This window comes from Ovis canadensis, chromosome 8 (assembly GCF_042477335.2).
Source record: "Ovis canadensis isolate MfBH-ARS-UI-01 breed Bighorn chromosome 8, ARS-UI_OviCan_v2, whole genome shotgun sequence".
Taxonomy (NCBI): Eukaryota; Metazoa; Chordata; class Mammalia; order Artiodactyla; family Bovidae; genus Ovis; species Ovis canadensis.
This window is the reverse complement of record NC_091252.1, coordinates 101,283,273-101,401,362: the sequence shown is the minus strand read 5'-3', so window position 1 is coordinate 101,401,362 and position 118,090 is coordinate 101,283,273. Positions and strand designations below refer to the sequence as shown.

Here is a 118,090-nt window from a genome sequence, read left to right as displayed (position 1 = left end):
GCTGCAGTCCATGGGGTCACAAAGAGTCGGACATGACTGATCAACTGCACTGAGCTGAACTGTGCTTGGCTTGGCTCTTGTGTTCCTGCTGTTGCCTGTGAAAAGCATGCTAGTATTGGGAGGATGAGATACTTGGACTAACTCAAACCCAACCTGTGGTCTGTCCCTAAGACCAGACAGGGCCTCCCAGCCAAGCCAGCTGGACCAGATGAGCCCCAGGCCCCCAGCGCTGCTGGAGCAGGAGCAGGACCCTATGCTGTGGGCCCCTCAGCTTTGGGGTCACCGTCACACAGCAGGAGGCAGCCAGGGTTGATAACGTGTTGGCCAACAGAGATGCCCACAGCCTGGGCAGAGCTGGGAGCGCTTCCCACGGCGAGGACCGGCTGAGTGTCCGTGTCGTCTCTTCATCGGTGTCTGCATCTTACAGCCATTTTTGCTGCCCTTACGACTTTACAGCTGTGGGCGCTGGGTTTTGCAGGGCCTTGTGGAAATGGATCTCTGGCGATCTATCTCACTGAGGGCAATGGTTTACCTCTCAGGTGGCGTGGAGTCAGTGTGAACTGGGCTTGTTACCAGGCACCTCTGTCTGGCGTGTCTTCCGCAAGTCGCCTCTCCCAGCCAGGGGAGAGGAGACCAGGCACTCCTGTTCCTGATGAAGTGAGGCTTCTCCGGGTCCTGAAGAGGCCCCCCACCCAGGCGGTGTCCCCAGGGCTGGGATGCACCACAGCTTTGAACTCTCAGCGTTTATGACCGCAAGGGAAGGAGTGCAGACTCCTAGTCCCTATATGTTATTCAGACTTGCCAAAATTTCTCCAAAGCAGCTGGGTTCCTGCGATCTACCCCTCCTCCCTTCACCCATTCCCCAAGGAAAGCCAAGCTCTGCCGTGGCTGGGAGAGATGGAGCTGGGAAGGGAAGGGGGCTGGGTTCAGATGGAAAACAGCTCAGAGGGCTGGGCTCCCAGGGGAGGCTGACCCACCGCCCCGGGCAGGGAGAGGAGCGCAGAGGCATGCTGTCCTGTCCCAGAAAGACAAGTGACCTTCATGGAGGCCGGCACAGGCCGCTGCTGGTGGCGTTTCTCTTGCACACAGTCAGCTGCAAAATGAAAAATAAGGAAAATGAAAAACTCTCCATGACGCCAATAAGGCAGTGACCCTGAAACCAGTCATGCGCGCAAATTGACTGGGGTGATGTAATCCGGGTCAGGCGATTCAGCATTAACCGCCAGACCTGGGTCTATTTAGGTCCAAATAAAAGAGAGATCAATGATTAATCAGCTTTATTCAATCTAGGCAAAACCACATTCTCTGTTCCGTACATACTGGCCCTGGGGGTCCCTTTCCTACACCCCCTCTCCTAGGAGGAAGCCACTGGCTTCACTTTTGGGATAAGCTCTTTAATATTTCTGTTTATGCATTTGCCGCGTGCCCCCAGTGGATGCTGCCCCAAGTCTCTGAAAGAGACCCACTGTGTGTGTTTTGGTGACTCTCTTTGTGCTTCTTTGATTCGATTCTATGCTTCTGAGTCGTTGAACTGCTAGGGGGTGTGAATGCCTCATTTTCCTTGATACGTGCACGTATGCATTTTTTTCCCACTGAGTGTGTGTCCTTATAGTTCTCTTGGTTAAAGTTTAGAACTCCCTCTTATTTCTAGTCACCTGAAAGTGATACCAATTTTGGGGGGTTGTATGAACTTATTCGCTTTGGAACCAACCCCAGGCCATTTGAGTTGAAGGAGGAAATAGTGAGGAAAGAAAGCACGCAGATTTCAACCACATTTGGAGACGGTGCTGTAGTTTGAAAATATTATTAATGGGATAATAGGGAAAGTGACACTTCAAAGCAAGTGAAAAAATTGAAAATAATGAGCTCTCTCTATTGAGCATTTTGTGGTGACCTATACAGGCGGGGAATCTGGAGAGCAATATGTGTATATATGCGCCGCTTTGCTACGTAACTGAGGCTGACACAGCACTGTAAATCAAGCATACTTCAATTTAAACACAAAAATTAAATGAAAAATAAAATAAATAAAATAAAATAAAAATAAATTAAAAAAAAAATTAACTGAGGAAAAACCCTCCCAGGAAGCCACTAGGGAGTTGAGGTCTTTTGAGCATTAACAACCTGCTCTCCTTCTTTGACGCCTTGGAATAAATGCTGTGCTTTCCTTCAACATAAGAAAGCAGTAGGTAAACGGACTTCCCGGCAATCCAGCTGTTAGGAGTCCACGCTCCCAAGGCAGGTGGCACAGGTTTGCCCCTGGTGAGGGCTGCACCCCACACGCCGCACGGCACAGCCCCCAGAAGGAGACAAAAAGCAAGATAATAGGTGAAAGTTAATGAGCTCTCCTCTTCGAGTAAAGTCAACAGAAAGGCAGAAAAATTGAGCTGGATCTACTCAGGACAGATCTGCTCCCTAGTGACTTGATGTGGAATTTCAGAGTCTTTGATGGAAAAGCAGAGAAACCTTAGATCAGGGCTGTGTGCATGTGGTCAGGTGCTGTTAACAGCCAGGACCCCTCCCTGCCCGGAGCGACACCTCCACCCGCTTTCAAAGGCCTCCAGGCCGAGCTGTGAATCAAGCACTGCTGAGCGCGGCTTCAGAGAGCTGTGCCGTGCGATGGTTTCCTCTGCAATTTAAGGCTGTGATTAAAGCCTATGAATAGCCTGAAGTGTGAAGCTGAAGCAGACCAGACTTGGAGCCCAATCGCAGCCTGCTGCTGAAGCGGGAGACACGTTTCTGGGTCTGAGTGAGCAGCAGAGGGGAGGCAGCAGGCAGAGGGTGGGCGCAGTGCCGGCCGGACCCCTCTGGGTGGAGGCCCGGGCCCTGCAGGTGCGACTCTGCTCATCGGACAGTGGGGCCAGCAGAGCCGCTTCACCTGCTCGGCCGCCTCCGCTCTCTTCCAACCGAGGCCGGGGCCTCTTCACTGCTCACCTACAACTCAGGGGAGCAGAGGACAGGCCCCGTGTCCCAGTCCCTGCCTGCTGTCCACAACTGGGGTCTCAGCTACAGCAGAGAAGTCCCCTTTGTTACAGGGACGACCCCACCCCACAGTTTCTGGGAGGTGCTTTGCCTTCTGGAGCAGAAATCTAGAGCAGTAATGAGATTCTCCTGAACCGACCTGGCCAGCCAGCCCGAGAGGGGTCCACAGCCACGGTCTCCTGGCCCCGGAGGTGCAGACAGCAGATAGCTCCAAGGCCTTCAGCATTCCCAAGAGGATTTTGGGATGTGTTTATTATGTATGTATAACATGAATGTTTATGTATAGAGAATAAATTATATAGTCATTATATATTTAAAATAATACATACAAGTGATATTTTAATATAAACATATACATTTGACCCGTGAACAGCACAGGTTGGAGCTTCAAAGGTCCACTCAGATGCAAGTTTTTTCCAGTAAGTACTACAGTACAGAACCTCAGATATGAGAGTTGATTATAAAGTTGTACTCAAATTTTCAACTTATCATCCTGAGTTGTTCAAGGGTCGGCACTCTCATGGGGTTCCCTAGTGAATCAGCGGTAAAGAACCCGCCTGCAAAGCAGGTGCCACAGGAGAGGCGGTTAGAACCCTGGGTTGGAAAGATCCCCTGGAGGAAGGCCTGGCAACCCGCTCCAGTGTTCTTGCTGGAGGATCGCATGGACAGAGGAGCCTGGCAGGCTACAGTCCATGGGATCACAGAGAGTTGGACACGACTGAGTGGCTAACACTTACACTTACTTATTTAAATGGTCTCTAGGGTTCGGATTCATGGGGTCGCAAAGAGTCGGACACGACTGAGCGACTGAACTGAACCGAGGGTTTAATAAGCACTCTGTCAATGTTAGGACCAGAAGTCTTTCTCTGTTCTTAAACAGATATATGCATGTATCCACAGAAAGCTTTTATTGATAAAAAAATCAATGTTATTTGAGGCTGGGGTCCTTCTCCTTCTCTCTTAAAGGGCAATGTGACCCAATGCAGCATTTCTGACTGTAGATCAAAGCAGAAAGCCAGGGTTCCAGAGCTGCCCATGTATCCTTCTATTAAAAATAGTGATCAAGAGAAAGGGTAAAATAAATCATCAGAGCAACCTGAGTGAATACCATTTTTCCAAAGCATGCATTTTGAGGGCAGCGCACCCCCCGGCGACCCTCCCTGTCATCCTTTTTCTGGCAGACATCCCCGCTCGGGTGTGCCCACATGCTCAGATAGGGGCCAGAGGGGACGCATGTGCCCTCCAGCCCTTGGCGGGCGCCATCGGGCAGCTGGTGCAGCATGGTCTTCAGCTGCACGCGGCATGCCTGCCCCACGCAGGAAGGGCTTCTGGTGTTGGACTCTCAGGCTCTTTCTTATTCAGCTTGGACGTAGATAAAAAGCAGATGAAGTCTTAAATCTGCAGATAACCTCTAAAACTTATTTCATTTACTAAAAACTAGCCTTGAAATTTTCATACTCTAAGCATACACACTTTAGTTAACAAAATATTACGGGAGTTTTTTCTAAAAAAGTTCATTTCTACAGCGTGAGAATTCCTGAAGAGTGAAGCCTGTTTCTCAGGGCGCATCCAGATGCCCACCAGCAGGTGGGCAGGGCCCTTACTCGCCTTAGGAGGGACATCCTGTGTCATCCGCTCTGGGCCTGTAACGACCTCCCCTCTGCCTCCTCGTCTGTGTGTCCCGTCAATGTCCAGTCTTCTGGGTGGTGTCCAAGCACACGCCCCATCAGTAGAAGCCTTTGAGCAGGCCACTCCCAATTTATCTGTGAATGATGGAGCAAGGTTGTTGTATTAACAGATACCCCCAGAGAGAAACCATAAACAAGCATGGTTGGGAATGTAACTGCCTTCTTTTCATTGCCTGGAGGGTCTTCTTGCCCACCTTCAGAGTGGACACAGCTGAGCCGGACGTCCGCAGAGACAGAGCGGCAGGGAGGGCCGTGTGGGTGTGTGCGTGCGGCCTTCCGAGCATGTCCACTTTGGAAAAAACGGGCATTTACTCAGCTTTCTCTGTTGGTTTAGCTTTCTCTTGGTCACTGTTGTGAATAGAAGAGTATATTCCGCAGTTCCTTTGGGACATCTTTTTGTAATTCTTCCATGAGTTTACTTAATTTTCCTCTAATTTCCACCCTGACTGCTGCATGCTGTTGCTCCAGAAAAGGAATGAGCGATGCAAAGTGCATCCAGTCCACGGACGCTCCTCGCTTGTCTGAACAGGAACCTGGGAAGATGTGTCTTTAATTCTCTACTCTTTTCATCGACAGCTGGTATCATTACTGTTATCGGCTTTCAGCGTCTTTGAATCTCAATGTTTCAAGCTCGCTGAGTTGCTGTCTCCTGTGTCTCTTGCTTTAAAGAAGAAAACGCCATTTGACAGTGACTGCATCTGAGAGGGTGGGCAACGCGCCCAGTGTGGCATCCAGCAGGCCAAGACCCAGCACACACCCGGGAAAATCCTCAAAATTGCGCGACTGTTTCATCTCCCACCAAGAGCCAGACCCCTTTATTGTCAACCAAAGCAAGCTTTTATTTTTTCTCCATTGTGAGCATTTTTGCTAGCACATCTAAAGAGTCACATGCAGATGAAAACCGCCAATAATGGAAAGCATGAATATTTATTGATGTCTCATTACACGCCTGGCATCGGAGCCGAGCATCTAACAGGCTTCATCTGTCCCATTAATCCTGAGGCTGTTGGGGGCGGGCGGCCCCGGGGTGGGTGCGCCGTGGGGAGGGTCTCCCTAGCGCGCAGCGGGGACGTGGGCTCGTCACTTCCTGCTTCTGCAGGTCGCAGCCCGAACCGCTGCGGTCTGTCTGCACCCAGCCCCGCCGGGCCCCTGCCCTCCCTCCCCGTACCCGTCCCTCTTCCTGCCCACCATCCTCTGGGGCCCGGAGCCTCCCGCCGATGGCGCTGAGAGCTTCAGACTCTGTCCTTCAGCAAAGAAGCGGGAGAAAGGCCCCGAGCTGGGGCCTCAGGGCAGTGGGACGGCCCATCTGGCAGGCGGCAAAGTGACAAGCTGACGGTCACAGCAGAGGGTCGTGAGCTCTCTGGACACAGGCCCGGGGGCTGGAGGGCCGTGGCAGCATCTGGGAGCACTTTCCTGGGGGGCACGGACACGGTCTACACCGTCAGGGGACTCGGGTTCGGCGAGTGTGAGATATACACAGATCCCGTGACCCTGAGTTCAAGTAGGCACAGGAGCAAAGGACAGAGACCATGCCCCCAGGGTCCCAGGCCTGTTTGTTCTTAGAGACACCGCGGACGTGAAGCCTAGAACTGCCGGGGGTTGAACTGTGTCCTCCACGCCCCCCTCCCCAAAGCCAGACCTGAGTTCTAAGCCTGTGCCTGTGAAGTGACCTCATGTGGAAATAAGGTCAGATTGAGGCAGATGTGATCAAATTACATTGAGGTCATTAGGGTGGGTTTGATCCGCTAGGGTGGGTGTTCTTACAAGGAGGGGCGATGTCATGTGGGGACTCGTCCCAGGAAAATGCCTGGGGGTGCAGCAGAGGCGTGAGGTGGCCGCTTGAGGGCAATGCCAAGGCTGCCCCCTGCAACACCGGGAGGGGACAGAGAGGCTGGGGACAGACCCTCCCAGAGAGCACAGCCCTGCCGACAGTTGACCTCAGACGTCTGGCCACCGGGCTGTGAGAGAATTGACTGGTGCTGCTTTCAGCTTCCCAGCACAACGATCCCATGAACCGCCCTCCTGGAGAGCCTGCAGAGACGGGCCTAGAGTGGCGGGCGTCTGCGCTCCACGGTGTCCACCGTCAACCAAGACAGCAATTACAGGGACAAGGAGAGTCCAGCCTGGCCCCACGTGTGCCCTCCATGTCCCCTCCACGTCCCCACCGTCCTGTCGGTGGAGGGATCACCGCATTTGGCCAGTCCTGCGTGTGTGATCACAAGGGTGAGCACGCTTGTTCTCAACAGAGTCCTCTTGACACCCTGGCCACGTGGGCACTGGGCCACTCCCCAGGGAATGTTCCAAGAAGCTGAGCTCCCCACACCTTACCGGAAGGCTGCCCCGAGGTCCCCACGCCTTCCTGGAAGGCGCCCGGAGCTCCCCTGGGCCGAGGGAAGCCCGAGGACTCGGGGGCTGACTCTCCACCCTGTGAGTTTTCAGCAGAGCCATGCAGGGTGGTCTCACTCCTTCCTGCTGGCGCAGGCCGCCTCCGCCGTGATGCAAACTTGGCCCCTCTAGTGGTCCCCCCGCCAGCTTCCTTCAAGCCTGGTGCCTCTTCAGGGAGAGGCAGGGGTCTCTGCGCTCAGCACCCCAGCCCTGAGCTCCAGAGTCACAGCTCTGAGAGCATGGCACCCCCGCCCCCTCCACCCGCCGTCAACGCCAACCTGCAGGTTCCAATGCCAGCCATCAGTTCTGATTCTAGCTGTCCTGTCCCCACCTGCAGGGCGGGGCCTGGAGACCAGGTCTGCCACACGCCACCCCCAGGCAGGCGTGCCCGCTGAGGGTCCAGGCCGACGCCGGTGTCAGCTGCACCGCGCTGGGGGCCAGGCCGTCTGGGGTCAACGTGGGCTACAGGCCCCCCACGCTGGGCACCGCAGGTGGGAATCTGATCCCTTTGCTCCGTCAGGGGTGTCAGCCGCTGACGGCCGGTGCAGAATGGTCCCTCTTCTGAGACTGGGTTTCTCTTGGCCTTTACCCACCCTGTTCTGTAACCAAACACCAAAGCAGAGAAGGTCAGCCTTTCTGCTTATTTTTCACCTAAAACGTACTGGGAGCCACTCTCGAAGCTGGAACTTGAAAAGAAGAAAATTATTTGATTGTAAGCAGCACTCCCACCCTGGGAAACTCTTCCCGATCTGACCACGTTAGTTTCGACTCTTCTAAAACAGGAGACATTTTTCTGAGCTTACCACCGGCTGCCCTGGACGGAGCATTTATCTTGCATTTTCTGATTTACTTTCATAGAGGTTCCATCGGGTTTTCTCTCCTGTCGTTTATCGGGTGGAAGGACAGATTCCGAAAGGTGCAGGTCATCGCAGGGCTGGGGGCTGACGGGGAGGGGGGAGGGCTGCAGGGAGGGGACTGTGAGCTCCGCGGGCCGTGGCACGGGGCTGCGGGACAGCGTGGTCTCCCCACGTCTCGAGTCCCGTCCGTACCCCGCCGTCCTGTCCGTGGAGGGGTTTCTCCCTCCCGGGCAGGGTTTTCGTGGTGGGGGGTGGCTAGGCCCCAGGGCCTCTGCGGGAGCTTTGCTGATGGCCTGTCCTGTCTGTGGGCCCGGCCGGGGGGCCTCCCCGATCCCTGCCTGGGGGGTGAGACCTGCTCTGCCTGCTCCCTCTAGAGAGCTCTCAGCCCCCAGGGATGCGGGAGCCCACACCTGTGGGCACGTGCTGCCCCACCGCTGGTGCCAGGTCCCAGCCTCCACAGGCCTGCTGGGTGGGGCCGGATGCCAGCCTGTGACTCGGGGACTCGGGGGAGGCAGTGGGCGGGTGATGCTGAGGGTGGGAGGAAACTCCCTGATGATCCCCGGACACCTCCCCAGGCAGTGACTTGCTCTCTCCACCCACTGGCCCATGTTTCTGGGGGTCCCGAGCCATCCCTACACACTGGGCACAGCACAGCCTGGCAGGCCCCCTCACCTCCACACTCTGCTCCTGGGATCCGGGGAGCCCCGGGCACTCACAGCCTGGCCAGCCCCCTCACTCCACTCTCTGCTCCTGGGATCTGGGCGCCCCGGGTGCGAGTTCTTTGGGCACCTCCCCCATCCAGGGCCCCCTGGACCATCTTCTCCCCTGGACCATCTTCTCCCCTGGGACCCACAGTCCTGCTGATGTGGCTCCTTGTCAGGCCTCAGGAGAAAGCAGCCCTTCTGAGCTCCTGTGAAGGTCCCAGCGTGACTGCCCTGCTCACATGCAGACGGGACACTCCAGGCCCAAGCTGAGGACCCTGCCCCAAGTTCGTGGGAAAACTTTTGCAAGGACCGCTCAGACTTGAGCCTGCGGAGCTAGGTGACATCCCCTCACCCAGCACAGGCGAGCGGTCCTGGCTGCGGTCCGTCTCTCTCACTGGCTGGGGGCCTGGCTGGTGGGCGGAGTGGGGGGTGCTTCCTCCCCCAGCTCATGGACCCCCCCAGCCAGGATCTGGGGTCTGTCAAGGACCAAGGCCGTGACTCTACTTCCAGTGTTGGACAGAAACTGTGCCTTTGGCGTGGCCCTGGGGTTTTGTTTGGCCCAAAGTGGGAGCTCAGATGCCCAGGGAGCTACCTGCCCCAAGGGGGGAGCTCAGGCCCCATCGCTGGCAGGTCCCGAGCTGCCTGTCTCCATTCAGCCCCTGGTTCCGTCCCCAGGAAAGGCTGCCCCATCCTGCCCGCTGTCCTCAGGCTCGATAAGTCCCCGGTGTCCTGCCCTCCTTCCTGCCCTCCATGGAGGTGTGGTGGGGTGTATGCATGTGTCTGACTTGAGTTTTCAACACGAGAGGAAATAAGCAGGCCCCGTCTTCTCCCCGTTTCTCTGGGATGCCTACGGAGGGCCCAGCGTGCATCCCGGCCGACTCCTCGGGCTTAGCCTCCAGACACGGGAGCTCACGTCTCTGTTGCCTGAAGCCCCGGCCCTTGGGAATTTGTTACAACCGCCCCGGGGAACGAAGACACTAGGTAAAGGGGAAGAAAAGTGTATTTAGAGGTATCACTCAGGTTATGGCGTCAGCTTATGGCCTGTTTCAGATAAAGAGCACCTGCTGCCCAAACTCGTTTTTAGGATTGTCCCTCAGCCTCTGAGCTGGTCAGAGGGCCTTCGACCCTCCCAGGTCCCCGAGGAAACTATTAGGCATCTAAGGAAGGTGTAACAGGGAGCATAAAGAAGGCTGAGAGCCAAAGAACTGCTGCTTTTGAACTGTGGTGTTGGAGAAGACTCTTGAGAGTCCCTTGGACTGCAAGGAGATCTAACCCATCAATCCTAAAGGAAATCAACCCTGGATATTCATTGGAAGGACTGATGCTGAAACTGAAGCTCCAATACTTTGACTGATGCGAAGAACTGACTCATTGGGAAAGACTCTGATGCTGGGAAAGATTGGGGGCAGGAGGAGAAGGGGACGACAGAGGATGAAATGGCTGGATGGCATCACTGACTTGATGGGCATGAGTCTGAGCAAGCTCCGGGAGTTGGTGATGGACAGGGAGGCCTGGCGTGCTTCTGTCCACGGGGTTGCCAAGAGTCGGACAGACTTAGCAACTAAACAACAGCGATGGAGGGGGCACGGCCAGCCCCCAGCCCTGGCGACTGTGAAGGGTGGCAGCGGCTGTCTCCCGAGTTCACACTCGACCCTGGGGGACACCTCCTCGGCACCGCGGGTCCTCTGCCCTGATTGGTGGTCGCAGTTGTGGCTGAGAGTCCTAGAGATCCCACGTCTCCAGGTGGAGACAGGGCTTGGCAGTCTCACGAGGAAAAGCTGCACAGGCCTCTCTCACTCCCCGAGGCCAGGGCACACTGAGGGTCTCAGGCCCCGCTGAGGGGAGGGCCTCGCAGTGCCAGCTCACCTGGGCCAGACTTGCAGAAGGGGAGCCCACCCACCTCCAGCCACAGCCTGGATTTTCAGGCCCTCAGGCAGTGAAGAACAGGACACAGAAGAAAAGCTCTGACCCCCTCCTCGCTTTCTCTGCAGGAATCATTTCAAAACGCTGGGCGCCATCACTGACTAAATGAGCGAAACAGTTGCTTTTTCTCTTCTTTGTTATGCTTCTGCCAGCTTTTGAATAATTAAAATCTGTTGCGATTCATTTTCTATTTTCTTCCAAATAGCTCTTCTCTTCTACACTTCATTCAGCACCCATATTCTGCTTTTTTTTTAAAGAAGAGCCCCTCACTTGTGTCAGGTCCAGGCCCTGCAATCCTGCCCCCCTCCACGTGGAAACCACCGGACCAGGCGGGCCCAGGGCTGCAGGGGGCCTGGGGGAAGCAGAGTGGGCGCCCTAAACCCTAAGAATCCCGAGAGCAGAAAGGAAAGGTTTTTAGGAGCTGCCCTGAGTCTGGAATTTTGGGGAGTGGCAGAGATGTCAAAGAAGAATTGTGAGGAATGCTGCTGGGAGGTTTGCTTATACTTCTGCCTGGGTGTGTGTGTTTTGGTGGGAGGAGGAGGCTGGTGGGAGGCAGAGAAAGAAACACAAAATTTAAGTTTTTCTAAAAAATGTTTTTTGAATTTCTTTCTGGCTGTGCTGGGTCTTTGCTGCTGTGTGGGCTCTCCTCTGGTTGTGGTGAGTGGAGGGTGTGTGCGGCGGCTTCTCTTGCTGTGGAGCACAGGCTCTCGGGTCTCGGGCTTCAGGAGTGGCCCCCCGGCTCAGCAGTTGTGGCTCCGGGCTCTGGAGCCCTGGTTCAGCAGTCATGGTGCTTGGGCTTGCTCGCTCTGCGCCATGTGGGCTCTTCCCTGCCCAGGGGCTGAACCCGTGATTCCTGCATTGGCAGGAGGATTCTTTACTCCCGAGCTGCCAGCGAAGCCCAGAACTTAAGCGTTTTTAAAGCTTTCATTTTTCTGACAGCCGAGCTGTGTTCCTTGGGTGTTCAGTTCAGTTCAGTTCAGTTCAGTCGCTCAGTTGTGTCCGACTCTTTGCAACCTCACGGACTGCAGCACACCAGGCCTCCCTGTCCATCACCAACTCCCAGAGTTTACTCAAACTCATGTCCATCGAGTCAGTGATGCCATCCAACTATCTCATCCTTTGTCATCCCCTTCTCTTGCCCTCAATCTTTCCCAGAATCAGAGTCTTTTCCAGTGAGTTGGCTCTTTGCATCAGGTGGCCAAAGTATTGGAGTTTCAGCTTCAACATCAACCATTCAACCTTGGATGTTGCTTTCAGTCAAAATTGGGCCCCGTGGAACCTGGGTGTCTCGGTCTGGATGGACACTCAGGACTGCCCCCGTCTGTGGACGCCCTGGTGCCCGGCTGGCTGACCCGCCGTGGGCTCCTCTTCCCTGCCCCGCTCCCTCCTCCACCCCAGCGGTCCCCAGGCTTCTCCCCCAGCCTCGCTCTGGGAGCCCCCTCCCTCCAGCTGGCCTGGCTGCTGGTCCTGGAGGGAGTCCAGGCTGCCCTCATCCGTCCTGCCCCCTCGTCCCCTGGACCCCGCTGCCCTTCTGCTCACCTTGCGCGGCCCCCGCCTCTGCTCGAGAGGCTCGAGCTCCTGGCGGCCACGGTCGAACGTGGTCTGACCACCCCTCCCCGCCCCCGGAGAGGACAAGCCTCGATGTGCTGCGGCCCTTCACCTGAGCCCGTGTGGGCTGAACGTCCTGGACCACAGCACCGTGCCCTGCGGGCAGGGGACCCGCTCGCTGGGGGCACGACCGTGTCACAGGGCCGGCGGCAGCGCTTGGTCAGTGTGAGGAGGCTCAAGGAGACCCCTCCCCACGGATGGGCCGGGTCGAGGGGCCCTCACCCCCCGATGCTTCCTTCCTTCTCCCCAGACGCTGCCCTTCTGTAAACACCCCTCCACCGACTCTCCCGTGCGGTCTGTTTTCCCCGTTGGGTTATTAGCTGGTGGTTTTCTGGGCTGAAGCGCATTTCTGCTGCAGCTGGATCATGTTTTCAACCTGTCTGGAGCCTTAATTCATAATTCATGCTGTGTATGGATGAAGCTAAAATTAAACGAACCAGTTCCAACTTTCTGCCTCAGTCGGAGGCTTCACTTCTGTGACGAGCAGAAGTGACCAGTCGGGGTCAGTCTGGCATGAGGCGCGAGCATGGCCCGCCCGCCGGCCACGCTGACCTCTGCTCAGCCTGCCTCAGGCCGTCCCGCCTCTGGGGAAACGGCAGGATGACCCTGTCTGCTCCCCCCAACAGTGGTTTTGGTCATCGCAGTAAATTCCTTGATCTGACTCTTATATCAATACTTGGGCCCAGTAAATGTAAGGCCAGTAGACCCAGTAAACTGCAAACAGATGGTAAGAATCAGAGCTGACACCCCGGACGCTAACCCTGGGCTCTACCAAACATGTATCTCCCTGGGTAACCCTTCAGCAGGCTGAGGGAGGTGTTGTGAGCCCATTGGGAGGATGGGAAGACTGAGGCACAGGAGGACAGAAGAGCTTGCCACCGCCGGCACAGCCATCCTGGCGTCAGCACCTCGACTCTTCCAAGATCCCGATCTCGCTGCTAGGAATCACACCTCTGTGCTGGATCAGTGTGAAGTGGGGCCAGAAACTGCTGCAATTTAACAGCAGCCACAACAAAAACAGCCCAGTTAAAAACGGGCCATTGGAATAGACATTTTTCCGAAGGAGATGTATGCAGTAAACACATGAAAAGATGCTCAAAATCACTAATCATCAGTAAATGCAAATCAAAACCACAGTGAGACACTTTCTCACACCCATAAGGATAGAAAGTGAAAGTGGAGTCGCCCAGTCGTGTCCGACCTTTTGTGACCCCATGGACTGTAGAGGCTCCTCTGTCCGTGAGATTTTCCAGGCAATACTACTGGAGTGGATTGCCATTTCCTTCTCCAGGGGATCTTCCCAATCCAGGGATTGAACCCGGGTCTCCCGCATTGTAGACAGACGCTTTACCGTCTGAGCCACCAGGGAAGCGACCACCCATAAGGATGGGCACTGTCAGAAAAAAATAAGAAACAAACAGAAAATGATCACTATTGTCAAAGATGTGGAAAAGCTGGAACCTTCGTATACTGTGGATGAAAACGTAAAATGGTACAGGCACTAGGGAGACAGCATGGAGATGCCTCAAAAAGGCACCAACAGTACGGCCATCGGCCCAGTACTCTCACTGCTGGGTATACACCCCAATTCAAAGCAGGGTCTCAAAGACGTCTTTGCGCACCGTGTCTCTCCCAGCGGTACTCACAACAGGCGGAAGCAACCCGTGTGTGCTCTTCACTGGGACACGGATGAGGAAGACGCGTCAGGTGCGATGTGTATGGAGTGGAATACCGCCCAGCCACGGACATAAGGAGATTGTGTCACATGATATAGCTCGGAAGGACCTTGAGGGTATTACACTATGTGAGATAAGCCAGTTACAAACAGACAAATACTGGACAGTTCCATCCATGGGAAATGTGTGAAATACTCAAAACCAGAGAAAGAGAAGGAAGAAAGATGGAGTAGAGGACTGAGGGGAGGGGGGAGAGGAGTTAGTGTCTAACTGATGCAGAGGACGACCCGGGCGGCTCAGATGGTGAAGAACCCGCCCGCAGTGCGGGAGACCCAGGTTTGATCTCCGGGTCGGGAAGATCCCCTGGAGAAGGAAATCTCCAGGACTCTCGCCTGGAGAACCCCATGCACAGAGGAGTCGGTGAACTACGGTCCGTGGGGTCGCAGAGTTGGACACGACCGAGTGACTAACACTGAAGCTGAGTTTCAGTGTTACCAGACCAAGAAGTTGTAGAGAGCCTTTAAACGCTGGTGAACTCTTCACTTAAAAGGGTTAAGATGATGTATTTAATGTTATGTATTTTTACCGTAATAATAAAAAAAATAAATGGATGAATTCTTTGAAAGATGTAGCTTTCCAAAGCTGACTCAAGAAAAGACAAAACACCTAAATAGCCCAATGTCTACTAAACTAGACTCCGCAATGCTAAGCCGCCTCGCAGCGAGCACTCCAGACTCAGGCGCCTTCTCTGCATTCTATTTATTCCTCCTGTTTCCAGTTCCTATAAAATAAGACCGATTTCACAGTCACTTTAAGAAAGCTCAGGAGGAGGGACATTTTCTAATTTGATTCATAAGGTCAACATAACACTGATACCCAGACTAGAAAACAACAAGAAGAGTATCCTTCATGGACATATTTTTGAAAAATGTGTACAAGTTGTTAGAAAATAAAATTTAGCAGCATATAAAAAGAGTAATATTACCATACAGAGACACTCATAAATGAATGGAGGATAATATGTTTTTCAGAAGCACACCCACATGTGAATGGTTAAGCTGGTTTCCATAAGTTACTCTAATGGGGATAAAATGGTCTCTTTTCAACAGTTCTTACTGGAACAAACCAGTCTCCAGACGATTCCCAGCTCCTTACATCACACCACACACACAAAATTAACTAGAAATGAATCACAGACCTAAATAGAAAAGCTAGAATTGTGCAATGTCTAAAAATCTTTGCAGCATTCGAGAAAGACACCAAACTCTCTAAACCTAAAAGAAAAGACCTGGTAAATTTGATTTCATCCAAATTCCAAACTTACTCTTCAAAGACACGGTTAAGATGAAAAGGCAAGTCGCAGATTGGGAGGGAAATTTGGCAATCCTTTTATCTGACCAAGGACAATATATAATCTAATCCAACAATCCAAAATGTTAAGATGGGTCACCCTGTAATAAATGGACTAACAATTTGAACAGAAACTGCACAGAAGAAGGTTTATGAATAATCCCAAAGCACATGAAATGATAGCTGCCAGCACGGGTTATCAGGGACCCACACTGGAATGCTACCTCATGCCCTCTAGAATGATCAAGACGTTGGCAAAGAAGTCAAATAATCATAGCTCACACCCTGTTACTGAGGATGTAAAATGGCAAGTGTTTGGTGAAGAGTTTGGCAGTTTCTTATAAAGTTAAATACACAGTGATTCTGTTCCTTGCTGCTTCCTCAAGAGATATGAAAACACAGGTCCTTACAAAATTCATACACAAATATTAATGGCAACTTTATTTATAATAGTTCCAAACTAGAAACAACCCAAATGTGAAAAAGCAGAATATATAACGTATCAATGTATATTCACACAGAAAACAGTTATTGCACAGTAGAAAGAAGTGCACCCTCTGACACGTACAAGATGAGCTGATCTCAGAAACAAAGGGTCAGATGAGAAAGGGCATTTACTGGGTGAGTCCAGTGACAGGATGATATGGTTCTAGAGCAGGTGGAACTGACTGATGGTGACGGGAGTCAGCCCAGCGTCTGCCTGGGGCCAGGGAGGTCTGGGACGAGGATCAGACTCCAAAGAACAGAGGAACACTTTTGGGGTGATCTTGGAGGTTGTGGAGGTCACAAATGGAGGTAATATTGCCAAAATCTGTCAAATTCGACACTTAAAATGGGTGTCTTTTATTGCATGGAATGACACCAGGCCCCTCTGTCTGTGGGATTCTCTAGGCAAGAGTACTGCAGTGGGTTGCCATTTCCTCCTCCAGGGAATCTTCCCGACCCAGGGATCAAAGCTGCATCTTCCACGTCTCTTGCAGATGAGTTCGCTACCCCTAGGGCACCTGGGAAGCCCTAAGAAAGTTAAGCCCCTGCCCCCGCAAAGAAATGTCCAACAGGGACTTTGTCCTGCTGTGAGAACCGCTGGGGAAACAACAGGACCTACTCTTGGCTTCTTTTTGTCGATTGTACAAACGTGCTCTTTCATACAGATGCCTGAGGTCAATTTAAAAACAGTAGCTGTGCTTTTCTGAATTTTCAAAGTTATTAAATGAGATGAAACACAGAGGTCTTTGGAGAGAAAGAGCCCTGGCATTTCAGGTGGGGCTCTGGGGAGTCACCTACACTCGACGCCCGTGAGAGCAGAGGAGAGACGGTTCGGCCTTCACCCCTCACTCCTGGCGTCCACGCGGCGCAGAGGGAGACACAGGTCAGATCTGATGGGCTGCTCCCCGACAACGAGGCCGCTGGCAAGTGGGACAGGAAATAAAATGAGCCGTGACGTGTTCGTCTATCAGCTGGGGAAGGTAAGCTCCCAGACCCCCAGTGTCGGGGGCAGGTGGATTCCCCAGGAGACCCGAGCACGTGTTATAAAGTTACATCGGTGAACAGTGCGCCGTGTTCGGCACTTGGACAGCATAGAGCTACCGTTCTCTTTATTTGTGGAACTTACTGCTTACTGCTTTTCATGTCTCAGGATTTACCTACATTTCAAAGGGAGGGAAAGGCCAGCTAAAAAACCCCTCCTCACTCACTGTTGTTCCCGGCTGGCTCGTGACCTTGGGAGGTCTCCCGCCACCTGCACTTGGCAAGGGATTCGGAACAAAGTGGTGAAGAAGCTGTGATTGGCTTGCGGTGGGAAGATCTTGCCGTGAACCGGTGACCGGACTTCCCCAGAGGCGGTGTTTCCTGACGTCCCAGGCTAGGAAAGGGTGGGAGGCGACGGCCCCCTGCCCTACACCCCCCGCCCCGAGCGGAGGGCACCGCAGGCCTGGCACTCGGGATAGAGGGAGGCCGGTCTGCAGATATTCACAGGTCCTTGTTCACAACTCCCTGGCTTCACAGGAAACCTGACCCTGGGGGCCGGGTCAAGCCCGTCTACCATGAAATACAACGTTTTCCTTAATTCTCTTCCACCCGCTCCCATGGCCGAGGATGGCTCCCACCTGCCTGCTTCCCGCTAATCATCCTCTGTGCTAGGCTTCTGTTCAGCATCCAGGATACCGCACCGGAAAGAAGCTGAGGGTTGCCCGCCACGCCCACAGCCCTCTGAGCTGCAGGTCTGGACCCTTGGGGCTCTGCCGCCCTGCCCACAGAGGATGGGGAGAGTGGCTGTCCACCAGAGGCCCAGGCGCAGGGACTCCAGGCCCTTCTGTCCCCCTAGGGAATCTGACCGAACACACGTGTGCAGACATGCATGCGGAAGCGTGCGCGCACGCTCACACGCGTGGGCACCCAAGGGCACACCTGTCCGTGCAAGGCGCACATGCATGCACATACGTGTGCAGACAAGTCATGCACACAGACGCACACGCGTGAGCACACACACTCTGCTGTGAAGGACTGGGGGATGGGCAGTCCTGGAAGCTGCCGCTGCGCCGCCTCTTCCGATTCCTGGAAGCTGGCACAGGAGAGAACATCACACTGCCTGAGAAGAGGGAGCTGAGTGGCTGTCCAGGCTGGCTGGGGCATGAGTGGGTGAAGTCAGCCCCCTCCTGGCCTGTCAGCACCCCTCCTGGCCTACTAGCCCCCCTCCTGGCCTGTCAACCCCCCTCCTGGCCTGCTGGCCCCCCTCCTGGCCTGTTGACCCCCATCCTGGCCTGCTGGCCCCCCTCCTGGCCTGTCTGCCAAGCCAAGCGCTCAGGGTGCAGACTCCGGGGTTGATGGGCCTCTTGGAGAGCAAGGCTCATTGGAGGGTTCGAGCCTGCTTCTCTGGACGAGGCCTCTGGGGCTTCAGGGGCCCCTAGTGTGGGCCTGAGTCAGTGCTGCCTCCACCCCCCGGGGTGGGGGGAACCGGGGCCCACCTGCCCGAGGGACGTTTGAAGCAGGAGACGTGCTGTGGGTGTGAGCTGCTCCTTAGCGTGAGCTCAGCTCAGCTCAGCTCAGCTCAGCTCAGTCCAGTCGCTCAGTCGTGTCCGACTCTGTGCGACCCCATGAACTGCAACATGCCAGGCCTCCCTGTCCATCACCAACTCCCACCCAAACCCGTGTTCATCGATTCGGTGATGCCATCCAGCCATCTCATCCTCTGTGGTCCCCTTCTCCTCCTGCTCCCAATCCCTCCCAGCATCAGGGTCTTTTCCAATGATTCAACTCTTCGCTTGAGGTGGCCAAAGTACTGGAGTTTCAGCTTCAGCATCAGTCCTTCCAATGAACACCCAGGACTGGTCTCCTTTAAGATGGACTGGTTGGATCTCCTTGCAGTCCAAGGGACTCTCAAGAGTCTTCTCCAACACCACAGTTCAAAAGCATCAATTCTTCGGCACTCAGCTTTCTTCACAGTCCAACTCTCACATCCATACATGACCACAGGAAAAACCATAGCCTTGACTAGATGGACCTTTGTTGGCAAAGTAATGTCTCTGCTTTTTAGTATGCTGTATAGGTTGGTCATAACTTTTCTTCCAAGGAGTAAGCGTCTTTTAATTTCATGGCTGCAGTCACCATCTGCAGTGATTTTGGAGCCCAGAAGAATAAAGTCAGCCACTGTGTCCACTGTTCCCCGTCTGTTTGCCATGAAGTGACGTACAACATGAAGTCCTGACGCTTTAGCGATGGCCCCTCGGTAGACACGCCCTGAGTGCACACTGTCACACAGTCAGAGGCTTAGAGTCTGCTGTAGGAAGCACTTCTGTGGTCCTTGAGTAGAGGGGCAAGGAACCCTCCCAAGGTCAGGGGTGGGGCAGGAGCCTAGCCGGTGGGGGCCCAGCTGGTGGGAGGACACAGGGCTTGGAGCCTGAGTTCGTCTGGGGAGCTCCGGGTGGCGGGGGTGCAGCAGGGGGTGGCGAGGGAGAAGGGGCTGGAGCAGGGCTGGCAGCGGGTGCGGGGCTGGAACAGAGCAAGGCGCAGGAGAGCGGACGAGCTCTGGTCACGCCCCGTCCCGATCTCCTCCCCGAGAGCTGCAGGGACTGCCTGCCACCCTGGTCTGCTGTTCAAAGAAAACGAGGTCACATAAGGTTTCTGTAGCTTCCCCCCCTTTTTTTTTAACAGAAAAAAAACACACACACACACACAATGACTATTATTCTGACCCCACCCAGGAATGTGAGGCCAGGCTAGTTAAACATTAGAAGTTGATTTGAGCAGAGCAAGCCGTTAAAATGGAGAATTACCTTTTTTTTTTTTTTTAAAGAGTTGCTGTGTTTTAGAAGCAATACATGTGCTTTTTCTACATCCGATAGAATCGATGATGGTCTGTTGAGGGCCAAGTCCAGGGCATCGGCAGGAGTCTGCCAGCTGCCGGCAGTGGCGGGGAAGAGGGGGTTCAGAGCCTTGGGGCAGGGGCCCGGGGCGGCCCAGCAGCAGGCCCGTCTGCGCTCTGTCCTCTCTCGCCAGCCCCGTCGGGTGCAGCTGCGCACGTCCACTCACCGCCCTCTCAGCCCCAACGAGGCCCCCGCGGCAGGGACAGACCGGCCCGCCTCGGGTCTGTCCTCCCAAGGAGACCTGCCTCCCGAGGCCCCAAAAGCCAGACTGCTCTCCTCGGGGGATTAAGCCTCAAAATGTGAACCTGTATTTAAAACAAAAAGAGAGGGAGAGAGGCATTTTTTGAGAGAATTTAAAAAAAAAACAGAAAAGTACTCAGGCCACACAGAGGAGACTGTCCATTACCCTTTGTCCTCCCCGGCCATCACCACGTCCTCACCAGCCGTCTCCGGTGTCCTCACCAGCCAGTGTGACCATGTTTGGTCACAATAAACTGTGTGTTCAGCTGAGACACACCCGACTCTCTGACCCACCCATCCCTCTAGGAATCTATCCCATGGAATAAAATCACTGATCGAGACGCACCAGAGCACAAGAGCGTGTCCCCAGAACTCCATATCCTGTGAAAAAAGGTAGATGCCCTGCTCCCTCTGATGGGGCGGAGCTGAATAAACGATTCCAAGCCTACCCTGGAGCTTTATGCATTTGTTAAGGATACTGGGTCAGTGGCGTCTGAGTGGATCTGGAGGAATATCCGGTGTTCAGGGAAACAGAGCAAGTCAGAGAGGCGCGTGTGCGCAGCCACATGTCCTGAGAAGCGGAAACAATGAGGCTCTGTGTCTGAGCAGAGAAGCAAAGGCACGCGGACACGCGGGCGGTGACCAGCGCAGAGCAGCGGGGCGGGGGCCCCCAGGAGGGGCTGTTGGGAGCTGCTTCCAACATGCACAGCTCCTTTTCTTCAGTCTGTTATAACAAATGTGTATTGCTCTTAATATGACTAAGGGAAAACAAGTCAAACAATTTAGCAAAAGTCAGCAACAGTGACAAGTCAGGAAAACACTCCAGACACACCTGGTAGGGAATTTCCGTCTACAGAGGAGTCCCTGTGTGTCCCAGGCCAGGGTTCAGCAGATTTGCTCTGAAATGAGCTGGAGGACAAATATTTTCAGTGACAAGGGCCACAGGCCCCTTGCACCATCTGTCCAGCCCTGCTGTTTATAGCTCAAAAACACCCATATGTCACTGCGGCCATTCTCCAATAAAGCTTTATTTCTGGACACTGAAATCTGAATTTTGTATAATTGGTTTGTGTCATGAAATATTCTTCTTCTTTTGATTTTCTTTTTCAAACTTTCAAAAGTGTAAAAAGACTCCAGGCCACTCACAGAAGCAAATCAAATGGAATCAGCATATCTGGTGTTAGAGAGACCCTGCCCTTTTGGACACGGGATCCCCAAGGCCAGGTTTCAAGAAGAGCAAGCGCTGAGCCGGGTGGAGAAAGGCAGGGTGGGGAGAGACGTGGGTCCTGGCACCAGGGCCCCTGTGCCTCCCTCCGTCCCTCCCTGTTGTGCAGAAATGGAAGCTTAAGAGGCATCGTGTATGCTGGCCCTAACCGTGCCCCTGGGTGAAGAGCCTTGGACCACATCGGGCCTGCGGCTGCGGGGGCTGACCGGGGCCCCTGGCCCAACTCTGAGTTCCAGGAAACAGGTGCGAGCGTGGCCGGGCTTATCCCCAAGACCCCAGAGGACAGGCTGTGGTCCTGGAGGAGCAGGCCAGGTGCTCTGGCTGCAGTGTGCCAGCGGTTCAGGCCCACGGCTTCCCTCTCCCCTCCGGTTGCCACCCCCCTGCCCCTGCCCACAGCCCTGAATTTCCTTCCAAATCAGCTAGGAGCAGGCTGTGCTCAGCCCAGGTCAGTTTTCCGGAGTGAATGACACTGTTTTCCTACAGGCTTTCACGGTTTCTGAATAATAGTCACCCTACTTACACCCACTGAGATGGTGATGTGCTTTCAAAGTCGGGCATTGGGTGGGAACCGAGAGGAGGGTCCTTGCCACATCTGCATGTGTGGGCAGAGGGCAGACATCGGGTCGGGTGAGGGAGCCCCAAGCTGCTGCATGGACCAGGCACCCAGAACACACGGGGGCTGGGACCCTGCCTGCCTGTCGCGTCATCCAGAAACCCAGCAACTGGAGACACAGTGAAGCCAACTCTTATCTCTAAATGGACCCTGACCTGACTTCATTCAGATTCGATTCTATTTCAGCAAGGAGAGGCAAAAAGTCTGTTCTTTTGTGTTCAGACCACGTGTTTTGCACAAGTGTCAATATGATGCAATTTTCTGTAGCCATTGGTAGGCCTCTATTAAACCTATTAAAATTAAAACATCATTAAATGTGAGAAGAGCATTGGGTGTTCATACCACCACGCCATCAGGTCCTTGTAAGGAAGGAACCGTCCTCTGAAGCAGCTGCTTAGCTCAGAGGCGGTCTGTGTCATCCCCATTCTGGGTGCAGCAGTGATGCTGGCATCGCCATGGCGACCTGCTTTCTCAGGATGCCGGCCACATCCTAAAGGAAAAACTATGACCATTGGCTCCAAGATGTAAAGTCGCCTGCAGCCTTGAAGAATTTCTGCGTTGATTCGCATTTTCTCTCTGCTGGGAATCAATTTTTGATGAAATCTGTTAAGAAGATAACTGTCTCTATCTTGAAAAATAGAACAAAACCTGCAAATCCGAAAGAAAACAGCAGTGCGCTGCGAGGCAGGAGCGGGTGGGGCTGGAGGGGCTGGAGGCAGGGCTCCCCAGGAACCAGGGAGGAGCTGGCCGGGGGCGGGGAGCTGGGTGGACCGGCCCCGGGGAAGGGAGCTGGGTGGTGTGGCATGGGGTGGGGAGAGGGGGCAGCTGGGTAGACTGGCCCTGGAGAGGTGGGGGCGGGGAGCTGGGTGGGCTAGCCCTGGGGAAGGAAGCTGGGTGGTGTGGCATGCAGCAGGGAGGGGGAAGCAGCTGGGTGGACTGGCCCCGGGCCGCCCAGCCCCACTGCCCCGTGGCTACCCTCTGTCCTAACTCAGGACTCAACCAGGAAACCGGGGCTGTTTCCTGCCCAGTAGCCAACGCAGAACTCGGGGCACAGAGGTCAGAGTCCCACAGTCGGGCTCCAGTTCTGCCTCTGCCGCTCCGGGCCAGTCTGCCCGCCCGGCGTGAGGCTGGTAGTGCAGGGTAGGAAGCCCTTATCTGGGGCCCGGCTGGCAATAAAACCGTGATGCCTGGCAGTTGTTATTTTCATTTGATTTCATGTGAGGGCAGCTGAACATTAACTCGGCTGAGAACGGAGTGGCGTGTTTCCTTCTAAAGGGCCGTCTCTTCTTCCTCGGTGGTCCACAGGGCCCTCCCAGGCCTGGACGCTGGAGGACAGCGCAGTCACACGGTGACTCAGGGTGCAGGGGAGGGTGAGTGGGGGGCTCAAGGAGGAGGTGGGCAGGCCCAGAGAGCTCGCCACCAAATCACCACCTGCCCCGGCCCCAAAGCAGTGCTGACTTGGCACGGCAGAGCGGGGAGCACCACGTGGGCTGCTGCTGCCTCTAGGTTGGCCAAGGCGTTTTTCTCTTTCTTGACCTGCTGAGCAAAAGCAGAAACTGGGGAGAGTTGTTGCCGGCGGCCTCGGCTCCCCTCCTGATGGCGAGGTGGCTTGCTCCCTGCTGTTCGGTGCTGGGCGCTCCTGTCCCTCCATCAGGGCAGGGGCCGGTCACCAAAGGCCCCAGAGACCATGGACACCCAGTCCTTTCTCTCAGCTCAGTTGGTTGAAGCTGGCTGTGTGTCCAACCTGACGGGTGTTCCCCTGCAAAACCCACCACCAGCTCTGCACTCTCCCATTCTAAGACTGAATTCGAAGCCTTAACCTTAAACCTGGGCCTACACCTGACCGAGGATGAGACAGTTGGAAGGCATCACTGATCCAATGAACATGACTTTGAGCAAATGCCAGAAGATGGGGAAGGACAGGGAAGACTGGGGTGCTGCAGTCCACAGGGTCGCAAGAGTCAGACACGAACGAGCTACTGGAACAACACGAGGCAACTGGATGATCAAAGGGAGGGTCTCCGCTCCTGGTTGTGGACGGTTCTCGGAGGCCCCCTCCCTGGCGTCAGCCCTGGGGTGTGGACGCTTCCCCCGAAGAGCGTGCAGGCAGGTGGCAGGGAAATTGCTCACGCTTTCCTGGGCGGTGTGTCCCAGCACAGCAGCTCTGACTTCCTCCCGCTCCGATGACTCGTGGGCGGGGGTTCCCACTCGGATGGAGGAGGCAGACCTCCGCTGGGCCTGACAGCAGTGGGCTGGGCTTCTTTGGCCGTCGGCGGATCTCAGGGGGGACGCCCAGTCTCGATTTCCACCCCTAGACCCAGCTTTCGTTTGGCCTCCGCCTGGCTCCCGGCCCGGCCGCCACGAGAAGGGGAGCAGCAGATCAGGAGGACCACGGGCAGCAGCAGTGGGGATGACGGAGGGGTGGGCGGGCGTAAAGGAACGGTCAGGAGGGGTGCCGCTGCTCACAGAGGAAGCAGCTCACGGGCGCTGCTCCTGAGTCCCTGCTGGAGAACGGAGGGGAAAGGGCAATGGTTTTACCATTCTCCACTCGAGTAGAAAGTGTATTTTTCAAAAGTATACTTGAGTACCCAGAAAATGAAGATGTTATTTACTGAGTTGTGTCTGACTCTTTGTGGCCCCATGGACTGCAGCCCACCAGGCCCCTCTGTCGTGGGATTCTCCAGGCACGAGCACCGGAGGGAGCTGCCATTCCCTCCTCCAGGGTATCTTCCCAACCCAGGGATCAGACCCACATCTCTTGCATTACAGGCGGGTCCTTTACCACCGAGCCAGCAGGGAAGCCTGCTAACCTAGAGTTCAGTTCAGTTCAGTCACTCAATCATGTCTGATTCTGTGCACGCCAGGCCTCCCTGTCCATCGCCAACTCCTGGAGTCGCCCAAACCCATGTCCATTGAGTTGGTGATGCCATCCAGCCATCTCATCCTCTGTCGTCCCCTTCTCCCTCTGCCCCCAATCCCTCCCAGCATCAGGATCTTTTCCAGTGACTCAGCTCTTCACATCAGGTGGCCAAAGTATTGGAGTTTCAGCTTCAGCATCAGTCCTTCCAATGAACACCCAGGACTGATCTCCTTTAGGATGGACTGGTTGGATCTCCTGGCAATCCAAAGGACTCTCAAGAGTCTTCTCCAACACCACAGTTTAAGGAATCAATTCTTCAGCGCTCAGCTTTCTTTATGGTCCAACTCTCACATCCATACATGACTACTGGAAAAACCATAGCTTTAACTATACAGACCTTTGTAGGCAAAGTAATATCTCTGCTTTTCAATATGCTATCTAGGTTGGTCATAACTTTTCTTCCAAGGAGTAAGCGTCTTTTAATTTCATGGCTGCAATCACCATCTGCAGTGATCTTGGAGCCCCCCAAAATAAAGTCTGACACTGTTTCCACTGTTTCCCCATCTATTTCCCATGAAGTGATGGGACCAGATGCCATGATCTTTGGTTTCTGAATGTTGAGCTTTAAGCCAACTTTTTCACTCTCCACTTTCACTTTCATCAAGAGGTTTTTAGTTCTTCACTTTCTGCCATAAGGGTGGTGTCATCTACATATCTGAGGTTATTGATATTTCTCCTGGCAATCTTGATTCCAGCTTGTGCTTCTTCCAGCCCAACGTTTCTCATGATATACTCTGCATATAAGTTAAATAAGCAGGGTGACAATATACAGCCTTGACGTACTCCTTTGCCTATTTGGAACCAGTCTGTTGTTCCGTGTCCAGTTCTAACTGTTGCTTCCTGACCTGCATATAGGTTTCTCAAGAGGCAGGTCAGGTGGTCTGGTATTCCCATCTCTCTCAGAATTTTCCAGTTTATTGTGATCCACACAGTCAAAGGCTTTGGCATAGTCAATAAAGCAGAAGTAGATGTTTTTCTGGAACTCTGTTGCTTTTTCGATGATCCAGCAGATGTTGGCAATTTGATCTCTGGTTCCTCTGCCTATTCTAAAACCAGCTTGAACATCTGGAAGTTCATGGTTCATGTATTGCTGAAACCTGGCTTGGAGAATTTTGAGCATTACTTTACTAGCGTGTGAGATGAGTGCAACTGTGCTGACTTAGAAACAGGATGTATTTCCAGTCGTTTCAGTCAGGCCAGGGTAGACTACCCTGCAGTAACGAGCACCCCCCCATGTCCTAGTCGACGGCACCAGGAACACTCTGTGGCCCTGTTCTGTGTCCAGTGAGGTCAGAAGGGCCCATGGAGGCTCCGTCTCCACCTCTTGCTCAGGGAAGCAAACTCCACCAAGTCCCGCTGGAGTTTAGGGTGAGCTTGGGACTGAGGTAATAATCTTTCTCCTGCCTCCACCCACCCCCCCCCACCCCCCGCAGCTTTAAACAGCAAGCGTCTGGTCCGGCACAGTCAGCGCTGCAGAAGGAAGGCATTCAGCGAGCTGCCCCGGGGCTGCTACGGTTTCATCTGGAGATGCCGCTGTCACTTTCGCTCACCTTCACGGACCAGAGCAGAGACTCGTCCAGACCCACCAAGGGCAGGGACTGCCCCTCATGCGACTGGAAGGGTGAGAAACCATGTGGGCAGAGAGCCCCGGAGGATGCCCCCCAAACCTGCCCAGAGACAAGCACGCTGGGAGCGGTTTGGAGAGCAAAACTGAGTATATCTTTGGTGACAATCTCATGTTATTGCAAGTGATTTCCGTAATCGTCTACGTTATCCGCAAGTAACATATTTTTTAAATGAACATTATTTTATAAATTATATCGTTTTTTCAGAAGAACCCCGACGCGTTCTAGACAGGAAATCTGAGCAGTTGTCAGAAGGGTTTATGAGAAGTCATATCTGGTATCTGTGGTTATTACAAACAACTTCTGGGTGAGCCTACCCCTCAGAAAACCGCGTTCCTGGGGCAGCCAGGTGCTGGCGTGACTCAGAGGGCGGGCCTCTCCTCCCAGGACAGCCCAGAGCCTGCGACTCGCCTCCAGTCACTCCGCTTAATAAATAACAAGGCAGTGAGGAAGAGAGCATCTGAAAGTCATTCATTTTAAACCCTGGCTGTAGGGAGCAACGGCTGAAGCAGTTTGACGTGGGTGTAAAGACTCGAGCGTTTGAAACTAGGCCGGCTTGGAGTCCGCACTTTCTGCTGGGCAAATGAGGGGAAGGTGTGGTTTTTGTTTGTTATTTTTTATCTTATCAGGAGCAGAGGAAATCATTTCATCATCTTTTTTATTTTCTGGGAGATTTATCCGAGTCCCTCTCACTCCCCCTGAGGGGGAGGTAATTCATACACACTGATGGAGCGGACAGTGAGATTTATTATCAAAGGCTTCTGCTTGTGTTTCAGCGTGGTTTCGCCAGAAGTGCTGACAGAAAAGCAGGCAGCCTCCAAATTAAGGAGGGAGAGTGTTAAGATGATGAGCAAGGGCTGCAGATACGGAGCTTGGTCTTCCCCCAGAAACATCAGACGTGCATCTCTCTCCCCAGACCCTCCCCCGCACCCCCACCCCTCGCCTACCTCTCACAAAGGCAGACTTTCTTTCTGAAACCGTTTAAGGGTCCGCTTTGGTGAATCTAAACTTGTCTATTTTTCCAGTAGAAATCCTCGAGCATCAGATGAGCTTGGTTTTGTGGCTCTGAGTCTTTTTCCCTCAGGAGGGTCACAGCTGAAGTTGCAATCTGAGAAGTGCTCGGAAGGCCCGAAAGTGAGCGTTGCTCAGTCATGTCCAGCTGTTTGCGACCCCATGGACGAATTGTCCATGGAATTCTCCAGGCCAGGATAGTGGAGTGGGTAGGCTTTCCCTCCTCCAGCGGATCTTCCCAACCCAGGGATTCTTTCCCAGCTGAGCCCCCAGGGAAGCCCAAGAATACTGGAGTGGGTAACTTATCCTCCTCCAGGGGACCTTCCCGACCCAGGAATCGAACCAAGGCCTCCTGCATTGCAGGCGGATTATTTACCAGCTGAGCCCCCAGGGAAGCCAGGGCGGCGAAGGGAGGGTGTTTAACAGCAGATGCTCATTAGGGAGTCACAGTCAACCTGCGTGGGAGCGTCTCGGTGGACAGACCCCTGATGGTGTAAGAGAATCCTCGCCCAGCGTCCGCGGCCACAGACAGGGGCTTCCCAGGGAGGCGGCGGCCTCTCGGGCTCCCCCTGAGCACCCAGGAGCGGGTCTGCAGAACACAGACGCTCACCGGCTTCCCCAACCACGATGCTTTATCACGAGGTGTTTATTTCCCCGGTCGCTCAGCGGTAAAGAATTCACCTGCCAAGCAGGAGAAACAGGTTCGATTCCTGGGTTGGGAGGGTCCCCTGGAGAAGGAAATGGCAACCCACTCTAGTGTATTTGCCTGGGAAATCCCATGGACAGAGGAGCCCGGTCCATGGGGTCGCAAAGAGTCGAACATGACTGAGAAAGCACAGGTACTGTCATTTATCCCAAGCCTGAGAGAAACGTGCCAGGAAACAATATAAAGAACAACTATGCATGCAGCAGTCCGATCAGCTAAATTTACCAGTTTTTCATCACTTAGCCATATTTGCTTCACATAGTTTAAAAATTAAATAAGACATCGCATATTTAGTCCAAGCATGCCGTGTGCGAGTCCCCCGAGACCGTTCCTCTTTCTGCTTCCCTAAGGGCAATTTGGTGTTTGCCGTGCACGAGTATGTTTGACGCTTTTCTTACAGGTGTACGTCTGCATACGCCATCTGCCATTATATTGCGTGCTTTTAAAACGACATAAATGACGTCATATGTATATGTGCTTTTTTTTACAAATTCCGGTTTTATAGAAAGTTGCTTTTTTTAACTCAGTATTATTTAACTCAGTTTTTTTTAAGCTTCACACCATTTGGCTTCATGGTGACACCTGGGCTTCCCAGGTGGCGCCAGTGGTAAAAGCCTCGCCTGCCAGTGCAGGAGGTGTAAGAGATGCAGGTTCAATCCCAAGGTCAGGAAGACCCCATGGAGGAGGGAACGGCAACCCACTCCAGCCTTCTTGCCTGGAGAAGTCCATGGACAGAGGAGCCTGGCGGGCTACAGTCCAGAGGATAGCTAGGAGTCAGACACGCATTGTAATACTACACGTCAGCAGTGTCCATCTGCAGAATATACCACCATGTAGTCATTCATTTTTCCCTCCTGAAGAGACTTAAGTGTTTCCAGTCTCCCGCTCACAAAGAGGGGCTAAAGGTTTGTCATGCCTTGTCGAGTTTCTGTTTGGTTTTGCTATCAAGGTAATGATGGCCTCACAGAAAGTACTGGCGAGAGTTCCTTCTTCTTCAACATTATTGACGAGCTTGTGTGTGACCGGTGTCATTCCTTCTTAAATTTTGGTGCGCACTTGCTCAATCGCTCAGTTCAGTTCAGTCGCTCAGTCGTGTCCGACTCTTTGTGGCCCCATGAACCGCAGCACGTCAGGCCTCCCTGTCCATCGCCAACTCCCAGAGTCTACGCAAACTCATGTCCATTGAGTCGGTGATGCCATCCAGCCATCTCATCCTCTGTCGTCCCCTTCTCCTCCTGCCGTCAATCTTTCCCAGAATCAGGGTCTTTTCCAATGAGTCAGCTCTTCGCATCAGGTGGCCAAAGTACTGGAGTTTCAGCTTCAGCATCAGTCCTTCCAAAGAACACCCAGGACTGATCTCCTTCAGAATGGACTGGTTGGATCTCCTTGCAGTTCAAGGGGCCCTCAAGAGTCTTCTCCAACACCACAGTTCAAAAGCATCTATTCTCCAGCGCTCAGCTTTTATAGTCCAACTCTCACATCCATACATGACCACAGGAAAAACCATAGCCTTAACTAGATGGACCTTTGTTGGCAAAGTAATGTCTCTGCTTTTGAATATGCTATCTAGGTTGGTGATAACTTTCCTTCCAAGGAGTAAGCATCGTTTAATTTCAAGGCTGCAATCACCATCTGCAGTGATCTTGGAGCCCCCAAAATAAAGTCAGCCACTGTTTCCACTGTTTCCCCATCTATTTGCCATGAAGTGATGGGACTGGATGCCATGATCTTAGTTTTCTGAATGTTGAGTTTTAAGCCAACGTTTTCACTCCCCTCTTTCACTTTCATCAAAAGGCTCTTTATTTCTTCTTCACTTTCTGCCATAAGGATGGTGTCATCTGCATATCTGAGGTTATTGATATTTCTCAGTCGTGTCCAACTCATGGACTGTAGCCCAACAGGTTCCTCTGTCCACAGGATTTTCCAGGCAAGAATACTGGAGTGGGTTACCATTTCCTTCTCCAGGGGATCTTCCCAACCCAGGAATTGAACCAGGGTCTCCCGCATTGCACACAGATTCTTTACTGTCTGAACCACAAGGGAAGCCCCTCAGTATTGGTAGAACTGACCAATGAGGACACTGTAATGTCCTTTGTGGGAAGATCTTCAACTACAGGTTGACTTCTCTTTCTTTGACCTTCTTGGTTCCTGTTGGAGCACAGTTGATTACCAGCGTTGCGTTCCCCTCAGGTGCGCAGCTGTGATTCCGTTGCACATAACACACGTATCTACTCTTTTTCAAGCTCTTCTCCCATTTAGGTTTTTACGTCATATTGAGCAGAATTCACTGTGCCGCACTATAAATATTGGGAAAGAGAGAGGCACTTAAGATGCTCACATTTCTTGAATGAGGTTTGGTAGTTTGTGTCTTTCAAGGAATTTGTTGCCCGTTCGTCTTCATTCCAGCGTTTATTGCTGCACCTTGTTGATACATTGTTGTTACATTTTGGGGGGAGGTGTTGAAATGTTCCCATATCCTTGCAATACCTGTGGCCTGTGTAGGGACGTCAGAGCTCAACTGCGATATTGCTATGTTCTCTCTTCTCTCCTTTTCCCTCTCCTCAATCTGCTTAAAAGTTTATCAGCTTTATTGATCACCTCAAAGACCCAGCTTTTACTTTCAGTGATTACCGTGTTTTTGTTTTCTATTTCATTGAGTTCTGCCCTGAAGGGGTCTAGGACACGCCACCCAGATAAGGCACCCGGACACTGAGTATCTTAAATGGAAGAGTTTGGGGAAAGGGCAGAAGCAGAAACCTTCTGCCCTCCAAACCCTTCTTCCCTGAAAGCAGGGGACCTGTGAGAGGCACCTCCCTGCTCCAGGAGGGCGGGGACCTTGTGAAAATCACCCTGGCTTCCGGTCACTTCTTCACCGGTTGCTGCTCCAAGTCCCAACCCCCCCCCCCGTCGTGTGGATTCTTCACAAGTGGGCTGTTGCTTTGGCAAGAAGGTGGAAAGCTCCCTGCTGCAGTCATGCCTTAGGGTCTTCACGCTCCTGTGAAAGGTACTGTACACATGTAGACACTCAGTTATATGCTCTCGCTTTCCTCCTGTTAACCTATATCTTTGTCAGCTCAGTTTTAGACTGTTGGTCTTTCCTTGATGTGGGTAGGAAGTTAGTTAGAATCAGGGATAAGCACTTGGCTCCAGTATTGGGCTGGCTTTGGAACCATGGATTTTTTAGTGCAGGTAAAGTAAAGATTGAACCTGGTTCTTCTCTGGTCTGTGTGCTGCTGCTAAGTCGCTTCAGTCGTGTCCGACTCTGTGCGATCCCATAGATGGCAGCCCACCAGGCTTCTCCGTCCCTGGGATTCTCCAAGCAAGAATACTGGAGTGGGTCTGTCTAGAGACTTCTTTTTCATCCTAGAAAAAAACATTGGCGAATGAGGTCAACCAGATGCAGTTGACAGACACTCCACGAAGAGAATTATTACTGCTCTGGTCAGGAGGAATTAATTATGCAAAAACATGTCGGTTCGAAAAAGGAATACTCTGTGCTCTTGAAAGTCCTCCTTACCTCAGCAATTTTCTTTCCAAACCACACAGAGTGTTCTGACAGGGCCCTCCTTTTATCTGGAAGTGGCAGGCCTGACCTTTCTTCAGGGAATTCATGAGACGTCTACTTGTCCATGAGACCGGAAACTCTGCTGACATTTAAAAATTGTCTCTCTCTCCTGGAGCCTGACCGTGAGGTTTGATTTTAGACTAGCTGGTGTGTATAAACCAGATGCTTCTTCTTGATTCCTGAAATGTCCTTCTATTTGCTTATCTCTCTGAATCAGTGGGGTTTTTCTGTAGGCAAGGCATTTGCAGGAAGGATGGCAGGAGGCATAAGGACGGACCCCAGGTGAAAGTCAAGGTGCCTGGCACGCTATCTGGGGTCAGCTGAGATGACTGACTGTCTCTGCAGGACCAGGTACCAGGTACGAGTCTCCTCCAGCATCCATTCTTCCAGATGGCACAGCAGGAAAAAAAGGACTTTCATCTTGAAAACTCAAGATGCCGCTTGACTTCACACTGATGCCAATGGCAAGTGAATGTATTCAGCAGTAACATTTCTAGAAACCCAGTCCAAGTGGTTAAAGACTGCTCTTGTTCCCAGCTTCCATCCTAAGTGGAGTCGACCTCACAGAACGAGGGCCGTTTCCCTATTGATGGACCAGAGGAGTCATGGGCCAAAGTTCAGGAGCTAGCTCTGCAGAGAAATTATTTTACACCAGAAGTTAAAGTAAGCAGCACCACAGTGCACCCAGCTGAGAGATCCAATGACCGTCACAGAGTTAGTCAATACGAAATGTTTGCTGAACATCAACAAGGTGGTAAAAGATAGATGGTTCAAAAAAAAGAAAAAAATGTGATCCTTTTAGAGCATTTTAGGCTCAGAGCAAAATTGAGAGGACATTGCAGTGCGTTCCCATTTTCTCCTGCCTCCACACAGGCACGGCTTCCCCCATCAACATCCCCAACGGAAGGCACGTTCACTACATTCAGTGAGCCTGCATTGACCGGCGTAAACAGCCAGCACCCGCAGCTTACATCAGGACCCACCCTTGATGCTGTCCATTCTGTGTTTGGACAAGTACACAGTGATATTTATCCATCCTTATATTATCACGCAGAGTATTTTCACAGCCCTAAAAATCCTCTCTGCTATACTCACTCCTCCCACCTAACCCCTGGCAAACAATGATCTCCCCAGGTTTGCCTTTCCCAGAACGCCAGAGAGTTGGAAGCGTGCAGTACGCAGCCTTTCCAGACTGGCTTCTTTCCCTTGGTAATATGTATTTAAGGTTCCTCTATGTCTTTTCAAAGCTTGATAGCTTGTTTCTTATTAGTGCTGAATAACATTCTGTTTTCTGGATGTTTCAGTTTATTTATCCATTCACCTACTAAAGGGTGTTTTGATACTGTCTGAGTTTTGGCAAAGACGTATAAAGCTACTACAAACATCCACGTGCGAGTGTTTGTGTAGACCTGAGTCTGAAAATCTTTTGGGTACGTACCAGGAAGTATGGTTGCTGGGTCACATGATAAGAGTATGCTTAGTTTCATAAGAAACAACCAAACTGTCTCCCAAACTGGCTGCACCATTCTGCACCCTCACCAGAGTGAGTGAGATTTCCGACTGTTCCACAGCGTCCCCAGAATCTGATGCTGTCCTTGTTCCATATTTTGGCCATCCTGCCAGGGCGTGGAGCGACCCCTCACTGTTGCTTTAATCTGCGTTTCTCTGATGACGTGTGAGGGAGAGCATCTCTTTGTTTGCCTGCTTGTCATCTGTGTATCTTCTTTGGCAAGGTGTATGGTAAGATATCGGCCCGTTTTCGAGCCCAGCTGTCTCCTCCTTCTGAGTTTTAAGAGCTCTTTGCAGACCCGTCAGTGCTTCATCAAATGCGTCCGCAGCATTTCCCCCCCAGTCTGTGGCTTGTCTTTTCACTCTCTTGTCACTATCTTTCGCAGAGCAAAAGTTTTAAATATTTTTTTTAAGGAAGGGGATACTAATGTAAACGATATTGCCTTCTAAATTTCAAAGTCCGCTCACTCTTTGCTGGTGTGTAGGGAAGTGGCTGACTTTTTAAGCTTATTTCCTATACTCTTGCCATAATCGCTCATGAATTCCAAGAGGGTTTTCTGCTTTGGTTTTGTTGTTCGTTTGTTTTGCTTTGTTTTGTCTTTTGACTGGGCTACAGCCTGTGGGATGATCTTAGTACCCTGAGCAGGTATCAAACTCAGGCTCTTGGCAGTGAACGTTCTGAGTCCAAACCACTGAACTGCCAGGGCAATTCTCAATCCCAAGAGGTGTTTTTGTTTTTGTTTTTTTCTGCATACAGGTCTATCCCATCTGCAAATATTTCTTCCTTTCCAATCTACATACCTTTTATATAATTTCTTATCTAACTGCACTAGCAAAGTCTTTCAGTGCAGTGTTGAAAAGGACACTACAGTTTGTTTTTCCACTTAGCAGCTGATGGGCACTTCAGCCGTTTCCAGGTTTTGCTGCTGTGAGCAGAGTGCCTTACTCAGAACACACGGCTCGTGCGGGGACACACGCTCTCCCTTCCTGCGGGCAGGAGCCCTGCTCGGCAGGACTGGGCGTCTGGTGGTGTGAGACCTGCCAGGCTGCCCTCCAGGCTGGGCTTCTGATGAGCAGCGTGCTGGTGGCTTTGCACTTCTGAGTCTCGTCTGATAGTCTCTGCTATTTAACCAAAAATTTGAGACCGTTTAGACCATGGAATTAAAAGACGCTTACTCCTTGGAAGAAAAGCTATGACCAACCTAGATAGCATATTCAAAAGCAGAGACATTACTTTGCCGACTAAGGTCTGTCTAGTCAAGGCTATGGTTTTTCCTGTGGTCATGTATGGATGTGAGAGTTGGACTGTGAAGAAGGCTGAGCGCCAAAGAATTGATGCTTTTGAACTGTGGTGTTGGAGAAGACTCTTGAGAGTCCCTTGGACTGCAAGGAGATCCAACCAGTCCATTCTGAAAGAGATCAACCCTGGGATTTCTTTGGAAGGAATGATGCTAAAGCTGAAACCCCAGTACTTTGGCCACCTCATGTGAAGAGATGACTCATTGGAAAAGACTCTGATGCTGGAAGGATTAGGGGTCAGGAGGAGAAGGGGATGACAGAGGATAAGACGGCTGGATGGCATCACGGACTCGATGGATGTGAGTCTGAGTGAACTCCGGGAGCTGGTGATGGACAGGGAGGCCTGGCGTGCTGTGATTCATGGGGTCACAAAGAGTCGGACACGACTGAGCGACTGAACTGACTGAACTGAACTGAAACTTACCTTCTTCTTGAGGCTTTTTATTTGCCCTGTTTGTCCTTTGTTTCTTTTTCCTCTTTTTTTTCTTTTTATTGGAATATTTTTTCATAATTTTGTCTTATTTCACCCATCAGTTGACCAGCTACCCTTTCGGGGAGGTTTCAGTGGTTGTGCAGTGCAGAGGCTCTCACTTCCGCCCCTCACTCAGATGTGATAAAGCTTTCCTGAGACCTGGGACCCCGCAGAGCTTTCTGCAGCCTCCGCTCCGTGTGGGAGAGAGGAAGGGCTGGCTGGGTTTCTGCCATTGAGGGCATCCCGTCCTGTCTGTGAGCGCCTGGTGGCTGGCACAGGCCTGGGGAGAGCACAGAGAAAGTGCTCCCTGCCCACGCCCGGTGCCCAGTACACTGCCCTTCTGGAGTCCACACAACCCCTGGCCACGCTGCTTTCACCTGAGGTCTGGGCCGCTGCGCCTTCGTCCAGAACCTCCTGAAGCAGGGTTTGCTTCATTTCATTTAGTGCAAAAAGCAAGGAGCAGCTGGCCCCGTGTTAACATACGGAAAAGCAGCCAGAATGACTTAGGCTATTCCTCGCTTCCTTTATAGAAAAACGGTGTCCACACAGAAAGGACACCGCAGACCTGCGGGGAGTGAGACCCCAAATAGTCAGAAAGATTGCAGCGCCTGCTCCCCAAAAGAGAGCATAAGCTGTCTCACTCAGATGAGCGAGCAGATCTTGGAAATGAGACTGTGAAGTTCTTGGAGGGAATCTTTGTGGAACCTTGAAGAACAAGAGAGAGACGCCAGGAGAAAAAGATGGACCGATGTCCTGGCTCTCAGGGCCGAGATGAGGGTCATCTTGGAGACTAGATGAGGGAGCTCACCCCTGTTGGTGGAGAGTTTTAGTCTAGATGTAAAAAGGTGTTCAGAGACTGCCTGGGAAAGGAAGGAGCAGGGCTTCCCTGTGGCTCGGTATTAAAGAAGCCGCCTGCCAACGCAGGAGACCTGGGTTCCATCCATGATGCGGGAAGACCCCATGTGCCTTGGAGCCACTGAGCCCGTGAGCTACAGCTACCAAGCCTGCGCTCTAGCCCCCAGGGACCATACTCCTGAGGCCCGCGTGTACCAGAGCCTGAGCTTCGCAACAGGAGAAACACCGTGATGACAGGCCCATGCCCCCAACTGGAGAGCAGCCCCTCCCTGCTCTCCGCCACTCGAGAACAGCCTGAGCAGCACCAAGGGCCCAGCACAGCCTAAGTAAATAAAGAAAGAAGAAGAGAGGCAGGGACAAGCTGCAAAGAAAAGGCTTCATCCTGAGTGTGTCTTACCAGGTGGGGAAGCCGTCTGTGCCAACTTGAGTCAGGCATTGATCTCCGCTAAGGACCAGGGGAGAGAAAAAGGGTCAGAAATGCCCCCTGGGTGAATTCGCAGCTGGCCTGAGGGAGTTCCAATGCCAGCTGAGAAGAACTGTGCTCTGCCCTGGGGCTCCACCCCTGTATCTGTTCTGCTCAGAACGGCCGATCATCTGAGTAACGCCGCCCTGACCACTATGCATGCTAAGAGCCCTGTGCCTAGAATAACAATCACGAGGCTAAACATCTACACAGATAAGTGAGGACAGCAGGGTGGGGTGTTGAACAGTTTTTCTTTTCCACAAGTTCCGGCTGGGGCTGGTGAGGAAAGCCTTCTCAGGGGGGTCTGCCCAACGCTGTTGGCAGTCGGACCCTCGCTTTCCCCCAAGCCCCATGGGGCCTGGGGAAGTGCAATGGGGTGAGGGTGGTGTCAGAGCAGAGAAAAATGGAAAATTCAACTATGACATAAAATCTGGACTTGATGAAATACAGAAGCTTCCCACGTGTGAAACCGAGATGAGAGAAAATGTCCTGAGTCGAACCTCCGTGCTAGCATGAGCGGAGAGCTGCAGAGGCCTCCTCAGGGCGTCCCGTGCTCCTCCCGGGGTGGGGGGCGGTCACAGGGGTCCCTCGAGCCCGTCTGCGAGCGCCTGCAACACGAGGCCGATGTCTCCTTCTCCCCCGGCTCCTTCTGACTCATGGTCAAGTGCTTCAGGTGAGCGCATGCACCAGGAGACTGGCTGTTCGAAGTGTCGCAGCTCCACCAAGCCACTGACCTCTATGTTCAGCCGACATTTTAATTCTTCAGTTTCCTTAAATGTTTTCTTAAATGCTCTTGCTGGTGTTCAGTCGCCAAGTCGTGACCAACTCTTTTCAACACCATAGACCGCAGCGTGCCAGGCTTCCCTGTCCCTCATCATCTCCTCGAGTTTGCTCAAACTCCTGCCCATTGAGTCGCTGATGCCATCCAACCATCTCATCCTCTGTCGTCCCCTTCTCCTCCTGCCTTCGATCTTTCCCAGCATCAGGGTCTTTTCCAATGAGTCAGTTCTTCTCATCAGGTGGCCAAAGGATTGGAGCTTCAGCTTCAGCATCAGTCTTTCCAATGAGCATTCAGAACAGATTTCCTTTAGGATTGACAGTCCCTTGCAGTCCAAGGGACTCGAGAGTCTTCTCCAGCACCACAATTTGAAGGCATCAGTTCTTCAGCACTCAGCCTTCTTCATCGTCCAAATTTCACATCCGTACTTGACCACTGGAAAAATCACAGCTTTGACTAAATGGACCTTTGTTGGCAAAGTGATGTCTCTGCTTTTTAATTTGCTGTCTGGTCGTGCCATAGCTTTGCTTCCAAGGAACGAGTATCTGCTAATTTCAAGGCTTCAGTCACCATCTGCAGTGATTTTGGAGTCCAAGGCAAGAAAATCTGCCACTGTTTCCCCATCTATTTGCCATGAAATGACAGGACTGGATAACATGATCTTAGTTTTTTTGAATGCTAAGTTGTAAGCCAGCCTTTTTGTTGAAAATACTCATGCTAGTTTACTAAGCTTTTATTGACACAGATACAGTTGAACAGAAGCCTCACTTTACATCTCAAACAAAACGTTTGCGCGAGTAGAACCTGGGACCTGTCTAACCAGTCTGTAGGTCAACAGGTAAACATCAGTCAAGAGAAGCCACCATGGGTTTCCAAGCCAGCGTGGGCCTAAACAGACGGCAGACTTCGCGTTGCTATGCCTCTCACTCTGAGAGCCAGGCAGGAGGGGGCCCTGCTCTCAGGAAGACGAGGGATCAAATCCATCACACAGTCTAAAGCACGTGCTAACACATGTTTCAGTACAACAGAGAGCGCGATGAAGGCGCTTGGAGGCAGAGGGTGGCCAGTTCTGCCCACAGACCGGCTGTCGAGCCCTGCCTCTTCGGCCCCAGGACAGGTGGCTGGAGTCCACTCTGCGCTCCCGCTCCTTCTCGTCAACACTTCTCACCAACTCCTCCTCCCAGCCGCGGGGGAGTTTGGTATCAAGTACCTGATGGGTTAGCTCTGCCGGGACTCACTCACTGTTGGCACGCCAGGAAGGAAGCGCATTTTCCTTGTGTCTTCCAGAATACCTGCTCTCTTTGTAATGTCTCCGCCTTAACCCCAAGGCCCCAGTGATCTCAGCAGATGAACAAGTCGCCCGATCTCCTCCTGACGCACATCAAGGGGGCCTCTGCTGCCTCCTGGGCAGATTCACTTTTCACAGAATTATTCTGACAACCTCGCTTGCTGACCTCAAGAAACTCAGCAAATGCGTCGACTTGCCTCAGGGATGCAGGATGGGCAACGTCCGTCTCCAGATCGGAATGCTTTCTTTTTATAGCATGCTAACAGCTCTTCCCAGAAAACACCAGCACCACACCATGCCACGCTGTATTTAATTACAGCGTGTCAACCTCCCTTAGAGGAATGTTGGGAAGATTATACTTTAAAATAATAAGCGTGGGAAAACGACAGATTTGGGATGTTTAACACTTACAAATATTCCTGCAACATAAGTCAATAAATATCTGTGCGGGCCTGTGATACATCTTGTGGTTGTAACCTTGGAAAAATTCTAATTTGCAGGCTCCCTGTCTCCCACGAGGCACCTAACAGAGCTTGGTATTTAAAACCTACCCTTCCAGGGAGGAGGCGCATTCCCACACCAGATGTTCATGGCGTCACATGAGGACCCCAGGCTCCGATGCTGTGTGCATGCAGCGCTCTGCACGGCCACGCTCCCCGGAGCTCACGCCCTGAGAGCGAGTCTCTGCAGACGTCCGAGTCCACACGGAACAGCACCGTGGTTTGTGTGTTTAGTGATGGTCTGAGAACCCAGGGTGGGAGGTCTCACAAGGCAAGCTCTGGGCCCTGCTGACGCGGGCTGGAATCCTGTGATCTGGAAGGAACCCGTGCCTTGCCACGGTGTGGTTTAAGGAGAGAGCTCCTGAGAGGCGTGCGGGGAGGAGGAGGCGTGTGGCGTGTTCCCCCGGGTGCGTACCTTCCCCTTCTTCCATCTGAAAAGTGTCTGTGGAGCCTCTATGACCTGCTGGACGAGGCTGGAAGGGGGTGTCCAGGGAAACGAGACCCTGCTCATCTCAGGAGCTCCTCATCTGCTTGGGAAGGTGAGGAGTAACCGAGGACCAGTTACGAGACCTTGGGACGGTCCACGTGGAACGCTACAGGCCAGGCCTTTATGATGAGGTGGAGAACTGTACTTATTAGACATTAGCTCAGTTGGTAAAGAATCCGCCTGCAAAGCATGGGACCCCAGTTCCATTCCTGGGTTGAGAAGGTCCCCTGGAGAAGGGATAGGCTACCCACTCCAGTATTCTTGGGCTTCCCTTGAGGCTCAGCTAGTAAAGAATCCACCTGCAATGCAGGAGACCTGGGTTCGATCCCTGGGTGGGAAGATCCCCTGGAGAAGGGAACGGCTACCCACTCCAGTGTTCTGGCCTGGAGAATCCCATGGACTGCGTAGTGCATGGGCTCACGAAAAGTCAGACACGACTGAGCGACTTTCACTTTCTCTTTCATCCAGCCCGTGAGGATTTCTCTCTTGGTGATACGCATGTAGAGAGCTCCCTGCTCCCCGAGGAGGCAGGAGACCACCGGGGGACAGTGCAGGTCCTCTCGGGGGTCTGGGGAAGGCGTGCGCAGTCTCTCCAGGCTGGGAAGTCTCGGGGCGGGGGCGAGGGTGAAGAAAGCGGTGCCTGCCTGGGCGGTACGTGGGGCCTCAGGGAGGACGGAGAGCGAATCCAGGGAGCAGGAGATCGGAGGCTTCGCTCAGGACAAGAGGGGACCAGCCAGGGCGGCAGAGGGGCCTTCTCAGGAGGGCCGGCCGTGAGCCGGGATTCCTGTCACGTTCTCTGGGAGCTGCTGATAACGGCAAGAACCCTGTCTCAGTTAGGATGGGGGGCCTTTGGGGGCGATGCCTTGCGGACCTGGAATAAGCCTGGGAGGCAGTGAGGACAGAGTCGGCAGAGTCAGAAGAGGGGGCGTCGCTGGAGGAGGGGTGGGCGCAGAGGCTTGGCGGTGGACAGGAAGCTCCGAGGGAGCTGGGGGTGGGGGCGCGGCTCGCCCGGCTGGGGCAGAGCTGAGTGGGGGACAGGGCAGTCAGCTTGCTCTACAAGGTCAAGTCAGACTCTAGGGATGCTTGCACACTGGCAGGTGCTGAGGAGCCAGCTGGAAGGGTGGCATGGTGCGGGGAGCTGGTGGGAGTGAGGGGCCTGGGGTCAAGGCCACGGTTACAGAGCCATAGCCTCGGCCCAGGAGGGGTGGCAGGAACCTTCGTGGATGAGGCAGCTGGTAGAGCAGACCAGGCAGTGAGCAGAGAACGGGGGGAGGATTGGGAAACCCAGGGGCCGTGTGGAAGGGCCAGAGAGACAACAGGAAGGAAGCCAAGCGCTGAGCTCCTACGAGGCACGTTCGGCACGGTCAGGAGTGCGCTGAGGACTTGGTCATCCCCACGGTCACGCTATGGATGCGGAAGCACGCATGCCACGTGGCTGAGGGAGCCTGAAGACCCGACGAGCTGGGAAGCTGCCGGCCACCGGGGGCTGGGCGTGCGCAGATCTGGGCTCTTCACTTCTCCCCGCGCATCCCCCGGGCCTAATCCGTGGACCGGTCTCCAAGGTGGTGGAGCAGACACCAAGAGAGTGAAGGAAACCTTGACTATGTTCTGATCGCAATGGCTTTAAAGTGCAGGCGAAAGTCCTCCGGGCATTGGCGTGGGCTGAGCAGCATCTCAGAAGTGGAGGTGGAGTGGGTGTCATGCTTGGGGTGAGGGGGGCTGGTCTCTGGGGGGACGCTGGGGGCAGGCCTGTTTTCTGCATCTGACGTTTGCTCCCAAGCTGGGGCCAGGCCCTTGGTCCCCTAACCAGGGCGGGGTGACCTCATGCCGGCCCCAGGGCTGCAGACTCCTCCTCCTCCTGGTCCCCCGATGTGCTCCTCAAAGCCGGCTCCCTGGAACCCTCGGGGTTGCCGTGGGAATGGGGAGGGCCAGCTTCCTGCTCTCCTTCTCCCCTGCTTCAACCCACCCTTCCAACCACCACTTGCAAAGCCCTTTTGTGAGTTTTATTGCTATATCTGGGGAAAGGTTGCGTTTGAACACAGGACTCTGCGAGCATCTCTCTCTAAATCTCAGGTGAACTTTTCAGATGTTTCTGGGGACACCTGCCGGTGTGACATTCGGTGATTCTGGCACTGCGGCCCCTGAGGGCTGGTGGAAGGCGAGGCCCAGAGACATACGTGCTGTGCTGTGTGTGTCCCTCTCCCCGGACTCAGGGAGCCCGCGCCTGGGCACACGGGAGCCCAGCTGCGAAGCAGGATCCCACACGCCTGCGGAAGCTTTCCTGTCGCTTCGGCCCAGTGGTGGCGGCGTCTGCTGCCCCCAGACAGGACCAGGTGCAGGAGCACAGCAGGCTGAGTCGCCCCCGCCGCAGCCCCGCTGCGGCCCTGGCCACACGGGGCGGGCAGCACTCACCTGCAGCCTGTGCGCCCGGGCAGAGGGGCGGGGCACACAGCTCAGTCTCTGCTCATCCCCAGCACCTGGCCCGCGGGCGTCCGGCAGCCCTGGGGGTGCCGCCCGACTGGGCACCGTCTTGCAGGCTGGTAGCAGCAGCTTGAGAAACATTCTTTCTGATGTTCAAGTTACAGGCGCGCGCTTGAATAGGCCACGACCACTGCTGATCCTCCCCCCAGGCCAGCACATCCCGATTCACTGAGTCGCGTGCTGGGAACTTGTGGTGGGGGATTAGAGAGTGTCAGGCCTGGGGAGGCAGGGGGCCGTTGCAGGCCAGTGCTGGACGGTCAGAGACTCCAGAGGCCCCAGGGGTGGGGGGCAGGGGGGCGGAGAGCCCTGCTGGGGAGGAAGGCGGCACAGCACAGCCTTTCATGTGTTCTGGGAGGTTGAGAGTTGGAAATGTAACTTTGTATTTTCACACCTTCTGTCTCATCTAACCTGCGATGTAGATATTATCATTCCCGTTTTCTAGATGAGCAAATCGAGAATCAGAGTAAGTGGCCTTACCCTTACCCCAAATCCTGCAGTGGAGCCCGTGCTCCAGGGAGACTAGCACTGGGAGACGGCCTGAGTTAGGGGTCCCCAGGGAAAGAGAGCCAGTGGGCTGTGTGTGTGTGTGTGTGTGTGTGTGTGTGTGCACACGAAGGGGCGGGAGCTGTGGGACTGGCGGGCTGAAATGTGTGGAGCGGGCTGCTGGGCTGCAGGCCCAGGAAGAGCAGGCATCCTGGGTCCAGTCTGAAGGCGTCTGGAGGGGAAGCCCACCTTTTCCCGGGATTCCAGTCTTTTCCTCTTGAGCTCTGCGACTGTTTGGGCGAGGCCCTCCGTGACTGGACGATCTGTAGCTCTCCTCTGCAGGTTGGACCGTTAGTCACACTTTGCAGATACGCTCACAGATGTGCTGACTGCTGGCCAGACTCTGGCACACAGTCTACCCGAGTGGATACATAACCTTAACCATTCAAGGGTCTCCAAGGAGGTGAGAGCAGGCCGGGGAGACACGTGTGCAGAAGGCTCCAAGCCGCCCCTCTGCGGGAAGCCCTTCTGAGCACGGGCTTGAGCCGAGGACATCAGGGCCGTCTGCTCACAGCAGTGTTGCGGGGCCCGTCCTTCCGGAAGAGCAGTGAGAGGGTGAAGCTGTCAAGGGGCACACCGCCTCTGGACACCCAGTCCCGGCCCCCATCTCCCCTCATTTGACGGCCTTGCTCGGCCTCCTCCTGGAGCTCCGGCCTCCGGCTGGCCTGGGCCCGTCACTGTGCAGAGCGCAGGATGGGCAGGGGAAGGGGACACGGCCGGGGGAGGCTGTCCTGACGACACGAGGTGGAAGTCCGTCGTTTCCAAGGAAGAAGGATGACCTTTGATTTACTCGGGGGCTTGTCTGTTCGTTCATTCATTTTTCCAACAAATATGACGTCTGCCACCACCCAGGCACCAGGACCCAAATATTAGCAGGAAGTGAGGGCTCCTGAAAGGATATTTTAAAAATCAACTAAAGGCTAATTGGCCAGGCGTTCCCGGGTGGGGACAGGAAGTCTGAAGGTTACTGGGCGGGTACAGCAACAGACTCTTCCTGAAGAGCAGAAGGGGTCAGGAAGGAGCCGCAGAGTCGTGGAGCAGGGAGACGCCGTGTGACTCAGTCCGGGTCTGCAGCACACCTCCTTGCTGAGCAAGGAGCCGCTCTGAGCGCAATGGCCCAGAAGGGCCCCCGAGTCCAGCCTGGTGGCTCAAGTGGGTAGGACTGGGTCTCACCGGTTACACGGGGGTCGACTCCTGTGGGAGCTTCAGGTGACTCAAAGATCACCAGTGCTAAAGGATCTGCCTGCAATGCAGGAGGTGCGGGTTTGAACCCTGGGTCAGGAAGATCTCCTGGAGAAGGAAATGACAACCCACTCCAGTGTTCTTGCCTGGGAAATACCACGGACAGAGGAGCCTGGTGGGCTGCAGTCCATGGGGTCCCAAGGGCTGGACACGACTGAGCGATTAAACAACGATGATGACAGCTCCTGTGGGGTGAGCTCTGAAACTGCTGCCAGGGGTCGTGGTGGACCCCCAGGACAGCCACTGCCGAGTGCTATTCACTGGGCAGCTTCAAACAGCAGACGTGGATTCGTCCCCGGTTTCAGAGGCCAGACGTCCCGTGTCAAGGTGTGGGCAGGCTGAGCCCCCTCTGCTCTGCCTCCTGCCCCTGGCGGGGTGTCCTTCGTCCCTCCTCGGTGCTCCCCGCCTGTAGACACGCTGCTCCTGTCTCTGCCCCGTTTCATGGGGCTCCTCCCTACCTGTGTGTCTCCTCTTCTTTGGAGAACACCAGTCACACAGGCGAGGGGCCCCTCTTAGGGGGTTCAGCTCACTGTGACCTAACCAGTGACAGCTGGAATAACCCTAGTTCCAAGTGAGTCTGCAGCTGAGGTCCCGGGCGGGAGCTGGGTTCTGGGGACACTTTGGCTGGCACCTGTGTCAGCAGCTCCACTGAGGCTTATGGAGATGCCAGGAGATTCGTTTCTGCTCCTTGTGCTAAAAATGACTACGTGGGGGAGGGGCGGAAACTCAGGGACTTGGTCCCAGAGCAGGAAGCCCCCCACCCCACCCCGCCCTGCTGCCTGCTGGGCTGAGAGCCTGGGGGAGACACAGGCTGCCGTCCACTCAGCGACCCACAGGGACTCACCTCCAGGAGCAAGCAGGGGCTGTGGTTTCATTAAAAACACCTGGAGATGGAAGCTTTTTGAGTCTAAGTTTTCCAACCCACCCAGAAGCTTGACTACAATTTTTGCTTTTTTAAAAACAATCTTTTTTTTTTATGTCATTGTTCAGTCGCTCAGTTGGGTCCAACCCTTTGCAACCGCACGGACTGCAGCCCGCCGCGCTTCCCTCTCTGATTTTAACGTCTTTGTTGAATTTGTTGTAATATCGCTTCTGTTTTGTTTTGGATTTTTGGCCACAAGGCACGTGGGATCTTCGCCCCCGACCGTGGATTCAACCCACTCCCCCTGCACCAGAAGGCAAGGTCTTCACCACGGGACAACCAGGGAAGCCCCCTATAATTTCTACATTTTACCCAGAAGATTGGCACGGATGGGGGGAGAGGGGAGGCGTGGTGAGAAGGAGGCAGCCCCGGGCCGTTGTGGGTGGTGGAGATGGGGTGTCAAGAGCCCCGAGGACCAGAGCGTGGGGTGGGGTGGGTGGTCCTCCTGCGATCTCAGGGCCCAGGGCAGACAGCCTGAGGCTGGTCCAGCACCCGCTCTCCCTCCTGGCTCCCCCGCGTCGTCCCGGCACTGCTCTTCTGAGGCCAGGCGGTGCTCCTGGAAGCTGGTCTGAATGCGGACAGCCCCGGGAGCGTCCAGGCTGGGGATGCCCGCTCAGCTCCCTCACCCCCTTGCTCCCTCCTGGCCACCAGCAGGGATTTCTTGGAGACTGGAGATTGCTTTGCAGCTGGCCAGAGGGCTGTCTCTGACCCCGCCCCAGGCTTAGCCTCTGGGTTAGTGGGGGACACAGGTTTCTTCAGGAACAAACCTCCCCACCTCGGCTTTTCCTGTCCCAGTAATTAATCACTGTGCCCTGAACTCCGTCACCAGCTGGACGGGTCTGTAGGAAATGGCATTGCCTTCTCCTTGTAACTGGGAGCCCCCTCCTTCTGACCTACAGGTTAGAAGGTTAATTGAGATTTCTGCGTTTACATTCTAATCTCCATGTATAAGGCGTGATAAATCTTTATCACTCTCAGCCAGGCGGTGCTTCATGACTTTTCCAAAGGTAAAGCCTGGTGTGTTCAGGACGAATTACAGGGCAAGAATGTCTCTGATAAACCCACGATGGCGGAAAACAAGGATGATTTGTATGGGGTGGAATTACAGAGACAACCCAGGCAAGTGCGCCTTGAATTCCAGCCTTGTCAGAACGGATTGCTTTTGTCTTTCTAAAGCGTTCAATGAGGCATTTCACAAGGAGTTTAGCTTCATTTTTGTGCGTGCCGCTTAAGAAATCAGAAGGATTTTTAAAAGTAAACTGCTTAGATGCAAATGGAGTTTTTCCAAAAATTAAATAACTGGAAGGGGATAGAAAGCACTGCCGACATACACTGTTAATGTATTTGGAGATGTTCTTTCTACCATTACTTTCTTTGTGCTGACCGGAACAGTGGGCTCTGCTGGGTGGACCGGGGTTCAGGGAAGCAGAATGGTTAGGGATACAGTCTTTGAAATCAGTCCAGCCCTGGCTCAAGGCCTGGAACTAACATTGACCAAATGATGACTGTGGTCCAGTCATGAATTTCCTAAGCCTTTATTACCTTACTTTTAAAAGGCCAGGTCAACATAGGGGGTCTTTGTGGAAAACAGGTAACACGGTGCATGTAGAGCACAGAGCATCAATCCTGGCAACAGGGGGAGCCCAGGCCATAGCAGGGCCTGGTGAGGGCGATGGTGGTGGTGGTGATGGTGGTGGTGGTGATGGTGGTGGTGATGGTGGTGATCTTGGTAATGTTGGTGGGGTGATGATTTTGACAGATTTAGTATCTATACAAGGCCTTGAATTAAGCCCTCTGCTGCCATTTTGTTTCTGTGTTCTCAGTATAAAGAGTTTCTTCCCGCCCAGCATCTTAAGGACAGTCGCCTTTGCGGCCCTTTTACTCTTCGCACCACGGACGGCACCCACGCTGCCTGGCCTCTGTCATTTGTTGAAGACTGCAGCACTCACGCTGCTGTCCTATTTCACTAGGCCCCTTGATTTTCCTCATTTTCCCGAATCCTACCATGCCAGAGTCTCTAAAGATAGCTCCAAGCATGGGCCCTTTGCGGGCATTTAATACATATTGAGGGACCCCCAGTAGGAGGTGGAAGAGGAGGGTTCCTTTCGAGGAGTCTGCTTGGCCGGTGTTTGACCCACCGTTTTCTGAAGTTGACCTCTCTTGTCTAATGGTGAAAGAGCTTTGACCCCTTCGGTGTCTGTGACGCCCCATCTGAGTGGGTTCTTCTCATGGCTGGCGGGTTGATGGAGACCCTCTGAAGTCAGCTGCATCACTGCAGTGAGGTTTGAACTGTCCACAGTGGAGGTCACTTTGGTTTTGCACTGTGTTGGGGCCAAGCGCACCTTGAGCCCACAGAGCAGCCGGGGCCCCGGCGGCGGGGGCCCCTCCTCGATCTCTCCGTGTCCTTGCCGCAGCCCCCCCAACCCAACCCCTGCTGTCTGCTCACCACGTCCTGTCCTTTGCCAGAAGCCTGAGCCGCCGCTGTTCACAGGCTGCTGGGATCACGGTGCTTGATTGACTGAAACCTGGGGAAAAACACGTTCTTTTTCCTTTTTAAAGAAAATGATTTACCAATAATATTAAAGGGAACATGAAGAGGAGACAGTCGCTGTTAAACAGCCTGTTTCCACTCTCAGCCTACACCCCGTCTCCCATGATAGAGAAGACTGACCGTAGCACCCAGCTGTCCCCCACCCACGGGTCTCTCTGCAACCGCACTGGGAAGAAGCCTGGGTGGGGAGGAGCAGCCTTCTCAGCCCTGCAGACCCCGCCCCAGCCTGAACTAGGGGCAGGAGAGCCGCTGAGAGGAGCGGAGGGACCCCCCCACCCACGGCTTGGGCGGCACCACGGACGTCGGGACGCTTCCTTCCTGCCGTTTCTCTGCTCCGCTGCCGCCATGCTTTCCCCCCGCTTTGCCACCATCTCCAGGTAGATGTGCTGGGGGTACAGGAAGACTGCGTCTAGCCTCGGGGAGAGTGCATCGTGGCGCATGCCATTTTGTTTTGTTTAGGCATTATTCCTGCTCATGGTCCCAGGGAAGAGTTAAAGAGGCTTAGACTGTGTGTGTGGGCCTAGCCGCTTCAGTCGTGTCTGACTCTTGGAACCTGTGGACCGTAGCCCACCAGGCTCCTCTGTCCATGGGACTCTCCAGGCAAGAACACTGGAGGGGCTGCCGTACCCTCCTCCAGGGGGTCGTCCTGACCCAGGGACCGAACCCACACCTCCTGTGTCTCCCGTACCGCAGGCAGACTCTTAACTGCTGAGCCACTGGGAAAGCTGCATACCAGCAGGTCACCATGGGCAAAGGTGAGCGATCGAGGGGAAAGCGTGCACGAGAGCAGAGAGACAAGCCAAGGCCGGAGGCTGTTTCCATCGCGGCAAACCCGCCTCCTCTGCGGGTTCTGTGGGAGTTCCCGCTGCCCATGGAATCGCTCTGACACGCCGACCTGCGGTGAGTGTGGGTCTCCTGGTCTCGGTGGGTGGGTGAGTCATCGCCCATCGTCTCTTTGCTGGAGAGGAGGTTCCTTGAGGGCAGAAGTCATGCCTCACTGTCACCCAGAGAGCCTGACGTGTAGGCCCTCATCAGCAGTGTCTACCGGAGCAGACGGAATAAAACTGCCCTCCAGCGCCTGAGAGCAGCTCTGCTCCTGCTCTCCTCACTGGGCTCCCCACACGGGGTGAACAGGTGTGACGACACGAAGGCGGGCGTGAGTCAGACCCAGGCTCCGTTTCCCAGGCTTCACCCCGCCATCCCACGTCCAGGTCCCCTTCCCCTTGTGCTCGGAGGTGTGTGCCCCGGAATGCCTCGTTCTTGCTCTGCCACCACGGACGTGGGCCACAGCCCACTGCTCCCGTCCTCCTGGCAGATGGCTGGGCACAGTGGTAACACCACGTCTCACGCATTGAAGACTTACATCTCCCCTGACTCTACTGTCTCCAGAATCGGATGTGTCTCATAGTCGATGCAGAGGCTTTATTTAACTGCCCCTTATTATCTCCTTTCTTAGCAGTGCCCCAAATAACGGTGAGTCACGGAGCTGACAGCTGCCCAAGATCCGGAAACACTGTTACTCACGCTTGCTGAGTGTCTATCACGCATCGGCCATGGGTCTGCGTGTTCTAACCGCTGCACTCCTCCCGGCAAGCCTGCATCCCACATGCGGTTACTGTGCCAGCCCTGTAGACAGTCCCAGGCAGGGAGGGGAGAAGGAACTTCCTGTCTTCACAGGGCCCCAAGCTGGGACATGTCAGGGCTGAGATTTGAACCTAAGCCATCAGGTGCCAGACCATAAGCAGTGGTTTTAATCAAAGCCACTTCACCAGGGTTTTCCCCGGACCTTGCTGCACCCATGGCCTCACCCATCACGTTGCAATGTTGCCCAGGCTCGATAGCGCAGTGAGGAAAATGCAGGGGCGACTCGGATGCAGCGAGATATTCCACAAGCGTGTAGCTGGCTTGTGTGCTTGTGCTCAGAAAACTTTGTGAGATCCAAGTCAGATGTTGAGATGGTGCGGCGTGCCTTGGGCCCAGGCTCGATAGCGCAGTGAGGAAAATGCAGGGGCGACTCGGATGCAGCGAGATATTCCACAAGCTTGTAGCTGGCTTGTGTGCTTGTGCTCAGAAAACTTTGTGAGATCCAAGTCAGATGTTGAGATGGTACGGCGTGCCTTGGGTTCTTCCTAAGGTGAGACAGAAGCCCCGTGGAGCTGGCAGGGAGCTGCCCTGGAAGCCGGGCTTGTCCAACTTGCAGGAGGAAGGTTCAGGGTCCTGCGTGTAGGAAGTGTGAGGTCTCGGGGGCCTCGGGGGCCTCGGGGAGCCTCACCCCATGTAATGTAGCTGCCGAGGATGTCACGGTGCCCTTGGTGACCGTGTTTGCAGGCTCCAGGGGGATCAGCTGGGAGACCCAGGGCCTCCTGGTGGCTGCCTGGACTCAGGGAGCCCAGATCCACACCCCAAATCTGCCGTCTGTTCCCACACGCTTCTGAGGGGATGTTGGGCCTCTCTCTCTGTGCCTGGGTCTCTGGGCCTGTATAGTGGGAGTGACCGTGATGTCTTCCTCAATGTCGTGGTGAGAATTCAGTGGTAAATACACCCACTGTCCTTGGCTGGTCCCGGTCCAACAACGTCTTCATGGCCACGATCGTCACCACCCAGCCTGAACTGTGGTTCGTGCTGCCTCTCAAACCGGGACCAACACTGTGCCGAGCCCGTCCCTGAAATCCTCAAATTCCTCGCTGGTTATTGGGTCATCTCTGTCTCCCCCTTGACCTCCTCCCCCACCCCTACAACCATCCATGGCTGCCGGGGGTGGGGGTGGGCATTTTCCTGATCGCAGTGGACTCTGTGGGTTACGATAAATCCATGACACGGTGCGGTTTGGTGTTAATTTCAGGTCCAGGTCCCATTCTGAGAGCTTCAACTCCCAGATGAAGGTTTAGTTTAACTGGGAAGAGAAGCTGCGTTTTGTTCTTACCCTCTGTAGGTGGGACAGCAAAAAGCAAGGTCCGACTGTGCGTGTGGACAGCAGGCAGCGATGGCTGTTTACAGACCGTCTTTTGTCCACGAGTTACATCTGCAGGCAACAAGTCCGTGTGGAAGGCAGCCCCAAGGGGGGCCCAAGGGCTCTGCTTTCTGGAAATCCAAGCCCTCCTGCCACTGTATCGGGGCTGTTCTGCGTGGTTAAGGGCAGCAGGGGGACAGGCGTGCCTGAACACGGAGGAGCCCCCACCTTCGCCTCCTGGATCACGTGTCCAGGGAAAGCAGATGCCATGCACAGGCAGACAGTACTGAGAACAGCACCCAGAGAGCTGCTGAAGCGGACAAACAGCCCCACTTGCCGGCAGTGAGAGGAGAGGAAACATGTGCCAGGCTCCCTCCCCGACCCCAACACAAGGCTCCGGAAACTCTCCGGACTTCCCGAGTGATAAGAACAGAGGGGACCTCTTCTGTTCTCATACTTGATCTTTGACTCCAGCCCCTATACAGACCTTCTAAGCCTCTTGGAATTTCCTGGGCGACGGTCGTGTCCTCTGGTCTAGGGAGGTGGCTCCAGGTGGGCATGTGGGTGGGAGCTGGTCACCAGGAAGACCCAGCCTGGACGAGAAGCTGGGAATTTTCAGCTCCCCTAACTCCTTCCCTAGAGAAGGGCTGAAAACAGAGCTCATGATCCATCATGCCTGGATGATGAAGCCTCCCCAAATCCCAGAAGCAGAGGGGTCAGAGAGCCCCCAGGCGGGTGAGCACACGGAGATGTGGGGAGCAGCCCCCAGGGACGGTGTGGGGCTCCGGGCCCTCCCACACCTGCCCTACACACATTTCTCTGCGTCCTTATCACGTCTTTCTATAATAAACTAGGAGAGTAAGCAAATCTTTCTGGGTTCTGTGAGCTGCTTTAGAAATCAATCAGACCCAAGGCGGGGGGCATTGGACCCTCCTGTCTAGAGCAGGGGAGTCAGAGTCGCAGGCAACTGGCATCTGAAGGGGGGATGGGGCGTGTGGCAGGGGGCCAGTCTGCAGGACGAGGACCCTCCCTTCGGGGTCTGCTGCGCTCCGGGCGGTGTCAGAATCGAGTTGGACCTGGGACACCCAGGTGGTGCTGGAGACTGGCTCCTTGTTGTCATGGGGGGAAAACCCTGCATATGCACGAACACACACACACACATACACGCACATGCACACGCACACACATGTACATGCGTGCGTACACACATGCACAAACATGCATGTGCACACACGCACGCACACGCATACACATGCATGCGCACGCACACACACGCACACGCACGCACACGCATACACGCACATGCACGTGCACACGCACGCGCGCACACACACACGCACACACACACGCGTGCGCGCACACACACGAGAACCGGTCACAGAACCCAACCTGGGAGAGGGGCTCCCAGCCCCGGATAACCCGGCAGATGACTATGGCTTCACGAGCCTGAGATGAGAGCCCCCAGAACAGGGCCAAGCTGCTGCTGCTGGACTTCTGACTCACAGAAACTAGAGATGGTGTTCGCTTCAGTTCAGTTCAGTCTCTCAGTTCTATCCGACTCTTTGCGGTCCCGTGGACTGCAGCACGCCAGGCCTCCCTGTCCATGACCAACTCCCAGAGTTTGCTCAAACTCATGTCCATCGAGTCGGTGATGCCATCCAACCACCTCATCCTCTGTCGTCCCCTTCTCCTCCCACCTTCAATCTTTCCCAGCATCAGGGTCTTTTCAAATGAGTCAGTTCATTGCATCAGGTGGCCAAAGTATTGGAGGTTCAGCTTCAACATCAGTCCTTCCAATGAATATTCAGGACCAATCTCCTTTAGGATGGACTGGATGGATCTCCTTGCTGTCCAGGGGACTCTCAAGAGTCTTCTCATTTGTCCCTAGAGAAATGCAAATCAAAACTTTAGTGAGATGGTCTTTCACGAACCACCAGAATGGCTTAAAAAAGCAAAAACAAAACCAAATGTGGCTGAAGATGTGGAGAAACAGGGAGCCTCCCTCCCTGGAGGCAGGAGTGTGAATGATGCGGCCACTCGGGAAAACGGTTTGGCAGCTTAACAGGTGAACGCGGATGTAAACAGGTGAACGCGGATGTAAGCAGGTGAACGCGGATGTAAACAGGTGAACGCGGATATAAACAGGTGAACGCGGATGTAAGCAGGTGAACGCGGATGTAAACAGGTGAACGCGGATGTAAGCAGGTGAACGCGGATGTAAACAGGTGAACGCGGATGTAAACAGGTGAACGCGGATGTAAGCAGGTGAACGCGGATGTAAACAGGTGAACGCGGATGTAAGCAGGTGAACGCGGATGTAAGCAGGTGAACGCGGATGTAAGCAGGTGAACGCGGATGTAAACAGGTGAACGCGGATGTAAGCAGGTGAACGCGGATGTAAGCAGGTGAACGCGGATGTAAACAGGTGAACGCGGATGTAAACAGGTGAACGCGGATGTAAACAGGTGAACGCGGATGTAAGCAGGTGAACGCGGATGTAAACAGGTGAACGCGGATGTAAACAGGTGAACGCGAATTTAAACAGGTGAACGTGAATTTAAACAGGTAAACGTGAATTTACTACGTGACTGAGTATCTCCACTCTCAGGTATGGACCCAAGAGAAAGGAAACACCGACGGTAGCCATCAGGAGCGATGGATAAACAGGATGTGATGTAGCCACACAGTGAACTATTGCTCAGCAATGAAAAGGATTGAGTATCTGATACATGTTATCACACGAACAAACCTCAAACACGAAGCCAAGTGAAAGAAGCCAGACCCAAGATCCCATGCACCGCAGCTCCGTTTAGAGGAACTGTCCTGAAAAGGCAAGGGAGGTGGACGGGGGTTAACTATTAATGTACGCGAGGGATCTCCTTGGATGATAGACAGGTTCTAAAACTAATTTATGGCAACAGCTGCATAACTTACCAAAGTGAAGCAAAAATTACTGACTCATACATTGGAAATGAGTGGATTTTATAATATGTAGAACATGCCTTAATAAAGTCATTGTAAAAATCTGTCTCAGGGATGTCCCCAGTGACCCAGTGGTTAAGAATCTGTCTGCGGGGTCACGGGTTCTATCCCTGGTCCGGGAACTAAGATCCCACGTGCTGCAGGGCAACTAAGCCCTCACCCAACAAGTACCGAGTCCCCACCTGGCAAGTACTGAGTCCCACCCACTCTGGAGCCTGCGGGCTGCAGCGGGAGACGCCACAGGCACTGAGACGCCCTCGCACGGCAGCTTGGGAAAGCTCAGGAGCCACGACGAAGGGTCAGTGCGGCCAGTGAACAAATAAATAAAATGGAAAAGCCTGTTTTAAAAAGACTGTGGTCCCAGGGATTATGCTTCCCACTAAAAGAAGTGAAACCTAGGATCCGATCATTTCCTCCTCATTTGTGAGGGCATCACGTGACATGTTAGTCATCATTAAAAGTAAAAACAGGGAAAAAAAAGAAAAAGCAGCGGCCTTCCCTGCCAGGTAAGGGCGTCTGTTGTCTTTGGCTGCGGGTTGGGCGGGGCCTCCAGCTGCCGGAGGGGAGCTTGGGGCCGGCTGCTCCCGAAGAACATGGTGCAGACTCCCCAGACCCGCCTCCCCGCGGACCCCTCTGCTGGGAACTCTGGAGCCTGAAGGGCCGGGGTAGGAAGAGGGCCTTCCAGAGAGAGGGCTGTCCCTGGGCGGGCGGTGGAGACTCTGCTGGGCTGGGCGCCCTGCCCCTCCCCGGTCATGCCTCGGCGGCTCTGTCTCATCACGGGGACCTGAGCAGAAGCGTGGTGTTAAAGAAGCAGCAGGCTGGCCTGCACGCTTAGAGCAGGCCTTGCCCGCTTCCTGGGGGAGTGAGGAGGAATGTGGGCCAGGGGTTCGGGCTTCCCCGGCCACGTTTGTTAAAACTCAGGTCTCAAGGCTCTGGGCCGTGGTTTGTCTTTGTCCATCGTCAGACCGGAAAAGCGCGGGGTTTCTGCACCAGGCAGGGTGTGGAGGTCCTGCCCTGTGCCCCGGGCCCCCACCGCCCTGTGCCTCAGGCTCTGCTGCAAGGAGAGTCTGGGGGGCAGACCCCTGGCCTTTGTCTTGGGGTCCAGGCTGTCTATTCAAGTCCGTGCCTGTGAGGGGGCTCCTCCCGGCTCCCCCTCCTGCTAGGACCCACCCACCCGCGGGCTGGGGATATCGGTGACCCTGAGCTCAGAGCTCTTCACGGCCCACATCACAGCCGGGCCAGCGAGGCTGAGGACAGGGGCCTGTAGCACCCCGACAGCTGTTACACGCCGTCTTCTCCCAGGCTGGTGAAACCTCTGCTCGGTTCAGGCTGAGGTCGAGAGCCTTGTCTCTGGGGCAGAGGCGTCCTCTGCTATAAATCCTGGGGAAATCGCTGCTGGTGGGGGGTGGGGAACTCGGTGACGCACGGACCAATGAAACACCAGGCTCCTGCAGTCCTGTGGGGCCGGGGTGGTTCCCGCCGCTTCCCGCGCCGGAGCCCTCTCCCACGGCCCTCTGAGGGCAGAGTCGGGACTCGCCAAGGCCTGAAGCCCCCCTCAGGCCCGAAGCCCCACTCAGGCCCGGATGCTTTTCCTGCTGTGGGGGCAGCGGGGCCCTGAGAGAGCCATCCATGTAATGCGGGCACCAGGCAGAGGGCTCCCTGGCAGAGTGAAAACCAGTCCTAAACCAGGAGAGCCCACTGTCGTGAGGAACCACAGGCTGGCCGCCTGCCCGCCTGGCCATTCCAGGGAGGTGGCCTCCTGCCTTCAGCGCCCCGCCTGCCCTGGAGGCCCGTCTGACCCTTCGGCACCAGAGCCCACAGCTCATGTCCTCCCAGGCCTGGCTCCGGCAGCTGCGCCTGCCTGACCCGAGCTTCTGAAGCACCTTCTGGGCTCTGGGCCCCTGACGGCCACGCTGCGCTCACCCGGCTCTCCCCACCCCATCAGCTGTCCTGGGCCCGGCAGCCGCACCTGGATCCACCCGGCTCCACCCGGACCCAGCCTGCATGTAGCAGGCAGCCCAGACCCGAGAAGCAGCCTTTCTCAGGAAGAGCATCCAGGGCCTGCACAGGGGGAGGGAGGGCCCCCAGGTTCGCAGGCAGGCAACCCTGGGCTCTGGGGCTTCCCGGGGGACCCCAGCCCCTTCTTGAAACCAAGCCCCCAGGGGCCCCCGAGGGACCCCTGGCCAGCATTATACCCACTTTGCCACTAAACCATTTGGCCTAAGTTGAAATTCTTGACCTCAAAGAGAAGTGTAGGACACATTCTCCTTTTCCTTTACTGAGTCCCAAACCCAGAGTCTGCGGAACCTTCTTAGGGGCCAGTTTGCAAATGTGGGCAGCACCCCTGGAGACAGAGCTTCCAGCAACAACGTGATCTTTTCTCAGTGATGGATCTAATGACCAGCACGTTGTCCTTCAGAAATAACCGATTTGGGAAAATCTGTGGGTTATAAAAAGAAAGGGGAAGCCCCACCAGAACAAGGACAGGGAGCAAAGCCGGGCAAAGTGCCGCTCAGGTGGAAGCTGCCACTCGCTTGAGCTGACGCTTAATTAAATGGACGCAACAGGTCGCGGCTGGGTTGACGGTCCTCGTTCGTAGAGCTGCATCGGGACAAAAATCCAAGAAGCACTAACACACCAAGCCTTCCCAGAAAGACCACCTGCATTTTTAGGTGCGAAAGGAGACAGATGGAACGAGCAGGTGTCTAGGATGCGGACCCTTCACTTCTGACTCTAGCCTGTGCCATTTCTGTGGGTTTCAGAATGCCTGCGTCCTAGATGACGAGATCGCTCAGCCCAGGTCTTCAAGCTCCGGCTTTAATAGCCTGGGCTGAATCCCGGCAAGGGAGGGCTGGAGGCTGAGTCCCACCCTGCACATCTCGAAGTGTAAATCCACCTTTCAGATCCACCAGCTCTGAGGCTTCCCAGATGACGCAGAGATCTGGTAATCTCCAGAAATAGCTCCCCAAGGAGACCGCAGGGCGCTGAGTGACGAGGGCCTGGACACCCGGCGGGTCTCCCAGGCTCGCCCAGGGTGTCTGCACACACTTAACTGGCTGCCGGGAACATTCTCGTGGATTTTCAGGGATTTCAGGCAGGACTAAACCCCATGAGAGCTAGGTAGGGCCGGGGTGGAGGGGAACAGGGGTGACGGGCTAGCTCCTGGGAGCTCCACCCAGGGACTTCCCCCCACCCCTTACCTGCGGGACACGTGCAGAGAGCTGGAAGGACGCAAAGATTAGAGGGAAAGACTTGTGGGAAATCCCCCCACAGTTACCACGCCCACCCAGACCAGTAAACACGGGTATCAGTGGGGGCTCCTGGGCCCCGCCCCCGCCCCCGCCCCCAGTGTGCCCATGCAGGCGTATGTGTGGGGGTCAAGCTGTGCCAGGGGCAGGGCACCGCTGCCTCCCACAGGGACCCACCTGTGCCAGAGGCAGGGCACCTCTCTCTCCCACGGGGGCCTGTCTGTGCCAGCTGTCTCCCGCTCCCTCAGCCCATCCCGGCCCATCCTCGCCTGGCCGGCGGGTATACAGTTGCACAGCTTAGAACGTGGGTACCTGACTTCCAGTCTGCTGAGCCCATCACCCTGGTGTGTAAAGATGTGTCAAGCTCTAAAAACCCCGTTAAGTGCAAATAACTATTTTTGGCTCAAGGCTGGTCATGCACGATGAACTCTCCTAAGCGTGACATCACAGGGTCACCTCAGACACGTGCCAGGGTGTGGATCGCACACCCCACTTCAGCGTGTACGGCAGACACCCCTCCTCCCCGACGCAGCACTCTCTCTCTGCGGCAACAGCCCATCGGATGCAGGCCCAAGAGGTAAGGCCTCCTGCAAACAGACTCCCAGAGCCAGGCAGCACAGCTGAGCCCGCGGGGCGCGCTCCATGGGCTCCCCGGAGTCTGGGCCACGGCGGGAGGGAGCATCGAGGGAAGCAGCCAGGCTGTCCGGCCTCGCTGGCAGGTGTGACGAGAGGAGCTGCGCAGGCTCCTGCAGCCTTCCGGAAGATTCTGTGCCCGCTGGGTCTGCAGCTGCCCCAAGTCTCCAGAGAGCACTGAGCGAGCACCCTGCCTGGAAGTGGGAGGAGGGGGACTCATCCACCCTGCGTTTCCCACTGATGCCTCCCCCGCTACAGAAACAAAGACGTGCTGGTCCCATCAGCCCAAAGAAGGGACACACACCCTGGCTGGGAGTCTATGCCGGGTGGGAGTGGGCACGGCAGCAGGCCGGGTGTGGACCTTGAGCCTCTGAGCTGAACTGCAGAGAATGGGCTCAAGGGGCCCCATGTGGGATTGCGGCTGCTTTCCAAAATGAAAAGAAGTGTGTGTGTGTCTGTGTGTGTGTGTGTGTCTCTGTGTGTGTCTGTGTGTGCGTGTGTGTGTCTGTGTGTGTGTGTCTCTGTGTGTGTGTGTCTGCGTGTGTGTGTCTGCGTGTGTGTGTGTCTGTGTGTGTGTGTCTGTGTGTGTGTCTGTGTGAGAGTGTCTGCACACCCTTGCCTGCCTGGAAGCAGAGCAGCTGGCAAAGCACACGCCCTGGGGACTGCGGAGTGAGTGGTGCGCTTTGTCCATCGTCGAGCTTTGCTCAGGATGGCACTGATTCAAGCGGCCTGGCTCATCTCAACCTTCCTGTTGCCATTTCAGAGGACTTCTAAGGAACTGGGTATGTTTTTAAAAGTGTGTGTGTGTGTGTGTGTGTGTGTTTCTTATTAAGAACACGTAAATTGAGTAATATTTTTCCCCAGAAGTAAGCACTGGACCAGCCTGTGATCACTTCTGGCCCCTGATTCCTGAACGTGGCTCCAGCTCAGAGCCGAGTGTCTGTGAACTTGGCCTCAAAGGGCAGGCGTGCAGGCTCAGTTGCTCAGTGTCCAACTCTTTGCAATCCCATGGATTTTAGCTCACCAGGCTTCTCTGCCCATGGAGTCTCCAGGCAAGAATACTGGAGTGGTTTGCATGCCCTGACCCAGGGATTGAACCTGTGCCTCTTCCATCTCCTGCACTGGCAGGCAGGTTCTTTTACTCAGGCAGCCCAAAGTGCAGGAAACACCCAGAACTGCCTTCTGCAAAAGGCCACCACTCCAGGAGGGATACGGTTCATGCTGGTTAGCCAGCAGTTGAACTAAAATCTTCCCTCCTACTCCCTTGTTAGGGAAAAGAAAGTTTTAGAAAATATTAAGTTTTACTGATAGCCCAGAGCAGGCAGACTCTCAAAGAACCCATGGTCAGGTTTTCAGACATCTGGAGACATCTGGGGGCGTTTTCACAATAATGGGGGTGAGGCAGCCCTGGGGACCCTGGACCTGCTGCAGCGGGAGGGGTGGGCCTGCCAAACGCCCACGGAGCTCCTGATGAAACACACCAGCATTTCACTGAAAGAAGGAGTGAGGCAGAACCGCAATAGCAACAACGAAACCAAAGAAAGAAACCATCCTCTTGTTTTCTCAGCACAAGGAAGCTCTCGCAGTGGGCAAGGCCACCATCCTCTCTGATGGGCCCTGGGGTTTGATTTCCCCTTCTCCGCCCCTCCTGCTGGAAGCCTGGTGACAGCGCCACGGTGCGGACACGAAAGCTCGGCCACAGCCACCGGTGACAGCTGCAGCGACACAGCTGGGCGTGAGCTGTCCTAGAAGAGTCAAGGAGACGCCACTTCTACCGGCTCCTCTCACCAAGGCTGCAGCCAAGTTGGGAACGGTGACGGGTGGTGCAGGCCCCAAAACCAAGCTCCTCCCATGAGAAGGTGGATGGTCTCAGGGAGCCTGCTCTGCAGGTGCTCAGAGGGACGGGAGGAAGCGCAGAGAGACGCGGCGGAGATGAGCAGTCTGTAGAGAAGACGAGGGAACCGGGCGTAAGAAGGAACGAAACGGTGCTATTTGCAGCAACATGGGCAGAGACCCCGAGACCACCGCACGAAGCGAAGGAAATCAGACCGAGGGGGAGAACTATCACTCGAGGCCACTTATATGCGGACTCTAAATAACGACGCGATGAACTCATCTACAAAACAGAAATAGATCCGCAGATGCGGAAAAGAAACTTAGGACTGCAGAAGGGAAGGGAGGGAGGGATGAACTAGAAGCTTGGGGTTAGCACATGTACACTACTGGATATTAAATAATCAACAAGGACCTACTGTGTGACACAGGAAACATAGTCAGTACCGTGTAATAGTCTGTAGAGGAAAGAATCTGGGAACAGATACACGTATGCACGTATATCTGAGTGATTTTGCTGCACGGCTGAAACTAACACAGCATTATGGATCAGCTGCACTTCAGTTTAGAAAGCAGATGGTGGGCTGCTGACCTGTGGCAGCACCAAGTGGGCGCTGCGCGAAGGTGGCCTCACAGAGAGGCAGTGCCCGAGCACAGTTCCCTCCGGCCCGTTAGTCAGGGCTGGGTCCTGGACGGCCGAGGGTTTGCTCCGTGGAACGTGTGTGGGCCGTGAGTTGTGGGCAGAATGACGGCCCCGAGGAGACCAACACTCCAACCCTGAACCCGTGGCTCTGGGACCTTAGCCGGCAGAGTGGGGTTTGCAGATATAATTAGGCCAAGGCCCCTAAGGTGGAGACATCGTCCTGGATTATCTAGAAGGGCCCATTGCAATCAAAAGGGTCCTTATAAGGGGTGGGGAGGGCTGGAGTGAAAGGAAAAGGTGCAATGATGGACACGAGAAGGTGAAAGGACATCAGGGTCTGTGAGCCAAGGAGTACAGGTGACCTTCAGAAGCTGGAAAAGCAAGGCCTGCTGACAACAAGTGCGACTCCATGCGGGAGGCTCATTCCTGACAGGGGTGGTCAGCGTCACAAACGCTGCCCCAGAGATGAACGCAGGAGAGTCCGTAAACATCAGGATCTCAGTTCCCACAACGACACCCTCGCCCCTAGCCCCCGCCCCACCCTGCCAGGCGTTGCTGCTGCTGTGCCGTCTCCCAGATACGCTTTCACTTTCTCATTTGGAAACAGTAACCAGAGGAAGCTAGTGAATAATCCAATCACATCCACGAATCAGCGCTTAACAAGCTCTGGCCCAGATGCCCTCACTCCGGGGTTTGCAAGGACATCTCATCCTTTGTCTCCATGGAGTGCAGCCTGTGAGCCCAGCTCTGTACAGAGATGCAGGTCTGTAAAAGGAGGAAGCGGGTCCCGCCCTCGGTGTCTGATCGGCCAGCTGAGAAGCAGAGCGGGGTGGGGTGAGGACTCAGCCAAGCGTCGAGAGCGGCCCCGGGGTGCAGAGCTGGGGGAGAGGCAGATGCGGGAGGAGGAGGATGGTGTGAGCCGTGCAGATGGAGGGAGCCCGACTGGGGCGCAAGGGAGGCAGCAGAGGTGACGCTGGGTGGGAAGGGCTGGAGGACCCAGCCGGAGGGCAGCTCTCGGGGAGCCCACGGGGGCAGTCCTGGGCTCCTAGGAAAGGATGCTCTGTTCCTCTGGCTTCCATAAACAATCGAGGCTGGTGCCTGCTGACTTGAGAGCACCCAGGAGCCTAGGACCACGTCTTTCAGAGGCTCACGTGCCCATGGATCATCCGAGATCTAGGTAGAATCCCGCTGGTCTGGAGATCCTGTCTCCAACAGCATCTCGAGGCCAAGGCGGCTGGTCTGTGACCTCAGAGAGTAGCCAGCCCATCGCGGCAGCCTGCTCCATGTGTGGACAAGACACGGAAGCAGGAGAAACTTCAGCCATGAGGCTAAGCCACCAGAACCACCCGAAATCCCTTGAGACCCACACTTCTGGCCTCTCCGGTTGGAAGTCCCAGGTGGTGGAAGCCCCTGAAGGCGACACAGGGCCCCTTCTCGGCTCAACACCCGAGCCTCCAAATCGCTTGAGATCCTACGCCCCCAGCCCTGCCCTACCCCGCACCCCCTCCCCCACCTCTGCATAAACCTCCCTGCTCTTAGGAATCCACTTCTGAGAAATTGAAAATACTAGGGAAATGTCATTTCCAGAGTTAATACACCGTAGCAGCAATCAGGACTTTTCAGCCTCGGCTCCTTGCCTAGAGCCCAGTGAAATTCACGTATTTCCTTTCTTTAATTAAGAAACTTCTAGAACTCTACAGATGAGTGCCCTGGAGGCGAACTCCGAAGGAAACTCGTCTTTTGCAAAAGTAGCCAACAGCCAGCTTGGAAGCCTGCTAGGGAGGAGGAGACACAGAGGAGGGGCCTGGGGGAGATGAGGGGCCATCTTCGCCCCCCCAGTCCCCCTGAGTATCCTCCTGCCTCCCGCCCAGCCCACGGGGCCTTTCTGGCCAGGCCGGGCACACAGCTGCCACGGGGCGGCGTCTCCCTGAGTCCCTGCCCAGCTGTGGACAGCTCCCTCCCTGTTCCGCACAGTAACGTGGGGTCCTGGATTCCGTCCACCTGGGCTTCGAGCTGTGTGACCACGAGCAAAGTGCTGAACGTTTCTGAGCCTCTGTTTCCTCGTTTGGAAAACGGACCTAATTTTATTCCATGCTTCATAGGATTACTGAGGGGCTTCCCTGGTAGCTCAGCTGGTAAAGAATCTGCCTGCAATGCAGGAGACCTAGTTTGATCCCTGGGTCGGGAAGATCCCCTGGAGAAGGGCATGGGGACCCACTGCAGTCTTCATGCCTGGAGATCCCCGTGGACGGAGGAGCCTGGTGGGCTACAGTCACGAGGCCACAAAGAGTCCGACACGACTGACCGAACGACTCAGCACAAGCACAGGCTTACTGAGAGGATGAAACTCCAGCGGAATTTAGAGGAAGCTGAGTCCTCGATCTGAGGCTAACTTTCAAGGCTTTGAGGCTCTCTGAGTCTACAGGGCAGCTAAGCTCAGCTCATTCCATATGGAGCTTGTGACTCTCAGAGGCTCCTGTAGTGAGATCAAGAAAAGACAAACCAGAACTGGGTCCTTATACAAGGTTTTCGATATCTCTGCACTGCCATGATGGGTTTTGAGGATTCTACCTTGGAACTCAAAAACAAAGAAATTATTTCAAGTGGATCTGCCCCATAAGAGAATTATTGAGAGAAAAGATTAACTTTAATGTTCTGCAGCAAAGTTATCCACTCAAAGGCTAGCAAAAAATGGAAACCGGCAGTTGAGTCAGTGCATGGTTGAAATTTATTCTTGCCAGCTCATTAGTTTAGGTTAAATATGTGTTTGGTAGATTCAGATCTTGGTGCCCAATTTGTAAAGAATGCGTACAGTTCATAAATGGCTTTTTTTTTCTTTTTCTTTTTACAGGACTTAGAGCTCTGGGGTTTTAAATGGTGGCAAAGACCTCACAGCTTTTACCTCTTTGCCTGTCTGTTCTATTATTCGTCCTGGTCACACGTTTTGATAGTGGAGGCATAGAGAGCAGAGCCAACCCCAATTATAATTGGATCCCGGTGGGAAAGCATGCTCGTCTGTGTGCTCTGCTTCATAACGAGGATTTCATTAACAGGTTTGGGAATCCTGAAGCCTGCCTGGTGGAAACCAGGCCAGAGAGCCCCTCCCGCCAAATCACTGTTTTCCTGCTGTCTGGCAGGCGGGCTGTAGCGGAAAGAACCACACCCTTTCTCTTCCCTAGTCCGCACCCCCACCTCGCCCATACATCCTTGTCTGCCCCTAGATAGATGCTTGAGTAGGGTCACTCAGCTGCCCCAGGCGAGTTGGTAAGATCTACTCCTTCAGCACCCAGGGGAGACGGAGGCTCTGCAGAAAACAGGCTTTATTCTTTTAACAAAAAGCAGCAGCAAAGAATCAGTCATGAGACTGTCCGGACAACACCCCACCTCCCAGCGCCTTCCTCCCCGAACCCGCCCACTCTCAGCTCGGATCCACAGCGGGGGCAGGCCTCCTGGAGCCGCTCACCCTCAGCCCAGACCCACAGCAGAGCAGGCCTCCTGAAACCCCCTCACCCTCAGCCCCCACCCACAGCGGGGCAGGCCTCTGGAACCCCCTCACCCTTAGCCCCCACCCACAGCGGGGCAGGCCTCCTGGAGCCGCTCACCCTCAGCCCCCACCCACAGCGGGGCAGGCCTCCTGGAGCCGCTCACCCTCAGCCCCCACCCACAGCAAGGCAGGCCTCTGGAGCCGCTCACCCTCAGCCCCCACCCACAGCGGGGCAGGCCTCTGGAACCCGCTCACCCTCAGCCTGGGTCTATAGTGGGGCAGGCCTCTGGAGCTGCTCACCCTCAGCCCCCACCCACAGCAAGGCAGGCCTCTGGAGCCGCTCACCCTCAGCCCCCACCCACAGCAAGGCAGGCCTCTGGAGCCGCTCACCCTCAGCCCCGACCCACAGCGGGGCAGGCCTCTGGAACCCGCTCACCCTCAGCCCGGGTCCACAGCGGGGCAGGCCTCTGGAACCCGCTCGCCTCAGCCCCCACCCACAGCGGGCAGGGGACTGCTTGCCCTAAAGCCGCCCTCAGCTGCCAAACACAACGTTGGGACAAAGGGCACAGACAGACAGGTGCTTCTAAGGCTTTTGCTCTTGAAAGAAACCTTCTCTCTTGCCATAGAGAGTACTCAAGATGGTTCCGGAAAACAGGCTTCAAGAGTTCAGCCGTGGCCCGAGAGGGGAGCCTTCCATCTCTGAGGCCCATTGCCAACAGCGAGTGGACTCTGCCGTGACCCTCTCATCCAGCAAAGGCAAGCCGGGCCTCCCAGCCCCTCAGACTTGTTAGGCTTGTTCCCTCACCGAGCGAACAGTGCATCCCTGACTGAGCCGTTAGACTATGCATCATTCCTCGTGGCTGGCTGACTGTCCGTCCCCTCCTCCCTCCGTCCATCCAACCAGCGCTTCCCCCGTTTTCCCATCCATCCCTTCCTCCTTCTTTCTCCATCTCCCTCCCCCTCCCCACCCTGCCCCGTTCTTCCATCACCCCTCCCTCCATCCTTCGGTCTGTCCATACCTCCATCTGTCCATCCATCCTCTCCATTATTCCAATAAAAACTCAAGCCAGCCTGCCAGTATTGCTAGAACCGTTCAGAAACTTGCAGGGAGGCAGAGAAAGAAGACGACAAAACAGGGAAGGGAAAGAAGAATGGAAGAAGAAAGAAAGAAAAGATAAGTGAATTTGCTCTGGTTATTTTACTAGAAATTTCATTATGATGCAGAGCATAGCAGTAAAAATCGATGAGCAAAGATCAGATGGTCCAAAAGATAGCTCTTCTTATTTGTGAAATAGGTCTAAGCTTGTTTTGTTTCTTGTTTAATCGCTAAGTCAGGTCTGACACTGCGACCCCACGGACTCTGACCCCAGGCTCCTCTGTCTGTGGGATTTCCCAGGCAGGAATACTAGAGTGGGTTGCCATTTCCTTCTCCAGGGGATCTTCCTGACCCAGGGATCGGACCCACGTCTCCTGCACTGGCAGGTGGATTCCCTGCACTGGGTCAGCAGGGAATGTTGCAGCTACAGCTTCCCTGAGATAACACAGCAGGTGACCACGGGGAGTGAGAAGGAGCAAGCACCAATGCGGACCTGTAAAACCCTGCAGAGGGGAGCCACTCTGTGTGTGTGCTCACAAGGCCCCAGCTCGTGTGCTGGGTGGAGTCTCTGCTGCAACCCCCAGCCTCTCCAACCGCCCGAGCCCGTCTGGGGAACCATCATCTGGGAGCACAGGGCCGTGATCCCCCAGCTCTGGGAGTGGACACACCGCCCAGGCCTGCTCTGTGTGCCCTCCACCCCCAGCCACATGCCCGGGTGGCAAACGGTCACGTGACCGAGCAGTGCAATCCACTTTCGCCCCAGGCCTTTGTCTGAAGCCGCCAGGACGGAGATGAGGGAGGAGCCTGGAGTCCGGGAGGGCATCCTGAGGAGGTAAGTTACTCAAGAAGGAAAGACTACTGGGTCATAAAGACGTCATTTGAGCTCCTGGACCCAGATACATCCAGACTCTCAGCTATACATCCAGGCCTCCCGCTCCCTTTGCTGACGTCAGCTAAGCCGGCTCTGAACAGCCGGCAGTCCTGGTTGGTTCAAGCAGCGAAGGGGGGCTCCCTTGCCTTTGTCTGAGGGGTCCTTCAGCAGTAGGGGGGTGCAGAGGAGGGCAGCCTCCTTGTCCCCCACTGCTCTGATGCAAGCCTCTGAGGTCAAATCCAGAGGTGCCCACGCCTCTAGAGAAGGGCTGTGGGACGGGAGCCAGACCACACCTAACCAGCAGGGCTCGCCGTCCCCAGAGGCACCTGCTGAGCCCTTCAGTCTTCAGTACTTTTGTGGGATAGTCTCATTCGTTGCCTAAGGGACACCTGCTATTTTGTAGCCAAGCATAGTTCCAGCCACTTAAGGTAAAAATGTCAGAGGTTAAAAAATTCACAAACCCACAAGTAAGCATGTCTCATATCGTAGCTCTGGAAGTCTTAACTGTTTGACAGCCTAGAAAATTCCACCGCCACAGAAATAATATTTCTAGTGTGCCCTTAAGCCAATGATCGATGGTAGGACTAACTGCCCTCCAGAACCGGAGAGACGGTTTTGTTTTATTTTTGGAAGCAAGATATCAGGGATTATATATACCTTATCTTAGTCACAGTGATTTAAGCAGCAATGAAACATTAATTTAATAAATAATGGAAATCCTATTTTTTACTTCCCTTTTATTCAATAGGCTGTCTAAAGTCTCTGAAAAATGTCTTCTTGGAATCTTCTCAAAGTTTTTGAAATATAGCATCTACATTTTCAAAGCATTTTTCAACGTGCCAGGCATTATACTAGGCCCTTGGATTCCAATGAAAATATTGCCACTGTCTCTGCCTGCAAGGGGATAACGGCTTAGCAGGAAAGGAGGTGGGAGGGGCTGGATGTAACAGATGCTGTGGCAGGATGAAGTGATGGACGTCAGGGCACAGGTGGGAAGGCAGTGGTGTCGGGGCAGACTGTGGAGCCGGGCCATCCGGGACGTTCTGCTAAACAGAGCCCTTCCGGCGGGACTCTTGACACAAAGCGTTCAACAGCACGGGGGTGAAGAAGCTTGTTCTGAAGACTCTGAGGTCCTGGCCCCAGTTTTCTGAATCTCAGCATCTCAGGGTGTGGGGTATCACACCTGGTGTCCTGGCCCCAGGTTCCTAAATCTCAGCATCTCAGGGTGTGGGGTATCACACCTGGTGTCCTGGCCTCAGTTCCCCATATCTCAGCATCTCAGGGTGGGGTATCACACCTGGTGTCCTGGCCTCAGTTTCCCGAATCTCAGCATCTCAGGGTGTAGGGTATCACGCCTGGGGGGGCACCAGCCCGCACGGTCATCGGGTGACAGTTGGTGTCTGCAGCCCAGTGAGTCGGCTGGGACCAGCCCCTGTGGAATGCCTCTGAGTCCAGAAAAGGTGATTTTTATTCTCTCAGCTGTTAACTGAAGCTCTTCGCCTACCAGGAGGGGCCAACAATGGAGAAGCGTCTAGTCACTCCCCTGGGCAGGCAACTTCCCCATCACACCTCTGCTCTGATCTCCTGGAGAAAAGCAACTTCCTTATTTTCTGTGCCAACAGCGGGAGGCTCCGGGGGACACGTCTGAGGGCTTTCTGGGGTGGGGAGGTAGGGGAAGAGGCATGTGTTAAAGCACCTTTGAACCTTTGAACACAGCTGCATCTTCAAAGGCACCTGCCGAGGATCAGGGGCGCAGAGCAGCCGAAGCTTCCTGCCGAGGAGAGAAACGCTCTTTGTACTAAAACTTACAGAGGCAATTTCTGTGCCCCCCAAAGCATTGCTTTCGGTGGTCCTCTCAAATCTGGCTACAGGATGCTCTGTTTTGTGTAATAGATAGATTCCCCAAAGTTAAAAATAAACCTAGTTCTGATCCGTTAAAAGAGTGAATTCTTTCCTAAAGGGTCCGATCCTTTTACATCCAATTTCAGAACTGACAGCTTCAAAATCACAGCAGCAGAGCTTTGTAAAGTTGTCGACTGACATTTACGAATGGAATATTTCCAAGCTGATCACGTTCTTCCTTTGAGTGACAAATCCTTTCTCCCACGCTCAGTAATTAATCATCAGCGGGCATTCTGACTACTCGTCACCTCCGTTTCCTCTTCGGTGGAGCGGCGGGAAATCGGTGCCAAGCGAGAGAGATCCGTCCTCACGTTAATTCATGTTGGAAATGGCTTCACTTTCATTAATTTTTATTTCAGAGTGCAGTTGGTTTCCAACGCGTGTTACTTCAGGTGCACAGCAAAGTGATTCAGCTACACATCCGCATATCCATTCTTCTTCAGCTTCTTTCCCCGTGGAGGTTACGACAGAGTATTCAGCGGAGTTCCCTGCGCTGTACAGTAGGTCCCTGTTGATTATCCACTTCATATATAGCAGTGAGCACCTGTTAATCCCAAACTCCTACTTTACCCTCCCTCGCTTTTAAATAATAACATTTACCTTATTTTAAAATCCAAAGTAGCACTAAAGGGAAGTTTGTAATCTGCGCGATTATCGCAAGGAAGCCATGGAAAGGGCTCGAGCGGCGGGATCTGCTTTCTTTCCCTTGCAACCAGGAGGGGGCATTCAGAGGGAAGGTAGATTGGAAAGGCCTCTGGGTTTGCCTTGGGGTCACCTCTTGCTCACCATCGTTCTGCTCCCAGTACCTGAGCAGCTGACGCTCAATAGCTTCAGGAATGAATGAGTGGATGGGCCGCTCCAGAGAGGACCAGGCCAGAACTGTCGGCGAGCAGAGGGCGGGGCCCAGAGCGCGGGGGCGTGGCTTTAGCAAGGCAGGGACAGGGTAGCTTCCGCCTCTAAGACCGGAGGAGTCAAACCTGCCGTAGAGAAGACGCGATACTCATCACACCAGGGGGAGAGGCCGGGGAACCTGCATGACGCAGGGTCTGACAGCTTGATGGAAGGACGTGTTCCGGCTCATGGCCATCCGCCACATCACAGCTAATGGTGTGTCCGACTCTGCGACCCCAGGGACTGTAGCCCGCCAGGCTCCTCTGTCCAAGGGATTCTCCAGGCGAGAATCCTGGAGTGGGTTGCTATGCCCACTCCAGGGGACATTGCCGACTCAATGACCGGGTTCGAACCCACGTCTCTTTGTCTCCTGGGCTGGCAGGCGGGCTCTTTAGCTCTGGCGCCCCCTGCGAAGCCCCCGCAGCTAGTGGTAGTGGTCTTTAGATGCCTGTTTTTACACCAGGTGGTTAAAATGCAAAACAAAGTAATTTTGAATTTCTGATGGATACGACATTTTCCCTAAATGGAATCTTACATTTAGGCTGTGATTGTTGAATATCATTGAGAAAGAAATATTAGCTGCCTAAAACCTTACAGGTCTTATGAGTGAAACAGAATAATGAATTCCTCTACAGTAAGCAAGGACACGCTGCCCGTGGGCTGGCTGCTAGGACGAGCACACGTGGGAAGTATTAGAAACTGGGGTGGAGACGAGTCCGTGGGGAAGAAACACGCTGGAGGAGAATCCACAATTCACTCACTTCCTGGTCCCCGGCAGCGCAGGTACCACTCCCTGGGCTTTTGGAAGTTTTCCTTTAATGAGGATTAATCAGAGCCAAGGGGGAAAGAAAAGATTCATTTGATTTTGTCACCAAAAGATGTTTACATGAAATGTTAAACGTTTGAAAATAAAAGCGCACCAATTTATTACCAGATTATCAACAGATTATCAGACCTGGGATAATCCCTACTCTCTGGAGAGATACTGGGGAGTTCAGTGCCAATAAGGGGAGGCCCAGAAGTGTGCTGGGGTGCTTTGTCCAAAGACCCTGAGAAATGGATACACCTCGTTTTAGAGCTCAAATGGGTGACAGGAAGGAGAGACACTTCATAAAGTAACCGTGATATGCTTTTCTCGTGCTACTTGGAGGATTTGTGATGGGGGTGGAGCTGAGAAGTGTGAACAGACGTTTACTCAATGGAGACACTGATGGTCACTGCCCTTCTAAGGTGTCCACCCATCCACCCATCCACCCATTCATTCATTCACCCGTCCATGCACCGTCCATCCACTGACTCACTCAGCAGACATCAAGCACCTACTGAAGGACGGGCAGGTGCCCATTTCGGGCTTTGTCACTCTCAGCCGAGCTGACTTCCACTCGGATGGACCCTGACATGGGGTGCAGCCCGCCGCCCCCAGCATCACAGCGGGGAGAACACTGGGAGCCAGGTAGGAGAGGGTGCCCCGGAAGGGGTCCCTTCTTATTCTTCTGCTGGAGCTGCAGTCTAACCCCGGGGGGCAGTGTTTGCAGAAAGGGCTCCTGGCCCCCTGCGGAAGGGTCGATTCTGGGTCCGGTGGGAGCCGTGCGCGTCCTTACTTTGACTTTTTCTTTCATCCATTCATTCCACACACGTTTACTAAGTGCACAGCACTGGGATTTTATTTGCTTAAAATGCCAAAGCTAATAGAAATATGTTGGTTTAAAAATAGCTGATAGCAGCTCCTGAGCAGAAGAGAAAGGCTCTGTGTGCCAAGCTCGTCAGTGTTTGGTGGGGGTACCTGGTTGGCTGGCTTATTACAGCAACCCTTGGTGACCGGAGCCCTTCTGGAACCACTGGCCGCCCCGTGCGTGGCTCGGGGGACAGAGGGCCGGACAGGTCCCCTGGGGAGGGGAGGGAGGGGTCACTGCCAGCGCCACGCCGACGTCTATCTCTGCCCGGGAGACGGGGGGCCGCCGAGAGCCAGCACCCACCACCCAGGTGACATCCGAGGAGAAAAGCCGCGGTCGCGGAACGTGCTGGGGGCTCCGAGGCAGGGCTGGGGTGGAAGAAGTTTGAGGAAGGAACGGGGCTTGAGGGGTCAGTTCTTTGCCTCAAGGACACAGAACATCTGTGCGTTCTCTCAGGTTCCGAGATTCTTCCTCCGGTCAGCGTTTCCAGAGAAAATATAAGACAACCAGCCAAGTGTGGATTTCAGATGGACAAGATGTAATACGCACCAAACAGTGCCAAGGACGTGTTTATACCAAACATGTATTTGTTGCTTATCTGAAATTCACATTTACCTGAGCGTCCCGTATTCTTCATTTACTAAATCTGGCAACCCTGCCCTTGGTTTTACGTTTATTCTACAAGTGAGAAATGCAGGCACCAGAAGGACAGAAATCAGGCTGGGGGATTTTTCTTGGAGATGATTCACCGTATCGTGTGGGACTGTATTTAATTTCCGTGAGCTTTGATTTTTCAATAAATGGAAAACGGAGGCACGAAAACACCTGCCTCTAAGAAGCTCCTGAATCCATCACGAGGATGAATAGAAACAAGGTGGGTGGCGATTCTCTGAGCGCTCAGGGAAATTGCATCTTATAATCAAAGCTATTTGTCACAGGAATGCCTGCAGACGCCCGTGTCCCTGGAGCGTTTGCTGGCATTTTCAGCCGCACTGCAACCACGTGGCCCTGGGAGAGTGGTTATGCCCTAACCTCCGGCCCCAGGGGCCGGGGCTCAGGCTCTGCTTCTGCCTGACTTCCCCCTTGGGGCCAGAACTGCCTCTGCCCCTGGCTTTCTCCTTCTCCGCGCCGCTGTGTATTTAATACTTTCATACATTTAAGGAAATCCTTGAACAAGCTGGGGAGAGACGCCACGTCAGAAGATCTAATGTCCCTCTGATGTTGCTTGTCCCCGTGCGCTCAGAAACGCTCAGTTCCTTGTGTCCAATCAACTATTACACGTCCGTGCTTTTATTTTTCGACTCGGAGAGAATTTAATAAAAACGGCTGGTTTGGTGGACAAGTGTTCAGGTTCCTTGTTACGACTGATTCCCTCGAGGGAAGGGGCCCATGGGGTTTGGTTGTTTGAAGTCCCTTGTTTTAGCATCTTTCGTCTCAGCTCTGTCTATTCACAGCACCTTAATTTAATCAAAGGTGGTGAGCAACAGTGGTTTCTGGTTCTCAAAGCTCAGGAAATGTATTTCATTTCCTTTGGAGGTAGATCAGTCTTACCAAAACAAGTGGTAGCTTCATGATCACCAGCCAAACTCAGCAGCGAAATCTTGAACAAACAACAACCTAATACGCTATATGGGTCACACGGCCCACTTTTTAAAGAAGGAGTTGCGGTTACAATTTTTTAAAAAGCAACTGGAATTTTTATGGCCCTTTATTCAAAACAGGAGTTACATCACCATTTCCCCTATCTGCTATTTCCTGAAGACATTTATATGACAATAATGAAACGGGTGATGCAACTTCTCACACAGGAGATCAGATCACACGTAGACTTTGAGTGGCAAAGTTGTAAAAAACCTTAGCGATGATCACTGATAGAGGCTACATAATTAAATCCCTGTTTCCTCTGGGACTGGTATTTAATAAGTCAACTAAAAGGTAATAATCATTGTTCCTAGAACACTTTTTAAAATTACTTGTCCTTTTTTATAAAGTGAATTTAAACAGATTCACTTGCCCCTCCTCCAAATTTATTTAGTAGTGCACAGCCTTTGGTTATTTTACTTGTATTTCTTCACTTCTTTCATAGAAACAAATTTCTTGTTTAAACATTTCCACTGTTAGTAGCGACCTTTAGTTCACATGTTCCAACAGTTGTTGCTATGTTTTTGCCATTCTGAAAAATAGACCCAGAATTCCAGGAAATCGGCAGAGAATAGAAGCCCTCCATGCACGCAGATCGACCTCGTTGCAGGAGGGTCTGGTTCTATACTTATAAGCTCCCCAAATTTCCGTCTTTTCTTTGCAAATCAAATGACATTTTGCATGTAAAGAGGTACCTTGCGGTAAAAACCTATAAAGGATTCTTTGGAAGGGCAAATACTCTTTTTTTTAAAATGTGGATTTGAGGTTGTTGCTGTTGTTCAGCTGCTAGGTCATGTCCAACTCTTTGTGACCCCTTGGTCTGCAGCATGCCAGGTCCCCTGTCCTTCACTATCTCCCAGAGTTTGCTCAAATTCATGTCCTTTGAGTCAGTGACGCCATCCAACCACCTCATCCTCTGTCACCTTCTTCTCCTCCTGCCCTCAGTCTTTCCCAGCATCGGGGTCTTTCCCAACAAGCCAATTCTTCTCATCAGGTGGCCAAAGTTTTGGAGCTTCAGTTTCAGCATCAGTCCTTCCAATGAATATTCAGGGTTGGTTTCCTTTAGGATGGACTGGTTGGATCTCCTTGCAGTCCAAGGGACTCTCAAGAGTCTTCTCCAGCACCACAGTTCAGAAGCATCAGTTCTCGGTTGCTCAGCTTTCTTTGTGACCCAGTAAAGCTGCCTCTTCATTCGCCTGTGCATACCCTTCTGTGATGTCTCTCTGGGAAAGGAGGCACCCGTGCTGGGCTTGTCCTCCTCCGTTTCCATCATCAAACGCTTCCACCAGGCAATTGTGTCTTTTACAGATGCTCTTCAAAGAGTATAGTGTCCAAACCCCAAACTTCAGACTTGTGTTCAAGGATTGGTCTGAAAATAAACCAAATATTTAAAATCCAGAGGAGCCGGGATGTGAATCTCCACAAATACAGCCACAGTTGTTGCTACCTTGGGGTAAAGCATCAAGTGTAAGGTAAAGTGGTTGCAGTTTCAATGCAGTGGGAATTTTACCCTTGAGACTGTGTCCCCTGAGTGTCCCACCAAACTTCTGCCCGTATTCCGTGATTTCTGGAACAGCCTAGAGGGTTCTTATTGTCAAACAGCAGGCGAGTGTGGTTTTGGGACAGACATTTCTGTCCATCTTTTTTGTTCTCTGGTCCAACAGCAACTTTCCCGCCGAGTCTGTTCGATTTCCATCTGGGTTCCTTGTCCTGCTTCAGCCATCGTTTCTGGGGAAGCGAGGGTGTGCTTGCTGACTGCTCCAGGAAGCTGCAGGACTGACAGTCCATCCCTACACAAGCGTGGGGGCCGCATGGGCTTTAAGATGTTGGAAAAGCAGCTGGTGTTCTTACCCAATCTGCCAAGGTCAGACCGACCCTCCTTGTGTTCGCGAAGATAAATAACCGGGGCACGACAGCTAAGCAACCTGCTCCATAAATCAAGGCTTGTTGCTGATCAATACTCTTGTTGATGCAGAATCCAGACCATCAGAAAGAGAGGGGGCGTGGCTAACCGCGGTGCAAAGATGTTGGTGTCCGTGAGGAGGCCCCGGAGCCGTCTCGCCATGAAGCTGGCAGGGAGGGCTTGGCCGCGTCCACCTGTGTGGGTCTTCACAGAGCTGGCCGGACAGATGCCTCGGGCATATACACTACACTGAGGTACATTTTTGAGATGGTGATGAGGTTTCTGAATCATCAAATTCTACGAGATTGAACAATTTTTAGTGTCTTATTAGAGTATTTAACAAATCCTTACAGCTTAATTACAACGCGAGAGACCCAGGTTCGATCCCTGGGTCGGGAAGATCCTCTGGAGAAGGAAAGGGCAATCCACTCCAGTACTATTGCCTGGAAAATCCCATGGACAGAGGAGCCTGGTGGGCTGCAGTCCATGGGGAAGCAAAGAGTCGGACACGACTGGGCGACTTCACTTTCACTTTCACTTTACAGCTTAATAGTCAGTGACCCATGCAGCATTTAGGATGACTGTTTTCTCAACACCATCCTTGTTGATGCAAAATTTAACAAGGATTCAAATGAGATTTTTTTTCACTGCAGGAATTACATGAACATTCAAGTCTTAAGACTCTCAGGAGTTGTCTTTAATCCACAGCTCTCCCCCATGAAAATAATTTATTTCTGAATTGGAGAAAGCTGAGTGACATTTTTACACTTCAATCCTGGTCCACTAACTGCATCTCAAAAACACAACGCCCGCTGAGCCCTCTGATGCCTTAAGTGTGGCTGCATGCTTTCACGTTTATGACTTGGGATGATCCTAGGTAGATCAGTTATAATGATACCCAGAAAGTAGCTGCGTTTATTTTGGAAACAAAATCAGTGACTCCAGATAGAACATTTACTAATTTTGACTGTCTCAAACAGAAACAAAAATTATGGGTCACCTTTAGGGTATTTTTATTGCAGCGAAACTGACCCATGAAATTTTGTTCGAATTACTTTATGTGTACTGGAGAAGGGGCTTCCCAGGTGGTGCTCGTAGTAAAGGACTCACCTGCCAATGCAGGAAACGTAAAAAGACACGGGTTCGATCCCTGGGTCGGAAACATTCTCTGGAGGAGGGCATGGCAAATCACTCCAGTATTATTGCCTGGAGAATCCCACGGACACAGGAGCCTGGTGGGCTGCAGTCCACGGGGTCACAAAGAGCTGGATGTGACTGATGTGACTGAGCGCAGCATAGCACAGAATGAAAGGAGACTGTTTATGAATGAGGGCCTCATCTCAGATTCAGAATCTCTGACAGCGATGATCTGGACACATTTCCCAGAGTTGGGACAAAGATTCAGTAGGAGGCAGCTGGACCCCTGGGGGGCGTGGACGCTGAGAAAGCTCAGAAGTCACTGCTAAGCCTCCTCTTTGCTATGGTTACAGAAAATAAGAGCCTATTTTGAGAATTACAGTAATTTGGGGGAAATGTTTAAGGTAAAGGGAAATAAATTGCCCTTGTAAAGAAAGAACCTTACAGTGAATCAGGAACCAATTTACAAACCACCAAAGCAGCTAACACCTAAGAGACTTCCGCCAGCGCTGCTCCGTCTTAGTAGACAGAGACGCCCCATGCGCCGGAGCCCCGAGAGAAGGTTCGGGGAGGCTGAGCTGGGCTGCGAGGGGAGAGACGAAGAAGGCAGAGGGCTGAGAAATACGAGACAGGAGAGACATAGCCTGGGCAGAGGCTGAGAGCAAGGGTGGGGGGCACTGACCTGAAAAGTCAGGTTTCTGGAGGAAGTTTGCAGTGTAGCACTGGAAACGGCAATTCTCCTAAAATTCATCTATCATTTTAATGAAAACCCAAGCAAACTCCCACCGGGGTATTTTGTGGGTCTTTACAAGCTGTTTCTAAGAAAAAAGAATTATGAAATATTAAAGGTCCAGGAATAGTCAACACATGCAGGGAGAGGGGCCCCGACTACCAGACGCCAATATTTATTGAGAAGCTGTTGAAAGGACACGGCTTAGAGGCTGACCGACATTGAGGGGAAGACAGTGTGGAAACCGGAAATCCACACCTATAGGAGCTTGGGGTCCTCGTGGTTCAGAGAAAGAAGAGAGTCCCAAGCAGAGATGATTCATGCGGAAAGACTAATGCCCTTGGATCCCTAGTTTACAGGGCCTATAAAGCAACTCCAGGTGGCTTTAGGACACATCTAGAGCAAATCCTTTAAAGCTTAAGTGCAACACACCGGTGGTTTCTTTCTTCCTATCCTGGGGGCAAGGAAGGAATTCTTATGTAAGACTCAAAAACAACAAAATATATTTGACTATATGAAAAGTAGAAGGTCTGTTCATCTTAAAGCGACGTCAAGAAAGAACACACAGACCACAAAGGAAGCAAATATTCTCTGTGCACTTGAACCGAGAATCAGTGTCAAGGACATATCCGAGAACTAAAATCAGTAGTAAAATGGTAACCCAGGAGAAAAAAAAAATAGTGGCAAAGCTCTGCCAAGCATTTCAGAGCAGAGAAAACACAAAACATTCAGCAAGGACACTGAGAGGTTGATGCCCTCATTAGTGATCATGCATCACACTGATTCATAGGTGGCTGGAGGGGCGGAGGAGGGACCACTCAAGAATTTTCGTGAGTTGCACGAGTTCCAGGTTCCCAGCTGCTGCGGTTTAGACTAAACTCTAGTAAGTAGTGACTTAAAGAACAGCTCTTGAAACATCAAGAACACAGGCAACAACGTCGGAACCAAATATTCCTCCTCAGGGACACACACACACACATCCTGGTAACGCCGTAGGATGAACATGTCGGGAGAACCACAGACAAGACTCAGGGCAGCGTTACCTGTTGTTGGGCAGCTGGGGGTGGAGGGCAGAGGGGTGGGGATGGCGGAACGCAGACGTGAGCCGCAGTGCGGCCGCCCTCTGCTCCAGCTGTATACGTCTTGGCTGTTAATCAAACAACTAACACCAAATAAATGAATAAATGAAATACAGGAAGGCTGGAGAGACAAGCCTGAACGGAGGGTGGGAAAATGTCCTGACTCGGGGCAACGGTTAGTTCCACTTTATGAACTTGAATTCTACTTAGAAACACACCAGGGAAAGCAACACACGTTGATGCCAGAACTGACGGCACGTGAAGAGGTCTGCGGGCTCTCGGCAGGGTCTTGGGAGCCAGCTCCAAGCTGGAGGCATCCAGGAACCCTGCTGGGAGATGTTGGGAGAAGCAGGGGCGAAGGGGTTTTGTATGAGCCCTGCCTGCCATCCATCCAAGGCAAGTCACCACCCTGATCCAATAAGGCTGATGCCCCTATGAAAGCGGACGTCTGGACGCAGGGGGAGGACGCTGAGGAGACCCTGGGCTTTTGGACTCCAGGCCTCCAGGCTGGGAGAACAGACATCTCAGTGTTTGAGCCCCCTCCCATCCTTAGCATTTTGTTACGCAGCAGCAGCATCCTGAGCCGACTTACACGGTCACACCTCGTGACGTCACCATGCGGGCAGGGCCTTAGAGCTGGTAGTGTGAGCTCCCCGCCACTGCCCCCTGGTGACTGAAGGTGGAAGTTACCTCTTTTCAGGGATGTCACCCCTGCAGTTCGCAGGCTGGGCCCGAGGCCACAGAGGGGCTAAGTGTCACGTGGGGATCTGAGCCAGGTTTGCACCTCCAGGTCCCAGCTGGCTTCACTCCAACAGTCTGGGGTTGTTTCCTGAGACCCGTGGGAAAGTGCTGGTGCCTGTAGGGGAAGGGGGAGGGCAGCTGGGGAGGGACCCAGAGGCAAGGCTGAGGTTCTCCTCCAGGCCCTGGTGGTCTCTCTCAGCCCAGCCACGGCTTCTAGACCCTCTGGATCCCAATTCAGAGTCCACTGCTGGTGGTCTCTGCCCCTCTCCCCCAACAGCTCATCCTGGTAACCCTGTTCAGATGGACCCAAACTTCCAGGGATGGTCAGGGCCAGCCGGACCTCTGAGTGTTCCCTCAGGCAGGTGAGCACAGCCTGTGACCTGTGATCGTAGGAGCTTCCTCCCACACGGGGAGGCCCGCCTTGTTTTCCGCAGTGGAAGTCTATAACTCTCCAGACCTCTCTCAAGCTTGAGTTCCCAGACTACAACCCCTGTCTCCTGGAGGGTGAGTTAATTTAGCTTGACGCTCTGTTTTTACCTTCCTTCTTTGGTTGGCTAACTTTTTCAACTAGGTCACTGCTTCAGAGGTCATCAGGCGGATCAACTGCCGCAAAAGCCAGCAATCAGTCAGGAGCTTACCCGCTTTCCTGTGAATCGCGCTGAAAATCCATTCTTCCCTCATCGTTTTGAAGTCGCTGCGTTGCTGACAATGATGTGTTCATTGTCATCCAAGCCTGTGTTGAAAGCATATCTGAAAAAATGTTTTCATTTGTACTAGCTTTGTTTATATAGCCGAGACGCTAAATAAAACTTTAGACTTGAAAGATCTACGTTTTTCAGTGACTTGCTTGTCTTATTCTGGAATATCTTTGAATTGGCTCCAACCACCTTTCTGTGGACTTTGTAACTTAGCCGTGTTTGCTCATGGAATTCTTCTCTTAACTAAATTCCCCAAACCCTGGCCCTCCTCCCAAAACTGCATTTTTCCTCCTTTTGGGGCTTTAAAACACGCATCATAGCTCTCAACAGATTTTCCCTGATACCTGTAAGAACTGCTGTTTTCGCAGCAGGAGGAGCTTGGACTTGGCTTCACACTCCAGCAGAGCAGGCTCCGTGGGGCGGGCACTCGCCGCCTCCATTCCTTTCTGCCTGCTGGGCCGCCTCCTCCCTGGCCTCACCCTCTGCCTTTGAACTCCAGACGTACTTCTGCGGCTTGGCCTCCCGGCTGAGCCTGGGCTTCCGGTCAGGGAAGTGTAGGGCCATGCCCTCCGGGTATTACTGCAATTCTGGTTACAAGCACAAAGAGCTAGGAAAGCCTCGGCTCCGGGCCTGAGCCACGTCTTTGGACGTTGCTGGGTCTCGAGTCCCTCTTACTTAGAACGGCAAGCATTTTGCTGTGAGAAACCAGCCTTCCCCTATTTAATGATGCTTCCCCGGTGGGTCAGGTGTTAAAGAATCTGCCTGCTGTGTGAGAGACCTGGGCTTGGTCCCTGGATGGGGAAGGTCCCCTGTAGAGGGAATGGCCACCCACTCCAGCATCCTCGCCTGGAGAAACCCATGGACAGAGGAGCCTGGAGGGCGATGATCCATGGGGTCACAAAGAGTTGGACACACGACATTAAAATAGGAATTTTTGACCTTTGCTAACATTGAGGAGATGGTGCGTTCCAAAGTGAGATGACAGGGCACAGAGAAGGATGAACAAGAAAGGCAGACAGGGGTCAGGAGTGCGGGGAGGGTGCATCCCCTCCAGCTTCATCCAAGGACAGCCTTAGGGAGGACCGTGTATTCCTTGACAGGTCACAGGGGCCTTGTGTCTGATCCCATCTGGGAACTTACAGGATGAGGCCAGGCAGGGCAGCAAACCTGAGTGAGGGGTAAAGTCACGGTTCTGCAGGACAGCGGCCTTCCGGGGACCAGCTGAGGTTCTGAGGTGCAGACTCCTGGACGTCACAGTTCTGCGGCACAGCAGCCTTCCAGGGACCAGCTGGGTTTCTGAGGTGCAGACGCCTGGACGTCACGGTTCTGCAGGACAGCGGCCTTTCGGGGACCAGCTGGGGTTCTGAGGTGCAGACTCCTGGACGTCACAGTTCTGCGGGACAGCAGCCTTCCGGGGGCCAGCTGGGTTTCTGAGGTGCAGACTCCCAGATGCCAGGTGTGTGCACGTGTGTTGTACATGCCCGCGTGTGACTGCACGCTCACATGTGTTAGTGAGGAGAGCACAGGGGTGGGAGATAAGCTCGTGGACAGGACATGGCTGGCCTTCCCAGCTCCCATCCAGGACAATGGCTGCAGGGGCCCCGGGGCAGCCGAGGAAGTGACCACCCTAGCGTCTTGCCACACAGCCACACCCCTCCATCTCTGGAGGCCAGAAGTCTGCAGCCAGGCTGTGAGCAGGGCTGAGCTCCCTCCAGAGGCCCTGTGGAGGAGCTCTCTGCCTCTCGCAGGCCCTGGCAGCGGCCACAGTCCCCCACCCAGGGCGCACCCCGCCCATCCCTGTCTGCATCTCCACGCACTGTCTTCCCTGTGTCCCTGTGGCCTGAACTCTCCTCTCCTTTTTTTTTTTTTAAACAGCCACCAGCTGCTGGATTAAGAGCCCACCCAAATCCAGGAGGACTTCATCTTGACATCCCTAACTTAGTGACCTCGGTGAAGGGCCCATCTCCAAGTGAGGTCAGAGGCACGGGTACTGGGAGTTAGGACCTGGGCACATCTTTCGGGGAGCACGAGCCGACCTGCGGCGAATGCCTGGGTCTGAGCGAGAGGGGAGGACGGGGTCCCCGGTGACTCAGGATGGGGAATGGCCAGAGTCCATGTGTCCCAGCGAGGAGTACTCAGCGCTCTGACAGCGAATCCCGTTAGTGGGCTCACAGTGGGCCCCAGGGCCTGGCGGTGAGGGGCCTACTGGCGGCAGGTGGGGAAGGACCGAAGCCGGGACCCTTGGGACATGGCCGCTCCGGTGGATGCAGGGCCGCAGCTGGAGTCCTGGGCGCCGCGCTGCGCCTCCCGTGGCGGTGCCCCCTCCCACGCCCCTGCACTTCCTGACTGTCTGCATCTCCACCCCTTCCTCCCAGCGCCGGCTCCCTGCTCCTGGCAGGGACTCCGCTGGGGGTTCCGGCCTGAGGAAGTCACCCAGCTTTCAGGGGAAGACATACTTTGTGTTCTAAACCTCAGCAGCGGCCGGACCTCACCCGGCACACCCCGGTCCTGCAGGAGCACCTGCGCAGAGATGCCGCCAGGGGCCCTGCCCTGGGACCGTGTGCCTTCCGCGGCCACCGCGCAGGGCCTGGAGGGCCGTTCTCGAGGGGAGCGTCTGGCACGCTGCCCCGGCCCTGTGCTCATCCGCGTCTTCTCCTTCGGCCGTCCTCAGAGGAGGACACGACTGGATTCCGCACGCCGCATCTCTGCCGGCTGCTGGGGCGCTGGGGGCGTGGAGGAGGAGCACACACGCCCAGGGCAGAAGGCACTCAGCCAGCCCGGCCGGGCGCTCACAGCGCCCACTTCTGCTCTGACCCCCTTCTCCAGGTCGGATGACCAGACGCCAGTCCTCAGGGGGCCGGCGTCCCGGCAGGCTCGGGCACGGGAGAGTCTCGGGTCTGCCTGGTCTCGCTGGCTTCGGGTCTCAGAGCGTGGTCTCCTTTTCCTGCAGACGCCAGGGCGCTCTGTCCCCACCGCTGCCGTCTGCGGGCGGCGGTGACCCATCTGTGGGGCTGGGTCCGTGCTTTTCCCAAAGCGCTTTCCCGCAGAGTTTCCCAAATAATCCTCAACTGCCCCGTGAGTGCGATGGGCTTGCAGCGTGTTCACTTCAGTATACAGATGTTAGCGTTCCATCCCTGGGAAGATCCCCCGGAGTAGGAAATGGCAACCCACTCCAGTGTTCTTGCCTGCAGGAGCCCATGGACCGAGGAGCCTGGCAGGGTACGGTCCACGGGGTCGTAAAGAGTTAGACGCGATTGAAGCAACTTTGCACAGATATTAGAGACTTGCTTAAATTTCCCTAGATTTCCACGGAAGTCATACTGTTGGTCCCAGAAGCTGGGTGGATTTATTTCTGAAAAACCGGTGAATTCCTGTAACATGAGACCTTTGTATGTTACATTTCTTTACCGTCAGTCGTAGGAGGGAAGGCACGATGTCCCGTGGTCACGTGACATAGCCTCAGAGGAAGTGGCTCCTCCGTGTGCAGGTGGTGTGGGGAGCGTTGCCTGCCCCTGCAGCAGTGCCGTGAGCCCCTCGGGCTGTGTGGTGTTATCAGCCCCGGCTCTATTAGACTGTGCCTCTAACAGAACTCGGGGAGAGAGGCGATTTGGGTTCCCATCTGTGCTGTGAAGTTAGCAGCTCTTGCAGACGTATGCTACGCTATGCTCTTTTCTCCTGTGAATATACGTTAACAGATACGTGTGTATGTGTGTACATGTGTGTCTGTGTGAACACACACATTTGCTTTCCTCAGCTTTACCACTTACCGCTTTTTTCTTATAAAAGTTGCAACCGCTTGCTGATGACGAGTGCTTTCACTGGGAGAGCTAGTCTACGTGATGCGTGCTTAATACACACGCAGTCAGAACCATTCGTTGTTGTTATGCATGATTCCACTGATCAAAAGCTAGGGCTGCAGGCCGCCCGAGAACACCGCAAAGTTTCCCAAGGCGATAAAGCTCAGGCAGTCGAACGACCAGCCAGGGATTCCTTTGCTTGGCCCTTGCAGGGCTAGCTTTGGTTCTACACAGCCCTGCTTTCCAAGGCGTGACACGCCATGCGCTGTGACCTCGCCTGGGTACCACGCTGACCCAGAGATCCAGCTTCCCCCGGAGACCTCCTACTTCTTTCCACATCCCACTCGCCCCCCACTCCCGGCCCACCTCCTTCTCGGCAAAGTGCTGCTCCGCACGAGGACCCACGTGCCATCCCCGTGGGGGTCTCAGGGCAGGTGTACTTGGCCTGGAACCGCCAGAACCTTCTGCCAAGATCTGGATGCCACAGGAGGGTGTTGCCTTGGAAACGCTTCTCTTAAGGCCAATCTGGTTTTTTCGTGCCTGACAATCACCGGGCCGGTTTCTCCTGCACCGGCTCAGGGACCATCATCAAGAGAGCAGGGTTGGAGCGCACTCCTGGATAGCTGAGACCGTAGGAAAATGCAGGATTTGCCCATGAGAGGCAATTAGTAATTCCACAGAACAATGAAAGCTGCGTGAGGAAAAAAGAGAACCACCGATAACTGTGGTCCGAGCTGTGATCTTCCAAGACGTTGAACGGAAGCTAAAGGAAAATTTGTAAGACAGCGTGTGCGGAGCAGGGAGTCACAGCTAGTAGTTGAGGAAATCATGGTAAAATATTTAAATCCAAAAGTCCCTGGGGGCCCTGCGGTCATCTAAGACACTTTGTTAAAAGCCAGTGGAAGCAACACAATACACCTAAACACCACGTGGAGTGAAGTGAAGTGAAGTGAAGCCGCTCAGTCGTGTCTGACTCTTTGCGACCCCATGGACTACATGTAGCCTACTAGGCTCCTCTGTCCATGGGATTTTCCAGGCAATAGTACTGGAGTGGGTTGCCATTTCCTTCTTCAGGGGATTTTCCCGACCTAGGGATCCAACCTGGGTCTCCTGCATTGTAGACAGATGCTTAACCGTCTGAGCCACACGTGAAGGTCCAGCTAATTTTTTTTAGGTATTGGCCACAAAGAAGGAAACCAAAGAAAAATCTACCCTCAGGTTCTGCAGGAGGAAAATTCGCAGTGCTTTTTTCTTCAAACACGTGCCAGCACTTCCCACGTTCCAGGCTCTGTGCCGGCTGCTGGCATTAAGCCCATCCTCGGAGCCAGCCACGGTCTCCGCACCTGTGAGTCCTGGATCCCACGGAGAAGGTTCACCAGAAACACACCTGGAGGGGAATGCACACGGTGGAAGAGGCGACATGCTGCTGAGACATAGAGAAGAGGGTCATTTCGGATGCGGAGATGGCGGAGGGAAGCGCAGGAGTGAGCAGGATTCCTGAGCTCTGGAGTGAGCCCAAAGTGGAAGAGAAGCTGGTTTTCTGGATACAGGTAGAATGCGAGGATTTACGTTCACAGCAGGAGAGGTGTGCTATCAGAGCAGGGCTGAAATAGACAGGGTAAGACAGCCACACGGCTTCTGGCCCTTGGGAGACACCCCATGAAATTAAAGAGCTGAATCCTTGAACAGGGTAGGGAAGGACTAAGAACTCATTAGCAATAGATTTATGAGGACCTACCGACGATGCTGGAAAGAGCCTGGCTGGTGCCCCCAGCTCCTGAGATCAGCGTCGCGGGCCCCAAGCTTGTCCTCCCCTGTGGGGCCTTAAGAGCAGAGCTCTTAGCCTCGGGGCGGGGACTTGGCTCTCTGCGGAGCTGGGTCTGCCCGCAGCCCTGTAGGACGGGACAGAGCTGCCCCTCCCACCTGGTGAGATCCAGCACCGCCCTCTGCCTCACCATCTGGTCAAGAACTCCCAGCCACTCCACAAGCATCATGCTGCCTCAGGAAGACTGTGGGGCTGGTTTCAGGATCCGGCATCCTTTGAGTGGCCAAAGGTGAGACAGCAGCGGAAAAGAGCAGAGTCTGGAAGAAGAAGCCCAGCGATGCCGTCACCTTTTGCAGGACAGATACTAATGGAGTTTACTCCATGCTAGGCTGGGTGTGTAATTGTTTCCAGGCCCAAGACCATCCTCCTGCTGATCACACAACAGGCCAGTCAACAAAGACACAGGTAGTTGAGGCGAGAAATGGCAACTTCGTTCGGAAAGCCAGCGGAGCAGACCGAGAAGATGGTGGACCTGTGTCCTGAAGATCCACCCTGCCTCAACAGCATTCAGGCCTCTTTTATACGAGGAGAAGAGGGAGTCAAGTCCTGGTTCTGGGCAGCCTCTGGAGGGGGTGTGTTATTAATAATTTCTTCCTTCCTTCAGCTATTCACAGGTGGGCTGGTCGGGAAATTTCCTGTGAGCTAAATAAAGGTATTTTAGTTCAATGCCCAGGTACTGGAAGCAAGGTTCCCAGAGATGGGCCATTATGTGAAAGTTAAGCGTATAGACAGCGTCTGTTGAGTGTTCCCTGACGGTTCAGTGGTAAAGAATCTGGCTTCAATGTAGGTGATGCAAGAGACACAGGTTCAATCCCTGGGTCAGGAAGATCCCCTGGAGAAGGAAATGACGTCCCACTCCAGGATTCTTGCCTGGGAAATGCAAGGGCCAGAGGAGCCTGGAAGGCTGCAGTCCACAGTGCCGCCGAGTCGGATGGGACTGAAGGGACTAAACACCCGGAGCGTGTGGAGCCTCCCGCAGGCTTGAGCTGGGGTGCGTGCGGGACGTGATTTCTTTGTCCTTCTGTCGACATGAGGTGCAGGGATTGTTGACAGAACGCAAGCCCTTTCCCCCGCAGTGAACAGCTATCTTTCAGATTATGACAATTATCTACCTGGTAACAAAAGTGTCCACGTGCCTCCAAACACGTAACGTGTGTTTCCTGAGTTGTTGCCTTTGTTGTTTAGCCGCTCCTTCGTGTCCAGCTCCTTGCGACCCCACGGCTGCAGCCCGCCAGGCCCCTCTGTCCCTGGGAGTTCCCAGGCAGGAATCCTGCAGCGGGCTGCCACTTCTCTGCCAGGCTCCTGCGTTAGAGGGGGGCAGAATGACCACCCCAGCCCTTTTCTCTGACTCACTCCGTGGAGCAAACAGCCTGGTCCTCTCCTCCCTGGGGCTCAGTCAGCTATTGTTTCCCTGTCCTGAAAACACTCCCACCCCAGGCGCGGAGGGTTCTAGGCCAGGCAGGAAATAACTCATTGTCTGGTACCTCAAAGCCACAGTGATCCAAAGCATGAGTTGTTTCCAATACCGACTCCTCGCCTGTCAGGAGTTGCTGTGCGTTTGGGCGCAGAGGCTGCCGGGAGGAAGGCGGCCGATGCAGGCGGGATGGTGCGTCAGGAGGTGGGGTGACGACACAGGAAACGGGCGAGGGGCCTTCTGTCCCCCGGGGGCCGGGGGGGCTGGGCTGGCAGACACAGCGGCACGGTGGCTTCTGTCTGAGTGTCAGCTCTTAAACCCTCCGAGAGGCACCCACTGAATGCCCAGCTTCTTACCTTGCTCAACACGTATTTCCAATTTGTTTGTACAGCGCATATGCTTAGCTGCTGGTGGGACCCCATGACTGCATGTCATGTTTTTTTTTTCCGTTTATCTCACAGGCAGATTTCATGTTTTTGAAGGACTCTGCCTCCCTGTCAGTTTTAATGATGTTACTGCTTCAATCCACCGTAGCTGGTGAATCTGCAATGATTCAGGGGTTAAAACTCAGCTCCTGTCCGGGAGCATTTGGAAACAGGGAGGGGCGCGGCATCCTTGACCCTGAAGGCGGCCTATCAGCTGCCACCCCGCCCTCCTGGGAGGCTGGGGGCGCTTCCCCCACCTGCTCCAGACAGGAGTGCCTCCCGACGCTGCTGCCTAATCTGCCTTTTCTTACATCAGATTCACCTCCCGTGGCACCTTGTGATCCTCTGGCTCTCCGTTGCCTAGGATACCAAACAGGGCCGCGGCAGGGGCTGAGCGAGGGCGGGGGGCTGCGTGTTCTCTGGAGCTCGCCAGGTGGAAGGGGGGCCGCCTCTTTATCCAACAAGAATTTCTGCAGCCGCCGGGCAGCCTCATTAGGGTTTTCCCATGCCACCTCACAAAGGACAGCAGGCGCGGACAAAAGTGAGATGCTAGCCGGCTGTATCCCTTTGTCCAGGCCTGGCCGGACCTCCCGGCTGAGGCATGCATAATTCAGAGCAGCTAGTTCAGTGCATCGCGCTCCCCTTAAAGAAAGGGCGGCCCTGGGGAGGAGGGGTCGAGGGACAGGGGCTGGTCTAATTAGGAAGACCCAGTTGGGCTTAATATTTACATAAAGCAGAGCTAAAAATTTCTCAGGTTGTTGAGAAAGGGAGAAAGTAAGAATTTAACCTCTCAGAGCAGCAAGACAAGTGGAAGTGAAGCGCTTTCTAATTTTCACGGCATTTCGCCTCTGAAACAGTCTTTGGCGGGTACGGTCAAAACGCAGGCTTTGATGCCCACATGGGCTAAGGCTGCCTCCCTTAGAAAGATTTCTGAAATCATCAGCGCTTTTTCCCAGGACCCGGTCAGGTCGCATTATCTCATGGGATTCACAGGACCGTTTCGTCCCTGTCTTCCTGTGAGCAGACCAGGCTGATGGAGCTGTGCTCACGGCCTCCCAATCCTGCGGACCCTGCCAGGGACGCAGGCGGGCGTGCCCCTCGGTCCTGCTTCAAGCCACTGGCCCGGCAGCTGGCCCTGGGGGCGCCCACTGGAGCAAGGCAGAGGCCCGGCTGGCCTTCTCACCAGTTTCCTGCTCATCGCCTTCAACATCCATAGTTCAAAGAGCTGTGCAGCAAGAGGGAGTCAGGAAGAGAAACCGGTTCCGAGGTTCTGTAGAGATTCTAGCGTCACGCAACCGCAAGGCTGTTCGTGCTTTCCGTCTGAAGAATTCAGTGGAAGGTGAGACTTCTCTGCTGGTCCTGTGGGTAAGAATCCGCCTTGCAACGCAGGGGATTCAGGTTCGATTCCTGGTCGGGGAACTAGGGCCCCAGGTGGCCAGGTGCAACTAAGCCCAAGTGCCCCAACTCCTGAGCCTGTGCGCTCCGGAGCCCGTGCACTGCAGATGCTGAGCCCGGAGCCACAGCTGGAGAAAGAAGCCTGCCTGCCACAGTGAGGAGCCCGCCCCAGCGGCCAGAGACCTGGCGTGTGGCAACGGAGGTCCCGGGGGCTGCAAGGGAGGTCCGAGGGCCGCAACCAAGACCTGAGGGCCGCAAGGGAGGTCCCAAGGGCCGCAAGGGAGGTCCCGGGGGCCGCAAGGGAGGTCCCGAGGGCAGACCTGGAGACCACGGGGGCACGCTATGTCTCTACCTGAGCTTCCCTCCTGGAGACAAAGCCCCACGGAGGTGGCTGAGCAGGGCTGTGGGACACCTGGGCACTGTGGCTGTCTGGGGGAGGTCTGTGTGGGAGGCTCTGGGGGTTCAGACCCGCTCACCTGCATGCAGCCGGCCGACTCGCCAGGCACCTTGAGGGATCCCTTTCCTCACCTGTGGCCCGGCCGGGACAGCACCCCCAGCAGTCGTGAGGACTGAGCGACTTCCTACGGGGACACGCCTGGGAGCGTGCGCGCACACGTTAGCTGTTCCTGCAGTGAAAGCATGCATGTTTCCCAAGCTCATTAGACCAGTACAGCCTATTTTTATGAATGTCTTCTGAGACGAATGTTTCTTGGAATGTATTTTTGAAAAATCTGTTCAGTGGAAAAACAATGGATTTTGGACTTAGACTCTAAATCTATGGGGAATTTTCTTTCATTTTTGGTGTGGGTGGTGTATTTCACTGAGTAATTTATTTGTTTTTGAACAGGGTGCATGGGAGGGAAAATATCTTTCTTTTACTCTCAAAGTTAAACAGCAATTTGGCTGACTGTTGGGTTCCCATACTCTTTCCTTCAGGCTCCCCAGGTGGAACTATAGTGGTAAAGAGTCTGCTTGTCAATGCAGGAGACGCAAGAGACAGGAGTTCTATCCCTGGGTTGGAAAGATCCCCTGGAGGAGGGCATGCCAATACTCTTTCTCTCAAATTCCCTATCCTAACTGCTTTTTAAACGTGTTTGTTCAGTTGCTAAGTTGTGTCCGACGCTTTGTGACCCCATGGACCACAGCACGCCAGGCCTCCCTGTCCATCACCAACTCCTGGAGTTTACTCAGACTCATGTCCATCGAGTCCGTGATGCCATCCAGCCATGTCATCCTCTGTCGTCCACTCTCCTCCCGCCTTCAACCTTTCCCAGCATCAGGGTCTTTTCCAGTGAGTCCGTTCTTCGCATCAGGTGCCCGAGTATTGGAGCTTCAGCGTCAGCATCAGTCCTTCCAAAGAATATTCAGGACTGATTTCCTTTTACGATTGACTGGTTTGATTTCCTTGGTGTTCAAGGGGCTCTCAAGAGACGAGTTTCCTCTACTAACCACTTTTTAAATTTAGTGTCACAGTAGGGGCCTTGGTCTGGAGAGACCAGACTCTTCCTCAGTGTGACTCTTCTTCATAAATCGCTTTCCGCCACACAGGAATTGTGGCGTTTCCTTGTACACAGAGTCAAGAGAACTGACCAGTTTGCCTTTGTATGTGTTTTCTGCCCACCCTAGTGGAAGGGTTCAGGAATTTTCCTGTTACACATTTGGTTACGGCTCCCCAGGCCTGGCACACCTTTGTGAGTCAGTTGTTTTCATGCTAACGCTTTGTAACAGGCTGCCCCGACCTCCACGGCTGCAGCCAGGCCCACGTGTTCCCCACTCAGTGGTCAGCGCAGACTCCAGCGGCAGGGCTGAGGTCAGAGGGGCCTCTGCCCACATCCTCTCCTGTGACCCGCTGCTGGGCTGTGTGCCTCTCCTCCTGGCTACGGAAGATGTTCGGAGCAGAGTGAGTCTTCTGAGCAAAACTGACTAACGGGACGGGGACACGCGTTCTCCCCTCTAGTCAGGCAGGTCCCGAGTCCGCACTGGGGCTGGGGGGCGGGCAGGGCAGGCACCGGGCGGTAACTGGAACACCTGCCTGGTTAAAGTCACTGTGCCCCTCACTCTGGATTTCATAAAATCCCTTTCTTCCTAATCTCTCTCTCCCACCTCTCTTGTCTTAATGCTAGGCAAGTTATATATGAGAGTCTTCTAATTCAGTAGTCTGGTTTTAAGCATAAAAGCAGTAGTAAAAATAACCTATAAACCAGGGAGAATCAGTCAATGTCACTGATGGTCAAAGAAATGCAAATAATAACCCACAGACTCAGACTGTCCACTGGATCCGAGGCGCCGGGGGTGCCTGAGCTGCCTGCCAAGCCGCCGGTGGAGGTGTCGGGCCCTCAGGCAGAGACTGAATCAGGAAGAAGGGACCCGCGTCCCTGACGGCTCCCAATGCCGGAAGCCCCACCCCGACCCCGTCCAAGCCCCCGGGTCGGTGCTGCTGAACGTCCAGCGCGCTGTGTGCACCGAGCTTTCACCTTTTATGCTGAGGCTGAGCTGTCCAGCGGGCCGGGCGCTGCTCAGGGAGCTGAAAGCAGCTCATCCAAACTGTGACAAATCGTGAGAGTGAGACACACACCAGGTTAGGAAGATGCAACAGCAAAAAGCATCTTTTCATTAGTCACAGTGGTTGCGTATTGAAATGATGAGCTTTGGATATTTGAGTTACATAAAATATGCCGTTAAGAGTAATTGCAGCTATTTGTTTTTATTTTTTTAATGTGACTCCTAGGAAGTACACTATTATGTATGTGGCTTGCATTAAATTTCTACTGGACCTTATATTTCTACAGCTGTCTGTATTATATTTGACATTGAAGGCTACTGGACACCGTATCAATACTCTACTGGACGTTACTGCCTTAAAGTCATTTAGGTTTAGACAAAGGCTATGCCCTAAGTTTTATTGTTCTTAAAAAACAAAAATAATTGTATTATGCTACTGGTGGCTTCCCTGGTGGCTCAGACGGTAAAGCGTCTGTCTACAATGCGGGAGACCCGGGTTCAATCCCTGGGTTGGGAAGATCCCCTGGAGAAGGAAATGGCAACACACTCCAGTACTATTGCCCGGAAAATCCCATGGACAGAGGAGCCTTGTAGGCTACAGTCCATGGGGTCACAAAAAGTCAGACACGACTGGGCGACTTCACTTTCACTTTCACGCCCTAAGTTTTATTGTTCTTAAAAAACAAAAATAATTGTATTTGCTTATCTATTTGGCCTTTTATTGTCCTTTACTTGACCTGTTGTATTTTATCTTATAATTCTTAGTCTTTTTTACAATGATGTATTTATTTTTATCTCTGGTTTATTTTAAATGGAAAAGAGGAAATTACACCTCAGAGAGAGACTGTTGGTGTTCAGAAAGGGTCGCTAGTACTTTTTAAAAATTCCTCCAGTTTCCACCAAGGACTTTCCGGCGCAGAGGGGCTGCGTCTCCTCCCGTGAGGACGACCCCCATGTCCAGCCTCAGGGTCTCAGCACCCCAGCAAGCCCTCTGTCTGGCTGTCTCACAGGAGGACTTCGAAGGCCCTAATGGGGACCCTGACTCCTGTGACTCCTGGGAAACTTGGGCTGTGTCCTGACTGCTCAGCTGTGCCTCCATGCAGGAGCTCCTGGGGTCACACCACTGCCCTCGATGGCAGGGACCCCCAGGGACCCCTGGGGGCTGGCCGAGGCCGCGCCAGGTCAGAGCAGGGAGCCTGCTTCTCCAGGCCCACTGTCGTCGCTAGCATCCTCCCACCCCACCCCTCCAGAGGCCCTCTCCTGGCTCACTGACCACCGTGGGTGGTAGGCAGTGACTCCGTTCTCAGACCCCTGGCCGACCTCCCCATGTAGGCTGGGCCCCCACCCGGCCTCCGGTTCCAGGACGGGAGGGGAGCCGTGCAGGGCGGGAAGGGACCCGCTGCCCTGGGCTCCTTCTCGGCAGCCTGGGAGGGCATGGATCTGGTACAAGTCAGGTACTCTGGAGGGCACAGGGTCACTGGGAGCAAAGCGGACTTCAGCTTCCCTGTCTCTGAGCCAAGAAATATTCAGACACACCTCCTTTGGGACCACGAAACCCTCCTTGGGCAAGTCTAAGCCCCTGGCGTCATCCCAGCCTCCGCTTGGCTGCAAAAGCACCTCTGGCGGAGGGTCTGTGGTCTGCCATTGCCTGTACGTTGGGCAGGATGGCGGTCTTGTCACCAGGAGCTTGAGGAAAGACCAGGGGGCTCTGGGGTGGGGGGACGCAGGGCCCAGGAACTGGCAAGGTTTCCATTCATTCACAGCCCAGTCTCCAAGCCCTGAACACACAAAGCCAGCGGAACAACCACGGTGCAACTGGGTCCCCTGTTAAAGGTACACTAAGGATGCAGAGTCCATACGCTTCCTTTTGATCTACAAGAGTGCACATTCTCCAGTCCTAGACGGGAAGGAAACTGCATCGGGAGGCGGTCTTAGGAGAAAAGGCGGGGGCGTTCACCCCAGGGACAGTGGCCTGCCTACCACTAGGGGACAGGAAGGACAGCAGCGTGCTGAGGAGACGAGAGCAGTCAGGCATGAGCACACGAGGGGCCCTCGTGCTGATTGACACGGCCCCAGCACAGGTCAGCACGGAAGGCACAGTCATTCGTAGGTGGGGTCAGGGAAATCGGCACAGAGGTGGAGAAGGAACCGGCCTCGCCCTTCCTCGGCGCATACACAGAAGGAAATGTCAGACAACCCCAGATACCAACATGAAGGGAAATGCTCTGAGTCCCGCAGAGGGAAGAGCAGCAAGTGTCCTTGCTGGAAAGAAAAGTGAAAGTGAAGTCACTCAGTCATGTCCAACTCTTTGAGACACCATGGACTGTAGCCTACCCTGCTCCTCCATCCATGGGATTTTCCAGGCAAGAGTACTGGAGTGGGTTGCCATTCCCTTCTCTAGACGATCTTCCTGACCCAGGGATCTTGGAGAGAAAAGATTTTACATACAATCCCCAAGTTCCAAACCACAGGCGGTAACACTGAGGCTTGATGGCATCAGAGTCACACAGGAGGCGGGGACAGAGTTAGCACGTGGATGGCAGAGGAACGGAGACAGCTGAGAACTAACATGTCCCGGAGACTGGGAACAGTCACCAATCAGCAATAGGCCACCAGCTTGAGAGAAAACTAGGCAAGTTCTGCACAATGTTAACAAAGAGGAAGCAACCTCAGCAGCCACCAGCAGGTGAGCTGTTCCATCCCTCCCACATTCAGAGGAAAGCACGCGGGCGACCCATGGGCACCAGGATTGGCACAAATGCACAAATGCAGCTCGTTGGTGGAGTCACAGCGGTGGGTCAAGACACTGTCCCCGAGACCGGCAACCCCTCCTGGCACAGACTCTGGGGGAGCCTTGTCCACCTCTGCAAGGACATCCTCATTAGCAGGGAGCTTGGGGGGCAGAGGGGAGTCACAGTGTCTGTGAATGACGGGCACGTTACAGGGAGCTCGGGGGGCAGAGGGGAGTCACGGTTTCTGTGAGTGACGGGCATGTTACAGGGTAGCTCGGGGGGCAGAGGGGGAGTCACAGCGTCTGTGAGTGACGGGCATGTTACAGGGCACTCGGGGGGCAGAGGGGGAGTCACAGCGTCTGTGAATGACGGTCATGTTACAGGGAGCTAGGGGGGCAGAGGGGAGTCACGGTTTCTGTGAATGACGGGCATGTTACAGGGCGCTCGGGGGACAGAGGGAAAGTCACGGTGTCTGTGAGTGACGGGCATGTTACAGGGTCCCAGGAATGGTTACATTAACAGGCAGCAGCAAGGAGAGAGCTTTTAAAATGCATTTTATTGAAGTTGATTTATGACGTGTTAATTTCTTCTGTACAACACAGTGATTCAGTTAAGCACACACACATTCTTCTTCGTAGTCTTTTCCGTTGCAGGCATCCCGGGACCCTGAATGTAGTTTCCCGTGCTGCCGGAGGACCCTGCTGTCTACCCATCCTGCATATAATAGCTCATATCTGCCAACTCCAGACTCCCAATCCTCCCCTCGAGAGATTTCAAAGCACAGCGTGAGCGGGAAAAAGCAAGACGCTGATTGATACTTAAAGTACAATATAATTTACGTAAATTAAAAGACCTGAAGACAAGACAGAGTGTATTACACTTTCAGGGGCCCACACGTGTCTGAAGACGTAAAGCAGGGTAGCTGGGGCCCAAGACAGGGAAAGGGGTGAGAGCAAGGGCAGAGTGTGGAGGAAAATAATGAAACAACACTGTTCACAGCTTGCCAGGATGATCCTGAGTGTTTTGCGGGTGTTACGTTGAATTCCTATAGCTTTTACTTGGCAGGAATTATGGAAATGGGAACAGATATGGAGCTCAGTGAGAAAATGTGTTTTCCTATAGGAAATTGTTCGAAGAACTTATTTAAATAAAAATCTTAGGTTCGTCAGAGGAGGACACTCAAAACCTTCTCAGAGGAGGACATAAAAAATTCGCTCATGCTTGGTGAGCTTGAATAACATGTAGGTCACGGCGGGTTTGAAGACGTTTTCGGATGTTCTCCTTTGACTGAGAAAGTCTCGTGGGAGTGCAGCCACCTGGGCCGTGGGGCCCTGGGAGCCACAGCCAACTCTTCCCTGCTCCCACGAGACAAGAGGCCCCTGGGACCCAGTGGATTAGCAACACTGAGATGGAGACAGTTCAGGGTCTTAGGGGCAGGGTCAAGTGGTCTCGTGGACCCCTTAATCGGCAGAAGGAAAGCCTCTCTTCACCTGTTTTTTTTTTTGCTTTCGTTTTGCCTTGTTTGGGCTTCTCTCATACCTCAGTTGGTTAAGAATCCGCCTGCAGTGCCGGAGAGCGTGGTTTGATCCCTGGGTCAGGAAGAGCCCCTGAAGAAGGGAAAGGCTACCCACTCCAGTATTCTGGCCTGGAGAGTCCATGGACTGTATGTAAGGTCGGACCCCGGGGCCACGATGGGCCGCCCCTTCCCTCCCCCGCCGGCAGGGGAAGTCCCTAAGGAAGGAGCCTCCCAGATCCCGGGGACCAGTGACAGCACAGTTCGCCAGCTAAAGCCACCCCACCCCAGCCACGTACAAGGACCTATCAGCCCACGACACCTCAGCCCGATGACCTATCCAAATCCCCATCCATTAAGCTGACCATCCCTCGCAACAAACATATAAGCTGCTTCTAACATGGCCCGGGCGCGGACCTCCTCCACCTGCCTCGTTTGGGTCCAGGAATCCCGCCCGGTAGCGCTTCGTCATTAAAAAGCTTGTTAGACTTTTTTTTTTTTTTTGGTGTCCTGGTCGTCTTTTACCTAACACTGTACAGTCCCTGGGTCGCAAAGAGTCAGAGAGGACGGAGTGCCTTTCACTTTGCTTTGTTTCTGTAAAGTTAGCACCACAGCAAGGAGCTGGGACAATACTGGGACAATAAAGGCGTGAATGGAGGCAGCCGCTGGTGTCCTCCCCGAAGGCCTGCTAGGAGCCTGACCTATCTGCTTTGAGAAAATGTCCACTCCTGAGTAAAAGTTAAGGAGGGAGCGAACGACTTTCTCCTCTGGAACCCGTTCCTCGCTGGGAGCCGTCTGCCTTGGCTGGAGGGACTCAGGCCCTGGGAAGAGCCCCTCCGAGGGGCTGGGGGTGCTGGAGCCAGCTCCCGGGCGGGGGAGGGGGCAGGCTGGCTAGCCAGGGGGTGGGGGGCGTCTGCAGGGGCCCCGGTGAGGACACCAAGGGCGGGGGTCCCCTCCGCGTCAGCTCTGCCCTGGAAAGCAGGAGGCCAGACTGCCTCCGCCGCCCGCCCCCCCCCCCCCCCCCCCCGCCCCTTCGACGCCACACTCCGGTCCTGGGGCTTGGTGCGGGCCCGCGGTCTGGAGACGGGGCCACCATGAGGCTGCCGTGATGGGGGGACCCCGGGATCTGACCCCCGCGGAGGGGCCGTGACTCTGCTGCACTGGAGCGAGAGGCCTCGCCCCTTGCAGGCCGCCTGGGGGACCCCGCGCCCCTGCGGGCCCCTCCCGGCCCAGAGCCCCCGCCCCGCCGGCTGGAGAGCGCAGCGGGGGTGCCGTCCTGTGCGGAAGCACCAGCCGCCCATCTCGGTGCTCGGGCCCCAGGCGGCTCTCACCCGGCAGGAGAGCGGGGTCCCCGCCCGCCGCGCCCCCAGGCCCACGGCGCCCCGGGGTCCCCCAGCTCCCCGCCCCCATCCCCACCCGCTCCCCATCCCAAGAGCTCCCTCTTTAGTCCAGGGTGCGTTTCATCCCAAAACGCACTGGGAGAGGAGCCGTCAAAGGGCTTGAAAGGAAAAGGAATATGATGGCCTTTAAAACAAGAGACTTCTGGCTCTTCTTTAGGAAAAGCGAGAGCAGAGGCGCCGGCGTGGAGTGTGGGAGGGAAGGTCTGCCTGTCTTAATTCAACTCTCTCCAGCAGCCGGAGGAACCGCCCTGAAAACAGCCGGGAGACACAGAGAACACACAGAGAACAGAGCAAAATCTCCAGCCCACGGAAATATCCTAGCGCCTGAGCGCGACGACCACCAGGGAAGACGAGAACGCCACGCTTCGGGCTTTCGGGGAAAGCGTTTCTGCCTTTCATTACTGACTGTCTTCCATCACCTTGTGCCTTTCCTTGACCAAGGTGCTAGCTGGCTGATAGTTGACTATTAATACAATAAATGTGTAAACTTCCTTGCTCTTTGCAAATGGGGCATTTTAATGAAGGCTTAAAATTAATAATTCAGAGCTGAAGCCAAGTTATGGATTCTGTATAACTATGAGTCATTGTAAGGAAATGTTTTCTACTTTAAAATCATATGTCAGGAAATAAAGCCTAAAGGAAATGATGACAGTTTATATATGTTCTATTCAGTTCATTTCAGTCGCTCAGTCGTGTCCAACTCTTTGCAACCCCATGAATCGCAGCAAGCCAGGCCTCCCTGTCCATCACCATCTCCCGGAGTTCACTCAAAGTCACGTTCATCGAGTCGGTGATGCCATCCAGCAATCTCATCCTCTGTCGTCCCCTTCTCCTCCTGCCCCCAATCCCTGTCAGCATCAGAGTCTTTTCCAATGAGTCAGCTCTTCGCATGAGGCGGCCAAAGTACTGGAGTTTCAGCTTTAGCATCATTCCTTCCAAAGAACACCCAGGGCTGATCTCCTTCAGAATGGACTGGTTGGATTTCCTTGCAGTTTCAAGTAATTTGTTCACTCTTTGTGAAGATAAAACAAAAGCTAAAGAATGTGGTGAGTCTATATGACTTTCAGTAATCTGGTCAATTATTTTAAATGTAAGTTTAAATAATTAATACATAAGCCTCCACGTTTACAATTAATTTTAAGAAGCTCGGAACAAGTATGCTGGTTCTATTCTGAGATCAGCTAAACAAGATCTACTATTTAAATGATGTAATTAATCATAGAATGATATAATAATAATTCCCTTGTAAAATAAAACAATTGCTAATATGCTAAATCAGTTACATGCGTTGGTAATTTGTTTCAAGGTATTGATATAATATAGGCAAAAGTAAGGGGCAGACACATCTTTCAAAACTATGTAGGGGTTTTGGAAAGAGCTTTTCATTCTCCACGAAGATCCCCTGAAGGAGGAAACTCTCTCATTTGCCTGGGAAATCCCATCAACAGAGGAGCCTGGTGGGCTGCAGTCCATGGAGTCTCAGAGTCAGACACGACAGAGGAGCCGAGGCAAGTCGGACGCCCCTGAGCCTGAGCGTGGCCTTTCACTCTCCAGTGAAGGCGCTGTTCCGGTCCGCTTGGGCAGCGATAATGAAAATTCACAGGTTCAGGCCGTGAGTGAGGGCCCGGGGCCTTCCACTGTCTGCTGGGCCCACTTTCGGGTTCTCGCTGCGTCTTCGCGTGGGTGGGGGGCGGGAGGCTCTCTGGGTCTCTCCTTACAGCACTAATCCCATCAGGAGGGCTCCACCCTCCTGACCTCATCACCTCCCAAAGACCCGCCTTCTGACACCATCACGGTGTGGGGGCAGAGTGGTTAGCGTTTCACCTGCGGATCTGGGAGAGGTACTCAGCCCTCGGAAGGTGCTCTGAAAGTTGGCAGCGGTGCTGGGTGTGGGGTGGGACGTCCGAGGGCGTCACCCGGGACCGTCGCCTACTGCCAGGTCGGCTGGCAGATGCTGTTCAGAACAGGTGTGTGTTTAGTCCGGTCATAAGCAGTCATGAAGTGCGAAACCTCATCACTCTTGCAGGAGAACAGAGCTTCGGTAAGAGGCGGCGGTTGCTGCTGTTGTTGAGTCACCCAGTCGTGTCTGACTCTGTGTGACCCCATGCATTGGGACTCTCCAGGCAAGAAGGCTAGAGTGGGCTGCCATTCCTCCTCCAGGGGATCTTCCCAACCCAAGGATCGGACCTGCGTCTGCTGCGTTGTAGGTGGACTCTTTACCCCTGAGTCACCAGGGAAGCCCAGAAGGGCTGGCAGGGCTGGTCACGGGTCTCAGCAGATGGAGCTCCGAGCACCTGAGCAGTGTGTGGCCGGTGCGGGGTCTCCCCCTGCTGTCCATCGCGGGAGGGGACCCTGTGACTCTCCACATCCTCCCACCCGAGCCGGACTCAAGGCAGCGAGCAACTCAAAAGCAGAGAAATCGTAAAGTGTAGAAAAACCTGTAGGAAGTGATGATCTCCGGGTATTAGTTGCTTTTTTAAAATGCAATTTGTATAATTGAAAGTTTATATAATTTCATTTTTAATGCAGGAGACCTGGGTTCGATTCCTGGGTCGGGAAGATCCCCTGGAGAAGGAAATGGCAATCCACTCCAGCACTCTTGCCTGATAGGCTACAGTCCGTTGGGTCGCAAAGAGTCGAACACGACTGAGCAACTTCACTTTCACTTTCAAACAATAGGCTTGCCCAAATCCTGAAATTTTAACAACCGTGACCACTCTTGCTATTACTATTATTTTCAAATGGGCTGTATGGAGAGGGGGTGGTAGGCGTGGAGATACAGAAAAAAAGTAATATCTGTGGCAAAACACAGCATCTTTAAGGCAAAGGGTTCTGTCGATGTCCAGCGAGGGAAAGGTTTGGAATGATTTTTTCCCTGAGAAGCGGGTTTTCTTTGCTGACAAAGGACCACAGCACCCTCGGGCCAGCCAGCTGTCAACCTGCACGCTCCGCAGGAAGACCGTCCCTGCGGCGTTTCCAGTCTAGCGGATTTTAGGGCTGCAAGGAACCGGGCCAGAAACGGTTTAGGTTTGTGGTCAGTCATCTTCGTGAGCAGCAAATCCAAATGCCACCCGTTTCTGAAGACAGGTTTGGGCCTCAGGTTGCAGGTCGTTTCCGATCACACGTCGGACAGTTGTCACAATGAGTGGAAGGGGGTTGGTAGAGATCCTAGATGGGCGGGTAGGCGCACAGCCCTGCTCACTGCTCGGAAGGCTCCCCCTACTCCGACATGTAGCGTCTCCCCAGCTGGTCTCCAGCTGGCCCCGCTCACCCTCCAGGTGCGCAAGCAGCATTACCCTGGGCCCCGAGGCCCACCACGTTCCTCTCCCCTGCTTCCCCCGACATGCTTGTTCTTCACATGCACCACACACAGCAGACCCAGGCACGTGCACGCACTCACATACCACTCACACACGCACAGCACACGTCACACACACACCACACATCCACGACTTTAGTGAAATCTGTCTGCTTCTTTTGCAGAGGAGCGGAGCTACAGCCTACAATGTCCTGTGAACTGAGGGCATGAAATAGTCCATCCAGACCTTTGCACACTATGGGAAAAATATTAAGTAGGCAAATTTTATTTTCTCCCTGACTTCCCCTTTGGGGCTTCCCTAGTTGGTAAAGAATCCACCTGCAATGCAGGAGACTCCAGTTGGATCCCTGGGTCTGGAAGATCCGGTGGAGAAGGGATAGGCTACCCACTCCAGTATTCTTGGGCTTCCCCTTTAAACACATGCCACTGAGGGGTCCCAGACTCCTCGCCGTCAGGCCCATATCCATCTGCTCTGGGTCCTCCGTGTGTGACGCTCAGTAATCTGATAAATGCATGTGGTGGGGGAGGTCCCTGCTGACAGCTCAAACTGTCCCCAGGAGAGTTAACACTCACATTTGAACAGAGGGGGAAGGGATTATCAGGGCAGATTTTTAAAAGAGGAGCGCTGTCCGAGTTATCTCAGATCATACTGACCAGGAGACCACCTGAGAACCGCTTGGGCCCTGGGCTCCCCTTCCTGGAAGGCACCCGGTGTGGGGCTGAGACGCCGCCCAGGGCAGAGACCAGTCTGCGGCCGCAGAGAGGGTCCCTCCGGGTCTGGAAGATGCAGCTGCAGAGGTTCGTCGGGACGTGCTGGTGGCCAGTGTGGATGTCTGAGCAGCTGGAAGGAAGGACAGTGATCACATCCCCAGCAGAGCTGGGGACTCTGCAGTCAGAGGCTCCAAACGCACTGCTGAGCGAGTCCTGCTGGGGAGTCCAGTCCGGCTGAGGGCCAGGCAGCTGGGCCAGGGGTCACTTCTGGCCTCCAGGCCCTGTCTGCACACGGGGCTCCGTCTAACGGGGCGAAAGCAGAAGGGGAGTGTCCGGTGGGGTTGCCACAAAGACACAGCCCCATCACCGCAAGCCCCCCTCAGCGGGCAGGTCTGAACGTGAACAAGCTCAGGGTCCAAAGCAAGCCGCCCGCTGTGCCACGCGGGAGCCGCTGTGCCATGCGGGAGCCGCTGCTTGTGGGCTCCTCGAAAGCCTCCTGGGCAGCTCCCCCCGAGTCTGAGAGAGCGGCAGGGGGCAGCTGCAAGCTCACCGAGGCCGCAGGAGGGATGGGGCGGGCGCAGAGTGCGCTGGCCTCTCTGCAGGGCGGGGGAGGAGGTCAGCACTAAACACGGGGGGCCTCGGCGGTCCGAGTGGGGAGCAGCGGCCCCGGCTTGTGCCCGTCAGGTGTGGGCTCACACTGCCCTCTGCCATGAGCCGAGTGCCATCCACCTAAACCCGGTTTCCTCCTTGCACAGCTCTGTCCCGCGGGACGTCCCCCTGCAGACATGGGGGCCGGGCTAGGAGGCCATCATCGTCCGTAAGAGCCCTCACGGTGCAGATTTGGGGGTCTCTTCCACAGAGGAGAAAAGGTCGCTCAGTCGTGTCTCCCTTTTTGCGACCCTGTGGGCGGTAGCCCGCCAGGCTCCTCCGTCCATGGGATTCTCCAGGCGAGAATACTGGAGTGGGTTGCCAGGCCCTCCTCCAGGGGATCTTCCCAATCCAGGGATCGAACCTGGGTCTCCTGCATTGCAGGCAGATTCTTTACTGTTTGAGCTACTGGGAAGCTCGTGAGGAGAAATTCTGAGTGTAAGGGCTCTGATGGGCCGGTGGGAAGAAAAACAGGGAGATATTTACTTCTCTGCACATCTGGGTGCCCTCAGCAACCCCCGCCGGCCAGGCCAGCCCCTGCCCACGTTCACTCCTGAGACCCTGAGCCCAGGGAGGGCCAGCAGGGACCTGCAGGGAAGGGAAGGGTTTAGAATCACAAGGAGCATCAGCCTGGCGGATGGAGTCTCACCCCCAGGAGCCCTCGGGACCCCGCCCCTGCTGGGGCCCTGGTCACGGTGCCCACACGGGCTCTGGGGCATCAAGACCCTCTGCCGGGTGGCCCTCTGGGTGCTGAGTTCCTTCTGTACACTGAGAGGCGGCACCACGGTGCCCCTGGGAGGCACACAGCCTCCGGGCGGAGGATGGTGTCGGCATCCGCAGGACTGCCGCCCGGCTGGGCCGCGCTGCACCATGACCCAGGGCTGCTTGCAGGGCGCAGGTGCAGTGGGCCAGCTGCCAGGCCGGGGCAGGCGTGGCATCCACGAGGCGTCTCGCAGGACCAGAGGGGCCAGCGGGGCCAGAGAGCGACGGGGTCCGCGTCTCAGAGGACCGTGCGGGGCCGCAGAGGTGGGCGCCCGGACCTCGGAGCCTGTCCCACCTCCCAAGCGTGACTCTGACAGCCTCAGGTGGCTTAACGCGCTTCATCCCCCGAACACCGAGCAGACGTTGCAGCCATTGCCCGCTCGAAGTGGAGCTGAGGCACCGCCGGGAGCTTCCTGCCGAGCGGCTCACTGAGCTGGACCCGAGCCCCAGGCCTGTGTCCGGCCGGCGCCCTCAGCACCCCGCCGCAGCCACAGGAGAGAACCCAGAGCTGGGACAGCCTTCAGGGCCGGGAGGCAGGGGCCTGGCCTCAGCTCCGTGGACCAGAAAGGACGCCCTGCGCAGGGCCTCATGTGCTGAATCGCTTCAGTCGTGTCCGGCTCTTTATGACCCCACAGACTGTAGCCGTCAGGCTCCTCTGTCCACAGACTGCACCAGGCCAGAACACTGGAGTGGGTTGCCATTCCCTTCTCCAGGGGATCTTCCCCACTCGGGTCAAACCTGGGTCTCCCACATTGAGGGCGAATTCTTTACCATCTGAGCCACCAGGGAAACCGTATCCCTGTCCCAACTGATTCTGTAAACGTTCATCAGATTCCACCCGGGTGTGAAGCCCTGGGCTGGTGGCCCCTCATTTTAAGGCCCTGTTCCCAGGTGGCCATGTTCCCCATATGCATCCCCCCTGGGAGGCAATGAGGTGACTTGCTGGTTCTGTGACACACGTTCGAATCAGAATAACTCACTTTGCTCGACAACAGTCAGTCAGTCAGGGTGGGTGTGGGATCCCGCTGGATAATGACTAGCCTGACATTTTAAGCGAGAAAAAATGCAAAAGGGTGCTGTGTGTCAGGGGCGTCACTGCGGGGCCTGCTGTGTATGGACTCAGGGGAGCAGGGGTGGGGAGTCAGAGGCTGCCCCCACCCAACTTGCGCTCCACCTGCTCCATCTTCCCGAGGGCCCCCTTTCCAGCCTGCTGCAGTCTCCATTCCCTGGCTCCCAGCTCCCTGAGCCCCGGCAGCTCGGAGAGGGGGGAGAGTCTAGGCTAGAGGAGGGATCAGGACCCCCTCCAGCCCTGCCGCCATTCCAGCAAGCTGCCCAGAAAATCAAGGAGGGCGGGCTTGGCCGCCACTGAAGCTCTGTGTGCTGAGCGACCTTGCTGGACGGAGGACGCTCCTCTCCTGGACTGTGGGCACCGGGCCGCCTCTCCCCACGGCACCCCCATGCCCTCAGGCCAGGCAACTGGAGCCGGTCTCCCCGCGGGGCATGGCGTCTCTTGGGGAGGGGGCGACGCACGCTGTGCTGAGTGTCACGGGCACAGGCTCAGGCCAGAGCCGTCCCCTAAGGCCGACGACGTCCCCAGGAGCAGTCCTCGGGCTGCAAGGTGGGCATGGGCCGCCTCTCGTGCTCGTGGCAAGGCAGCAAGTCCCCTCCCTCGCAGCTGCAGCTGTTGGGTAGAATCTGGGATGGGGTGGAGCGCTGACCGTCTTTCCTGGAAGAAAATGCCATCTCTCACCCGGTGCGTACGCTCCCTGCAGTCCTTCCACCAAACCTGGAAGACTAACCCGGCCAAGAGGAGCTCCGGGAGGCCCTTCCGGGCGGTGCTTGAAGAGAGGAGCTCTTCACGGAGAAATCAGCACGCAGCGCCAGGCCCAGGGAGAGTGCTCGGTCCCTCCCGGGTTGGTGGTGACGTCCCCTGTGCCTCCTGGCGGTCCCCTGAGCTTGCAGCCTCTATTTCCCCACCTGCAGAGAGAGGCAACACCTTGGGGACTGTGAGTGTGTGAAGACCCCCAGAACAAGACCTGGACAGCAGCCATCGCTCCCGTGCCCCAGAGTCAGCGGAGCGTTTGAATCTGAGCTCCGAGCCCCTTGCCTCCGAAACACAGGGTCTGGGTGTGGAACCCTGTCTCTGACCAGTGACGCCGACAACAGGCACCCCCGGAATTCACAAAGGGCAGCAAGTGGATGGAGCAGGGGCAGCCAGGCCACGGCGGGCTCTGCGTGCCGCGGGGACAAGCTCGGGCACCGAGAGGGCACCCCGCAGCCCTCCTGCCTTAGGCGCCCAGGGCCTGCACTAGGGCTGTGCCATCCCCTTCACCCAGCGACAGGGAGCGGGGATGCTCTGTGGAGGACCGTCAGAGTACATGGCCCGTGTCTCCACGCTGAACACAACAAGGGCCTGCAGGGGGCTGGGGCTGAGGCAGGGTGGAAACCCACACCGGACACTGTTGGTCTCCAAACTGGTTGTTGTCGGCCCAGCGAGGAAACACACAGCCCCTGGACCCCGGTAACCCCCCAAGGGAGCTGGGCCTCGGCCCTTCCCTTTTGGCTCGAGACTCCAGCACAGACACCGCTGGTCATGCAGCGAGAAGCAAGCAGAGGTTTAGGAAAGCTTTCAAAGGTCACAAAAAACAGGAGAAACAAGGCAAACACCCAGCAGCTGTGTGCTGGGTCAGCGTGTGGGTTGCTCGAATCCTTAGGCCAGGATGCAAAGTCTCCCTTTATCAGTTAGACGCTGTGCGCACCCCGTCCTTTGAGAACCGCAGGTGTCCCAGCAAAGATGCTCGAACACACCGTGTTAACACTGCCCGGGGCACCAGGGCTGTGGGACGAGGGAGTGATGAGGACATCCCAGCCAGCACTCCAGCAGACCGGGAATTAACTTTCAGAGCAGGGGTTCCAGGAATGGGCTTCCCACTGTGACCCCTGGAGTCACAGACACGGCCTTCAAGGAGGGGTGCCCTAACCCAGCGCAGTCACAAAATGATTCAGGTAAACTCAGTATCTCACCCCTTCAAAAGATACAGAGAATACATTTCAAAGCTGCTGGAGCTTATCTAACCCAGGCTCTCTTGCTTTATGCTTTGTCCAAAGTCCCATCACCAACGATAGGAGCAAGGCTTCCAGCCCATATTCTTGAGTCCCAGCTCCATGAGGCATACATTTTGTGTACAGATTCAGCACAAACGGAATAATTCTCTCACAGCTCTCTTTCTAGTCTCCCAGAGCATGTGAGTTCCCTTGTGGTTGCAACAGCTCTGTCTCTCTGCATGAACAGAAGATAGATGGGTGGGTAGACAGACACAGCCACACAAATGTAGCCTCTGCAAATGCACTCGAGATTATATCAGTGCACATGTTCGGGGGTGTATCTGTGTGCCTTTATCTCATGAAAGAAACTTTTGGGGGGACAGAACGCTAGTTTCAGTAAAACTCCTAAAGTTTTGTTGAAGGGTATAAATTATCCATGGGTCAAAGTGGGAAATTCATCTCTTAGACCCCTGCTCTTACCTCTGATTTTCTACAGATCCTATAATTATTCCAAGTATCTGGCTTCAAAAGTCCTCAAATCATAGTGTTACCAAAAAAAAAAAAAAAATCACCTTTCTCAGGGATATTTATATTAACTGAAATGAATTACTTAAATCCAAGAAAAACCGTGCCTAGAGTAGAAATTCCAGGGTTCATACATATATATGTGTGTGTGCTAAGTCGTTTCAGCCGTGGCTGACTCTTTGAGATCCCTTGGACTGTAGCCCACTAGGCTCCTCTGTCCATGGAATTTTCTAGGCAAGGATACTAGAGTGTGTTGTCATGCCCTCCTCCAGGGGATCTTCCCGACCCAGGGATTGAACCCATACACAGGTATTTTCTGTCAAACAATCCACCCATCCATTTGTACCAGGAGCTCTTCTAGGTAAGTAAATAAAGTTTCTGCCTTTATAGAGGATTCGTTCCAGATGAGTGTCTTTTTTAAAGCCGTTTAAGAAGCATTCTCAGGCTCATTGGCTTAGGAGACGCTCACAGGACCTTGTGAGTGTATTTGTCCACAGCTATCAGGGTAATGCTGAGTAATAAGCCACCCCAAAGCTCAGGGCTTGCCAAGAACAAACGTATTTCATCCTCGTGAGTGGCTAGGTCACCGGTGGTTCCATCGGCCCACACAGGGCTGGGCTGGCTGTGTGGGTGGCTTGGCTCCAAGCTATGGGTTGAATTTCTGTCTGACCCGAATGCTGTTCCAGGGCCATAGCCGAAGGACAGCAGCTGACCAGCTGTTCCTTTCGTGGTGGGGTATGAGAATTACCGAGGACCTCTAGATCCTCCCTCCAGAGCCTCCACACTGATGTCTCTGCCCGCATCCCTGCCAGGCAAGCTCCGCGGCCACGCCTGATGCCAATGGGCCAAGTCACACGGTCAGATCCTTCCGGGAGGGCTTGCAAAGTCACACGGTAAAGGGCAGGTAAACACTCTTTCATAGGCAACGGAAGAGTGGGGACCAGTTATCCAACCTGCCACCCCTGTGAAAGTAGTGACGTCTCCATTCCATAGAGGAGGGCACTGGGTCTCCCAGGGGTGAGGGGCTTGTTCAAGCTCACAGCACCACTCATGAGACAGCCAGGCCTCTCGCCCCCCGGGTCTAGGCCCTTCGGTTATTACACTATTTCAGCTGCATAACCTCTGCGTCTTCTTACACACCGATTAGTCTAGCTGAACTGTGATGCCGAAAGCTCAGCTTCTCTGTTGTACTGGTGCTAGATAAAATCTCAGACACAGAGCTTTGGGAGAAGTAGAAAAGGATGCTTTATTGCTTTGCCAGGCAAAGGGAGCGACAGCAGGCTAATGCCCTCAAAACCAAGAGTCTACACTTGGGGAGGACAGTGAGAAGTTTTATGGCAATTGTTCAAAGAGGGCGTGGTCACTTGGTGGACACTCTTCTGATGGGTTGGTGGTGGCGAGGTGAGTCGGACTTAGCATCACCAACCTTCAGGTCAACTGGTCTGGTGCCCACATGCCTATGGGCAGCATACCTTGTGACTTGATAACTTCTCCCACCTGGAGGGGGTTTCAGTATCTGCAAAATAGCTGAAAGATACTGTTGTGTGTAGTCAGTGGTGGGGAAATAGAAGGTTGCCCCAAGGCTGCTCTTGACTGCTTGTTTCTCCCTGGTCTTATCGGTTCAGTCACTCAGGCATGTCTGACTCTTTGCGATCCCATGGACTGCAGCACGCCAGGCCTCCCTGTCCATCACCAACTCCCGGAGTCTGCTCAGACTCATGTCCATTGAGTCAGTGATGCCATCCAACCATCTCATCCTCGGTGGTCGCCTTCTCCTCCTGCCTTCAATCTTTCCCAGCATCAGGGGCTTTTCCAGTGAGTCAGTTCTTCGCATCAGGTGGCCGAAGTACTGGACTTTCAGCTTCGACATCAGTCCTTCCAATGAACACCCAGGACTGATCTCCTTCAGGATGGACTGGTTGGATCTCCTTGCAGTACAAGGGACTCTCAAGAGTCTTCTCCAACACCACAGTTCAAAAGCATCACTTCTTTGGCGCTCAGCCTTCTTTATAGTCCAACTCTCACATCTATACATGACCACTGGAAAAAACGTAGCTTTGACTAGACGGACCTTTGTTGGCAGAGGTGCTAAAAACCCAAAATACTCTCCTTTATGCTGTAATCTTTTAGAAAAGACCAGGGCATCTCTCAAGAGACATTAACCTTAAAACGCAGCATCCTCAAGGAAGTTGTTAAAATGCCTCTCTCTCAGCAGGCTCGCTGGTACCCTGGCTGCCCAGGCCCGCGGGGAGGAGGTGGTTCTGCTGCTGCTGATGCTCTGCTTCAGCCCTGAACTCCACCTCTCTTTTTGCTCTTGACGGAGAGGCCGGGTCGCATGTCTCTGGTCTCTGGTCTCGGGGTCCCTGGACTCAGCGCGCCCACTCCTCGCCTGCGTGATTACCCAGCTCCCTGCAGGTCTGTCTCGCCCTCCCCCTCCTTTCCATCCCAGACCTCTCAGGCTGCGTTCCTCCTAGGTGTCAAGGATGTGTTCTGCTGTACTGCTAATTATAAACCACCTTTAAAGTGCCATTAAACATAAATCCATTCATGAGTAAGATCTGACCCATCCATTCTCCAGACCAATTTTCAGCTTCAGCCAGGAACCCAGAATGCGGCTTTAAACACTGAAACCAGCCCTTCCAGCACGCAGGTCCAGGCTCCTTTAAAGGCAGCAAGCCAGTGCGCCGCCCCTTCCCGTGTGGAGTTCAAGGCCCCTCACGGAACACGACTGCATTTTCTCAATTCTCTGATTGTATAGTTCCTTCTGGTCTCCTAGCAGACTGCCCCTGCACTTGATTTCCGAAGGTGTGCTAATTACTTGACATAATTAGCTTCTTATAATTTTATGCTGTCTACATGAACGAGAAAGCTTTAATTATTCAAATTCCAGCTCGACCGACTTTCACGCTTGCCTTCCAAGTGCGGCCTTGCCCTGGTCCGATCACGTTAAGGACTCGCGCGTTGTCTTTGGGCTTTCCTGATGCCTCAGCAGCAAAGAGTCATCCTGCAATGCAGGACACTTGCAGGGGATGCAGGTTTGACCCCGGGGTCGGGAAGATCCCCTGGAGGAGGAAACGGCACCCCACTCCAGTGTTCTTGCCTGGAGAATCCCATGGACAGAGGAGCCTGGTGGGCTACAGTCCGTGGGGTCACAATAAGTGGGACAAGACTGAGTGCCAATGTTGTCCTTGGTAGGGTAGCAAGTGAGCTGAGTTATAATTTTATTTTTTGCTGGAAGACATGCACTTATCTGTTTGACTAGGACTGTGGGAAACGTAAATAGAGTAGATAGGGCATTCATGAGAGCACATTCTTTGCAAAGCCACTCAGAACATTTGCACAATTACATGCCTTACCAAATGCTTGATTAAGTTATAGAGCATGATTAGAAACCCAGATCAGGTTTGACTCCAAGAATGACACCCTACCCTCCCCTCTCAAAAATGGCAGAGGCTCCAGTATAGTTTTTTCTCTTTCTAGAATCAACCATGTCATTTTGATAGTTATGAGAATTGTTTTAACATTAGAAACCAAGCTATATTATTTCTCAGGCTCATTTCCTAAAATAAACCACAATTTACAGGTGTGGGCTGCAGAAGCTTTGATACTCAGATACAATTAGGAATTGTAGACACTTGGAAAATGAACCGGTCTCTATTCTGAAATAAACAAATAAATCTTTATTTAAGGATTCAGAATGCAATGAAACAAAGACTCCCAAATGCCCAAAATTGATCAGTAAGGACTCTGGGGATATCCGCTTCCTGCATATTTCAAGGGCTAGGAAAATCTTACTTGGCAGTTTAAACGAAGGACTTATGCTCTCAAGGTGTAGTTCCTAATCCCCTAACCTGGTTTATCAATGAAATAGCAAGAAGCCTACTGCTTGAACTCACACGCGATAGCCAGGTCTCGCTCAACTTTTCCCTGAAAGGTAATTACACTAAGAATGAAAAAAATATTCTATAGCAGGGTTTTCAAGAAAGGCGCTATTTTAAAGCACGTTCGCTCCTCTTGGTGTGAGCTGGACACTGTGATTCGCTTTCCACCGGTGGAGTATGGTAAACGTGACTCATATCACTCCCCTGTGGGTCACCAAGGCAGGTGGCTCCTCAGGCTCCCTGGGAAGCCTCACTAGGGACGAGCCAGCACTGTGTCTTGAAGGCAGCCAGCACCCCTGCAGGAGGCCGTGCGCGAAGTGTGGATGCCGCGGGAGATGCCACCGCGGAAGGCCAGCCTTCAGACGGCTTCCAGGTTCCTCACCGACTGACTCAGAGATACATGATGAGATATATTTATATGTGTGTGTGTGTGTATCCATATGCATATACATATATACATACACACGTATACACATGCATACATACATAGACATACATACCTATTTGCATACACATACACAGTGAAAGGAAATGGTCCACATGGTTACAGAGGCTGAGAAGCCCCACCACATGCCGTCTGCCAGCTGAGACCAGAAGGTGGTGCAAGGCAGTTTGGTTTGAGAGTCTGAGAACCAGCAGAGCGGAAGGTGTAAACCCCAGCCGGGGGCAGGAGAGGCTGAACAAGCCAGGCCAGCGTGTCAGTGAGCAGGAGAAACGGGGGATCCTCCTCCCCGCACCTTTTGTCCTATTGGGGTCCCAGCTGACTGGACGCTGCCCACTCACAAAGGGCGGGGCCCAGGGCTTTACTGAGTCCACCTATTCGAATGCTAATCTCATCCGGAAACACTCTCACACACAGTCAGAGTCCTGTCTAACTGGGAGCGTGAGTGCTAAGTTGTTCAGTCACGTCCAACTCTTAGCAATCCCGGGGACTGTAGCCTGCCAGGCTCCTCTGTCCATGGGATTCTCCGGCAAGAATACAGGAGTGGGTTGCCAGTCCCTTCTCCGGCAGATCTTCCTGACCCGGGGATCGAACCCAAGTCTGTTGAGTCTCCTGCACTGGCAGGCGGATTCTCTACCAACCACGCCATCTAGGAAGCCAGTTAAAGCCCTTAGGATAATCTGTGTCTGGGGGGAGATTTCATAAACTGTAACAGAGAAAGAGTCAGGGACAAGTGGGGAATTTTCTGCTGGCCCTGAAACCATAGCTTACAGATGGCTTCTGGACTCTGCCTCTCGCAACCAAAATGCCGTGTTAATAAGCTGAGTCCAGGCTTGCTGAGTCTGAAATAATGATGACTTTTGAGCCAAGCACGGGATTAGAGCCATGATCACTGCGCCTGAGGGAACTGCCCCAGGCTCAGGCCCTTCGCTGGGCAGGGAATTGTGTGTCCCTGACCCCAGGCCAGAGGCTTCCTGGCTGTCCCTGGCTGGCCTCCAGCCATACAGGCTCTGCCTTTAGAGTCTCTTTTCTCTGGGTTCTCAATGCCAAGTGGGCGAACTCAAGGCCAGAGCATGGCCTGTGGCCTGCGGGCCCTTCCTTTATTTCCCACCGCCGATGCCTCAGCAATGACTCTGCACTCAAGAGCCTCGTGCTGGATTTGAGCCTCGTGGAGACACTGGAGTCTGACCTGGGGGTCTTGAAGCTGCTCACCCGCACCCGCCTCGTCCTCCATAGCCTCCCGGGGCCCAGCCAGGAGGCAGGGGAGCGTGGCTTCCCCTGCAGCCCACAAAGCTGGGGAACCATCGCTGGGGCTCCGGGAAACGACCTGTTCTCTCCAAGTTCACTGGGATATGAGTGATAACCCAGAGCAGCCACTTACCCTGCTTCCGTCAGTCAAGCCGCTCCCACGCTTTGCTTTTCTTTTTGGGGTAAATTGAAGAAAGGGAGAGAAACAGAAATATGTAACCTACAACGGCTGCTTCCAGGATCCTCTTGGAGAGCTGGCCGATCCCGAGCCTTTGCACGTGGGTGTGAAAGGAACCCCAGCATTTCTGGGGCTTCGACAACAAAGGGAGGCATTCCCGGCCACCGGCCACTGAGGGGTTTGGTTTCTGAAAGCTGCAGCCTTGAAGCTGTGTTACAGTTGCTGGCTGCTCACTTGCCGAAGGGAACTTTATATTCTTTTCTCTGTTCCAGGTTTTCCTGCTCAGTTAGTAAAACTCGCTTTTCATTTGCTGCCACCTCCGGTTCTGCCCTGGATTTCAGAGGACACCTCACCAAACGGCCTGGCTAGCGTGAGGTCAGACGCCTGCTCCTGCAGGGGGCAGGGTGGGGGCAGCAGGAGGGAGGCAGCTCTTGTCTGGTGAGGATCCTGGTCCCCAGGGCGAAGGATGGAGCAGCCACAGCCCTTTCTCGTCACGCCCCTTCCACAATGGTCTTCTTTTTCATTCGGGAATGGTCCCCACTCTGTGGGGGAGGCCCCTGGTTTTCAGAAACCTTAAGTCCGAGAGAAAGCACAGCTTGGAGTCTGGCTGACAGAAGTTGGTGGGGGCCCTAACGGTCTGGCCAGGTTTGCTGAGCCCAGGACTCTGCCGCCCACCACCCCTGCCCCCAACCACTCCCGGTGGGCGTGGCCACGTGGCTGATTCTGCCCGGGGAGGGCACGGATGAGCCCGGGGCCCCTGGCAGCCTGGCTCTGGAGGCCTCCTCCCTCCTCTTTCTCTGGCTGAATGGGAAGACTTCATGGCCTCCAGGGGCAAAATGGTGCCGGGACCAGGGGCCCGCATGACCACAGACAGGGTCACTCACCCACCAGGAACTCGGCGATGAATGTTTTCTAAGCAAAAATTAGCTTTCTGAAATTAAGCTACAGAACTGGGGTGTCTGGGGAGTCAGTACTGCCCTGAGAAACATGGGCCAGGGCCCCCACTCACGCCCAGCCCTGGATTTCTCATCCACCCAGTGAGGAATGATACTCCTCGCCTCGCTGTGTTCAAGCCAGGATGGCAGGACAGGAAATCTGGGGGCGACTTGACCAGGGCCTGCTCTCAGCAGGTCCTCAATCAATACCTGCCTTCCTGCTCTTCAGACCGGCTCTCTCTGCCCTGGGTCTCCCCGCTGCCCGTCTCTGAAGCTCCATCCCTTCATCCGCCTGTGACACAGGAGTCCTCAAACTGCCCGTGACGGTCGGTGAGGGGGCGCCCTCACTCGGCAGTCTTCGGCCACGGGGGTTGGCATTCCTGCTGAGTAACAACGCCACCCCACCCCGTTTCCTTGGCTGCAGAGACCGGGACAAAATCAGAGACCGGGACAAGCGGGATCCCAGGAGGGCTCGGGTCCCTCACTTGGGACGGTGGAGGCCCTCCTGGTTGGAACCAAGCGGAATGGCTCCCTGATAGCTCGTAATTATACATCCGCCAGCTGCACGCACCGGCGCTGCTCGGGAAGGAAGCGGGGGCCCGCCAGGGGTCCTGGTCCTCAGCTCAGCCCTCAGCCTGGGTCTGGGGCCAGACGCCAGCCTCTCCCCACGTCCTGGCCCTGGGGGGTGGCCCTCCTTTTTAGAAGCTGATTTATTCTGCCCGGCTTGTTCGAGGTAAAAGTGACAAACGGAAGCGTTTCTGAAGGTGTGTGGTGCGGTGTTCTGCATGTGTGTGATGTGTTTCCCATACCAGGCCCATTGACTCGTCCAGCACCCCCACAGACACCTTTTATTCCTCATGATGAGAACGCTTACATCCCTCTGAGCACGTTTCACGCAGACGCAAGAGTGTTACTAACTGCAGGCGCCAGGCTGGGCATCGATCCAGAGCACCTTCGCCTTCCAACTGGAGGTCTGTATCCTCTGACCAACATCTCCCCGCCCCCCACTCCACTTCACCCCCGCCCCTGGAGACCACCACTCTGCTCTGGTGCTGGGAGTCTGGCTGGTTCTGAGGTCACGCAGCGTCTGTCTTTGTGTCTGGCTCGTTTCAGCCAGCTGGCTTTCTGTCTGTCCGTGAGTCTGTCTGTCTGATGGAGTGTGGCCTCCTCACATCCTCCATTTTCCAGGTGATTCTCACGGTCACCCAGAAAGCGCAGGCCAGTCTCAAGGACGAGCCGCAAAATTGGACTCTCCTGACCCCTGGCGGCCAGTCGTTGTCTCCAGGGTGTCTCAGTTCTCTCCTGTCTCAGGGGCACAGATGGGGGCCGCAAATGGGGCTAACTTGAGACAGATGGACGGGAGAGAAACAACAGGAGCTATGAGGCGTGCATGGCACATTTACAGGAGACCTCAGGGACACGGCACCGGGTACTGGGCACCACAGCTTCCACAGCGTCCCAGCAGAAGAGCAAGGGGCTGGGAGAGAAGGGCCAGGACAGAGGACTGGGACTCGAGCCCCCAGAGATAGCGAAGACGGGCTGGCACAGGCTGATGGGAGCAAAAGCGTTTCAGGAGGGTTTGCTACACAGAGTCCTAGGTGCCGACTGTGGGCTGAGAACCGTCTAGAATTGCCAAATAATTAAGAATCGTCCAGCCCTTACTGGGCGGGGTGGAGGGGGGGTTGGGGGGGGAGGTGGGGCAGAGTTTATCTTGTATTTCCTTTTTCTCACTGTTTCGGGTCAGAAGCCTCCCTGTGCAGAGCGGTGTATTTGGGGTGGCATCTTCCAGCCCCTCTAGAAGCCAGACCTAGGGGCCTGCAGCCCAGGGCTTCCGGGGCCTGGCTGTTCACCGTCTGGAGAGGTGCCTTTCAGGTGCACGTGTGCGTGTGTGGTCAGTCTCAGGCCCCCCCGGAGGGACAAGCCTGCCAGGCCAGCAGTTTCCTCCCCAGCTCCTTCCCCAGCAGAGCCTGGGCCCAGCTAGGACGTCCCGCACCGGTCAGTCCCTCTGAGCGACACTCTGCCCCTCCTGGAGGATGCGCTCTGGGGTACTCAGAGTGAGTCATTCCTTGGATTCGGATCTGAGCTGAATTCTCCAGAATTAGCGAAAGCAACCAGTATGGGCTCTGGCATTGGGATTAGAATGTAAGCATAGTATCAGTTGTAGCGAAGATAAAAACTTTAGGACTTTCGCCAGCTGTTCTCTGCCAATTAGCTTTGAGGTGAGATGCTTGGGGTTTTGTGAGCCAACTTTTATTCCCCTCTCAGGTGGATATTGAACTCTGGAAAAAAAGTTGGGTTTATCAACAGACAGCCCTGGGAAGGAATGTAATTATATATATATATACACTGGTTTGTTTGATTTTTAAAACTTTGACTCCTTAGCAGTTCCTACTGGCTCTGGCTCTGGTGGGGACTTCTGAAGAAAGTGAGCTCCTGAGGGCCTCTCCTTTAGCTTCCTCTGAAAGGACGGTGAGCACTTTCTTTCTCCCTGACTCATCACGGTCTCCCTTCCTCTGCAAACAGCCTCTCAGACAGAACACACAGACATCTGCACAGACTGTGCTGGGGATGAAGAGCGGTTAGGACTCCAGACTCTCACTGCCGAGGGCCCAGATTCAGTCTCCAGTCAGGGAACAAAGATCCCACAAGCGGAGCACTATGGCCAAGGAAAAAGAAAGAAGAGCAAACCGTTGTTGCTGTGTCAGAAACAAAGGATGCCGAGGCCCTCAAGCCATTGGCCGCTACAGCAGCAAATAGACGGGGAAACAGTGACAGATTTTCTTGGGCTCCAGTATCACTGGGGATGGGGGCTGCAGCCATGAAATTAAAAGATGCTTGCTCCTTGGAAGGAAAGCTATGACAAACCCAGACAGCATGTTAAAAAGCAGAGACGTCACTTTCCTGGCAAAGGTCTGTTTAGTCAAAGCTATGCTTCTCTGGTGGCTCAGAGGTTAAAGCATCTGCCTGGGTTCGATCCCTGACTCAGAATGATCCCCTGGAGAAGGAAATGGCAACCTACTCCAGTATTCTTGCCTGGAGAATCCCATGGACATGGGAGCCATGGGGTCGCAAAGAGTCGGACACGACTGGGAGACTTCCCTCACTTCACTCGTGGTGTTTACAGTAGTCATGCACGGATGTGAGAGTTGGACCATAAAGAAGGCTGAGTGTTGAAAAACTGGTGCTTTTGAACTGTGGTGCTGGAGAAGACTCTTCAGAGTCCCTTGGACTGACAGATATCAAGCATGTCAATCCTAAAGGAAATTAATCCTGAAAAATCATTGAAAGGACTATTGCTAAAGCTGAAGCTCCAATACTTTGACCTCCTGATGTGAAAAGCCATTCATTGGAAAAAACCATGATGCTGAGAAAGATTGAGGGCGATGAAGAAGGGGGTGGCAGAGGATGAGATGATTAGGTGGCGTCACTGACTCAATGGACACGAATTTGAACAAACTCTGAGAGACGGTGGTGGACAGAGGAGCCTGGGATGCTGCCGTCCATGGTGCCACAAAGAGAAGGACACGACTTAGCGCCTGAGCAAGAGGGGCATTCGCCGTCTGCTTCCGTGCGGACCGAGTCCTGAGCTGCTGCAGCATTCGACCTTCGGCCTGCCCTGAAGGGAGTTCTAGGTGGCAAACAGGAATGAGCTATCTTGTGCTTCAGAAAACTGGAGGGACAGGCCTTTAGATAATTACAGATTTTCAGGAACTGATTTTATGAGTCCAGTCCCGGCATCTCCTCATATCCAGACAAGCACTGAATCACATCAGCTCCTCGTGACTAGAAAACCTTCTGCAAAGAGATGCGCTTGACAGTATGAACTTCCTACTCAACAGAGTCGCTCATGCTGGCCTTGCCCCTGCCTCTCTGGAGAAGTTTCTCAGAGATTTGGCTGCTGTCCTCATTTGGCCCCAATAAAACTGAACTTGAAACTCTCACACTGTGTGTGTTTAAGTTGACAGGTGTGTAAACAGGGGAAATCTGTGTACAACATTTTGTGTTGTTGCTATTATTATTTGGGCAAAGAATAGCCACTTTATCCAGAAAGCCAGCAAACCAAGAGGACAGTGGACCCATGTACCAAAGAAGCATCTTGCCTGAGTCAGAGTTCAGGCTTCTTTGATACTAAAACAAGAGGAAATAAAGTCAGACATTCCCTCGCGGTGAGCAGCCTCCAGAGGGGAGGTATCTTTCTCCTCCCTGCAGGCGTTCACAGGGAGCTATACTTGGTTATATCCATGGTCATCCTCAGGATGGCTTTGCCAAAATTCCCCTCTATGCCCCACTGTTTCTGCTGGCCAAATGAACACGAATTTACCCAATATTTGTTTTTCTATTGTCAGCTAAAAAATGCACAATGTGAGAGTTTCGAATCAAGTTTTATTTGCAGCAAATGAGGACTGCAGCCCGGGAGACAGCACCTCAGACAGCTCTGAGTCTGCTCTAAAGAGGCAGTGAGGGGAGGTCAATACATAAGATTTTAGTGAAGGGGAGTTCAGTGCAGTCAAGCGCTTACTTTACAAGAGGTGAGTTCTGCTAGTCACCAGGAGCTGGGGGAGTCGGTGCTCTTGTAGACATGATGCGATGCAAGGACCGGGATCGTGAAGTCAGTTCCCGAAAGTCTCTTTCTAAAGGCCTGTTCCGCCGTCTCCTTGGAGCATGGAGTGCCTCCTTCTCCACCTGAATTCCCTCCGGGGGCTGCTGTAGGCTGGCAGCTGAAGCAAAGCGAGGTTTGGTCTCTGCGGGGCCAGATGGCAAACGCCCAGGTTTTTCTTCAGTTGCTGGCAGATGCGCTGGGCAAGCGCCAGTTTCTAGCTGACACTATCTCCGTGCGAACTGCCTTGCTCCCTCTATAAGTCTCAAACCCCCAACATCTTCTTTTGCATTTAGCTGAAAATGGTATTTGAGGTGAGGGCTCTGGCAATTTTGGTGAATTACTCCGTTTTCTTGTGTTTCTCCCAGCTGGCTCAATGGTAAAGAATTTGCCTGTCAGTGCAGGAGCCACAGGAGACGTCGGTTTGATCCCTGGGTTGGGAAGACCCCCTGGAGAAGGAAATGGCAACCCACTCCAGTATTCTTGCCTGGATAATTCCACGGGCAGAGGAACCTGGTGGGTTACAGTCTGTGGGGTCACAAAGAGTTGCCATGACTGAGCAACTAATTAGGCGTGAAAGTGAAAGAGAGTAAAAAAGCCGACTTAAAACTAAACATTCAAAAAACTAAGATCTTGGCATCCATGATCCCATCACTTCATGGCAAATAGACGGGGAAACAGTGGAAACAGTGGTGGACTGTATTTTCTTGGCTCCAGAATCACTGCAGATGGTGACTGCAGCCTTGAAATTAAAAGACACTTGCTCCTTTGAAGAAAATCTATGACCAACCTAGAAAACATATTAAAAAGCAGAGACATTACTTTGCCAACAAAGGTCAGTGAGTCAGAGCTCTGGTTTCTCCAGTAGTCATGTATGGATGTGAGAGTTGGACCATAAAGAAAGCTAAGCACCGAAGAATTGATGTTTTTGAACTATGGTGTTGGAAAAGACTCTTGAGAGTCCCTTGGACTGCAAGGAGATCCAACCAGTCCATCCTAAAGGAGATCAGTCCTGGTTGTTCACTGGCAGGACTGATGCTGAAGCTGAATCTCCAATACTCTGGCCACCTGATTCAAAGAGCTGACTCATTGGAAAAGACCCTGATGCTGGGAAAGATTGAAGGCGGGAGGAGAAGGGGATGACAGAGGACGAGATGGTTGGATGGCATCACTGACTCAATGGACATGAGTGTGAGCAAGCTCTGGGAGTTGGTGATGGACAGGGAAGCCTGGCGTGCTGCATTCCATGGGGTTACAAAGAGTCGGATGCAACTGAGTGACTGAACTGAACTGCCTGACGTATACACATTATTTGAATTTTGTGTGATTTTCTCTGATTGATCTGTCTTGTGTTAATTCTTAGATTAGCCAAATGAACCTGAAAGGGTAGAGGACAACTTCTTCCTTCGCAGCAGTTGGCAGTGTAGGTGGCTGAATTCAACTTACTAATGGAATACTCCTTGCCCCAAGGCTGCTGAGGCTCAGAGAGCCTGAAACTCCTAATAAAAGAAGGCACGAGGTAAGCACGAGGTCAGTTAGCATCTTCACGATCAAGATAATCACGATGGTGTGATCACTCACCTAGAGCCAGACATCCTGGAATGTGAAGACAAGTGGGCCTTAGAACACACCACTATGAACAAAGCTAGTGGAGGTGATGGAATTCCAGTTGAGCTGTTTCTAACCCTGAAAGGTGATGCTGTGAAAGTGCTACACTCAATATGCCAGCAAATTTGGAAAACTCAGCAGTGGCCACAGGACTGGAAAAGGTCAGTTTTCATTCCAATCCCAAAGAAAGGCAATGCCAAAGAATGCTCAAACTACCACACAATTGCACTCATCTCACACACTAGTAATGCTCAAAATTCTCCAAGCCAAGCTTCAGCAATACTTGAACCATGAACTTCAGGATGTTCAAGCTGGTTTTCGAAAAAGCAAAGGAACCAGAGATAAATTGCCAACATCCGCTGGATCATCAAAAAAGCAAGAGAGTTCCAGAAAAACATCTATTTCTGCTTTATTGACTGTGCCAAAGCCTTTGACTGTGTGGATCACAGTAAACTGTGGAAAATTCTTCAAGAGATGGGAATACCAGACCACCTGACCTGCCTCTTGAGAAACCTATATGCAGGTCAGGAAGCAACAGTTAGAACTGGACATGGAACAACAGACTGATTCCAAATAGGAAAAGGAGTACATCAAGGCTGTATATTGTCACCCTGCTTATTTAACTTCTATGCAGAGTACATCATGAGAAACACTGGGCTGGAAGAAACACAAGCTGGAATCAAGATTGCCGGGAGAAATATCAATAACCTCAGATATGCAGATGACACCACCCTTATGGCAGAAAGTGAAGAGGAACTAAAAAGCCTCTTGATGAAAGTGAAAGAGCAGAGTGAAAAAGTTGGCTTAAAACTCAACATTCAGAAAACAAAGATCATGGCATCCGGTCCCATCACTTCGTGGGAAATAGATGTGGAAACAGTGTCAGACTTTATTTTGGGGGGCTTCAAAATCACTGCAGATGGTGACTGTAGCCATGAAATTAAAAGACGCTTACTCCTTGGAAGGAAAGTTATGACCAACCTAGATAGCATATTCAAAAGCAGAGACATTACTTTGCCAACAAAGATCCATCTAGTCAAGGCTATGGTTTTTCCAGTGGTCATGTATGGATGTGAGAGTTGGACTGTGAAGAAGGCTGAGTGCCAAAGAATTGATGCTTTTGAACTGTGGTGTTGGAGAAGACTCTTGAGAGTCCCTTGGACTGCAAGGAGATCCAATCTGTCCATCCTAAAGGAGATCAGCCCTGGGATTTCTTTGGAAGGAATGATGCTAAAGCTGAAACTCCAGTACTTTGGCCACCTCATGCAAAGAGTTGACTCATTGGAAAAGACCCTGATGCTGGGAGGGATTGGGGGCAGGAGGAGAAGGGGACGACAGAGGATGAGATGGCTGGATGGCATCACCGACTCAATGGACCTGAGTTTGAGTGAACTCCGGGAGTTGGTGATGGAGAGGGAGGCCTGGCATGCTGCGGTTCATGGGGTCGCAAAGAGTTGGACTTGACTGAGCGACTGAACTGAACTGAGCATCTTGGAGCTCTGCCTGCAGGGTCTGGTGGAAAATGAGTGGTAAGAGCCCTTTATCTCTTTCCTAAAGTTATATTAGCAGGAGAAAGCACGGTGCTAATTTCTTGGCTCAATGACTAGGGCACATTTTGGTAAATTACTCTTGGTTTGCAGATTCTTTCTTCCCAGAGGTGGCAGTTGTTTGTCTTTTATCCATTTTTCATAAGGAAAAAGAACTCTGGCCTGGTTGGTCTTCCTCGTGTCTTGTTCTGAGTCTTGAGAGCTTAGGGGAGCACAGAGCAGAGGAGGGGAGAGTGCTCCCTGACCAGACCTGAGAGGGACGGGACGGAGGAAAGGAAGGGGCAGGGGAGGACTGCCGTTCGGGGCTGCAGCTGAGGGCCTTGCTGGCTGGCTGTGCTCAGCCTCACTTAGAAACTAGATCCTGAATGCCGCAACCGGTAAAAAAAAGTCTTGCATGCCTCAACCAAAGACCCTGCATGCTGCAACTAAGACCCAGCACAGCCAAACAAATAAAAAAAAATAAATATTCAAACAAAAAGGAAGGAGAAGGAAATAGCAACCCACTCCAGTGTTCTTGTCAGGATGACTTGTGGACAGAGGAGCCGAGTGGGCTTCAGTCCATGGGGTCGTGTCTGAGGGTCTGCTCCAACGCGGCAGTGGGGGAAGGCCAATACATAAGGTTTCGGTGAAGGGGGAGTTCACTACCATGAAGCATTCATTTTACAAAAGGTTTTTTG

The 118,090-nt window shown here is 53.9% G+C and overlaps 5 long non-coding RNA genes across 14 annotated transcripts; 2 read left to right on the top strand and 3 right to left on the bottom strand.

The window, feature by feature from the left end:
• Positions 1–19,289: 19,289 nt before the first annotated feature.
• Positions 19,290–20,362, bottom strand: LOC138445389 (uncharacterized). The gene is made up of 2 exons (XR_011258845.1): positions 19,941–20,362; positions 19,290–19,839 (listed from the first exon to the last, which is right to left on the bottom strand). It is a non-coding gene; the product is annotated as an uncharacterized lncRNA (long non-coding RNA).
• A 22,738-nt stretch (positions 20,363–43,100) lies between these two features.
• LOC138445387 (uncharacterized) lies at positions 43,101–50,646 on the top strand. 8 transcript variants are annotated; one of them, XR_011258843.1, is made up of 5 exons: positions 43,139–43,270; positions 44,478–44,539; positions 47,289–47,429; positions 47,523–47,729; positions 48,289–50,646. It is a non-coding gene; the product is annotated as an uncharacterized lncRNA (long non-coding RNA). The 8 variants fall into 8 exon arrangements; XR_011258844.1 differs by lacking the exon at positions 47,289–47,429 and having other exon boundaries at positions 43,108–43,270; positions 44,478–44,534; XR_011258841.1 differs by lacking the exons at positions 44,478–44,539; positions 47,289–47,429 and having other exon boundaries at positions 43,101–43,270; positions 49,762–50,646.
• LOC138445384 (uncharacterized) lies at positions 45,798–77,498 on the bottom strand. 3 transcript variants are annotated; one of them, XR_011258833.1, is made up of 6 exons: positions 77,309–77,498; positions 76,905–77,016; positions 76,216–76,381; positions 51,283–51,663; positions 50,267–50,426; positions 45,798–49,851 (listed from the first exon to the last, which is right to left on the bottom strand). It is a non-coding gene; the product is annotated as an uncharacterized lncRNA (long non-coding RNA). The 3 variants fall into 3 exon arrangements; XR_011258832.1 differs by having other exon boundaries at positions 46,307–49,851; positions 51,169–51,663; XR_011258831.1 differs by lacking the exon at positions 77,309–77,498 and having other exon boundaries at positions 51,169–51,663; positions 76,905–77,147.
• Positions 59,706–66,509, top strand: LOC138445385 (uncharacterized). The gene is made up of 5 exons (XR_011258834.1): positions 59,706–59,881; positions 61,970–62,171; positions 63,229–63,358; positions 64,037–64,530; positions 65,318–66,509. It is a non-coding gene; the product is annotated as an uncharacterized lncRNA (long non-coding RNA).
• Positions 69,000–74,061, bottom strand: LOC138445386 (uncharacterized). Its single transcript, XR_011258836.1, has 2 exons — positions 73,690–74,061; positions 69,000–72,876 (listed from the first exon to the last, which is right to left on the bottom strand). It is a non-coding gene; the product is annotated as an uncharacterized lncRNA (long non-coding RNA).
• Positions 77,499–118,090: the final 40,592 nt, after the last annotated feature.